At 34.3% G+C, this 133,696-nt stretch overlaps 8 protein-coding genes across 11 annotated transcripts in view; 2 read left to right on the forward strand and 6 right to left on the reverse strand.

Annotated features, from left to right (window-relative positions):
• Positions 1-39,861: 39,861 nt before the first annotated feature.
• LOC145571351 (uncharacterized) lies at positions 39,862-42,660 on the reverse strand. Its single transcript, XM_081630399.1, has 6 exons — positions 42,577-42,660; positions 42,265-42,477; positions 41,852-41,956; positions 41,595-41,763; positions 41,326-41,402; positions 39,862-40,044 (listed from the first exon to the last, which is right to left on the reverse strand). Exons 1-6 carry the CDS (start codon positions 42,658-42,660, stop codon positions 39,862-39,864), a joined length of 831 nt encoding a protein of 276 aa, XP_081486525.1.
• Positions 42,661-66,597: 23,937 nt separating this feature from the next.
• On the forward strand, positions 66,598-67,200 carry LOC145571352 (uncharacterized). Its single transcript, XM_081630401.1, has one exon. It carries the CDS (start codon positions 66,598-66,600, stop codon positions 67,198-67,200), a length of 603 nt encoding a protein of 200 aa, XP_081486527.1.
• Positions 67,201-69,290: 2,090 nt separating this feature from the next.
• Positions 69,291-71,671, forward strand: LOC145570619 (CASP-like protein 4B1). The gene is made up of 3 exons (XM_081629750.1): positions 69,291-69,734; positions 69,868-70,003; positions 71,217-71,671. Exons 1-3 carry the CDS (start codon positions 69,466-69,468, stop codon positions 71,406-71,408), a joined length of 597 nt encoding a protein of 198 aa, XP_081485876.1. The 5' UTR covers positions 69,291-69,465; the 3' UTR covers positions 71,409-71,671.
• A 256-nt stretch (positions 71,672-71,927) lies between these two features.
• LOC145570618 (putative WRKY transcription factor 26) lies at positions 71,928-74,936 on the reverse strand. The gene is made up of 5 exons (XM_081629749.1): positions 74,356-74,936; positions 74,039-74,164; positions 72,948-73,537; positions 72,690-72,851; positions 71,928-72,574 (listed from the first exon to the last, which is right to left on the reverse strand). The coding sequence occupies exons 1-5, from the start codon at positions 74,734-74,736 to the stop codon at positions 72,193-72,195; spliced, it is 1,641 nt and encodes a 546-aa protein (XP_081485875.1). The 5' UTR covers positions 74,737-74,936; the 3' UTR covers positions 71,928-72,192.
• A 4,343-nt stretch (positions 74,937-79,279) lies between these two features.
• Positions 79,280-81,480, reverse strand: LOC145571353 (uncharacterized). Its single transcript, XM_081630402.1, has 5 exons — positions 81,091-81,480; positions 80,949-81,030; positions 80,481-80,849; positions 80,375-80,430; positions 79,280-80,251 (listed from the first exon to the last, which is right to left on the reverse strand). Exons 1-5 carry the CDS (start codon positions 81,478-81,480, stop codon positions 79,280-79,282), a joined length of 1,869 nt encoding a protein of 622 aa, XP_081486528.1.
• Positions 81,481-90,808: 9,328 nt separating this feature from the next.
• LOC145570620 (F-box/LRR-repeat protein 3-like) lies at positions 90,809-95,857 on the reverse strand. Its single transcript, XM_081629751.1, has 8 exons — positions 95,031-95,857; positions 93,960-94,085; positions 93,756-93,860; positions 93,286-93,679; positions 93,075-93,204; positions 92,083-92,377; positions 91,689-91,940; positions 90,809-90,994 (listed from the first exon to the last, which is right to left on the reverse strand). Exons 1-8 carry the CDS (start codon positions 95,688-95,690, stop codon positions 90,932-90,934), a joined length of 2,025 nt encoding a protein of 674 aa, XP_081485877.1. The 5' UTR covers positions 95,691-95,857; the 3' UTR covers positions 90,809-90,931.
• A 9,614-nt stretch (positions 95,858-105,471) lies between these two features.
• Positions 105,472-108,198, reverse strand: LOC145571354 (PKS-NRPS hybrid synthetase cheA-like). The gene is made up of 2 exons (XM_081630403.1): positions 106,335-108,198; positions 105,472-106,073 (listed from the first exon to the last, which is right to left on the reverse strand). The coding sequence occupies exons 1-2, from the start codon at positions 108,196-108,198 to the stop codon at positions 105,472-105,474; spliced, it is 2,466 nt and encodes an 821-aa protein (XP_081486529.1).
• Positions 108,199-128,828: 20,630 nt separating this feature from the next.
• Positions 128,829-133,696, reverse strand: part of LOC145572616 (mitochondrial thiamine diphosphate carrier 2-like) — a 10,277-nt gene continuing 5,409 nt past the window's right edge. For all 4 annotated transcript variants that reach the window (XM_081631572.1, XM_081631575.1, XM_081631574.1 and 1 more), the window contains 3 exons: positions 131,063-131,215; positions 129,975-130,121; positions 128,829-129,119 (listed from right to left, as the gene is read on the reverse strand). In XM_081631572.1, coding sequence (XP_081487698.1) covers positions 128,895-129,119; positions 129,975-130,121; positions 131,063-131,215 — 525 coding nt within the window. In that variant the 3' untranslated portion in view covers positions 128,829-128,894. The remainder of the gene's footprint in view (positions 129,120-129,974; positions 130,122-131,062; positions 131,216-133,696) is intronic.

Below are 133,696 nucleotides of genomic sequence, written 5' to 3' on the forward strand. Positions count from 1 at the left end.
TTAGTTTTTAGGGTTTTTTAAGGAATGGCAAGCGGTTTTGGGTTGAACCGCTTACCATTATAATATTTGGGAGCGGTTCAAACCAAAACCGCTTGCCATTACATATCTGTGGGTTTTTTTTGGGTGGGTTTTTCAAAGCGGATTTTAAATACCGCTTGCCATTTGGGGCTTCTTATTTAGTTTTTTCTACTAGTGACACTTGATGGAGGTGGTTTTAGGTGGAAGTATATGGGGTTTGAGTGGTGAGTTTTAGTAGGTGGTCGACTTGGTGGTTATCGCGGTTGATGAGGGTTTTAGGCTTTGAGTGGTTTGCTTATTGTTAAATTTCGAAACAATATAAAATGGGCCTGACAACCCAAATAAGGAGGAGGAGAGTGCGGTCCACAAATAAGGCTTAGGAGTTTCCATACTAAAACCAATTGTCAATAGTAGGAGTAACTCCTCTACCTTATTAAGTAGAACCACCTCTCCTTTTTCTCCAATGTGGGACACTCACAAGTGGGCTACAATGGGTTTCAACACTCCCCCTCACTTGTGAGTGTCCTTAGAATTAGAGCACACTAGAAGGTACAATATAAATCCTCATTGGGAATGAACATCCAATAGAGGCCCCTTAACTAGTGGCTTGACAAATACCCAGTTATAAATGGCCCAACAAAGTTGGGCTCTGATACCATGTTAAATTTGAAACAATATGAAATGGGCTTGGGCAACCCGAATAAGGAGGAGGAGAGTTCGGTCCACAAACAAGGCTTAGGAGCTTCCATACTAAAATCAATTGGCAATAATAGGAGTAACTTATCTACCTTATAAAGTGGAACCACCTCTCCTCTTTCTCCAATGTGGGCTCACAAGTGAGCTACAATGGGTTTCAACACTTATGGTAGGTGGTGGTGGCCTTGGTGGCTATGGTGGTGGGTGGAGATTTTAGGGTTTAGGTGGTTAGTTTTAAGTAGGTGGTGGTGGGCTTGGTGGTAATGTCGTCGGCGTGGGGGAGGGGGGCTAGGTGTCGACCGCTGGTGTAATACTCCGTATTTTTATTATACTTTTATACATATAAATTAACTATTTTATTTATTAAAATGATTTATGTCATTTTAAAAAGAAATTATTTATTTAAATAAATTATATGTGTGTATAAATAAAGGCAACAAAAGTATTTTTAATTGGGTCAATCCTATTTAAAAGTTGACCAACTTATTGGGAATTTAGGGGCCCAATAAGTTGGCCTAAAGGGAGAATTTGTAAGGGAGTATAAATTGGTTTTGGCAAAGTTGTAAATATGAGTTTTATTTTTAAAAGGAGAATATAAATACTTTAAAACCTCAAGATTTTTCCACATAAGTTCATAATTGTCAGATTTTACAAAAATTCAAAGGCTATCTCTTTATTTTTTCTCTCATCTTTTCCCTTATTTTTCTTTTCCTTTTCTTCTTTTTTTCCCCTAAATCCCACACCACTCTCTCTCTCCTTCTTCCTCCTCTTGCGCGGCCAGCACGTCGGCGCCACCACCACCACCGGCGACAGCAGCAACGCTGGCAGCCAGCCGGCCGGCGCCCTATCCTCCTCCTTTTCTCTCTTCTTTTCGGTTTGTGTGTATAAAAAAACTTCTTTAATCCTAAAATTAATTCTATTGATTTATTATTTTAAAGGCATGATTTTTATTATGTTTTGGTATTAATTTTGGAATTTTGATGTTGCTAATTTATTAATATAAATTTCAGATTTTTATTTAATCAAAACTCCCAAATTATAGACCCTAGAAATTGGGGATTTTGTATAATTGGTTAGGGATTGAGGCTAGGTTGTCGTTATTGATTGATTCATGGTCTAATCATGTTTTTGATGAGTTTAAAGCCTTCAATTCAATGCTGGAATTTATTTACACACACTACTTTTTAGTTATTGAGTTAGGGTTTGATTACCCATAAAAGGGGAAAAAAACATTTTAATGATTTATATATGATTTCCTAGTCTAAAAGTGATGTTTTATACTAAATAAGTATGCTGGAATTTTATTTAAGTCATGAAAATCAAATCTTTTTAAAAGGATATAAAGTACCCACTTAAAGAAAAGGTTTTATGGCTTTTATGTCATTAAAAGGGGTTAATTAGTATGGTTTAAATAATATTATATTTGCTGGAAATTTGTGAGAACAGTTGATTAATTATAGTTGTGTATTTTTAATTGTAGGAAGTTTCGAGCTAGGTAATTTCTAGCAAGTGTGGTCGAGTTTAGGCGTTATTCAAGGTACGTATGTGCACAAGAATATTTGTGTATGCGTAGTATCATGCTAGGGTTTTGAATTGTGATTGAAGTGATGAATTAGTAGCATGTTTGGTTGATTATATGCTTGGAATTGATGTTGGTTGAACACGAATTATTATGCAAGCATGTAAATATGGTATTTGAAGCATGATACAAGTTGAATATATGTGAATCATGGAAGTATGTTTTATATTTGAGTATCAAGGAAGCATGAAATTAATAAGCAAGACTTATATATGTTTAAAAGAGCTATAGTTAGAATTATTGAACATGATTCATAAATTTTATTCTCACCCATTTATTATTGGTGTTGAGTCAAGGAAGTTAGTTTATTTAATTGCTCACTCAAGTAAGTTGAGATTGAGTCAAGGAGTTTATTAGTGCATTCTATGCACCAAGGTAGTAATCGTGCAAGTTTGTGCACAAAACTAGGCAAAGAACCTTAATTAAAATAAATAGTATGTGCTCACTAATTAATTCAAGAATTAAGTGGAAGAATGTGTTGATTATTATTATGTTTATTCTTGATTGATTGGTTGGAGTTTTCACATGTTAAATTGATAAATCACGTAAAGTGTAAGAGGATACGCACCAAAACTCTTGGAACGTATATACCTTGAGTATGAACATATAGGGGGAGTTATGTGACTTTATATTTGAGTATACCTTCTACAGGGGTACAAGACACTGTACTTTCTTTTATTATTATTTATATGCTAAAATTTCATCACCAAGGTGTGACATAGTAGGTGCCAATTGGGGTAGCTCCCTAGTTGGAAGCTCCATTTTAATGGGCTATATTTTTAAGGAAGGAAACCTGTTCGATGCGTAATCCAAAGCTATAAATTAATAATTAATATTGCTAGTTATGAGTCAAAGGTAATTAAGTTGACTGTGATTGTATGGCAAGCATATTTTATTACTTTTCTTATTGATAAGATATTCATGATAGTGTGGTGCATATGTACTCAGCTTTTGTTGATTCATATTTTTGTGTTTGTGTTTGGTTTTCCTTTGGTTGCCCTACTATGACCCATTTATATGGTGAGTAGAGGGTTGAAATAAAGGGGAAGTGGTAGATACTTGAAGTATGAACAACATGATGGAAATGAGTGCCGAGAGTTACTTGTTATGCTTTCCTAGTTTTATGTTTTGAATTATTTATTATGGATTAACCTTAATTTGTTTATTTCAAGTTGAATTTTTAAAAGGGCTATGTTTGGAATGGTTCTAACTTGTGATTTAATTATTTTTATTTTGTTTTGAGGTTGTGAACTCAAGTTTTATTTTAAAAGTTGGTTTTATTTTAGACTTCCGCTGTGTGACTTTGAAAAATAGTCCAGCCGTAATCACGGTGGCGGTAATATTTTGGATATTTCCTTAAAATAGTTTTAACTAGAGTAAAAAGAGTATTTTAAAATAAGAGAATTTCTGGGGTATTACAACTGGCAGGAGATGGGGTGACTGGAAAGAGGTGGTGGGGGTGGTTGTTTAGTTGAAGAGGAGAGTAAAATTTTTAATGAACGACTAAGGTTTTAGACTTTTAGTGTTACAATATAGCCGTCTTTTTAGGAAAAGCGATAGAATTCTTTACTCCGATAGTTTAGTAATGATGCCAAACATCAGGAAAGTAAATTTTTACCCCATAATAGACATGCCGTTGATTTTTATCCCAATAAATATTAATCCTAATCTATATCTATACTTAGTATTTAAAAACTCTAACCACAAAAATCCAAGGAAGCCACGTGTCATCATCCTACTACATTTCCCCATCATTTCTATTTCAACCCAAGAAAGCCACGTGTCTTCTTATAAAAGAGAACCACAAAAAGCCAACAGACTCACTTCATCTTTCACTCCAGCCTTTCCATATCTCTCTTTAATTTTAGTAATGATAGCTTCAACTTCTCCAATTCTCTCTTTAATTTTAGCATTAATCCGGCTCAACCTTCCTACTCCTTCATCTAGCTTCACTTCGAATTAAATTACCAATTAATATCTTTACTCAAGTTTTCGGTTACACTTTCCCCCAAAATAATTTATTGGTATTATGGTATATCTCCAAAATAATTTATGCAATTCTAACACTATATAACAAAGTTACTTCATTATCATTCACATGCAAATTCAGATTTAGTGAGAAACTCTCACCTTGTGATTTTTTATTTTTATTCAATTTTTATAGACGAATTAGTTATTATATGAAACCCCCAATTACTAAATTTGGGAAATTATTGTGTGTTTTGCAGAGAGATCGATGGGATGGTGCTTGCGAGTTGCGAGAGGTAAAAACTAAAAAGCTCTTATACTGATCTTATATTGTGAATCTGGCATCTCAAAGGGATGTATGTTAGGCTTGCTAATTTTGATTTACTAATTAATCTAAATAAATACTCTGTATCTAACTAAAATCACATGCTTCCCGTCAAAAAAAAAATCACATGCTTTAGTATAATTATATTAGTACTCCGAAATATTCCCATTAGAGGTAGTTGATAGATTATTTGCCAAACCACTTAGAATTTATCACTTTTTAGATAAGAATTCAACTATTAGCTATTATAAAATTATTCTTTTTTTTTTTTTTTTGACAAGTACTACTTATTATGAAAGTTATGCAAATACTACCTGTATATTACGGAGTACTTAAATTCATATTACTAAATTGGGATATTATTATTATTATTAATATATATATATATATATATATATATATATATATATAGGTTCGGTGTGACAGTGGCAGAAAACCAACCAAATGAAGACACAAATGTTTCTCAATAAGCAAAAGCCTCAGTTTGAAAGATGGAAGGCCCCAAGTACAAAAGTAAAAAGAAATAAAATTAAAAAAAAAAACTAAATCATGACTTCAACATGATGGATGCTAACTTTCTAATTATTTCATTTCATTATTTACCTTATTGCAAAAAAAAATTACTCTTTCTTACTTTATCAATTGTATGAGATTATTGTAAATAAGTCATACAAGTACTTTTTATTTACTATATCGCTATACCGGTCTACCTTACTAAAAAAAAATTCACTCTTTTTTACTATATCAATTGTATGCTGAGAGGGAACATTATCAAATACACGGTATATTATGCTCAATATTCAAATACATATAAAACTAAAATATAATATCCTTATAATAAGCCCGTACGTCGTACGGGCCCAATAGCTAGTTTAGTTTAGAGAATCTTGGCATACTCCATCATTCATTGGGTGAATTTGGAATGACCCAACTACCCAAGACCCAATTATAATTTTGTGGTAGTTCGTTGAAAAAGCAAATGTAATTTAAATGGCATTGATCATGCTCATGTTATTACATGCATGCTTTGGCTTCTCTTTTCCTTTTATACTCCATTAAATTTCTCAAGGATGTTGTTGTTGGAAGTTTTTATATGAAACATAAAGAAAGGATATGAGAGGTTTTCCCTTGTTTATAGGGTTTCGTTTTTTTTTAATAACGAAAGGTAAATAAGAAGTTAGGATAGTCTACTTTCAAGACCATACCTTTACTTATCAGAATAAATAAATAATAAAAAAAAAATTTACGTTCTATGAACGGATCGTTATCTTGGTGAGTTTGTATAAAATAACTTAAAGAAGCAACATAGTCTACTGCTCTATTACCCTCTCTTTAAATGTAGCGCGAATCAACATAGGCAGTGGCGGATCCAGGATTTCATGTCAGGGGTAGTACTGAATCAAAAAAAAAAAAAAAACAACAACCAGTCGAACAAACTAAGTTAGTTTTTTATCTAATGCGTTTTGACTTTTTTTAGTATTCGCATACATCACTTTAACTAATATGGTGTTTTACACGTACGGTTAAACATATAAATATGGATATTCAGCTTTTTTTTTATAATTGTCTCAACGTTTGATTTTCTACTATCAACGTTTAATTATTGACATTATTAGCTTAGTCAAAATTTTATGTTGGCATATGTGTCAATCGTACCGAGTAGGAGTAATTATTAACCATTAAATTTTAAATAATTATTGTTATGGAATTTAATTTCTTACAAATAATTTATATTCTATATATCAAAATACTACAATCAAATTTTATGTTGTATATAAGAAAAAAGATTATCACATATATAGGATTATATAGTACATTTAAATGTTGAATAAATTTTGTTTACTAATATAAAACTAAATAATTGCCATAGTTGAGCATTAGAAAACATGTTACTTCATAATTTAATGGGAAGATTTTCAATTAATAGAGGAAGTATTCCAAATTATAAAGTTTGTCAATGAAGGGAGTACTTCAAAATTTAAGCTAGTTAAAGTGTGTGATACTGTAAATGAATGAAACTAAAGAGCTAGAAAAGCCTACAGTAGGCATTCTTAAAGTTAAAGCCCAAAAAAATAGAATAGAGAAAAAACAAAATTTTTGTTTAGATGGGGAATCCAACCCTGACCCCTGAAACGATTCACTACCTCTTCACACTATACAGACCACCAGGGCAACGCTCACTATACTAATTTAGGAGCCGAACAATAATCTTTATACTGTAATTTATGGAGCTTATTTTAACGATTTTTTTTTTAATTTTTTAATTTTTTTATTTTTTTTTACCAGGGGTGATACCCCTTGTCCCTCTGTAGATCCGCCAGTGAACAAAAGTTAAATTTCGAATCAGTTCCTAGACGTTTTCCAATAGATGAATTTTCCACGGGCATTGATCCTTTTCCTATAAAATATTAATAATAAGCAAATTATTACCTTCAATAAATACTTTTGAAATATTATGGGTCTGTGCCAAAAGAAGACCATTACGAAGAGCCATAGCTTCTGCAGTAAGAGGAGTACTCCTACCAATATTAAAAGAACGACTACAAAGATTATTTCCCTTGTGTATAGATTAACGTCGTTTAGTTTTACTCGTTTAAGAAGTGGTAGCTTACGCAGTTAATTTGAGTGAGTTTCACTAATCATATCTATTACGAATTATAAATTAACATAAATACAAAAAAAATATATCCTACTATAGTATTTTGACTAGGAGGTACGTAGTATATATTAACATAAATAAATATTTATCCTAATTGTTTCTGTCTGGATATGATTCCCCAAGAACTCAGACCTGAGATCCTGATACTCCTATCGGCAAGCTGAGAACCTACACAATGAGAAGAAGTTAGCTAACCCCGGGGTGGTCCGGGGATAACCACTCCGATGACAAAGTCAGAAAGTGTTTAAGAGAAGAAGATAAGTATGGGAGAGAAAGTAGAGAGAGAGAGAGAGAGAAAGAGAGAGAGTAATTCCCCTTTTCATAAATGGGGTCTTACCTACAATTTATAATGATCCAACTTGACAGGTGGCTCTCACTCATGCAAAGCCTCCTGCGCCAAGTGTCAAGCTTCTGCTGCCACGTGCCGAGTTCCGACAGGCCGATATGTCTGCTTTCTGGTACTTATCGGCACCTTTTCATAATTACTCAGGCTTTGATCACGCGCCTTTATAAGATATCGGTCTGGTCCAGATATCATCCCATACAATTAGCCCCCCAAGTGAGGACGCATGATCACACATCATCGTTCTCAGTTAATGTAGCCGACAAACTCATCCTAGCTAAACAAACTTTGGATTTCACTTCTCATTCTTCGAATTTTACCATATTCTGGAGTTTTCATATGACAACATTTCTTGCACTCTGTCAAGCAGTGCGCATCAATGAAACTTTATTGCTACTCCTACTGTTGTTGCTGTCTGTTATACTCATTTTGCTTATATTCAAATAGTGCAACGGATGAAGTTCAAAGACCATGCCAATTTGGCTGCCACGCAGATGTCACAATAGATGAAGTTTGAAGACACCTCAGAGACTTGCATCCTTTGCTGAGAAGATTTGTTTCTTTATTCCTTTAAGCTCTATGTTGTTTTGCTGAGAAGATTTATTTTTACTATTATTATTATTTTTTGTAATCTTCAGGACGACTTTTGTATAGTGTTATAATCCCATAGTGTATTCATTTGCATTATCTTTCATGTTATCCCTCAAATTTATACTTTGTTATACTTCCTCAACACATGACTTTTATTTATTGACTCCTTTCCCCCCCCCCAAGTGACCTTGTCTGCCGATAGCAGACAAGGTCTACTTATTACAAGATATATGGGAGCGAAAAACTCCATTTTCCCCCAGAGCGAAAAACTCCGTTTTCCCCCCCAAGTGAACTTGTGTGCCGATAGCAGACAAGGTCTACCTATTATAAGATATGTGGGAGCGAAAAACTCCGTTTTCCCCCCCAAGTGAACTTGTGTGCCGACAGCAGACAAGGTCTACTTATTATTAAACTCACGTTATGGTAGCGTAACCGGTTTTTTTTTTTTTTTTTTTTTTTTTTTTTTTTTTTTTAGCGGGAAAATTATACATGTGTCACAAATCCTGCCGCTGCTTTTTGAAATCAATTCTCGATTAAGGACCGTCGGATCTCTAAACCGCCTTTCACTTCAACTGGCCATTCAGTTTCCCCTTTTTAGATCAAAATTACGCCATTTTTTTTTACTTCTCATTTTTTCTAAGTTTTCTCCCAGAACTAACTTTCTCGACCAAAGTTCCTACCGTCCTTTTCTTCCTTGTATTCGGTCTGCGCACTTCAGTACTTCAAGCGTGCTTTTCTTCTTCGTCGTTTCTTATCACTTAAAGACACCAAATCAACGATTTCCGTCGAAGGTATTGTCGCACCTGCTAGGCGTCGTTTAATTAGGCAATCCCTAGGCAAAGAAACCGGTAGTAACCAGGGTAATTCATCCTCCCTTTCTGATAACATAGATTACCCATTTGAGACGTTATCTTCTGAAGAAGAAAAACGCGCTTTTATGTTACATAGGACCATTGCTCATCGTGAATGTGCTTATTACCCCACTAACCCTGATATCCCTGCCGATACTGAAATTCTTGACGTTGAGCCTGTTAGTGTTCGTTATCACTTACGCAACTTTGCCGGGAGACGTTATTTTAATCAATACGACACTAACGTTGGCAATATAGGTATAAACACCATGCCAAGGGTAAAGAGTACCAGTTATCAGCCTCGAGCTGCTGCCCGTGAAGCCGCTGAGGCCGCCAAAGCCGTTAAGGCTGCTGAAGCCGCTAAGGCTGCCGAATCCAGTAAAAAGCCTGGTCAAGGTCAAGTCGTGAGTTCTTCTGAAGAAGAACAAGAAGTTGAGATCCCTGTAAATACTCAAGAGGGTCCGTCATCTCCCGTTCATGAATCAGCCGTTAATTCGGTTTTAGGAGATGAAGATACTCAAGAAGGTAGTGTCAACAATGAGAGCAGGGAAGACATTGTTGACATGACGGCAGAGGTTATCCAGGAAGAGAACCTGGACGAGGGCTATAACTCTGAAACAGACGGAGCTGAATTCCGACAACCTATTAGTCTTGCCAGAGATGGGAAAGTGGCTAAGGCAAAAATAAATGACGATTTTAGGAAAACGACAATTGAAAAAGATTACTGCCGTCGTGCTAAGAAATTTTTTAACTTACCTGACGGGTATGAGCTATCAATTCCCCCTTCTGGAGCCTCGGTATTAGATTGCCCGGCAGGCTCCGTGGCCGTTTATATGAAGCATTTGGACTTTGGCCTCCGTTTTCCTTTACATCCCTTTGTTGCAAAAATCCTGAAGGCCTGGAACGTCTGTTTAGTTCAGGTGACTCCTCCCACTATTCGGGCCGTTATTGCCACCATCTGGGTTATGATGTATCGAAACTATCCCCTAACCCTTAACGTTTTTAGACGACTGATTACTCTGAAGAGAGATGGTCAGTCAGATGGGTGGTGGTCTTTGTATACCCAACCCCACAAATATACCGTCCACCCTAAGCTAACAAGTTGCAAGGGTTGGCAAGTCAGGTTCTTTTTCATGTTGGTTCCTGAGGACTTTCCTTTGAGAAGAACCTTTTTCAGCCTCATCCTCGTTTTGAGTCAATTCCCGAGAGAGATCTCGGTAAACACGAAGAGAGAGCCGTCAATCATTTTGACGTCTCTGAATTTGATGAAGGTGACGACAAGGTCCGCATAGTTCCTAAGGTGTGGGTGCCGAATGTGAGTTACATTCTGGGCAACGCGCCGTTATCTCGTGCCGGTCTCTGTTGGACTGACCATTATGGTACTGTTTATTTTATCGACCTCTTCCTTTTGTTGTTGTTGTTGTTTTTTTTTTTTTTTTTTTTTTTTTTTTTTTTTAATAAAATTGTTTGCACCTGGCTGATTGAATTTTCATTTTTTTGCTCTCAGGTATTGATAAGTTGGACAACAGGCTACTCGGCTTATCTTCTGACGGGAAAAGGGTTCTTAGACGTTGCCCTAAAGCTTCAAGCCCCTACGATACCCTTGTTACTGTTTGCGGCCGCGCTCCAGCTATCAGTGCCAAAAGAAGAGCTGAGATCATGGCTGATGACAATGCAAAAAAGAGAAAGACGACATCTCTGGCCAATCGGCGAGGTGGAGCCGTTGTGACCTCCAGCCCCAGACAACCTGAAGGGCGTGGTGGGAAGAAGAAGGACCAGTCGGAGTCCGAGAAGACTCCGCCCAACACCAAAACTAAGAGCCCTGAGGTCATTGTGAAGAAGGTTATTTAGGGGATTGAGATCGAAGATCTCACTACTGCCGAGTCCCCTCGTCAGCTTCAGCCAACCGTCACAATTGCCCCCACTACGGTTGGCTCTGATTCAAGCATTCCGGCCCTGACTTACCGGTCCAATCAATGGATTGAACGAGTCTCTAGAAGGTTTCCAGACGAAGTTCTGAGGGGCTTCGCTGTCCCTGCTAGTCATTCCGGAGACCGTTGGCAACCCAACATGGATGTCGGCCGGAATGAATCTATGATCACCGATGACCCATTGCAAGGTGGGAATCTCGGTTATCGGCTTTTGAGCAATCTTACTCTGCCGATGGACAGACCTGCTGGTCCAATCGCCCCCCTTGCTGCTACTCACATGCACAACATGATGAAGGTACTCTAACTTTTCCTTTACATATTTTTATGTTTTGTATATAGCTTTTCTATAGACTTATTCTGTTTATATTATTCATATATATATATATTTTTATTTTTTTATTTTATTTTTTTTTAGGCAATCATGTCTGGTAAAGAACTCGTTGAGATGTACCGTTATTATCAGGAGAAGCATCATCAAGCCTCCTCCAGCCAAAGTGCCATGCAGGAAATCATCAATAACGCTGAAAGAGCCTTAGATAATTTGAAGAAAATAAAAGAAAAAGACGACAAGGAGATGTCGAAACTGAAGGTTAAGGCTGAGAAGGTTGCTGGTCTAGAATTGGAAGAGCAGAGTCTGAAGACTCAAATTGTTGAAAAAGATAAGGCCCTTGAGCGCCTTCCTTCAGTTGAAAAGGATCTCGGTGATGCCAGAGCTAAAATAAAAAACCTTGAGGAGAAGGTTAAACAAATGGAAGCTGATAAGCCTGGTATTCGTCAGAGAGCCGTGGGTCATTATTTAGCTTCGAACGAGTTCTGCTCCAAGCTCCAAGATCGTTTCGATGGAGGTTGGACTGTTGCTCAGAGATGTGTTGCCCATGCTGCCGGTTGGAAGAAGGAAGATTGGGCCAAAGTTGAAAAAGCTTTCAACGAGGAAGCTTACAAGATCCCTTCCGGCTTCGAGGCACAGCAATTCTTTGAAGAGGACTTGTATAATTTGGTGCCTAGTGCTGATGACGGCCCTAAAGATCCCAACATTTTGAACTCTCCAGTGCCTGAGAACGCACAAGCTTGAAGGGGCGGGCAGTCATCACCGACATCTTCTTGTGGGTCTTGTATTATTGGGCCTTATCAGCTGTAACTCTCTTTTTATTGCCTTTTGTATGCCTTAACATTTATTTTGACAATGCTGTTTTATCGGCATATACCCCTTTTTTGTGGTGATGCCTGTCGATTGTCAACTTTACTGTCATGTAAATTTAACTCATTTTCATTTTCGTTGTTTATCAACTGCTTGCAAATTTAAACACCTCTTATAGTAACTAAATTGTCTTTGCTTATCACTCGCTAACTTGCCTATTAAACAATGTTATCGTAACTACATTGCCTTGCAATTCATAATATGCAAAAGACAGTTCGTAAAAAACAGAGATATGCAAAAGACAATTTGCAAGAAACAAAGATTTTCCTGATGACTTGTCTGATATCCGACAACTTTCAACAACTTATAAAATTATGAAGATATCATACCATAACAACCTGTCATTTAAAAATTATCAATGCACGATATCTATATCATTCTTTACTCCCCCCAATGTACATAGTTCGTGTTAGAACTATGTATACTAGGCAGTAATCATTCGTTGCTGGTCCAGATTATAACATTGGTCACCTACTGCTTTGTTGTTTCAGCCAGTTAGGTACCCTCTCGGCGATTACTTTCTGAGCTACGCCTCATGTCGGCGTATACTCGAATTGATTTGGCCGGTATTATATTTTGAACCAGCAACCTCGTGAGTTAACGTATACAACTGATCAGGTTATATATCTATTAACTTCACGGAAGCGGTTTTGAGCTGTCCGTCCCATTTATCGGTGTTCTGTTAAATGGAGGATGCCTATTCCAATACGCGTTGTCTGAATACTTCTTCATTCATCACTGATACCCTTTTTCAATATCAGCTTCACATGAAAATTGTACATTATACATAGTATTTCTTCAGCACAGCGGAGTTCCATACATTCTTTAGGGGTGTCCCATCTAAAGTTTCCAGATAGAACGATCCCTGGATGACAAGATCTCTAATCCGATATGGTCCTTCCCAACTTGCCGTCAGCTTTCCATCTTCACTTCCCTTACCGGTTGCCGCAGTTCTTCGTAGTACCAAATCCCCCACACTTAACGGCCGACGAGACACTCTTCTGTTGTAGGCCCTTGACATTCTTTCCTTATATGCTGCTGACTTAACTGCTGCCTTCTCTCTAATTTCTGGCAGAAAGTCTAACTGTTGTCGTAGGAGTAAATCATTTTGGTCTTCACAGTAATGCTGAACTCTAAATGTCGGCAACCCAACCTCTGCCGGTATAACTGCCTCTGTACCAAATACCAAAGTGAAAGGTGATTCACCTGTGGCTTCTCTGATTGTCGTCCTGTTTGCCCATAATATCTCCGGTATCAAATCTGTCCTCAAACCCTTTGCATCTTCGATCTTCTTTTTAATTGCCGTTATAATTTGCTTATTTGCTGCTTCTGCCTGGCCGTTAGACTGTGGATGACATACTGCTGCATAAGCAAATTTTACCTTGTACATCATTAAGAGATCTTTGACTGGCTTACAATCAAATTGGGTTCCATGATAAAAAACCATCGCCATCGGCAGCCCAAATCTTGTGAAGATACTCTTCCATATAAACTTCTTCACTTCTGACGCCGTTATCTTTGCAACTGGTTCTGCTTCAATCCACTTTGTGAAATAATCTATTCCCACTATCAGAAACTTCCTTCCACCCGTGGCCGATGGGAACGGGCCAACTATGTCCATTCCCCATTGGGCAAAAGGGATTGGATTTAATATTGGAGTCAGATCATTAGGAGGCAAGTTGATAATTGGGGTAAACTTTTGACACTTCTCGCATTTTTTAACATAAGCTATTGCGTCTGTATTCATCGTCGGCCAGTAGTACCCTCTTCTCATTGCTTCTCTAGACAAGGCTCTTGCTCCGAGATGGTTACCACAGCTACCTTCATGCAATTCTTCCAATAATTTTACTGACTCAAAATCCGTTATACACCTTTGCAATGGCAGTGAAAACCCCCTTTTGTATAACTGACCTTGGTACATGACAAACCATACGCTATCTTTCCTTAATCTTTTCAGCTCCCCCTTATCCGTCGGCCCTGCACCATGGATAAGGTATGCCGGTATTTTATCATACCACTGGTTCCCAACACCAATACACAAAACCTCTGCCGACATCTCATCTATGCTTCTCTGCTTTAAGACTTCTACCATAACCGTCCTTTCTAAGTCATTAAAACTTGAACTTGCCAATCTTGCTAACGCATCTGCTTGAGCATTTTTCAGTCTCGGAACAAGTTTTATCTCAAAGTATTGTAACTGCGCTGCTAACTGTTTCATCTTCTCCAAATATTTCACCATTTCTGGCTCTCGAGTTTCATACTCTCCACTATATTGACTTGATACTAGTTGGGAGTCAGTTGTTAAAACCAGCCGTTTTGCTTCTGCTGCGATTGACAACTGCATTCCGGCTATTGTAGCTTCATACTCGGCTTCATTATTTGTTGCCTTGAACTTAAACTTCATGGCATATTCAAACATTTTCCCGTTTGGAGTCGTTATCACAATTCCAGCCCCTGCCCCCGTTGCCGTAGCTGAACCATCAACTGATACCTGCCATGTGCCCAATTCTTCCTCTTCGTCTGTGTATGTGGTTTCAACAATAAAATCCGACAATGCCTGAGCCTTAATTGACGTTCTCGGCCTGTAGCTTATTTCATACTCCGACAACTCAACTACCCATGCTAATAATCTACCAGATGTATCCATTTTATGCAACGATTTCTCCAAAGGGTGATTGGTTAACACCTCTATTGGATGTGCATCAAAGTAAGGCCTCAACTTTCTAGCCGCCACTAATACTGCTAACGCCATCTTCTCTATCACTGGATATCTGCGTTCTGCCGCATTCAATACATGACTGACAAAGTATATCGGCTTCTGCTGCTTCCTCCTTTCCACTATCAAAACGGCTGCTACCGTTTTTGGTGATGCTGAAATATACAACTGCAACACTTCTCCCTTCTCGGGCTTGACAATCGTGGGAAGAGATCTAAGATGATTCCTTACTACTTCCAGGGCATCACTCTGTTCCTTTCCCCACTCGAATGCCTTGTTCTTTCTTAGTACCATGAAAAACGGAAGCGCCTTGTCGGCTGACTTACTGATAAATCTGGTCAGTCCTGCCATCCTTCCAGTCAATCTCTATATATCACGGATGGTTTTTGGTTGTTTCATTTGGAGTACCGCATTCACCTTATCTGGATTTGCATCTATCCCCCGTTCACTGACCATAAAGCCCAAGAATTTCCCTGATCTGACCCCAAACACACACTTCTCCGGATTCAACTTCATCTGATATCTCCTTAACGTCTCAAATGTTTCCCTCAGATCCGCTATATGGTCCTCTTTTTCTTTTCTCTTCACTATCGTATCATCTACATATACCTCAACATTCCGGCCTTTCTACTTCTCAAATATCTTGTCCACCAACTTCTGATACGTTGCCCCTGCATTTTTCAACCCAAACGACATTGCCTTATAATAGTACACACCGACATCTGTTATAAAAGCCGTTTTATTCCTGTCAGCCTTATGCATGCTGACCTGATGATATCCCAAAAACGCATCCAGAAAACTGAGCATAGCATGACCAGAGGTTGAGTCCACCAGCCTATCTATCCGGGGTAATGGGTAACAATCCTTAGGGCAAGCCTTATTTAGATCTGTAAAATCCACACACATCCGCCACTTCCCTGTCGGCTTTCTCACCATTACTACGTTCGCCAACCATTCCGGATATGTGCAAGGCTCAATGAACCCTGCCGCTAAGAGCTTATTTACCTCAGCCTGAATTGCTTCTATTTTCTCAGTTGAGAAATTGCGCTTCTTTTGCCTTATCGGTCTGAATTTTCTATCAACATTCAACTTATGCTCCATCACCTCTGGATGTATCCCCGACATCTCACTTACCGAAAAGGCAAAGACATCTGCATTCTCACGCAACAGGCTTATCAGATTGCACCTTGTATCCACATCCATATCAGCCCCAACCTTCACTGTTCTACTTGGGTCACCTGGTTGCAATTCAACTTGGACATTTCTCCCCCTGGTAACGGCCTTGGTGTTTCCTCAGGCCTTGCATCAAAGTTTTTCATGGTTAAATCTTGAACTGTTGGCTCACCTTCCCTTATCGGATTGCACGGTATTGGAGCACTGCCAACTGGATTCTTCAAAGCTGTCACATAACAAGCTTTTGACATCACCTGACCTCCGTACACTTTCTCCACAGCTCCTAAATTTGACACATAAGCTATTGCCAGATGGTAAGTTGATACAACGACCTGCATATAATGTATTATCGGTCTGCCGATAATTGCATTGTAGGCTGACTTAACATCCACCACCAGAAACTCTGCCATCACATCTCTTGCTTGTGGCCCATCACCCAGCTTAACCGGTAACACAACGCTCCCTTCCGGCCTTACTGTTGACCCATTGAACCCGATCACGGGATATGATACCGGTTTCAGGTACTGCCTTCCTATATTCATCTCATTAAAAGCTTGCATAAACAACACATTCGCTGAACTACCTCCATCCACCAGCACTCTTTTGATGTCAGCCCCGTTTATCTTAGTTATTAGGACCAACGGGTCATCATGTGGGAACACTACACCCCTTGCATCTTCTTCTGTGAACACTACCTGAGGTATCGATGCTGGCCGAGGACGATTGTCCACATCCAAGGCACAAACTAGATGACGGTGCTCAGCCAAATGCTTCTTTGCTCCACTAATCGTCCCTCCATGAATCGGTCCCCCTGTTATCACATCTACCCTTCTAGTAGACAACGGTGGTATTCCTACATCCCCTTATCGGACTATTCCTCCTTGCGTCCTTTCAGGCTTTGCCTCTATCCGTTGCCTCTCAACAGTTTGTGCCGGTTGTTGATTCCTGCTTGTGTTCAACCGATATTGTGTCAAATGCCCTTTTCTAATCAACTCCTCAATGTTATCCTTCAATTGCATACACTCCTCTGTGTAATGTCCCACATCCCTATGGAACATACAATACTTCTTCACATCCCTTGGCCTTGCCTTCATGGGAATCGGCCTTGACCAATCCTCTCTATTCTGATTCACTGAGTAGATTGCTGCCCTTGGTGTATTCAGGGGAGTGTAAGTGCTATATCTCATTGGCAGCCTTGTTGGTCTCGAATCTTGCCGGCTTCCTCCTCCCCTTCCTAGGGCAGGAGCTCTCGGCCTACTTCCTCCAGACGATGTCCCTTCATACTGACTTTGCCCCTTTCCGGCAACGACATGTCTGCTACTTGTCTTCATCAATTCTTCACTCTTAATGTAGTCATGAGCTTTGCTAAACGCCGCTGCTAATGTTGGCAGGTTTTTCCTTGTAAGGTACCGTTTGAAATCAGAATCAACCAAGCCATTCATTAAAGCCATCACAGCTATTTCTTGTTGCAGTTTTGGGATTGTATTTGCCTCATTGTTGAATCGCCTAATGTAATCCCTCAAGGATTCATCCGGTTTCTGCTCCACGGCCATCAACTCTCCAGAGGTTCTCTGCCTCACGCTATTGCTGACATACTGACCCACAAACATCTCGGTCAATCTTTCAAAACTATCTACCGACCCAACTTCAAGGTTATTGAACCAATCGGCTGCAGCCCCAATCAGAGTAGTCGGAAAGACCTTACACCAGACTGCATCTGAGTTGGTATACAACATCATGTGCCCCTCATAGGACGTTATAAATCTTGCCGGATCCCCTCTTCCATCATACCTGCAAGTCGGCATTTTCACCTTTTCCATCGGCTGTTCCAAAATATGCTGGGCAAAAGGAGATGCCCTTAACTGCACCACTGTTCGCACTGCCTGCCCATCCACTTGCGAACTTCTCTGCTGTTGGGTTCTCGTACTTACGGTGTGACTTGAGGATTGCCGTGACATTGTGTGCGATCTTATCGGCGACTCATGTCGGGATCTACTAGGCGAGTTCATCAACTGATTATGTTGCTCTTCCCGGTTACGGTGCGGTGTTCCTCTATCGGCCTGAGCGGCCTCCCTTTCAGCCTGTGCCGCCTCAGCCTCCTTTCTCTTCCTACTCATTGCACTCATCACCCTTGCCGCTGTCTCCAATTCATCTGGCGTGAATGCCGCCATAGGATCCTCTGCCTCCCCTCCACCTGCAGGGGAGGTTATCGGCGTGTGAAACTGATTATCCTCTAAGGTGTGGGTTTCATCCACTATATCCACCTGAGGCTGTTCTATTGACTGATTTACTACCTTTCTTGTCACTGGCGTTTCATTGTTTCCGGCCATGATTGTTTTTGTTATGTATATATATATTTTTTTTTGTGAGGTTCTTAGGCGATAGAAGTAATCAAAGTCCCCTCCTTCTAGCGCCAAATTGTTTCTGTCTGGATATGATTCCCCAAGAACTCAGACTTGAGATCCTGATACTTCTATCGGCAAGCTGAGAACCTACACAATGAGAAGAAGTTAGCTAACCCCGGGGTGATTCGGGGATAACCACTCCGATGACAAAGTCAGAAAGTGTTTAAGAGAAGAAGATAAGTATGGGAGAGAAAGTAGAGAGAGAGAGAGAGAGAGAGAGAGAGAGAGATAGAGTAATTCCCCTTTTCATAAATGGGGTCTTACCTACTATTTATAATGATCCAACTTGACAGGTGGCTCTCACTCATGCAAAGCCTCCTGCGCCAAGTGTCGAGCTTCTACTGCCACGTGCCGAGTTCCGACAGGCCGATATGTCTGCTTTCTGGTACATATCGGCGCCTTTTCATAATTACTCAGGCTTTGATCACGCGCCTTTATAAGATATCGGTCTGGTCCAGATATCATCCCATACACTAATATAACTTTCCATATATATATCAACTATCTTAGAAAGCGGAAGAGATTTTCACAAAAGAGTAAGGTGGTGACACATGAGAGTTCTAATCATAATAAAATAAGAAATCCATGATACGGTAAAACTCTAGCTAGGCGTCATATTATAAATTCTCCAAATAAATCTCATTATATACAAAGCCTCCTAATTGAATAAATTGTAATTGAGAGGATTTATTTATTTATTTATTTATTTTTTATTTATTTATTTATTTTTTTTTTTTTTAAAAAAAATGGCAAATTACCATGACGAAGAAGAACGTTTCCTGACGAGATCGACGTGGACGAAAATATTGAGCATAGCTGCGTTGTTCATCTTACTAGTATTTTTTGTTACCCTACTTTTGGAAACCATCCTCAACAAAGATAATGATCCTCACTTGAAATTCGAGATCGATTCTTTAGAGTTCAAGTCCGAAAATAACACGTCAAACAAAAGCAGTTCGGACTTGAACGTAGCCCGGCCCTAACCTTATCCGTGGAGAACAAGGAGGCAACGCTGTTGGATTCGCTATCGGTGGTAGTAGCGGGCACTAAGAATGACAACGATTCGGATGACCTCGCCACGACCCAGATCGAACCATTTTATTATGGGGGTCATAACCAGAAGAAACCAATGCATATAGGTGCGGTTGTCTCAATCACAAACGACTCTTTTCGTGATTATTTCTCAAACAAGGAATTTTCTAGTACTGTTATTGTTCGAGGGAACTTGTGGTCTTTAAAAGGCGATAATCGAAGGTACAGTATCACAGTCTTTTGCGACAGAACTCGGGTAAGAATTGCAAATGCGTATACGGGGAGTATGGTTGCTGCTCCACTCCCGTGCAAATTCACTTCTACAATTGACTAAGTCAATACGACAAGTACATATATACAAGGCGGCAGTGTGCGTTACTCGTATTATACATAAGGAAATTATTTAAATTGTAAAGTGACTTTTTATGTTCTAAATATTACTTGTACGTGTTTATTCTTTACATTTATCCATTCATTTTGGTTAAAAACAAACTTGTAATTCTTCCAACTCACCACTTGCATCTAACAACAATTATTCCAAATATTCGAATAAATCTCTACCTTAGAGGCATCAAGTGCATGATTATTTTTGGCAAGAACTAGTTTCGATCATGTCTAAGGCGTGATACAAACCTAATCAATTTATTAGATGAAAATGAGTTCACTTTTCTTATCTTTTAAGAAGGACTCTTTTTTTTTTTTTTTTTTTTAAATTAGGAAATTTAGTTTGAAAAAACCATTTATAACAACTATTTTATTGGAAAAATCCTTATAAAACTTTTTTGGCAAGAAGAAACCAGATTGTAAAATATTGGTTATTTTGTCAGAAACTACCTAATACAACCTAAATTTTGTGAAAAACTACCTAATAAAAAAATGTTGTATAAAACTACCTAATAAAAGGTAAAATGTTGTAAGATACTACCTTGAGTCGAATTTCCACCATTAACCTAATTTTATGGCATTAACCCACCTCAAAACACCCCTAAAACCACCGTGAGGGTTGATTTTCAAGGTGGTAAGGATATTTTCGGGGTGGTTAGAGGATATTTTGAGTTGGTGAGGATAGTTTCGGGATTCAAGATGTTGGTTTTTGGGGTTAGAGGTGGTGGTTTTGGGGTTGGAGGGTGGTTCCGACATGGTAGAGGTAATTTCAAGTAAGTTGTGTTAGTTTTGGGGTGAAAGCGGTGGTTTTGGAGCTGTTTTGAGGTGGGTCAATGGTGGATTTCCGGCAAAAGTAGTATTTTACAACATTTTACATTATGTTAGGTAGTTTATTACAACATTTTACCTTTTATAAGGTAGTTTCTTACAACTTTTTTTTTATTAGGTAGTTTTTCTCAAAAAATCTAGGCTTTATTAGGTAGTTTTTGACAAAAAAATCCTAAAATATTTTTTGTTGAAGATAACCTGAGATCTCTAATCACTCAATTAACCACTAATTTGCCCTTAATTCTTCTAATTACTCATAACACACACTAACTATTTAATAATTAAGTTGATTTATAATTTTTTTTTTAAAAAAACCCACCATCACTACCACCAGTCAGTCACCCTCTCCTTCTCTCACTTCCATGGCAGCAATCCCCTCCCCCTCCCCAACCCCCACCTAGAACCCCCCACCCCCTCCCAATATTTGTTATAAAGTGTTTTTTCTGACAAAATTTCCTATAAAGTATGTTAACCCTAATATTCTTTTTATTTAGGACGTTTTGTGAAAAACTACTTTATAAAAAACTTTTTTTGCGAGAAACTATCTAATCAAAAAAATGTTGTGAGAAACTACCTTATAAAAGGGTAAATGTTGTAAGAGACTACCACTGGTCGAAAAGTCACCGTTGACTTTTATTTTCAAGCGTTGACCACATCACGTGTCAATCACGTGATTTTTAATTCACCCTTTCCCTCCTTTTTTCTTAATTGGCACGTGACATGGACAAACGCCAGAAAATAAAAGTCAACGATGACTTTTCGACCAAGAGTCTCTTACAACATTTGCCCTTTTATAAGGTAGTTTCTTACAACATTTTTTTATTAGGTATTTTCTCGCAAAAAAGTGCTTTATAAGGTAGTTTTTCACAAAATTGTCTAAAACTATGTAGCGGTCAAACTGTAACATTTATTAAAACACGAAGGGAGTATATGGGTTGAGGTTGGATTTTATAATAAAGGTTATATATTGAGTATTGTGTAGAATTTACCCTTGAGGCATATGTGTGTAATGTAGGTTCGAATTATATTGTTTAATTAAGTGTACTAGTTATATTAGTTATTTTATTATTTAACATATATTTGATATGTGGTGATTACATAACTTTTTGCTGACGTGTAAGTTGTTTTGTTTTGCTACATATGTTTACGATTATGGCTTTTTCTTATGGTGACACTGCAACAATCTATTTTGAAATTTGTCCTTAATGGTTAGCTCAAATTGTTTAACAAGGTTAATAAAACAGTCGTAGCTAAAGGAGCTCAAGTGTTCCGATTAATGTTTTTAACAAGTTTGTAATCTTGTATAAAAAGCTCACCTAGATTTATTGAGTGTATAATTGGGATTGTGTAAGCCTTAGCACTTAACAGGTTGTCAAGTGTGACGGTAATACCTTTGATTTAGGTTTATACCTTCGCAATTTTGTTATAAATATGGATTATTTTCGTTTAATTTTTATGTATTATTATTAGTTGGTAAGTCGGGTGTGTTACAAAGATAGTATTGTGTAGGTACCAATATTGATGTTTTTGGCACAACTCAGGTTTAACTTCAAGTTAATCTATTTTTATATAAAAATATAATTCTTTTTATTAAAAAAAAAAAAAAACCAGCGAGTGACCCCAGGCGTTGCCTCGGGTTGCTACTGTTATACACATATAATCGATAATATTTGTAAAAGGTTTTTTAAAACTGCAATTGTCATTGTCAAACCAAAATTGATTTATTCTTTTAATATATATATATATATATATATATATATATATATATATATATATATATATATATATATATATATATATATATATATATATATATATATATATATATATATATATATATATATATATATATATATATATATATATATATATATATATATATATATATATATATATTATTTTTTAATTGAACCTTCTGGTTTGCACTTATGTGAATTTTTTTCCATACAAATAACATAGTTGATATTTGGCTTAGATGGTTAAATAGTCATGTGTAATAAGAGCTTGAGTGTTCGAACCTCCTTATCTTTATATTTTTATATGGAGTAATGTTAGTTACTTGGATGATGCGGCATTGTTTGAGTGATGATGTGGCATCATGAGATGTTGAGAAGATGACGTGGCGCAACAAAATAGGAAATACGTGGTACATCAACATTTTTGGAAACGTCTTTTAATAGATTAGTATTAGTATTAGATTAATGTAAAACAAACTAAAGATTGCAATCCATATGCCACGTTGCAAGGAATCTAAGCTACTGTAATTATAATTAACTAACTGTTTTGAAACTCAACTAGAACTAATTTTAATAGCTTCATCTCTGATCAGTTTCTGTGTTTGTAACTTTTGCTAGCTAATGTAACAAATATGAAGTATTGTATACTTCTAGATTATTTAAAAAAAAAAAAAAAAAAAAAAAAAAAAAAAAAACATGACCTTTATATTGCATATTTGTTACGTTCAAAATTAATGTGATAATACCCCCCCTAACATTTTTTTTTAAGGATCGACTATGATCTCCAACTAATTAGCTCCTTGATTCTATCCATGATTACTGCTGTATATAATCTCCACATTATTCTCTTTTAATTTCCTCCCTAATCCTAGCCTTGTAATCTTTTGTTACCTTTCTTAGTTGCTAATCACTAGCATTGTAACAGTATATATATTGGTCACATTACTGCCAATAAAATATAGGAAAATTTGTCAAAAATAACACCACCTTTGGGCGGTCTTCCAATAATAGCACCACCTTTTGATTTTTCCAGAATAACACCACCTTTCACATGTATTTGCCAAAAATGAAACAAAACCGGTTGGTAACCTAGTCCCCCTGCCAGCCTCTCCTTGCCTAGCCCCCACCCCCTAGCCACCCTCGCCGCCGCCCCTCCCCCTCCCCACCCTCGCCGCCGATCGACCTCCCCAGCCTTCCCCCTCCCTTGAACGACACCCCTCCACCCATTCCCCCGCCCTTAAACAACCCACAACTAAACGACATGAAAACCAAACCCGACTCTAAACCACCTCCCGAAACCCTAGCCTACAGAAATTAGGGAGAGAAAGCCGAAATTGAAAAGGGAAGGAGGGAAGGGGCCTAAATCGGAAAAGAGAAGAGGGGAAAGGGCCGGAAAGGGGTAGGGAAGGGGAGAGGGTGGTTCAAAGGGGTCGAGAAGGGGAGGAGGGTACCGAAAAGGGGTAGGGAAGGGAAGGGGGTGACGGAAATGGGTCGGTAAAGGGGAGGGGGTGCTGGAAAGGGGGTCGAAAACTAGGACCGGGGGCAGGGAGAGGGTGGTTTAAGGTGGATGGTCTTGGTGGGGGTGGTGGATGCCGATGAAAGGGGGTGGGCAGAGGAGCTGAGAAAGTGGGAAGGGGGGTTTATTTTAATTTTTTTTTTATTGTTTTTTTTTTTTTTAAGTTTTTTCAAAATCAAAAATAAAAATAAATAAATTGACCAATCAAACTAGAACATGTGTCCCAGGGTTACCTGTAAAATAGGTTACCGATTTTTTGTTTCATTTTTGGCAAATACATGTGAAAGGTGGTGTTATTCTTGAATAATCAAAAGGTGGTGCTATTATTGGAAGACCGCCCAAAGGTGGTGTTATTTTTGGCAAATTTTCCTAAAATATAATCACTTCTTCTCTATTACTGTAGGGAATATTTCAAGCATCCCACTAAAATATAATCACTTCTTCTCTATTACTGTGGGGAATATTTCAAGCATCCCACACTTGAGCCCCACTGTGATCATACACTTAAGCATGGCGGTGTCCAAAGGAAAGGAATCTAGAGTAAAAGAGTCGCCAACAAGTTTTAGGAACTTGTAAACTATTCACAGGGTGAAGGTTACACCCCTTCACGATCCACGAGATCGCTAACTCCATAGTGGTCTGGAACCATGATTGGATATTCGGGGATGAAGGTACAAATCCAACCTAAAAGAGGTTGAACCTGCCCTAATAATAGGCCTCTACTTTACTCTTCTCATATTCATGTGCGCTTTCTAACTAACATACAATCAATATATTGACCCTAAACCTGTTTAATCTATGTTGGTTGAATATTAATGCACAAATAAATCTATTATTGGCGATCACTTGAATTATAATCATATTAGCCTAAACAAGATTATTAATTATCTTATTAAGCGTGATTACAAGTACAAATTCCCTTTAATCTTGCAAGAGAGGGCGTGATTAAGCAATAACAATAATATCAAGCAACATAATAACAACAATCATCATCATATTTAACCCTAGCATGATTAATAACAAATCCTAGCAACCTAATAATATTAGCATAATCCTAGGCATGATACTAACATTAGCAAGATCCTAGGCATAATACTAACAAGATTAATAACAAATCCTGGCATGTCACTAAACATTAAAATCAAATCTGTAACCCTTACATGATACTAACATGATAGAAGAAAATAGGAAGCAACCTAAGCATGATACTAGAAACATACATGATATTAGAATTAGTTATTACCCTAAACATGATACTAGGAATCATAAAGACATCCTAACATGGTACTAGGAATTAAAATAATCTAAGCATGCTTTCTAAAGAAGTATAGTAATAAAACAACTTACTTGGTTGCCTCGTATCTCTTTCTATCAAAAGAATACACACGTTAGTAACTTCAAGGAAAATATTAAATCAAACAATTAAATAATTGAAATAGGGATTTGGGACCAAACCCTCAGAAATTATCAACCTTTCACATCTAGGGCGAAGGCAACTTCGAGCTTGGCGAGGTGTATTTAGAACTTGTGAATGCGGTATTTTGTAAAAGGGATGGTTTAGAAAGAGATAGAAGAATAAGCTATTAGCTCGAGAGAATTAATGATGATTGCTAATGAATAAAAACGGGGAAATACAACCCTATTTATAGAGAAAATAGTCCAGGAACGATAGAAAAGAATTAGAATTCGAATCGGAATAAAATTGACTCTTGTCGCGAAACGACAGGGATCACGCATGGCGATAGGCTCTGTCGTCGTGCGACAAGGCTGTCGTTTGGCGCTGGCTAAAAGATAAAAACTCGCTTTTGTATGGAATCCTTTTCCTAATATAATTAAGTAATTAAACTCCGTGTTTATCAATTTTAAATCTGATTTTATCATAATAAAACACTTGTTTTAAAATCAAATTCATCATCCTCTAAAAAGATAATTATCAATCCTAACTCTATTAGAATTTTAAAGAACCTTCTAGATTATTCTAGAGGATTAGAATCAATCCTAATAACTTTAGGAATAATAATTAATGGGCCCTCCACTAGATCATTGGACCATAAAACCATTTCAGGCCCAATTTAGTATTTTGGCCATAACTTCCTTATTATTCATCGGAATTGGGCTTATAACATATCATTGGAAAGATCTTTTCGAGCCCAATCCAACTACACTATTATTGGACCCTTTTTCATGGACCAAGCTGAATTGGACTGGCTATTTTCATAAATAGAATAGATTTTCAAAAACAGAAGGAAAGATTTTATTAAAACAACCGTATCACAAGACTTTTCATACTTTTACTTCGTTCGATAATCAATGACGTGAAAGATATTCATCACTGGGTTTGGTTCTTAGGGAGACAAATTTGGGTGTTTACAATTACTAATAAAGAGTACAACATATTTCTTGCTATAACAAACCACTTCCACGTATTCAGATAAGTCGATATTATACCATTATTTTTGGGTTATTTGGAATGCTTATACCATATAATTTCAACATATGATTCGTGTTCTTGTATGTTTTATCCAAGTTGGACTCGATCTCTTCTATTCTGTTTATTTGGTTGTTATGTTGTGATTTCAGGATGAAATAGAGCATTTGGAGTGATGATGAATATGCTATGACATTTTGAGATGGATTGGTGAACTTTATAAGATGATTTGCAAGTCATAACAAGTTGTATGTTAGAGTGAAGATGATGACAATACTACATGGTCATGTACCTCTAACTACACGGTCATGTGATGTTTTCCATGTACCGCTGTTTGCTACATGGTCGTGTACCATGAGCTACACGGTCGTGTAATTCCATCTTCATATGAAGTTTGCCTACACGGTCATGCACCCCTTAGCTACATGACCGTGCACATACATGATAAAATCTGAGATCAAGTAGAGGGTAGCTACACACTCGTGTACCCAGCAGCAGATGGCCGTGTACGTATGTGCAAAAGATAATTTTATTTTTATTATTTAATGTTTATTTTTAGGAAAGTACAAATAGTGGTTTTAACCCTATTTTAAAGCATCTAATTTTCATAGCCTTTTTCTATTCTACGTTGTTTTTTGAGAGAACACATAGAACTCCATTGAAGCATTCATCTTAATTCAATTTCAATTATTTCTCTTTCATCTTTAATCTCTTTAATTTTCTATTATTATTATTATGTTTTCTTTAATTATTTCTCTTGTTTTTTCTATCATCATGTGTGAGTAGTCTCATAATCTAGGGTTAGGTTGAACCCTAATATGGATTGATGTGTTATTTGATTCCAAATTCCAAATTCAATTAATTTAAAATTCTTCTTTGTTAGGGTTGGTTTTATTATCAGTAATTAACTAGAAATAGTATTATTGAATGTGATTAGGTTTACAACGAAAGTTAATTCTTAATTGATTTTAGAACCCTAATTCAAAGTAAGAGCCTTTATGTATGAAAATAGCTAATTGTTCTGATAGGACTTATAGGATGTCATTCTTAATGTCTTTAATATGTATGATTCCATGAAAATAGTTATGGTTGCATGTTAGGGAAGCTATTAGTTGATCGAAAGTAACTCTTAGTGTTGTTATAGACAACATCCATTACGCGGAATATTTATTGGTTTAATTGAGCGATAAGAGATTGTTCTATTGCATTGATTCATATTAGTAGGGATACTTAGTCTTAGATGTCTTTAGTTCTTGATTTAATTCTGTAGTATTTTCATTGATTAATAGTTTATATTTGTTTTAGTATAGATTTCTCGATATTGCTTGGTTACTTGCTTAGTATTGATTTGAGTTAGTTTAATTAGTTAGTCCTTAATCTCTTGGGATTCGACCTTTACTTGCTCAACTACATAGCAGTACAAGAAAACAGTCAAATAACGACAAAATTTTTCCGTCGAAAACACCCTGTTTTTCGTCGTAATCGGTTGTCGCAATACCATTTGTCGGAATTTCCGTCGGAAACACTATTCCGACGGAAAACGATTCGTCGGAGTAGCTTTTCAGGCCCGGCAAAGTCCGTCGGAAATTTCCGACGGACTGTATTCCGCCGGAAATTTCCGACGGACTGTATTCCGCCGGAAATTCCGTCGGAAAATTCTGAAAAAAAAACAAAAAAAAAAGGGTCTACCCCGCCACCACTTGTATCCCCTTTCCTCATATGCCAACTTCTAAAATCACCTTAACACCACCGCGATTCACCCCACCCTCCACTAATACAACCATCGTAATTCACCCCACCCACCACCGCAATTCCCCACAACCCAAACCCCAACCCAGATCCACCCACCTAAACCCAGACCCACAAATCTAACCCAAACCCAGACCCACCTACCTAACCCAAACCCAAACCCAGATCTACCCAACTAAACCAAAACTGACCCAAATCTAACCAAAATATCACAAAAATTCCGAACAAAAAAACATTAAACACAAAACATCAAAAAAAATCCCCAAAACCCAAACTTCAACAGTCACCACCATAGATTTTCAAAAAAAATCTGAAAAAGGACAACTAATATAAAAATTAAGAAAAAAAAATAGATACATACCTGAATTTGACCACACAAAACCTCGAAATTGGGTTTACAAGGCCAAATTCGACCATGAAAACTCTAGATCTAGAGTTTTCATGGTCGAATTTGACCTTAAAACCTTCATTTTGCACCGTTGATGTTGATGTCCGTGTTGGTGTTGTTCACGACATCTGGTGGTTGTTAGTGCTGGCGGTGGTAGTGGATCGGATGGCGGCATGGTAAATAGAAAGAGGGGGGAAAGAAGATAAGGAAGATGAGAGAAGAGAAAGGCGAGAAGAAGGAGAAGAGGAAAGAGAAGGAAAAGAGGAGGAAAGAGAAAGAGGATTGAAGGAGAACAGAAGAAGGAGAGGAGGAAAGAGAAAGAGTATTGGAGGAGAACCAGAGAAGAGAGGAGAGAGAAGGAGAAGTGGAAAGAGAAAATAAGAGGTGGAAAAAGATAGGGTTAGGGTTTTGTGAATTTTTTTTTTAATTAAATTCCGACGGAAATTCCGTCGGAAATGGTACTTTCCGATGGAAAATCCGTTCGGAAAAGTAAATATTTTCCGACGGAATTATTTTCCGTCGGAAATTTTCGACGGAATTCTTAAATTCGTCGAAAATATCCGATGGAATAGAAATCCGTCGTTCGGATTGTTACAACCTCTAGCAGATGGCCGGAAATTTTGACTTTTCCGACGGAATAATGGGTCCATTGGAAGCAGTCCGTCGCTATTTCCCTGTTTTCTAGTAGTGTAGTAGAGTTAGTTTGGTTATTTTTATTAGGTACGCGACACGCCTATCAAATTTTGGCGCCGTTGCCGGCGACTAACGGTTTCATTCTAGTTATTCGTGATTCGTTTTTACTAAGCATATATTTTGTTGCTTCAGCTATTGTCCCTTGTGTATTTGATCTCCCGTTTCAGTTCTTTGTTGCATGTTGATTGGCTAAAGTCGTATCACCTAATCAAAAGTATTACCTAAGTCCTCTAACTAAAGTAGATAGGGAAGTAGGGTCGAATTCGCAGGGTAACAAATCTTTTTATTCCTAATTAATTAAAATAATCTAAACTATTAAGTAACCAATTTTTATTTTTTTTTGGGACTTAAACTAAGAAGAATAATTAGGGAGAAATGAATACTAAAAAGCCTATGGTCACAGGTTCACCAATAATTAATGCTCCGGGATGAAACACAACAATCAACAATTAATATTGCACATATATTACATGATTAACAGGCTCTCGCAATTTACTACATCTAAGTTCCTATTGAAAATAATATTTAATATCAAATTAACATATGCTTGATTCATCAATTCAATATTGCTATAATTTTACAATCAAATCACATCTGCTCGATTCATAATCTAATTGTAAAGAATTAAAACAATTCAACAAGAAATTATCATGCAATATCAATAATCAACAATTACAAATTATCCCTTCATATTAATTATGTAACACCCCCAAATCTCCCTTTACGGAAATACTAGTATAATACGTATAATTATACCATAGAGATAGACTTAGGCGTATTACCGCCGCGTGATTACGCAAAGCTACTCAATTTACTAACAAAACAATACTTTGCAGCGGAAACTTCAAAACTCTCCTTTATTAATAATAACTATGAATAGAAACCAATGTTATGAGTACTCAAAAATAGATACAAAGACCAAAATTCCTAATTTAGTGAAACCAAATCCTGGGACTCCAATGCATCAATTTATTCACTCCACCTGAAATAACACTGCTTACTATTACAGTAAACAAGGCGAACCAAAACAAATAAGAAGTACGGGTTAGCAAATATGCTAAGTACGGTAAGTGCAAGATAATTAAATTCAATTTATTTGCAAACATGCTTTTGAAATCAAATCCAATAATTATTCCAATAATTCCAAACTCATGATTCAAAACTAATTCTCAATATCCAAATCCCAATAATCAATAAAACCAATTCCAATTATTTTAAAACCAATTAAACCAATTCCTCTCCCAAGTGTGCACACCCCCCAAGCTAGTCTCCTTATGTTACAAGGCTATTCTTGAGAAAAGACCCGGTCATACAAAGTCCAAGACCTTATCAATATACCAAATCCGCATAGTGGGATTACTAACATGCTTATAAAGCATAAATAATAAATTTAATTCAATGATTAAATAAATCCTCTTTAAATCCAATAATTCCAACCTTTAATAATAATAATAATAATTCAAACTCCCTTTTTTTTTTTATAAAAATCCAATAAGCTTTCAAAACCAATCCTTTTTAAACATGAATAATAAATTAATTAATCAAAACATGTTATAAAAATCAATACTCCAATTTAATTATTAAAACCAATCTTTTAAACATACTTTTATTTCATAAACCATAATTCAAGTCAATTTAATTCAATCACCATAAAATCATTAAAAAATGATCATTCAAATCGATCACTTTCAAGGTATCTAGCCACCTAACGTACCTTGATCCTTGCTTAGCCAAAAACACTTCAAAAGAACTCTCAAGTAGCTTGATCAAAAACACCCTACAAATAAATATAACCTTAATTAATATAAGGTTAACAAATAATCACAACAATGAAATTAAAAACCCCCAACTATATGTATATGAACCTTTTAAATTAATTTTCATAAACATCATTAAAAATCTAATTAAAACTACTCATAATAATTTTTATAAATCCCCCATAATAATAATAATAATAATTGAATAAGAGAAGAGAAAGAGAAAAGATAAGAAACCAAGGAAAAGAGAAGAATTGGATTTTCGTTGGAAAGAATAGGCAGAACTTGCAGAGGCTATAACTCCTTCGATATACTCCGAATTGGGTGATTCTTGAGCCTAACCTCAAGGATTTTTTGAGAGGAACAATCTTCGGTGAAACAGCAATACCCCAAAAACTGACCAGAAGTGCCCGAAAATTGGCTTCAAAGATAAACGGGATGATTTGTGTAAAAAAAAGAGGAGAAGAAAAGAAGAGAATTGGTGTGAAGAATGTGAGAGGTATGGAGGGTATTTATAGGCTAGCTTATGCAAGAATTATGGTAAGAGAACTTGGGAAGAATTATGGTAAGTAGGGTTTAAGGGATTACTTGGAGAAGTGAGTAAAGATTTAAGGAAAGTTTTGATATTGAAGAGATTGTGTATAATTGAATATGGAAGGTATGATTGTCATGAAAAATATTAAGGAAATTGGAATTACTTGGGGAATAATTAAGAAAAATAGATGGCAAGAAAATATAATGATTGGATACTAAAAAGATGGAGAATTAGATTTAAGGAAAATAGGAGATTTTAAGGAGATAATTAAAAATACAATTTACCAAAAAATATTTTTCCCAAAATCTACATGGGATGGCCGAAATTTTTGAGCTTTCCTAAGCTCATATTTTCGGCCCTCCTATTTAGTACTTTAGGAAATTATTTTGCTAGTTTTAAGGAATTAAAATAATTGTGTAAATAATATTTATTATAATAAATAATTAAATAATAAAATACCAAATATTCACCAAATAATTTAACTAATAAAATCAGATTTTCTCTTAGGAAAATCCGAAATTTATTAGCCAAATAAATGGGATTTTCGGATTTATTAAAATAATAATAAAATATAGCTTTTGCCTTAATTAAAATATCCAAAATATATAAATAATCCGGTTTTTAAAATAGGATAAATGGATAATAAATCTTATCCAAAATAATAATTTGTTTTTAAAATACTTTTGGCGCCAAAATTCAAATATCGTTTTGGCTCCAAGATTTAAATAGTAAGTTAAATTACTAAATTACCCTTTTTAGAAAATAATAATTAATTAATTAATTAGGAAAATACGTATAAAAATATGGGGTATTACAGTCTACCCCCCTTAAAATAAGTTTCGACCCGAAACTTAGTCAAAAAAAACGAAAATCATTTTGAAATTATTGGTTCATGCACATCCTAACTTGACTCAAGACTCCAACTAAACTCAAATAAGACTCGAAATCACTCCAAAAAAAAGTGACTCGAAAAGTAGACGCGCGAAACTCTATCGCCCTCTACCCCCCTTAAATGGAGTTACGCCCCCGTAACTTGACCACTAACCTTAGGTAAACAACTCTGGGTATCGTTTCCTTATATCAGCCTCAGCTTCCTATGTAGCCTCCTCAATTTTCTGATTTGACCACAACACTTTCACAATGCTCACATCCTTGTTCCTTGTGCTCCTTACCTTAGAGTCAAGAATCTTTACTGGTCTTTCCTCACAAGTCAAATTTTCATCCATCTCAATGGTTTCTGGTTGCAACACATGTGTCACGTCCGGAATATACTTTCGAATTTGGCTCACATGGAACACATTGTGAACCCTTTCTAGCTCGTTAGGCAAATCCAACTTATAAGCCACTTTTCCCAGTTTCTGGATGATCTCATAAGGCCCTATGTACTTTGGGCTTAGTTTCCCCTTCTTTCCGAACCTCATCACCCCTTTCATGGGTGAAATTTTCAACAAAACCTTCTCACCAACTTCATATTCTTCCTCCCTCCTTTTTAAATCCGTATAGCTTTTCTGTTGATCCTGGGCTGCTTTAATCTTACCTGGATCAACTTGACCTGCTTCACCATATCTTCAATCATTTCTGGTCCAAGAACCATAGTCTCACTTATATCATTCTAACAAACTGGGCTTCTACACTTCCGACCATACAATGCTTCAAACGGTGCCATTCCAATGCTTGCATGGTAACTGTTGTTGTAAGAGAACTCTATCAACTCCAGGTGGTCTTCCCAAGACCCTTGATACTCCATCACACAAGCTCTCAACATGTCCTCTAATGTCTGAGTCGTTCTTTCCGTTTGACCATCTGTCGCTGGGTGAAACGCTGCACTCATTAACAACTTAGTTCCCATCGCCTTTTGCAAACTTTTCCAAAAGTTAGACAAAAATCTTGAATCTCTATCCGAAATGATATCCGTGGGTACCCCATGGTACTTCACCACAAACTTCACGTATTCTCTTCCCAACTGATCCATAGTCCAAGTACTTCTCATGGGTATGAACGCTGCTGATTTCGTCAACCTGTCCACTATTACCCAAATAGTGTCATTCCCTGCCTTGGTCTTTGGCTGCGATTGAATCCCATTTTCACTTGGGCACCTCCAAGGATTGGACCTTTCCTTGAGGCCTGCGATGCTCAATCTTCACCTTCTGACATGTCAAACACTTAGCCACAAATTCAGCCACTTCTCTCTTCATATTGGGCCACCAAAAAGTTTTCTTCATGTCCTTATACAACTTATCCCCTCCAGGATGCATTGAATAAGGAGAATTATGAGCTTCTTCCATCAATCTTTGTTTCAGACACCACGATTCTGCGGTGCACACCATCGTCCCTTAAAACGAATACTTCCCTCATCACCAATGGTGAAATCCAACACTTCTCCTTCATCAATCTTCTTCTTTATTGCTTTTAGCTTCTCATCTTCCAATTGACTTTCCCTTATCTCATCATAAATGGATGGTTGAATCAGCAAGGCATTCAACATCCTAGTCACTTCACCATTCTCCATCACCTCCAAGTTCAATTTCTGAAATTCCACACACAACTGATCTGGTACTACCATCACATTCACCGTATGTTCTGACTTCTTGCTCAAAGCATCTGCCACCACATTAGCCTTTCCCTCATGATACTGAATATCCAATGTATAATCACTCATATACTCCAACCATCGTCTCTGCCTCCCATTCAAGTGCGTCCGGGTGAAAATGTACTTCAAACTCTTATGGTCTGTGAAAATTCTACAAGTCACCCCATACAAGTAATGTCTCCAAATTTTCAAGGCAAATACTATTGCAGCTTACTCCAAATCGTGGGTTGGGTAATTCCCTTCGTGAACCTTCAACTGCCTCGAGGCATACGCAATCACTCTTCAATTTTGCATTAACACACATCCCAATCCCAACTTCGATGCATCACTTTACACGTCATACAGATCACTCCCATCCAGCAAGGCCAGCACAGGTGCTGTTGGGTTAACCTTTCTTTCAGGATCTTAAACGCCTCCTCACACTCTGGAGTCCATAAGAATTTATGCTCCTTTTTCATCAAACTTGTCATGGGCTTCGCGATCCTCGAAAAATCCTTCACAAACTTTTTGTAATAGCCTGCTAAACCCAGAAAACTCCTTACATCCGACACATTCTTTGGGGTTGGCCAATCACTCACAGCTCGAATCTTGCTTGGGTCCACTGAAATTCCATCCTTGGAAATCACATGGCCCAAAAATGCTACTTCCTCTAACCAAAACTCACACTTAGACAACTTGGCATACAACTGATGTTCCCTTAAACATAATAACACTTGTCTCAAATGCTCCTTGTGCTCTTCTTCATCCTTTGAATAGACCAAAATATCATCAATAAACACTACCACAAACTTGTCCAAGTATGGCCTGAAAATCCTATGCATCAAATCCATGAACTCTGCAAGTGCATTGGTCAAACCAAATGACATAACTGTGAACTCATAGTGACCATAACGGGTCCTGAAAGCACTCTTTGCAATATCTTGCTCCGCAATTCTCAACTAGTGATAACCCGATCTCAAATCTATCTTTGAAAATACTCCTGCTCCTTTCAACTGGTCAAACAAATCATCGATCCTTGGTAATGGATACTTATTCTTCACTGTCACCTTATTCAACTCTCGATAATCTATACACAACCTCATACTCCCATCTTTCTTCTTCATAAACAATACTGGAGCTCCCCAGGATGATGAACTAGGCCTAATATAACCTTTCTCCAATAAATCATCCAACTAGGTCTTTAACTCCCTCAACTCAGCTAGAGCCATCCTATATGGAGCCTTAGAGATAGGTCCAGTTCCAGGCACTAGGTCAATAGTGAACTCAACATCCCTTACTGGCGGCATACCCGGAATCTCGTCTGGAAACACATCCGGAAACTCTTCTACAACAGGACAACCCTTCTTAACCAGCTTCTGTAGTTGCATTGCAGACACAATTCTCAACCCTGAACTTTTCCCTTCCTTTTTGTATACCACTTTGGTCTTATTTGGGCTAGTTAAGGTGACCTTTTCAGCCGCACAATCGATCCTTGCCTCATACTTTCCCAACCAATCCATACCCAGAATTACATCGAAGTCATTCAAATCGAACTCGATCAAATCTGCCAGAAATTCTACCCTAGAAATGGAAATAGGCACTCTAAAAAACAATCTTGAACAACTCCTCACTTCCCCGGACAGGATAGACACATCTAGAGAAACTGACTCAAGACTCTCTAAACCGAGACTCCCAACTACTTTCTTAGAAATAAAAGAATGCGACGCCCCTAAATCAAACAAGACTCTCACAGAAGATGAACTTATAAAGAAAACACCAATTACCACATCATTAGCAGACTCGGCCTGACGGCTATTCATCACGAACACACGACCTTTTGGGGCACTTCCCGCACCGCTACTGGTTCCAGCCTTGGTTGTAGGTGCACTAGATTGAGGTGGTTTGCTAGGTGCGCTAGACTCTTTCACCTTCCCTGACTTAACATCAGCTTCCTTCTTGAAACACTCGTACTCACGGTGTCCCAACTTCTGACAGTAACGACAAGTTACCAGGTTTCCCTCACAGTCCTTCCCTGGGTGGTCTTTCTCACACCGCTTGCAGAAATACCTTCTCTTGGGTTTCTCACCCCTTTGGTTCCCACTCCCCTTATGGTTGGAAGACTGGCCTCCATTCCCCTTCCCAAAGTTTCCCTTGTTGTCCCTCCTATCACCAGAATTCCCTTGGTAATTCCCATTGGGCTTGTGCCTCTTTTCACCCCCGTGAAAAGAGTCCGGGTTCTTCCTTTTCTCTCCAACCTGCTCCATCTCTCTCCCCTTAATTCCGTACAGATGGGCTGCACGGCCATAAACTTCATCCAAAGTCTCAAAGGTCACTCCCCCTAGCTTCCCTTGGAGGGTCAAGGTTAAGCCTTGCTCAAATCTCTGAGCTTTGATGGTTTCAGTAAGGACTACTTCCGGGGCAAACCTCATCAACTCAATGAACTTGTTGTAATATTCACTAATTGACATGTTCCCCATCCTTAGGCTAGTAAACTCCATGCACTTCTACTTTCTAAGGTAGGAAGGGTAAAACTTTTCTCTCAAGGCTTCCTTAAACTCATCCCACCCAAAGTTTGGTTTCCTCAACAGCTCATCTTTTCTTTGGGCCCACCATAAATCAGCTTCCTCCCTCAAGTAGTACACCCCATTGTTCACCCTCATCTCACTTGGGCAATTGATAGCATCAAACAATTTGTCAAACTCCCTAATCTAGTTTTCAAGGCTAGCTGGGTCCTCCTTTCCCAAGTAAACAAGTGGTTTAGCTGTAGCTACCCTCTTAAAGACTTCACTATAGGAATCAAGCTCGGGATTTCAGTGTTCCTTTTTCACCACTTTCGTGATGTTCTCAGTAATACGGCCTAACTGCTTAAGGACCTTCCCAACTTTGGAACCAGTGCGCTTACTTTTCACTTGGTCTCTCATTCTTGCAGACATACTTCCTGGGTTTAATTATCACACTTTGAAAATTAAAACAAGTTTTATCATATAAGCATTTAATTCATTTAACAACATAGAGAAATTTCAAATAATTCAGTTTATTTCATTAATAATTAATGAAAATACAACTTTGTCATTTAGGACAATTATTGAGACATGAAACAAAACCATAGTTCAAAAATCATTCAATCAAATAACACTATGAGCATAACCATCTTCAATAGGATCATAATCCGGATCCTCACTTCTATTACTTGGTTCGGCCATGAAAGTTGGGTTATAACCACTATAGCTTGGAATAAGGCCTGATGAGCTTGACTCAGATTTACTTATATTTCTGTCCGGGCCAGGAGTGTAACTTGGGCTTTTTGTTGGGCTTACATCCCCACGAGGTTGGCTTGAAGAAGCTTTGGGGTTTTGGGCTATTTCTTTTGCAGTTTGAGAACGAGTTCTGGGCCTTTTTGCAACATGGAAATGGACTTTTGGGCTAGGTTGTTCTGAAGATTCATAGCTTGGAGTTTGGCTAAGAGAACGGTAATGCTTGCTCCTACCAAGAGGTGGTATGGACTCATCACTAGATTCCACATACTCATGTCGCTTCTTTGGGTATGAAAAAGGTACTTCGGCATTTAAGAAGTACATTTGGTCATTAGGTCCTAAGGTTCGATCTTTTGGGATCGTGGGAATTTTCACAACTTTCCTCCTAGGTTCATACTTGCGTTCCACATAGTGCAAGTCCCTCTTAAGGCTAGACATGGTTGCTAACCATTTCCCTTCATGATGATGCTTCTCATTCCACATTGTTCCATCTTCCTTGATCACATCCCCATATTTGTCAAAGAGAGGTTGGTATTTCTTAATCCTAGGTAAATGGGCCAAAGCCAGAAGGACCATCCAAGGTTGTTGGGTCAAGGCTTCCTCACCATACTTCTCACAAAGGGTCAAGGCCAAAGTACAAATTCCAGTCATGAATTCACTAACTGAGACTCCACTATCTTTCAAATAATGAATGTCAAAATATTGATGTCTCATTTGATCAATCTTTTCCATCTGTTTCACACACACACATGCAAAACAATTAATTAAATGCCAAATCACACAAACAATCCAATTCAAAATCCATTTGCAATAAGCAATTCATAACTCAATAAACCAAGTATAACTCAAAATCACCCAACCAAGGGTAATACTCTAAAATTTCGGAACCCCCTATACTCACTTCAAGGTGTTTTCACACCAACTTTAATGCACACATAATCGCATACTCAAGTTTCAAATAATTTCAATTCTTTTTATTTTCGAAAATAATAAATATGTACTTGAATCATGATTATAGGACGGTCGAGCCCGCGTCTCCCAGGAAAGTTACCTATGACGTTGAGGAGAGCCTTTCCTAGACAGAGAGTCGTACCCATTATAGGCCTCCGTAGAGAACTCGAGCATCCTTTTCTCATTCATCTTTCCACAAATAGGAAAATAGTTTTTAAGTAAAATAAGGCTTTTAACTCATACACAAATGCGAAACTCTATCTATCCTATATGCCCTCTTAAGTCTACCCACAATTTTAATTACTATTCCAATTTTAATCTTCTTAGGACCTTGAAAATTGATACCGCTTTGTAACACCCCAAATCTCCCTCTACAGAAATACTAGTATAATACGTATAATTATACCGTAGAGATAGACTTAGGCGTATTACCGCCGCGTGATTACTGATTGGAGCTGAACTGAACTGAACTGAACTGATTGGAGCTGAATTGAACTGAACTGAACTAAACTGAAATTAAATAAATGTGAACAGGCCCTTAGTGTGAGGATGTATCAAGCCAAGCTAAGGTATCGATTTGATTTGACAAACTTCATTTAGCTAATGATTGTAGCAACACTCTAACCTTCTCATTAATTATTTAGATGGTTTGTGTATTGTGTATGCACTACTACAAAAAGCGTGTTTTCTGGACGCTTTTTAGGCCTTTTATCGACGCTAAAAAGCGTCGAAAAATTATTTCTCGACGCTGTTAAAAAGCGTCGAAAATACGTGAGTCGAAAATTTTCAGGGACACAAAAAAGCGTCGAGAATATCGACGCTTTTTTGTGTCCTAACTAATATACGAAGCGTCGAAAATTATGTATTTCGCGCATTATCCCAAATGTGTGTAGTTTTTTAGTGACGCTTTTTGTTGACTTGCATTTATTCGTGTCAGCCTATGGTATGGCGGGAAACTCTTTGAAATTTGAAAATGTGCAAATATGTAGACATTAAAAAGCGTGTAGAATTTTTTTTAAGCTTTTTTTTTCTTTTTATTAAATTATTACAATCATACATACATTATAGTTGTTTAAATTTATCATAAATTAAATTAATAACATAAAAATTAAAATAAACAAATATTCTATATAACTAGATTTAAAAAAAATAATAAAACAATAATTAATCAACAATAATAAGAGTACGTAGTTAATTACCAAATTTATAAAAAGAAAACATCAACACAATTAATAAAATTAAAAATAAAAAAAAAAATAACGTCGCATATTATATATAGTAGCTTGTCCCTAAATAATTACATCACTAATATAAGACTAAAAACCAAAATACATAGATGATGGCCTTATAGACGATATAGTCGCTTGTTTTGATGCTCAAGTGTCCCGGCCTATTTTCTTGTTGCACCTACATTGCCTTTTCCAATCTTCAAAAAAAAAAAATACAAAGTATAAATTAGTACATTACACAATATAGGCTCAAGATTCATAATCGATTTGAGACAATAACACGGACATTATACTTTAATCTAGGCAATTAATTATGTACAATGCACATATATAAATCTTTAAAGTAGGCCTATAATTATTTAAGCTTTCTTGTTGTCCATTAGAAAGCTTAAGAGAGTTATTGTGAAATAGAAGAGTCTTAAGTTGTATACTATTGTTCTAGAAGTTGGAATGTAATCATTTGTGGGGATTGAGGACTTGTTATCTTTCTGTTGAATGTAATCCCTAGAAGCTAATACAGATCCGACAGCACAATCTTCCAACTAAACAATGTAGCAAAAAGGCTGAGTTATCATCTCCACCGTGATATATAACACACATCTTAGTTTAGAGCATGAAGTATAGAATCAAAAGAAATATATGCAAAAAGATGTCAAAAAATCAAGATCATAAGGGCCTATGACTAAGAATAATACCATCACCCCAGAAAGTTCACAAGGATAAAAATTGTGAGAAGATAGAACTAAACTCCTAAATTAAAATCGGTTGTCATGTAGTAAGCTAGGACATAGCCGTACCTTTTTCTATGCATCGGCCAACACTACAGCAGTGAAAGAATAAGGAGGCCAAACAACTGAACTCAAAGAAATAAATAAACTTCAAGGCATGTAGCAGACAAACATTTATCCCAAAAAAGGCTTCATGACCTTTAGGGAGAAATTTCAAATACCTCAGTTAATTCTCAAAAAAACTTGAAAAAAACATCAGAGAATGACCAAATAAAGCAAGATGCTTTAAAGAACACATTCAACATCTTCCATAGATTACACTACACACCATTTTGAGCTATAAACATGTTATCCTAGGCTGACAATTATTAAAAAGTAAAAGCAACCATATAGAATATCTATATACCAAAAGAGAAAGGGGCTAATCCACCTTCTTCTTTATACAGTAGCCAAGTCAGAAAAATGGACAAGTACTCTTGTTTGACACAATTACCCCGAGTCCCCGATTACGAGTATCGTAGGTTATAGGATGTGAGTCATGATTCTGCTGGTATTGCTGCTAAAATAAAAGAACTCAAATTGCTTTATAGATTGAACCATTTTTGAAGAACTTTCATCTTTAATTTAGCATTATTAAGGTCAAAAGGTTGTAACTTTATTCTATTTAAAAAGTTGCATCCAAAGCCCCAGCAGGGCAGACAAGCAGCTTAGGCAGGGGAGCAGGGCAGACAAGCAGCAGGGGAGCAGGGCAGACAAGCAGAGAACATTAGGCAAATTATTATTACACATACACACACACACACACATACACACACACAAGCTCTGACTTTCACACACACACACACACACACAAGCTTTGACTTTCACACACACACACACACAAGCTTTGACTTTCACACACACACACACAAGCTTTGACTTTCACACACACACACATACACACACACAAGCTCTGAATTTCACACACACACACACAAGCATTTTGAATTTCAGTTCTGATTCCAACTCTGATTTTCAATTCTAAACTTCAGATCTGAATTCAGTTCTGGATTTCAGTTCTGTTTTCAGTTATAAAGAGAAATGTGACTTTGTTACCTGATGCTTTGCCTTTCCTAAGAATTCAGATGCTTTGTTTAAAAGATCAGGAGATGCATTCCCTTGACGAACTGCACCTACAATATGAGAAAATTGTCCAACAAGCGCTTTAAGAAGAAGATTGTTGTGTCCGACCCGGTCTTTCAGCTTATCATTTTCTTGAGATAGTGTATCATTTTTTTTGTGCAAAGCATTCACTTCTTCTTTAACACTATCCATCACAATAGTCCTCTTTTAAAATTTTCCATACCCTTCCTTCCTTAACACACCGCGTACTCCGAAAATGTCCCCCTTTTTAACCCCTAGTCCGTGACCCACAGGACGATCGGGAATCTCATTGCCATACATAGTTTGCTGAAATGCTTCATCTTCGAGCTCTTGTTCAGACATCTTAGGGTGCATCATCCTCAGCTCTTCAACCTTAGCTTTAACATCATCCTATACCAAATTATACCACAAAATTTGGACAAAATTATACCACAAAATTTGAACAAAATCATACCATAAATCTGTCACAAAACCATACCACAAAATCTTCAGTGACTGTGTTAGGAAGAAAGCTTCCGTCTTTACCCGTATGGGTTTTAATCCACAGCTCTAACAAGCTCATTTTCTGTCCATGTTCATATTCCTATAAATAATAAAGCAACAGGAACTTTAATATGAAAAGTCAACAATATCAACCGCATATAAAAAGACATGCTCTAAATACAATCCTAGGTAATTATAAAATGACATATATATTCCATACATATTCAGCTTGTCGGTTTGCAAAACTTTTAGAGCCAGATGTATGAAACTGATTTTGGGAGGCTCGTGCTTTTTTACCGCATTCTGACATATCTTGCACTGACATTCAAAGAGTATGTATTTATTATATAATTATGAATTAGATATTAAATATTGCTTCATGCACAGTAAGCTAAGTATTGAACATACTTTCCCTTTATTCGAATCCCAATATTTCACCAACTTTACCCAATTACTACTAGTAATTTCATGTGGCACATTATTGCAAATCTGATCTAATGTCTTCTGTTCTGGCTTGTAATATTGTTGTTTTAGAGAGTATTTATATTGCCTCCAACATTTATTGGCATGCTTGAGAGCCTGGTTGTCATATTCCGCACCAAGAGGAATCACAAAGTGTTCCTTCAGTAAATATAATTAGTTATAAACATAAATAAGAGACCGGCTAATTATGTATGTTTTGGCAATAAAAAGGGATGGCTTAGGGACAAATATACTTACTCTTATATCTGTTATTATCTTCCCTTTGAAATGCTTGTCGATTGCATGCCAATCTTTTTCCCCAACTGGACAACGGCTTTCCATCTTTGCAATCATACTAATGAATTTAACCAAAATATGTCCACCTTTCCTAATTGGCTGGCATAGATCATTGAATTCAAAATAGTATTGGACGCCATTATTACTCCAAACGTCAATTGGCATAATTATACCACTTACTGATGTAGTATTACCATTGGCATCTGATTTAAATACGAAAAGTAAGGTAAAAGAAATAATCAGTTTAAAAAATTAAAGTACTAATTTAAATGGGAAATATTTACCTATGGTTAGAACCTCCTCATTGTCGTCAAAATCTATGTCTAGAGGTCAATCCGGAAGTGCTTTTGGTCGTAAAGACTTAGATTGTTTCGGGATCTTTTCTGATTCTTTTCCACTTTTTTGTCATTCTTGATTAGTCTGTAGAGCTGTTGCTGAAGTTTTAACAGCACCAGTCTCAAAGTTCTGAATTCCTCGTCTCACAGTTTGCTCGAGAGGTTTATGAGAAGTAGAAAGGGAGTTCAATGATGAGTCTAGTCTACTTGATTGTGGAATATTAGGTGGGATATTAGGTGAGACTTTTGCTGGATATTTTTTCTGATAACCTGATGTAGCAGCTTCTTTGACTGAACTCGATGTTGAACCAGGAGGGTTTTTCCAAATGGATCCTAAACTATTAGGTGGTTGTTGGTCAGATTTTGCAGTGGTAATGGGTGGAGAAAAAGGTCCCCATTTGTCATCCTTAAGTACCTCAATCTGTGGTGACTTAGTAGCTTGTTTTTTAGTGGGTTGTGAAATAACTTTAGTAGCAGATGAAGTATGTGCATTAGTTGTAATTGGTGACTGTGCTGACAGTGGATCATGTGACTTAGCTGTGGCAGCAAGTATTTCCCTTGCTCTCTTGCTTCGATAAGTCATCTTTTACCTGATAAAACCATAAGATAAGCTACATTAGTATGTCAACACTGATATAAAGACAAGACATAAACTGAAATACAAACTATACATCTAAACTGAAATACAAAATAAACTGATATAAAGATCTAAACTATATATCTAAACTATATAGTTCTGAACTATAATCACAATATCACAATTACAGTGGGTTCATTACAAACAGCAACAACACTTAGTTCAATTACAATTCCGAACTTTAGATCTGCAACTCACCTCAGAATTAATTTTGGGTTCATTACAAACAGCAACAACACTTATTGTGAAATAGAAAAGTCTTACAAGAAATAAATTTGACCAAAAAGACAAAATCTGATGATACACACACACACACACACAAGCTCTAAAAAATAATCACACACACACACAAGCATTTTGAATTTCACCTCTGATTTAAGTTCTGATGTTCAGAGCTGCAATTCAAAACTGAATTCCAGAACTGATTTTCAGTTCTGAAGGTCAGCTCTGAATTCAGTTCTTGAATTCAGCTCTGAATTCAGTTCGGAATTCAGTTCTGAAATTCAGTTTTGAATTTCAGTTTTGAATTTCAGTTCTGGATTTCAGTTCTGATTTCCACTCTGAATTCAGTTCTGGTATTAAGATCTGAATTAAATTCTGTATTTTAGCTCTGATTTCAGTTCTTATTCGACCAATAAGAAACCAAGATGATAATACTACTTAGTACCATAAAAACAGAAATTAAGTTAACAAAATGCAAACTTTGATGAATTAGAATAACTAAATGAAATACATCCAAATTTATGAACTCAAATCTATAATAAATTATAAAAGTTGTAAACAAATTATTCAGGTATATCAAACAAGTCCCTAGGCTTAGTTTTCACAACATGACACCACCCTTTTTGTATCTCATCCTCAATATAAAAAAAAAACTTGTTTTGCTTGAGATGAGAAAACAAATGGATCATCATGCAAAAATCGACCAGTGTGCATCAATTTTGTGAAATTGACATGAACACCTCCATTCGAATTTGTTTAGACACCCTTACGAAAATCGACCCAATCATAACGAAACAATATAACCTTAAAAGAACCATAATAATCTAATTTCAAAAATTTCTTAGAGTTTTCCATAGTATTCTTGACCCTCGGCTTCCACCATGACTCTTGAGTTTTGAGTTGTTCGAAATCGCTCACGATCCGCAATATCAAATTTGTAACCATTGATAATAACACTTTTCATCTTTTTCCCGCGATTACTCAAGCCACCAGCTAAGGCTTTTCTTAACTTTCCTTCTGCTGTGCTATCATCTAAATTATGAACCTATAATTCGAGTATAATAAAGTTAGACTAATATAGTTGTATAAAATGAAATTAAAAAAAAACACCTAAATGTAAAAGCACATAACCTGGCTTTGCAACCAATCTGCAAATTCATTAATTATCCACTGATTTTCAATGGAATCATTAACTTGAGATCCTCCAACATCCTTCTCTTGTCGTTTTTGTTTTATAAACTCACTATTGAGATTGAAAATGTTATGTTAATAACCAGTAAATATTCAACGCTATAAAGAAACACATAATGCTACTTACTCAAGCACCGGTGTCAGTTCATCAGAATGAAGTAAAACATAGCGATGTGCTTGCTTTAACCTCCTATCATCTAAACGGACATTTTCTTTCTTTCCAACGACACGACCACCAGAATTATACAGATAGTTGTCAATGTTTGATACACCATCTTCATTCCTTCTAGGTCTATTGAATATAGTCTCAACACTTTCTAAATATCTCGAACATAATGCAATTGTCTCCCACAAAAAGATAACCTTCCGCTATAGATCCTTCCGGCTGCGCTTTATTGCTTACATGAGATTTTAAAAAGGCCAAGTACCTTGAACTATAATAACGATTATGTATGTGAATGTGAAAGAATAAAGAAATTTTGGGAAAATTATTACTTAAAAAATAAGATAAAATAATAATAATAATAATAATAATAATAATAATAATAATAATAATAATAATAATAATAATAATAATAATAATAATAAGTTACAAAATCACCTTTTAATAGGATACATCCATCTGTAATGTACCGGTCCGCCAAGTCTGACCTCATCCACTAAATGAATTAGTAAATGAACCATGATTGTAAAAAATGTTGGTAAAAATTCTTTCTCTAACTTGCAAAGAGTCAACACGAGCTTTGATTGAATGGTATCTAATTCTCTTGTATCTATAGTTGTTGAACATATCTTTTTAAAAAACTCTGACAACTCCTCAAGCAAGTCAATACTCTTGTGGCATTCGACGCCCTTAAAGCAACCGGGAGGATATCTTGCATGAGAATATGATGGTCGTGACTTTTCATATTAATAAGTTTCCGCTGCTTTAGATTCACACATCTTTGGAAATTAGATCCATATCCATCAGGAACTTTCATATTTTTCAAGACTTTCAAAAATCGTTCTTTCTCCTCATTAGACATGGTGTATGCAGCCGGCGGGATGTAACCTTCAGGGTTTATCCATAGATGAGGCTTTATTTTCAAATTCTTTAGGGCTTCTCTGCCACTCTCATCATCTCTACTATTATCCATATCTAAAAGAGTTCCTAATAAAATATCGGACACATTCTTTTCGATGTGCATAACATCTAAATTATGTCTAAGAGGATTATGCTCCCAATACTCTAATTCAAAAAATATACTTTTCTTTTTCCACAGAACATCATCACCATCGGGATTGCAATCATCATCAAGTTCATTGGCAGCTTTTCTCACTCTTTTTTAGGAACTTTTTTTGACTTCCCATATACATACTTTACCCCTTCTTGTTGCTTCAAAACTTCGGTCCCGCTAGTACGAATCGGAGCAATACCATATTCTTCTTTCCCATCAAACAAATTAGCTTGTGAACGGTATGGGTGATCGATAAGCATCCATTTTCGATACCCAGGGTAGATAATTTTGCCACCAAATCTATCTGAATACGTAGAATGCGTGTAAGGACAAGCTTTGTAGCCTTTTGTACTCTAACTTGAGAGCATGGCAAACGCCGGAAAGTCATTAATAGTAAAGTGTAGGGCTGCTCGCATTTTAAAGTTGCTTCTACTATAAGAATCAAAAGCATCAACACCTTCCCACAACAATTTCAATTCATGGATCAGTGGTTGCAAGTATACATCAATATCCATACCGGGACCAAATTTACCAGGAATAATTATAGAAAGAATAAAGGATGATGATTTCATGCAAAGCCATGGTGGTAAATTATAAGGAATAAGGACCACCGGCCATGTGCTATAATTTGTATTCATAAGACGGTATGGATTAAAACCGTCACTCGCTAGGCCCAATCTAACACTGCGAGGATCAGCGGCAAACTCTGTATATCTTTCATCAAAAATTTTCCAAGCCTCGCCATCAGCAGGGTGTCGTAGAATCTTATCATCCTTACGATTAAAGTGTCATCTCATGTCCTCTGCAGTTTTAGCTGACATGTAAAGCCTCTTTAATCTAGGGATAAGGGGACAGTACCGCATTACTTTAGCTGCCTTGCCTTTCTTACATGCTTCTTTTCCTTTCTCAGTTACATCACCCTCCTTTCCTTTCACACTTTTCCACCTTAATGTATGGAATATATGACACTCACTTTTATCCGCGAATTTGCCCCAATATAACATGCAGTCATTTGGACATGCATGGATTTTCTCATATCCTAACCCTAAATCATTCATTATCTTCATGCCTTCATAATAGGATGATTGAAACTCCTTAATAATGGGAAATGCGTCAATTAGAAGTTCAAGTAATTTATTAAATGACACTGCAGACCAATGGAACATACACTTTAGGTGAAACAAATGCAATAGAAATGATAGTTTCGAAAAAGTAGTACACCCCTCGTACAGGCCTTTTTCAGAAGCTTCCATGAGATTTTTATACTTTACCTGTTCTTCATTTGAGAAAGTTGATTGATACTCATCATCTACCTCGTGATGAATGGTAAACCCCTCATCCATGTCATATGAATTGTCATCTTCAATACTTTGTTCATTAAATGATGGATCTTGAGGCTTGTCGGTTTGTTGTGTATTAACTCTAAAAGTTGCTCTTAGTAACCGGTCCATATTATCTCGACCTACTGTATTTACTTGATCATTACTTAGATCATAGGTCTTAGTCCCTTCATCTTTACAATGAAATATCCAATTTCTATAGTTTTTATAAAAACCATAAAATAAAATATGCCCTCCAATTTCTTCTACAGAATTCACTTTATTTAACTTGCATGCACTTATTACATAGGCATTTAGTTTCCCATGAATTTGGTAAAAGAGTCTCTTTAGCAAGTTTCAAGAATTTCATGCAACCTTTATAATAACGAGGATCACCTCTTGGTAAATCAATCCAACTAGTATCCATGTCTACAAAGAAGTATATAGTTAATTGCTTATTAAAAACAATGACATTATAAAAATAAATCATGTTACAAGGATCCTTAAACCAATATATAATAGGGACATCAATTTCACTAAACATCAAACTTATAATATCAAGAAGTTTATCCACTAATAAATAATGTAAGTAAGTAATTCAAGCCTACAAACTTGTTGAGGGGTGAAAGAAGAAAATTAGAAAGAAACATGCAACAACAACAAAAAAAAAGTTATACAAGTTCGATGAATTTCTCATTCAACAAACCACTGAAAATCTACAATATATGACTCCAAAGCAGTAGGCACATGTTTTTCAAGCAATTAGAAGATAGTGTACATGAAACATCCAATTAGGGAAATCTAATCAAGCCTACACAATTGAAATAAGTATATGACATACACTAATAAAGCCAACATCTTTAAAAATTTATTCTACTTTGAGCTAATGTCTAAGGTAGAGTGTACCTTCTCTTGCTGCAAAAGTACAGTAAGAGGATACAATCTGTGCGAATCCAGATGTTGAACAAGGCTGGAAAAATAGAAAAGGTAGTGTTAGTAAGCCTTTACATTTTAAAGGATGCAAAGAAGCAAGTGTAAATGCATTATAGTCCAAAGAAGCACTTAAATCACCCCCCTTTAACTAATTATACAGATACATCGAATAACATTCATCATTTAGAAAATAGATTATATTCATCCTCAACATCTACAAGAGAATTCACCAAAAGCCTCTGCTACAAGATAATTAAAATAAAACAAAAAAAATATTTTTCTGAATTGAATTAAACCAGAAGCACAAAATGAAATATAATAGAAACCCTAAAATCTCAATTACTCATGAAGCTAACCCATATCTAAACACAACCTGTGAGATTATTGAAAAATAGAACATTAAAAAAGGGAAAATTAAAAAGACAATTTATGCAGGGCCTAGTTGTCTGCCCAACAGGTAAGTGAAGTACTAGGGGAGGTGGCCAGTTGTCTCACACAGTAGGAATGACAAAGGATGTATAGATAAATAGAAAATGCAGAAACAATACGGCTAAGGCAGCAAACAAAGGGACAGCTAATTTAAGGAAATGCAAAAGAAGCATAACAAGATTACCTATGAGAAGCAATTTAGTCTGCAGGATGCAATAATCACTCTAAAGTGAACAGTTATACAGCCAATGCACACCAAAAAGCCCCAGAGTATGTTCATATACAAATGCACAATGGTTAGTAATAGTAGAAGAAACAATAAAGCCTTATTGCGCAATACAAGGAAACAATAATAAGATGCATAACAACAACGAAACAACATAGATATGAAAAACAAAAGGGCCTTGATTTGAGATTGGCAGGATGTTCTAGAGGTTGTGTATAATAACATACAATATAGTAGAACCCAGACAATAACAAAGACATTAATTTATCAACTAATAAAACGAAGTGTAAAAACCAATTATAAAGGAAACAAGTCGCAAATAAATTGTTAACCAGACCTAATAATCGAAAAACAGAAACAATGCAGTTGAAATTAAACAATTGAGTAAGATCCTGATGCAATAGGCCTCTATAAATTGACTAAAAAACACCCAAACTCACATAGCTAATATTCAGTACTTATGCAATCAGTCGAATCTCTTAAGGAAGCTAAAATCAACTTTTTATAAGCTTGAGTCAGGTGAGCATTAATCAAATAATAGGAAAGACCACTCTAATGCTAGGTTTGGACTGCAATACACAATATAAGCAATAGACGAAAGTAGAAGTGTTTGGATTGACATTTCTGTGACAGCAAAATATAATTACCTCACTACTAGTTCCTTTACCTATCACTATAGACTCGCAGTTTCTTAAGTTTGTTTTTTTTTTTTTTTTTTTTTTTTTGATAGGGAAAATCAAGAATATGTTCATAAAGGTCTTCATATAGAATTGTAGATCAGTGACTTTCTTGGTACAGAATTCAAAGAGAAATTACAAAAAACCACCCCCATACGAACCCCCCTTTAAGCCAGCACACCTTCAACTTTTCCAAACAATTCAAGACAATCTTCAAAACAAGAAAGTGATATCAAAACATAGTCGAAAATTCCCAAACTAAAACCCTAGAAAACGCCATCAAATTCATCACAAAAACCCATAAAAAACTTTTTAAAAAAAAATACAACAACAAGGAAACCTTAAATTTGAAAACAGAATTCACGAAAAAAGAACAAAAAAAGAAATTAAATTATCTAATTAAGGGAAAAAAATTACCTTGCAATAAGAGATCGATTCTTGTTCTACTCCAATTGTAAATCGAAGACATGCAAAGAATAATTCCCAAATTTAACAAAATTTAACGAATTGTGAACAATTAGGGTGCCAAAAATTGTGAAGCATATTGTGAATCAATTACCTGAAATTTCTGAAAGTGAAAAGCAAAATCCCCTAAATTCGTTGAAGATTAGCAAGAAAACCCAGAATTTAACCCAAAAAAACGATGTATGTTGTAGCTTTGATTATGAGTAGAGTGCAGTAGAGAGCAAACAAGTTTATCAATAATTCAATAGTGGGCGGTTTAATTGGGAGTATTTCTTTATAATACAACGCGCTTTTTTTTCATTAAATTTTAAAATTGTGGGCAGTAGGGTGTGAGGGAGTCACGTGTATGATACGTGATTTTCTCGACGCTTTTCTGTGTCGAAACAAACCTTAGACACGTAAAAGCATCGAGAAAAAGCAGAACTTAAAATTTTACGCTAACGCCACATCCAAAGCGTCGAAGCAAAAGCTTCTAAAATATGCGGGTTTTGTAGTAGTAATGACGTTGAGGGAATTACATACCCACCTGTGGACATATTAAATATATATACAAAGTATTCTAACCTAGGTTAAACTAGGAAGATATATATGTATTTCTTTTTGACTTTTAACACTGCACCTTAAAAAAATATGAAATTGGTTTGATATACGAAGTAGATGATTGTATTAACTGGTACATTAGATGATTTGACTAGTTGATTGTGTTGAAGTGGTTATAATATTCAAAAAGCTAGTTGTTCAGTAAGCTAATTTTAAAAAACTCTTGTAATGGGCTTTTTCTAAAAGAGTTTTTTAACCCTAAAAAACTCTTTTAATAAGCTATAAAGACCCAAATTAGCTATTCAAAATGGTCAAACCTCTAATAGTGCTCGATAATTAAAAGCTTTTCGAAAAGCTCTTTACCAACAAATCCTTAGTCAAGTCTAACATGTGAAGTCGTTTGTAGAATGTGGGATCATTGGGCATATTCTTGGCTACATTTTTGTGCAGCTAGAATAGTTGCAACAATGCTAAATGCAGTGTGTAGTGCATGAAACGCAGCTCACCCTTTTCTTCTTTCTTTTGTAGCTAACATCCTTCTGACGTTTCTTTCTTTCCTTTTTCTTAACTTCTACTTTCCTTTTTTCAAATTCTCTCTCTTGACTTTTCTTTTCCAGTAAAATTTTTTGATCAAAATTATATTTTCTCACTCTTTTAGTTTTTCTTTCTCCTCTGTTTTTCTATTTTCCTCTTTCGTTACGCTTTTTCGATTGATTTTTTGAGTTTTTTCGATCAATTTAATGTATGTAAATTTATGATCAATATTAATTTGACTGAGGATGTGGTGATGAATTCAATTGATTAGGTTTATGAACATGAAATTAATATGAATATAATTTCGTTTCATTTTTTATTTTATTTTTTTTAATTTGATGTATATAAATTTATGATAAATCAAAAAATTCTAAAAATTGTTTTTTACCACAAAAAAAAAAAAAATCGTTTTTTACCACGAAAACTTCTAAAACTTTATTTTACCACCAAAAAAAATTCGAAAAATTGTTTTTCACCACCTAACGTCAAGAAAACCGTTAAGTCTAATGGTTTAAAAATAATTTCTTTGAATTTCGTGCCCAAAACATGTTCTTCATAGGTTTAGGGGGGCTTTTTGGCCCTTCGAGTCCAATTTGAGGTTAGAGTTGACAAAAAATGATCGAAAATGACTCGTTTTGCCTGTTTCACGCAAATCGAGGTATTTTTAACACGCAAAACGAGGAATTTTTGATCTTTTTTTGTCAATTCTAATCTCAAATTGGACCCATAGGACCAAAATGCCCCCAAAACCCCTAAAGACCATGTGTTTGACACGAAAATGGAAGAATTTTAAAAATTCCGTTAGGTTTTTGACGACAGGTGGTAAAAAAAAATTTTAATTTTTTATTTGGTGTTAAAATAAGTTTTAGAAGTTTTGGCGGTAATAACAATTTTTTTGATTTTTTTTTTTATTTTTTGTGGTAAAAGTAAAAAAAAATCCTAATATTCATTTTCATTGATTATGTAGTGATTTTGTGATGAATTTCGTCTATATTTTGCGCTAATTAATTGTGATGAATGTTATGAATTGATGATTGATAATTTGCTATGAATGTGATTTTTTTAAATGATTTTGTGATTATTTTGATTAATTGTAATTGTAAACAAACTGCAATTTTTGTAACATTTTTTAGATATGAACATTGACTCTTAAATAATGAACATTACATTATATTTTTACTTTAATGAATAATTTTAGGGGTATTCTGAACATTTTGTACACTAGTTATGAGCATATTATGTTCAAATTAAGAACACTCTTTGTTATTTATTTATTTTAAATAGTACAGATGCAATTGTATTTAATGAAGCCAGAGACTCTAAATTAATGAGGAAAACAGTAACTTTGCATGCTGCTAGAAGGATTTGAAGAAAGACTATGTTCCAAATACTTCGATCTTCATCTGGACTCAAGATAGAAGGATTTGAAGGATCCTTCAATTACTTTTAAATATAATCCCCCAATGTTTTGACCAACTCAATAAAATCATCCATAAATTTCTCCTATAGAATGAGCATACAGTACAAATATTATGAACATAAGGTATTTAATTATGAAGACAAGAAAATTGAGAAATATAAAACAAAATGATAATGAAACATATGCATTATAAGTAATATAAATATGAATGTATGCATTACAAATGTGAATATATGCATTTAAAAAATGAACATCTGCATTCAAAATATGAACATATGCATTGGTTCCTTGAATGTAAACACATGCATAAAAATATATGAACATATACATTTAAGAAAGTGAACATAAGCATTCAAAATATGATGAACACATTCATTGGTTCCTTGAAAGTGAACATATGCTTTTCAGAAAGTGAACATATGCATAAAAAATATGAACATAAGCAAATAATGAACATGCACTAGTATTGGCTAAACGGTTTTTTTTTATTATTATTATTAAATATATTTTAAAGAAATATGGCGGTTGGGAAGTGACGGAATTCTGTAAAATTTCAAAATATTCTATGAACATAAGATATCTAAATTATACAGAGGAGAGAGGATGAACTTTAATTGATTATTGTTAGAAAGAGAAAATCAAGGGAGAAGAAATTACATTTAGAAATTAAACTTTGAAATGATTAAACGGTTTTATTATAAAAAAATTATATTTTTAAAAAAAATCTGGCGGTTGGGAAGTGACGGTTTTTATGTAAATTTTGTATTGAAGGTTGAGTTCGTCTCTTATATTCATGGAGGTTTTAATTTTTTTGAGACAGATAATTAGAGGAAGGGTAAAGAATGTAAAGAGTGTGGGAAATAATTAAATTTTTGGGAGAATTTGGAAATTAATTTATGAAATGACGTTTTTTAAAAAAAAACTAGTGTATGGCCCAGGTGATGCTCCGAGTTGTTACTTTGAACACTTGTAATTGAATAGATATATTCGGTCTTTATTATTTATTTATTCATTATTTGTTTATTTTTAATAGTTTTTCATTAAATCTTTGAATAAATTATTTATGGAACAACTATTGACTATTTATATAAACATGTTCTTTGTATAAATTTTATAATGTAATGAAAATAAAAACATAATTATTATCAAAATAACAAAGTCAATTTTTTTGTAAGAATTGCAGCTCTAAAAGGTTCAGATCTCCAATCCATATATATATATATATATATATATATATATATATATATATATATATATATATATATATATATATATATATATATATATATATATATATATATAATTGGAGCTCTAAAAGGTTCGGATCTCCAATCCATATATATATATATATATATATATATATATATATATATATATATATATATATATATATATATATATATATATATATATATATATATATAAAAGCATGATTATTTCATGCTTATAATATAAAAGCATGAAAATGTAGCTATCTTAGTTGCAACAACAGGCGGCCCAATTTGCGCGGCCCAAACCAACCTCCATCATCCAATTAAAAGCCCGTCCAGACAATATACTTGCTAAAGCCCGCCCAGACAACATACCTCCCACAAAAAGCATGATTATTTCATGTAGATGAGATGGTAAGTCATTTAATGCGTATTTTTGTGGTTGTGAGTTCGAATCTCATAATAGGCATTTTTCAAATATGAATATGATGACATGGCGAGGGTGCCACGTGGCACATAAACATTTTTAGGAACGTTTTTTAATATAGAAGTATAGATATAGATATGACTGCTATTTGTTTTTTTTTTTCTGAAATATAGTGGGTTTGTGGGAGGTATGTTGTCTGGGCGGGCTTTAGGAGGTATATTGTCTGGACGGGCTTTTAATTGGATGATGGAGGTTGGTTTGGGTCGTGCAAATTGGGCCGCCTCTTGTTGCAACTAAGATAGCTACATTAGACGCAACTTTTTGGTTGAGGTCGTGCCCAGCAAATGAACTTGCTAGAAAAAAAAATGAACATTTATTTCTGAACATTACATTATATAAAAATGAACGTTTATAATATAGGAGTAAAATAAAGAGACTATGAAACTGAAAAAAAAATTGTACATATAATATTATATAACTGAACATTTTAGTTGTTATAGTAAATGTTCATTTTATCAAAGAAATTTTATCAAGGAAATCAAAAATCAAGTAGAAAAAGAGAGAAAAAACGACTTAATAGGACAAAATATGAGGATCGAAGACGTAGATAGGGACAACATTGGAGTAGTTGGAAGCGGCGAAAACAATGTCGGGATGTCGTCGTCTCGTCAATTTGAAGGCCATGCTTGAACCAGACAACAGCAGTGCCGCCATTGTTGTTGGTTTGAGCTGTAAATTTGACTTGGTCTTCATTTTCAAGGAGAGAGAAAAGGTGTGATTGAAAGGGGGTATGGGAAGGAAAGTGGAGGGTAGAGAAAATAGAGTTGAGTCAGAAACACCATTTTTGGGGAAGAGAGAGAAACTAAAGTATTGATGAAGATTTTACCCATTCCACTAAAATCACATTTTTGTTTTTTTAGGACAAATGAGAGATTATTGCGGAGGAGAAAAATAAAAGGCCCATATTCCTTAAATAAATCAACAATATGTTTTTTAATAATGAACAAAATGCTTATGTTAATTAAACATCCTTTATTATAAAAACAAACATTTTATACACCTGAACAAATAAAAAAATTGTATTAATTTAAAAATAAAATAAACATTTATTTTTATAAGAATGAATATTATATGGCATGAAAATGAACATTTATTTTATAAAAATGAACATCATACTGCATGAAAATGAACATATGATTATTGAGGAATACAAAATTATTGTAAAATATGTTCAGTTAGAAAATGTTCATTTTCACTATAGTATACAACTGTCTCCACAAACCAGCTCAAGTCCTTCCGGCGCATCCTCACTCATGCGCACCCCGAGAAAACTTCCCATGAGGTCACCTATTCTAAGACTACTCTCATCATGAGCTCCCTAAAATAAAGATGCATTACAATAGAAAACATTACTATTTGGGAGAGTTTACTTGCTTTGTTGTTTAGCAACCACAGAAAATTACCGACAAAACTAATAATCATTAAAGGCATTAACGCAACCGAAATAGCAAACCTTAAGTACGATATCCGAAATCCTTCATCACAGAGAATTTCAGAGTTAATTTTTTCTTGAAAATCATCCGGAATTTCTCCTATTTGAAATTTTAAATGCGACAAACAATTTTGGCTTTTCGCTCTCCCATTTTAGATGAAAAGTGAGAATATAAAGATTAATTTTTTTTAAAAGAAACAATTTTCTAAATTTATTTTAGCAAACGCTATAGTATCGAGAATTTCTGAAGAAAATCTAACAATGTGTTTGTAATCACCTTTTGAATAATAAACAGAAAGATTAATTGCTTCTAAAACTTGAGGATTATTAAAAATACCATATTCTTTAGAAAAATTTACATATATAAACAACAAAACAACCTACCAAAATCAACACTCTTTTGAACGTTGAGTATAAGTAATCATACCAAGATCTTTTTTTAATTCATTTAAAGATTCGAAAATAAATTAAAAACTTTTACCGTTTCCAAATCTTCAAAAAAATATATATATGCACGGCTCCCAACACGTAATCTCTCAAAAATACTTGGTTAAATTCCTTAATACCCGCTCCGCAAACAAATTCTTGCACTAGCTTCCACGATTTCTCTAACGACGAATCTTGACGAAAAAATTTCTCAGTCCAAATTTGTTGAGTTTGGTTTGTAGATAGATGATCGGGTATTTTTGTAGAGTTTAATAAAGATGAATAAGAAAAAAGATGATAGAGAACGCTTTAGATATTGGTTTCACCGTAGTTATGAACTAGATAAGATGAAGTATAATGGAATAGAGGTTGTGCCTCGTTTTATTTTATCATAGAATGACAATCCCTAGGGTTTAGATCAATGTACACACTATTAGACTAACAATTGATACGAATCTATGCTTAGTTTGTAAAATGATTGAGTTTAATATACAACACCGCAAGATAAATGACATTTGGAAAGACTAATCTTGGAAATGAGATTAATTAATACGTGGAAATGGTTTAGTAAAAGCATTAGCAAATTGATTGTAACAAAAAATATGTTGTACTCTTATTACTTCAAGTTTGTTGAAACCCGATGTAGCACACTTGTAAGTATTTCATATTGGAGATAAATGAGAGATAGTATAAATTTATAAAGTAGAGTATATGTGTCAACGATGTGCAATATAATCTAATATATATATATATATAAAGGGGAGTTTTTCCCCGAATTTTTAGAGAGCCATGTAGGACTTAATTTTTTCAGAGCGTCACGTAGGATTATAAATTTAAGTTGTAGCCAATTAAATAAGACATTATTAATTTCTTTTGCAATTAAATTATTCAAATGCCACGTAAGCAAAATTAACGAATGAGATTTTAAAGTTTAAATTAATTAAATACAAATATTATCTTTTGAGATTAGGAATTTTATCTAATATTTTAAAACTAATATAATAACAATTTTAATTTAATCACATAAATATGCAAAAAAAAATACTAACAAACCATGCATCGCACGGGCTTCATCTAGTATATATATGTAGTTTAACGTAATTTGTTAATTTATGATTAATTTTAATATAATTTTTTTTATGTTGTTTGAATTTTTTTGAATGATGTGTAACCTATTTTAGATGTAAAGTGGGTATATAAAGATAAATTTTTTTTGGAAACAATTACTTTAAATTTTTTTTTATAACAAACACTATTGTATGGAAATTTTGGAAGAATATTTAACAATTTTTTTATAATCATCATTTTGAAGAATTAATCACAAGATTAATTGTTTCTAAAATTTGAGAGTTATTAAAAATGTTATATTCTTTTGAAAAATTTACATATATTATCATAAAAATATGCACCAAAATATACATTTTTTTAAACGTAAAGTATGAGTTATCAAACAAAGTTTTAAATTAATTTAGGTATTAAAAAATAAAAAAATTTACCGTTACCAAATCTTAAATAAAAAATAGACTGTATAATGCTACCGACACATAATCTCTCGAAAACATTTTGTTAAATTATTTAAGACTAACTCTGGAAATGAATTTCAAGATTTCTCCAAAGACGAATCTTCGCAAAATTAATCCGCGGTCCAAACTTGTTGAGTTTAGTTGTTTGTTGAAATGGAATCGAACATTTTTTTTAGAGTATTGGACTAAAAAGAAAGAAGAAAGCAACAAGCGAGGAAAAAAAAGATGATCGAAAAAACTTAAATTTGTTACAAAATATATTCAATGTGGATGTTCATTATCATTTGTAACTCCCTAGTATTATGCCACCCATTGTAACCTCCATATGTAATTACCTATATTGTAACCCCCACTTAAATGGAATTTTAATTTCCATGAAGGTTACATACTTACATTATGTATATATATACATATATATATATATATATATATATATATATATATATATATATATATATATATATATATATATATATATAGCATGGGCAAATCAAAGGAGATACAACACAATTACCATCTAGTCATCTACATCTCTTTCTCTAATATTCTCCCTTTCCCCTTATAACAGGTTATCAGCACCACGCTCTACCCAATTGCATTAGAAGGTCTTGATGTTTGATTAAGTGATACTACATACCTTTGAATCATAATACTACATTATCGTCAGTCCACACTATGTAAGTATCTTATAATGTTAATATTCTGAGTTGAATAGTTATGTTTGACTTGTGTGCACTAATAATTTATAAGTTATTCATCTTATATTCTTGATATTTTAATACTGCTTTTGGATTTTAGTATTAAACATTCACAATTTTATTCGTTTGCTAGCTTTTTGAAACATTAGTAGTTATGTTAATTAAGGAATTGTATGTGGGCTCCTTTTTACATGTCGACTTAACATTAACCCTTGTTACTTGCGTTTAGCCGAAATACTAATTTTGTGCTATATATATTTATGTGTGTTGCCTGTTTTATGATCAATTATTCATTGTAATTTGTCTATATTTTAAGGTTTTTTTACATTTGATTCATGAATATATTATTCTCATACATACTTTTGCCTAGATATATACTCTATCCAATATTGATTTCTGAAATTATAAGTTTTGCCATAATTGTGATAATCTGATATTTTGTACAACTTTTATATGTTTTTATTATTTCATGTTTTTTTTTTATTATCCTTATTTTATTTGTATACACTTTTATTATCAACCATTATGTTTTGATATGTATATGTTTGATATTTTATGAGATCTAATTTTGATATTAATTATATAGTGAAAATGTCAAACCTTGCCATACTTGAATTTGTGGCCCTTGATATCACTGGAAAGAACTATTTATCATGAGTGTTAGATACTGAAATACACCTAGATGCTAAAGGACTTGGTGAAACAATCTAAGAGGCTAATAAGGCAACACCTCAAGATAAGGCTAAAGCCATGATTTTCCTTCGCCTTCACCTCCATGAAGGGCTAAAAAATGAATATTTAACTATGAAAGACCTACAAATCCTTTAGAGTAATCTAAAGGAAAGGTATGACCACCAAAAAACAGTGATACTCCCTAGAGCTCGTTATGAATGGTTGAATTTGAGATTGCAAGATTTTAAATCTGTTAGTGAATATAACTCGGCTATGTTTAAAATAACTTCTCAATTGAAATTATGTGGAGAAAATATTACTGATGCAGAAATGCTTGAAAAGACATACTCCACTTTCCATGCTAATAATATTGTCCTGCAGACACAATATAGAGAAAAAGGTTTTCAAAAATATTCTGAATTAATATCTTGTCTTCTTGTGGCTAAGCAAAATAACGAGTTTTTAATGAAAAATCATGAATCACGTCCTACTGGCTCTAGTCCATTCCTTGAAGCGAATGTGACAACCTATAACGGAAAAGAAACTAAAAACAAAGACCATTCTAAGCAGTAGTGGTCGAGGTAGGGGTCGCGGTCGTGGCCAATGGTGCGGCCGGGGTCGCGGACGTGGATATGGTAGAGGTCGTGGAGGTCATTTCACAAACTCACATTCTCACTAGAAGTGGGAACGTAGGGATGATAAAGAGAAAAATGAGACCAATATATGTTACCGGTTGTGGAGGAAAAGGCCATTGGTCTCGGGTTTGTAGAACTACAGAGCATCTTGTTGAACTTTACCAAGAATCATTGAAGAAAGGAAAGAAAGTTGAGGCAAACCTTGTTCTTGAAGATGGTGAAGGTGATTTTGATTTTGGCAATGCAAATCAATTCGATGTTGCTGATTTCCATACTTCCCCGAAAGGGAATAATTTTGATTTTGGCAGTACAACTCATTTAGAAGTTGCTGATTTCTTCACTGTCCCAGAAGGGAATAATTAAAATTATATTGTTTTGTGTCAGTTTTAAGTATTAGACTTATGTTTTCTTATTCTAGTGATTTACTTAAGTTATTTTTTATGGTTGTAATAAGGACTTTTGCTTTATGAATTTATGAACTTTTTGGGTGTTTTTATTGATTTATTATTTTATCATCATTATTTGTTTTTTTTACACTTAATATTTTGACATATATTTTATTTCATGAAGAACATGGATATTACTCAAGTTCAATTTGCTATGAATGGTGAAGAATTATGTCTTGCTGACAGTGCAACTACTCATACAATACTTAAAAATAAAAAATATTCTCTCATTTGATGATGAAAAGGATTAATGTGAGTACCATATTGGGTATTACAAATATCATTGAGAGCCAACATAAAATTGCCTTGGGGAACCGAAATTAAAATAATTGATGCTTTATACTCCCCATTGTCTCAAAGAAATTTATTAAGTTTTAAGGATATTCGCAACAATGGTTATCATATTGAGACAATCAATGAAGAAAATAACAAATTCCTTCAAATCACAAATATAACTCAAGGCACAAAACATGTTTTGGAGAAACTCCCTACATTCTCCAGTGGTTTGTACTACACAAAAATTAATACTATTGAAACTCATGCTATATTAAACCAGAAGTTTACTAATAATTTTGTTGTTTGGCATGACCGGTTAGGCCATCCCAGTTCAATAATGATGCGAAGAATAATTACAAATTCACGTGGACATTCTTTGAAGAGCCAGCAGATTCTTCATAATAATTTTTCATGTGCTGCTTGCTCAGAAGGCAAGTCGATAATTCGCCCATCACCAGCTAAAATTAATTTTGAATCAGTTAGTTTTCTGGAATGCATACAAGGAGATGTTTGTGGGCCCATACACCCTCCATGTGGACCATTTAGATATTTTATGGTTTTAATTGATGCATCAACTAGATGGTCACATGTGTCCTTGTTATCAACTCATAACCTGGCGTTTGCGAGATTACTTGCCCAATTGATTAAGTTACAGGAACATTTTCCATATACTTCTATTAAGACTATTCAGCTTGATAATGTTGGTGAATTTACATCTCAAGCTTTCAATGATTATTGCATGTCCATTGGGATAAATGTTGAACATCCTGTAGCACATGTTTATACACAAAATGGTTTGGCAAAGTCATTAATTAAATGTCTTCAGTTAATTGCTAGACCATTGCTTATGAAATCCAATCTCCCAATTTCTGCTTGGGGACATGCTATATTACATGCAACAGCCCTAATTCGCATCAGGCTAACAAGTTATCACAAGTTCTCCCCATTACAATTGGTTTATGGTCAGGAACCAAATATTTTCCATCTAAGAATTTTTTGATGTGCGGTTTATGTTCCAATAGCTCCACCACAACGCTCTAAGATAGGTCCTCAAAGGAGGTTGGGAATATATGTTGGGTTTGAATCCCCGTCAATAATTAAATATCTTGAGTCTACAACAAGGGATTTATTTATGGCTCGTTTTGCGGATTGTCATTTTAACGAGTCACTTTTCCCAACATTAGAGGGAGAAAAAAGAGAGATGGAAAAAGAAATTAAATGGAATGAATTATCATTATCTTATCTTGATCCTCGAACTAAACAATGTGAACTGGAAGTTCAAAAGATAATTCATTTACAAAGTTTAGCAAATCAATTGCCAGACTCGTTTGTTGACCCAAAAAGAGTGACCAAGTCACATATTCCAGCTGTAAATGCTCCATTTAAAATAAATGTCCCGGAAGGACAAAATAAATTTGCTAATGAGTCTGAACCACGTTAGAAACGTGGAAGACCAATAGGTTCCAAAGATAAGAATCCTCGGAAAAGAAAAGGAGCATTGACTGATGATGGTCAAATTCAAGAAACTATTTCCGAAGGATCTCCAGAAGATAATTTAGACATGATACAAGAAGAAATTCAGATACCTGATAATGAAGAAATTTCAACAAATTATATCATGTCTTAAATTACATGGAACCGAAATCAAATCGACGTCGATGATGTTTTTGCATGCAATGTAGCATTAGATGTTATGGATAATAATGAGGATCATGAACCAAAATCCATTGAAGAATGTAGACAAAGAAATGATTGGCCAAAATGGAAAGAAGCAATTGAAGCAGAATTAAAATCTCTTGAAAAAAGAGAAGTATTCGGACCTATAGTCCATACACCTGAAGGTGTAAAGCCAGTGGGATATAAATGGGTCTTTGTGTGAAAGAGAAATGAAAAGGGTGAAGTTGTAAGATATAAGGCACAATTTGTTGCACAAGGATTCTCACAAAGACCTGGTATTGATTATGAGGAGACATACTCTCCTGTGATGGATGCAACTACTTTTAGATTTTTTATTAGTCTAGCAATAAGAGAAGGACTTGACTTACGTTTAATGGATGTAGTCACAGCTTATTTATATGGCCCATTGGATAATGACATTTACATGAAGCTCCCAGAAGGATTCAAGTTGCTAGAAGCAGCAAAATCTAGTTCTCGAGAACATTTCTGTATTAAATTAAACAAATCCCTTTATGGATTAAAACAATCTGGGCGTATGTGGTATAACCGACTAAGTGAGTATTTGTTAAAAGAAGGTTATAAGAATGATCCTATTAGCCCATGTATTTTTATAAAGAAATTTAGATCAGGATTTGTTATAATTGTAGTGTATGTTAATGATTTGAATATCATTGGAACTCCTGAAGAGATTTCAGTGACTGTCAATTATTTAAAGAAAGAGTTCGAAATGAAAGATCTTGGAAAGACAAAATTTTGCTTGGGGTTACAAATAAAGCACCTAGAGAATGGAATCCTTGTGCATCAATCAACATACATAGGAAAAGTTATTAAAAGATTTTCTATGGATACAGCACATCCATTGAGCAATCCTATGGTTGTAAGATCACTTGATGTAGAGAAAGATCCGTTTCGACCTCGGGAAAATGATGAAGAAATTCTTGGTCCTGAAGTACCATATCTTAGTGCAATTGGAGCGCTAATGTACCTTGCAAGTCATACACGACCCGACATATCTTTTTCGGTTGATTTATTAGCAAGGTTTAGTTCATGTCCAACCCGAAGGCATTGGAATGGAATTAAACATTTACTTCGTTATCTTCAAGGTACGAAGGATATGGGTTTATTTTCCCAAAGTTGTCCAAAGAACATTTGATTGGTTTTGCAGATGTAGTTTATTTATTTGATGCTCATAATGGTCAATCACAAATTGGATATGTGTTCACTTATGGTGGTACTGCCATTTCTTGGCGTTCCATGAAACAAACCATTACAGCTACTTCTTCTTACCATTCTGAGATTTTAGCAATTCACGAGGCTAGTCGTGAATGTGTATGGTTAAGGTCGGTAATTTAACATATAAAAGAAGTTTGTGGTTTATCATCTGGGCAAGAGGCACCGACAACTCTATATGAGGATAATGCAGCTTGTATTGCTCAACTTAAGGAAGGATGCATCAAAGGTGACAGAACAAAGCACATCTCACCCAAATTTTTCTTCACTCATGATCTTCAGAAGAATGGAGATATAAATGTATTGCAGATTCGTTCAAGTGAGAATTTAGCAGACTTATTCACTAAGGCTCTTCCGACCGCAACATTTAAAAAGTTAGTTTATCGTATTGGATTGCGTCGTCTCAAAGATCTTCAGTGATATAATAATGAGGGGGAGTAATTGCGCGCTGCACTCTTTTCCCTTATCCATGGTTTTTTTCCCATAGGGTTTTTCATTGAAAGGTTTTTAATGATGCAGCATATATGCGCATTAAATCTATTTTAGATAATGCCCATCCAAGGGGGAGTGTTACAAAATATATTCAATGTGGATGTTCATTATCATTTGTAACTCCCTAGTATTATGCCACCTATTGTAACCTCCATTTGTAATTACCTCTATTGTAACCCCCACTTAAATGGAATCTTAATTTCCATGAAGGCTACATACTTACATTATATATATATATATATATATATATATATATATATATATATATATATATATATATATATATATATATATATATAGCATGGGAAAATTAAAGGAGATACAACACAATTACCATCTTGTCATCTACATCTCTCTCTCTCTAATATTCTCCCTTTCCCCTTATTTTATAACAGAATTTGGTTTTTCTGTAGTCAACAACTAGATGAGGCCGTGAGGAGGAAGTATAATTGAATAAAGGCGATGTTTGAGTTTCTCATTTTATTTCAAAATAGAATGTCAATCCCTAGAGGGAGTACATTGTATACAATATAGTACAAAAAGCTAAAAAAAGCAAAAAAATAATGGTGGTGTAAAGCTAGTAAAATTTATGTGTAATTTGATGTTTATCATATTTTAATGGAAATTTTGTTAAGAAATACCCTAAAGATGGGCAATTTTGTGAACAACTATCCGTTTTTTTTTAATTGTGAGTAATTACCCCTAAAATGTCTGAATTTTGTCTAGCACTACCCATTAACAGATTTTGTCGCGTCTAATCAAGCCATTTGTAGGATCCACACATACGTTTTCCCACCTAATTCACTTTCTTCCATGTTTAATACATGACAAAATAAAGAGTAGTAATATTTTGTTTAATTTGAATGGTCGTATAAATCCCAAATAAAATAGACAAATTATTACACGACTATTTATGCCGTCTCTTAAATCTATTTTTAATTTTTAACGTTCTCATGTATGGTATGTAAATTTAACTAGCTTAGTCATGGTCACGGTGTGTAAATTTTACTTTGATTTGATAACCTTTTATATTAGGTCAATTGATCGACTAGACTTAGAATGAACATCATTTGGATATAATTTGGGAAATATGATAATTATATATATATTGTGAAAAGATATCTTAGAATATATTGTGATATATCTTAGGAATATTTGTCCTTGCACTCCAAGTATACATACTTGTAGACACCCAAATGTGTCTTCCCAAAACCAAACCCAGTGATGAATACCTTTCACGTCACTTGATTATCGAACGAGGCAAAATGTGAAAAGTCTAGTGATGCGGTTGTTTATATTAAAACATTTCTTTTTATATTTCTCTATTTATGAAAATAGCCATTCTAGTTAAGTTTGTTCCATGATAAGGGTCTAATAATAGTTTAGTTGGATCGGGCTCGAAAAGAGCTTTCCAACGATGTATTATAAGCCCAATTCCGATGAATAATGAGGAAGTTATGGCCTAAATACTAAATTGGGCCCGAAATGAATTTTATACGCGGTCCAATGATCTAGAGGAGGGCCTATTAATTATTATTCCTAAAGTTATTAGGATTGATTTTAATCTTCTAAAATATCTAGAAGGTTCTTTTAAATTCTAATAGTATTAGGATTGATAATTATATTTTAAAGAGTTTTGTTTGGAATAAAATAAGTGTTTTATGATAAACCCGATTTTAATTTGATAAACACGAAATTTGCTAATTAATCATATTAAGAAAAGGATTCTGTACAAAGCGCGTTTTATCTTTTAATTAGCGCCAGACGACAGAGTCTGTCGCCTGGCGCAAATGTCCGTCGCCTGGCAACAGATGCCAGTTTTATTCCGTATAGAGCTTGAAGTATTTTCTATCGTTTTCGGACTATTTTCTATAAATAGGGGTCGTATCTCCCCGTTTTCATTCATCAACAATCAACAATCATCTATTCTCTTCTCTCTCTAAAAGCTAGAAGTTTTCTCTCTCTATTCTTTTTCAAAACTTTTCCCTTTTACAAAATTCCACATTCTTAAGTTCTAGACACACCTACCCAAGTTCGAAGTTGCCTTCGCCCTAGACGTGAAAGGTTGATAATTTCTGAGGGTTTGGTCTCAAATCTTTATTTCAATTATTTGATTTAATTGATTTATTATTTTCCTTGAAGTTACTAACACGTGTATTTTGTTATTAGAAAGAGATACAAGGCATCCAAGTAAGTAATTTAATTGCTATGGAGTTAGCGATCTCATGGATCGTGAAGGGGTGTAACCTTCACCCTGTGAACGGTTTACAAGTTCCTAAAACTTGTTGGCGACTCTTTTGCTCTAGCTTCTTTCCCTTTAGACGCCACCATGCTTAAGTGTATGATCATAGTGGGGTTCAAGTTTGGGATGCTTGAAATATTCCCTACAATACTTAAAAAATATTGTATGTGGCCATTGTGATTAATGGGAATTATAGTGAATTATTGTTCAAACTAATTTAATATGGTATCAAAAGCCTGATTACGTTCCAATTTTTCTTTTTACTTCGATTGTACGTGATATTCATTACTCACGTATAATCTGTGTGATTGTAAGAGTTCACTTCATTCAATTTTTAAAATTTGTGAGTTTGTGCGAGTGATTTTTTATTTTTAGAGACATCAACTATATATGACTGGTGGGGATAGAGGCAAGCCGAAGGTGGACTTGACATTCCACCTTGGGTCGAGTGATGCTCCCCGGAATGTTATTACACTTATTCAACTTCGTGATGACAATTATGATGAATGGGCGAGAAATGTACAAACCTCATTGAAGGCTAAGATGAAATATGGCTTTATTGTTGACTCTGACAATAAGCCGGCTGGCCCTAAGAAATTGGAGGATTTGGTGGCGGTTCACTCAATGTTGGTGTCTTGGTTGTCGAACACTTTGAACTCGAGAATTCGCTCCACGATTGGAGACTATGATGATGTGAAATTGCTGTGGGACAACCTTCGAAATTGCTTTTGTGTTGTAAGCGGGACTCAGGTTTGTCAATTGAAGACTGCCTTGGCTGAGTGTAAGCAAGGCAAATTTGAACCAATTTCAATGCATTTTGGCAGCTTGTCAAGGATTTGGGATGAGCTTACTACATATGTTTCGGTCTTGCTTGAATGCAAGTGTGGAAAGTTCTTGTGCAATATTGTGCAACAGGTTGAGAAGTTGAGGGAGGACGACTATGTTCATCACTTTCTTATTGGCATGCATGGAATCTTCATATGCTGCTCTTAGGGCACAACTTATGTTTGCCCAAGGTCCTTTGCCGACTGTTGACAAAGCCTATCAACAGGCCATACAAGCAAAGCGCTTGCGTGGATCTACTCCCACCGAGGATCGTAACAATGCAGTGGCCTTTAAGTTACAGGGCATTAAACCTCGGGCTGGTAACAATGAAAAATTTTGTAATCACTGTAACAGGGAAGTACATGATGAATCTAGATACTTTGGTATTCATGAATTCCCCAAGTGGTGGGGGGATCGGCCTCGAGGGGGTCGCGAACCAGGCTGTGGTGGTGCGTCGGCTAGTCGGGGTGCAGGTCGCATAGGTGGAAGAGATAGAAGGGAGTTGCTCCTCCTGCTCGCGATCGAGATAACAAGACAGGAGGGCGGCTTTCTTCTCAGGCCTCGCAAGAGGCCGCTACTACTTCATCAGACTAGGCAGCTCTTACAGAGGTCACATATGCTCAAATACAACAACTTCTTGATCATTTTCTATTAAGCTCATGCTTCACGGTAAGCATGAGTTGGGTTGGATTTTGATACTAGTGCCTCAAATCATGTGACTTGTGATTTTTTTCTTTTGACGAATGTGAGCCATTATCCGATGGGATTGCCGGATGAAAATTATACCAATGCTTCCAAAATTGGTCCGATGATTTTGCAAGGGGGCTTGACTATTAATAATATTCTTTATGTGCCTCAATTAAATTGCAATTTGATTTCGGCGACTTAATTAAGTGATGAATTAAATTGCAATTTGATTTCGGCGACACGATTAAGTGATGAATCAAATTATGTTATGCAATTTACTAACAAACTTTGTGTTATATTGGATCTAGTGACGAGGAAGGTGATTGCAGTGGGTGAACGAGTAGATGGACTTTAAAGAAATATAAATAAATAAATAAACCTAAAACTAACCTAGCCACCCCACCACCACCACGACACACTTTTTCCACTCCAATCGTGCATCCACAGCCCCTGCTCCACCTCCGGCACACCCCTTCCCCAGCCTGCGACCATCAGAACCCACCCCCCCACCTTTTCCCCCAAGCATAAACCGTCCGCCACTCATTTCCCCATCGAAAATAACCACCCTTCTCTAAAAACGACCACTAAAATTCGCCACTAACGATCAATATCTACCGGTTTTGGGGCTGAGTGGTCGATTTCGATCCTAAATCGACCGATTTCGGCCATTAGTGGCTGATTTCGTCTCCGTTTTACGGAGAGGATAGCCGTCTTGGGTGGGGGAATTGATTGGTGAGCGGTTTGGCGGTAGGGGAATGGGTCAATTCCGGTGGTTAGGGCTAGGGAGGAGGTGCGCCGGAGGTAGCGGTTGCGCATTTTGGGTGAGGAAGGGGTGGTTGAGTTAGTTTTAGGGTTTTTTGTTTATTTTTTTTCTAACTTTCATGGCAGCGTAGACTCCACCCAACAAGTTCCTGGACGAAAGATGGTAAAATTCAATTTCTTAAAATTTTTGTGCGGTGTTGTTATGATAATTTTTTTTATAAGAATTAAAATTATTTTTATAGTGTTAAAAACCATTTTCGTGTTATTTAGTGTTGTTAAATTTTAAAATTTCCTTAATAATATCTACTTTTATAAAATGTACTTATTATAAAATCAATTTAACCCATTGCAAATTAAAAAAGCTATCTTTGAAGGGATTAAGGTTAGTATAAGAAGGGCAAATGAGTGTGTATCCCACATATCAGCCCTAAAATACACGCAAAATTGAATATAAGATAGGTGTTCCATTAATGTTTCGTTACTATAATTTTAATGAATTAGACCCCTCATCCTCATCACCATCAACCACAATCACTTCATCATTATGTAACCAACCTCCAATTATGAATTACGCAACACATTTCGATCATCTCCTTTCTTTCATTCAACTTAATTATTATACCCTAAAAAGGGCAAATAAACTCTCATTTATCACCCTTTTTCTATACTTGTATTTTTCTTTTTTGGGTTTTTTAAGTGCCATCCTGTTACAAGTTAGTTACACAAAATTAAATAAAATAAAACAAAAAGCTCCTCCTTTTTCCAAGCTGGCATATTATCACCAAAAAAAAAAAAAAAAAAAAAAATCACTCACTTCATATAAACACAACAAATCCACTCTGTTTTTTCTTCTTCAATTCTCTCTCACCTCTTTTTGCATTTCCTTTCCTTCCACTTCACCCAAAAAAAAAATACCAAGAATCTCAAATTTCTCAAATTTCAATAAACTTACCTCAATTTCAATTCAATCAAATTGATCAAAACATGTCAAATTCAGTGGGTTTAGAATTAGAAAGAAAGGCTTCGCCGGGAAATGACATGGAGAGGGGATCACCCGTGGCGGCGACGGCATCGGGCGAAACAGAGCACGGTATTGGATCAATCCTCCGGCGATGGAAAAGAGAGGATTTAATTAGAAAAGGGTCATTAACTTTAAGAGCTTTGTCTTTGGTTTTTTCTTTACTTTCCTTTATTATTATGGCTAGTAACAATCATGGGGGTGGACAAGACTTTGGCAATTACGAAGAATTCAGGTATTAGTTTCGGAATTTAGGATAAAATCACGCGTGGATTGGTGTATCGTTGATGTCTTTTATTTGTTGAATTGGATAATTGGAGTATTAAATTGGGATTTATTTTATTTGTTTTTGGTGATTGAAAATGTAGGTATTTGTTGGCAATTGCAATATTATCGACACTATACACAGGATTACAATGCTTTAGACATGTAAATGAATTATCTAGAGGGAAGCAATTTGTTGATCCCAAAACTGCAGCTATGATTGATTTTGTTGGAGATCAGGTGGGTTCTTTTTTTTTTTTTTTTTTTTTTTTTTTTTGGAATTATTATTTATTTATTCATGTATTTTTGACATTTTTCTAGAAACTTTCTGAATCTTCCATTTTTCATTGTACTTTTAAAGTGTTCTGTTTCTTGGATGAGTGTAGAAAGGATATTTCTAGAAAATACTTTATCTCATTGTTTTCTGTTTATTCTTTGTTGTCTTTATTCCATAGTATATTGAGTAACACTAGGTGGTCAAGGGTATATTTGTCTAATAAAACGGGTGACAAATGGAATACGAGGGGGGTGTCAATTACTCATATAGTCGTATTCACTAGCTTTAGGTACACTATGGTGTATAATAGAATTACACTTAAGTAACTTAAGAGTGCTTCCCTTATATTTGATGTCATGGGTTACATTGATTTAAGCACCATGTCACCATTTTTTTGATGAAATCGAGCACCATGATTAAGCAAATTTAATAATGTTCATTTTGTTCAAAGTTGCAATTGTTTAAAATGTATGTGGCACTATGACAGCAATAGTTCATATAACTCCAATCATTTATTCTTTCAATTTGCAATTTTCCCTATTTTTGATTAGATTAATCAACTTATTTGCTGATATGGAAGAGGAGATAGGTTTGCTTTCATACTTCTATAATGCTATGTTGAACTAAACTTATATAATAGTCGCGAATATATATATATATATATATATATATATATATATATATATATGAAAGCATGTGTGATGCAAGCATCGATTATATTGGTAGCTTTAAAAGTGGTAGACCGAGTCTTCTTTTGTTTGATTTCTTAATTTTGCAAACATGTTGAACTTTTGTTATGGGTTAAGGCCCTTTGGTGGATTAGAGTTGAAATTTTCTAAGCAGTCCATGCCTGTCTGTGTTAGTGTGACATGATAATCATCTGTTGCTTAATAGGTACAATATACTATTAAATCTTTTACTTGGTATTCTAACTTTCAGAGCATGTAATGCTTTAAGTAGTGGTTGTGATTAGTGACCCAATTTGACCTGCCAGTCGTCGTTCATGCACTTTTATTGGTCAAGTCTACTTAGATTAGTTAATTAGGCTTTTTGTTGAAGTATTGCTTAATAATTTAATCTAGAAAAAGTCCATATAGATTTTTATCAACAGGGAAATGTGTGGCCTCTTGATTCTGTGGTACTAAACTGAAATCTGAAGCAAATGTTTATTTGCAGATATTGGCATACTTGTTACTGTCATCAGCTTCTTCGGCCATACCTATGACAAACAGAATGCGGGAAGGAGGTGATAACATTTTCACAGACTCATGCGCAGCAGCCATAAGCATGTCTCTCCTTGCTTTCATTTCATTGGCATGTTCATCCGTCATTGCTGGCTATAAGCTCTCTACTCAGTCATTTATATGAAAATTTCCTCTTATAAATATATTTATAATCTAAACATTCTTGAACTTGATTCTTTCACACAGTATAGTCTTTATATATTGTTTATATACCTGATTAGAGTTGGCCTTAGGCTATCTGATTGGAACCCTGCAAACTTATTATATGTAATTCTTCGTTTTCTTTTTTTTCTTTTTCTTCTTCTTTTTCTTAAATGTATATTTTTATGAATATTTGAGTATAGAAATTCACACCTACTCTTTTCTGTGCTAACGGCTGTTATTGTGTTTAAAGTCGATATAGAAAACAACATTTCGCTTTGTTGTTCTGGATACTGTTTGCCTCAATTCTCATTGTTTTGTTAGATTGGAAGTAACCAAATATTATGTTTCTTTAGTTTCCAAGGATCAGAAGACCAAGGTTATTTTTAATATAATGATGAGACATATGACATTATCGCTCTATTTCCCCCCTTAGCTTTTTTTCCTCTCTTGACTGAAATTCATCCTGTTCTGAAAATTAGAGTAAAGACTTTTCCTGCTGTTGATTCAGAAGTGTAAATGCTGAAGCTTTGATATTCAACTTGGTGGAAATATTACATGTCTAAATATTTTGATGGCCTGGGAAGCTTTAAAGCTTAGGGGCCTTTCAACAAATAAACAAATTACCTAACTATGATTATTCTGTGGAAGCTAAGACTTATATAGAGTCTGAAAGGCTTGTAGTATAATTTTTTTACAACAAAGAAATACATGATTCTAATCCTAATTGTTAAACCCTATATATCATTTGGAAGTTCATTCCTCTTTCAACGAAGAAAAGATTCCAAAAACATGTTATCGATTGGCTCTTCCTTGGCTTCTGAATTATTTCCAAACCCTGAGAACCCAAAGCTGCCAGTGTTTTGCAGCATCTGCAAAGAGAAAGGTGTCTGGTGAGCTTCTGGTCTTGAGGCACTTGATATGTTGTTGTTAAGAGGCCTTAGGCCGATTATCTGGTTAGGTTGGCTGGCTATGGCTGATGGCCTGACAGGCATTGGGGCATTGTTATAGCTGGCACTACCACGAGCTGCTGGAACATCGTGGTTGTGCTTTCCCTCGTAAGTTGTGATTACAGCCCTTGTGTCATGGGATGCCCTCTCTATGTGCTTTCTTACAGGGCAACCTGTGCTGGTGCATTTGTAATAGCTCCTGTAAAATTAGTCAGATTCAAACATTAGAACTGTCTATATACGCATAATCAGATCGAACTTTGCTAAGAGGAAAACTTGTTCATGAATTGATCAACTCAAAACTATGTGCTCACCTAGGATTGGGGTTGCCTTTCACTACTTTCTGCCCGTATTTTCTCCATCTATAACCATCGTCGAGAATATCAATCTCACTGGTTGTTTGAACAATTACTCTTGGCTCTTTAACTGTTCTGTTACCATACCCTGACATCACCTCCCCTTCATTCTCTCCTTTCCTGTAATAAAAAGTATCAGAAAGTGATCAGAACAAATTACACACTTTAATACTACAGACAGACGAAAACAGGAACTAGAAATGAAAAGTCTCATACCATCTTTTGGATTCAGGTTCATGATCATCATCTCTAGCTGATTTACTCATTGCAGAGGTCTGATCAAACTCATCGTCTTCATCCACAGACACCGAGGATGTCTCAGGTGTAAATGACGAATAATTATCAGTCTGTGCCTGAATAATTGCTGCATTAGAACCCTCAGAACCGTCAAACCCACTGTTATTGTTATTCTGCACAGATGATCTTCTACCAGGCTGAGGCTTAGGATGGTTGTGACTCCCCTTGTAAACAATTTCAGTCACATAACCTTCAGGAGATCGTTCGACTTTCTTCTTTGTAGGACAAGTCGGGTGTGAACATTTGTAATAACTCCGAGGATTTTCGCTTCCCTTCACTTGCTTCTGTCCATATTTCCTCCAACAATATCCATCCTCAGCTCTTTTCTGAGCTCTATTCATCTGAACTGGTGTAGCATTGTAACCCCTCTGAATATTAGTACCATCTGATTGTGTTGTGTTCATAATTTGATTTTTATTAATATTAGTATTAAACTCGGGTTTCGAGTTAATCTGATCTTTGTTAATCATCTCATTTTGCTTCTTGGGTTCATCCAAATTCCACCCTTCCTGCACATGTTTAATGTCAGACAAAAATGTCAGAACTTCATTAAATTTTAGATATTATTAGGTGAGAACATAAATAGAAAATAATAATTAAAGTAATTATCTTTCTATAATTTCATTTTATTTATATATATAAATAAATAGGCTTCTAGAAGTAGTGGCGGCTATATATCAAAATTAAATTAAATATATATAAATTTCTTGTCATTTTATGCATTGACTTAGCTTTGCAATCCTATGCAAAGTCTTTTTGGTGGGCATTAAATTACATAATGTACGGTTCTCAATTAATTAAATATCAATTCAACCAACTCATGCAGTGGATTTTTTCTAGGATTGAAATAATTGCGCATACTTATATTATTTATTATTAATAACAATATTAATTTGTATATTTATTAATATTTTTTATGGTTTTGGATGAGATTTACTCATGAACACAACTAATTAATCATCAAACAATAAGGGAAAAAAAAAAGAAAAAAGAAAAAAAAAAGGACTTACAATTGAATTGTTTGAAGCATGGAAAGTGAAATTATTGTTACTTCTTCCTTCATCTTTATTAGCACCAAGTTGAGTCCAATTGAAACTCTCACCACCAAAGGCTCCTACAGTTGGAGATGGGAAACTCTGCACATATAAAATAACACACCTAAGTTAATAACCATAATATAAATAATCCCGATTGCCTTAGGCAGGATCGGGGAGTTGTATGAGGTTCAGATGTACGCAACCTTATAGATAACAGTGCGAGTGCAGGATAATATTTATCATTGAATATAAAGTCAAAGAAAAGAGAAGAGATGAGATGAGATACTTACATTAATCAGAGGCGAATCTAAGAAGATGGATGGGCTGAAAGCATTAGGAGTGTTCAAAAACGAGGAAGACGAAGCAAGAGGAGTAGGGTCGGCGACAGTAAGAGAAGAAGGAGCCATAGACTTGAACTTAGGAACTTCAATCAACTGATCAAATCCTGACCAATTACTACTACTACTATTACTATTATGATCATTATTAGTGATATTAGTATTCTTCTCCTTGGAAATAATGTTGTAATCACTCTCCAACACATGATCATCATTCGTCGTGTTGGCGAAGAAATCGGTGAAGGAGGAGGAGGAGTTCATGAGGTTAGTAAAGGAGAAGCTACTATTGTTGAAGGACAAAGAGGGTTCTAAGCTTGCTACCGAGGAAGACATTTGTAGAAAGCGCGATGAAATGAAGCTTTGAGTGTAATGGAAATGAAAGTTTGAAGAGGAGGATATATGGAGTAAATAAAGAGGGGATTGTTTGGAAAATTTTGTGAAGTGGGATTGTGGTGAAGATGGCTTGAAAATGAAGGTCTTTGAGGAGGTCTTTCTAAGAAGGTGAGGGAAGGAAAAGTTTGACCGTGGAAAAGGGTATTTTGGGAATTTTGAGGAGGAAAAAAAAATTATTATAATGAGAAGGGAAAAGAAAATATTTTTAGGGGAGAGTCAAAGCTTGTGTTCTTGACTTGACTTGGCCAACATTTTCTAAAAAGTGGGTCCCATTTGTGGGGGTATAAGTTTGGAAATCAAAGAAGAGAAGAGGAGAATGCCATTAGAGCGCCGGCACTTTGGAATGATATCTAGATTATGCCATGTGGCATGCAATGGCACGTCACTTGTAAAAGGGTGTTTCTTCATTTTTAGTGCAAAAAAATATTGTAAGAGCAATAGAAATGACAAGCAATAAAGATTGTTGCTTTGCTTTGTTTTGGCATGTCGAATCATAGATGAAGATTATCTAGTCAGCAAATTTTAATTAATTAAGATTATTTGTACTAAGCGAATAGGTAGATTGTTATATTAGTGCGTCGAAAATTATATGCGAGTACAGCAATATAATAATAGCTAACGGTCGTATTATATGTCAAGATAGGTTGGATGGAGATGGAGATGGAGACAAATGAACTTATCTAGGGGATAACTGAGCAAGATCAATTAGACCAGTCATTTCATAAGGTGATTCATTGGGCATCATTTTTACATTTCTTTCCAAAGTGTTTGGCCCATGATCTAGCCATTAGGTTCGATCCACAGAACTATTTTCAAGTTCAAAATAATTAAAGGTACGCTAAGGGGTCATTTGGTTCAATAAATTTGAATGGAATGAATTGGAAACTCATACTATGGTGATATGGATTGAGAACCCCGTACTTCGTCAAATTTGTAGGTGTGAATGTGTGATATTGGAATGGATTTATATCTAGTTAGGGTTTGTATCCAGGGTGGAATGGATTAAGAATATTAGGGGTGGAGGTGGGTATGAAATAATAGGGGATGGAATGGAGATAGATACCATAACTATGAAGATCCATAGCAAAAAATACTCAACCAAAACATCGGAATGGATTCTACTCCATACCAAAAGACCTAACCAAACACCCTTAAGTTAAACTTAGATAAATTATAAACTATATTTTTTTATTTTTTTAAGGTAAGATGCCTATTGAACTGACACACCTCTCACAGGTTTAGCTCTAGCTCCGCAGGTCGACACTTGAGAGTAGAGGGAGGAGGTAAGGGAATTCCCCTACTCCCAAGCATTTTGTAGTTGATGGGGCTCGAACTTATGACCTCAAAGTTACAAGGTGAGTTCCCCACCAACTCCACCAAGCTTCGCTTGGTAAGAAAAAAATTTATATGCCTTTCACATACTTCATATGTTGTATATGTACATACAAAGTATATATGATTCTATATTGGTATATTCGTGTAAATTTACACAAATTGTCTTCTCATGTTATGTGATTAATTAAAATTAAATTAATTATTTATAATAAGATTTTTAAAGTTTTAATTGAGATCAATTGACCCTATAAATGAGACATTGCTCCACCCTTGCCGATCCAAATTGGGACAATTAAATGTATGGCTTTTAATCAAGCCGTTTTTTAGTCTCAATTTAGCTTGTTTAACTATATCACGTGGTTTTAGGATAAGGTTTAATATTATTTTTTAGTTATCAAATAATATTATAATTTAAGGCATACTACACATGTCATGGAAGATAGTATGATATATTTAAATGAAAATAGTATATAATACTTCCTCTATTTTTTTTTTTTTTAATTAATCTAACATTTTTGACTTGTATTCTAGCAAATATATAAATTTGACCTTTTTTTTTTTTTTTTTTTGGAAGCAGATCTTTTAGTATTTTTATTTATCTATTACTTAAGATTATATATTTTTTTAATAAAAAAGTTCATATAGTAGAAATATACTTTTGAGATATCTACAACGTTTTTATGTAGAAAATGGTTATCAAAGTCGTTGTTGTATATTATATTGCATAAGTCCATAATGCAATAATAATTGAAGAAGGAAGGATGAGAAAATGGGGTTTTTGTATTTTGAATTGTTATTGAGTATTTTATTATTGTAATTGTTATTAGAGAGTCAAATTTTGACTATATATTCTCACCAATAATATATAAGAAAATATTATGATGCAATTTCTCAATAGAATTTGTTTGCATTAGTAATAGAAAGACGATATCAAAAACAATAACAAAAGAGAGAAATATTATCTCAATTTCTTATTATGTACAACAAAGGGATATAATTTATGAGAAATTCAATATTTCTTTCTTGCAAACAATAAGAAACAAAGGTAGTAAATTGGATTACTATGATTGTCAATTTTAGAAATGAACAAACTAGATTGCAATGGAGAGACTGAGAGAGTATGGAAATTAACTAATCTATGGTGTTGAATATAAGACAAACACTTGTGCCATGTAGGTTTTGAATATTAGTCTGAAAATTCATTTGGATACATCAATTTAGGGCATGTTTACATTTACTTAATTTCAGTTCAGTTCATTTCAGCTCCAATCAGTTCAGTTCAGTTCAGCTCCAATCAGTTCAGTTCACTTCAGTTCAGCTCCAATCAGTTCAGTTTAGTTCAGCTCCTAATTCCCTCTCTCATAAAATATTCATTTCATCTCAGTTCAGTTTAGTTCAGCTCCAATCAGTTCAGTTCAGTTCAGTTCATTTCAGCTCTAATCAGTTCAATCAGTTCAGTTCAGTTCAGCTCAATTCAGTAAATGTAAACAGACCCTTAATTGTATTATTGATTGAAATGTCCATGTATTTTATAATGAAAATTTGTACCATTAACATACTTAATTACATGTTGATGAGACTATAAAAATATACTTTAGTTGTAGAAAACATAAGTTATTCCTTATTTGTCAATAAATAAAAGTCTAATCTTTATCAAAATTCTAATCCTTAAAAAAATAAAAAATAAAAAATCATTTCTCATTTAAGTAAGGTTTTTCACAGACTAAATAAGGCCCTGTTCACTTCACCTTAAAAAATTAATATTAAGTAAAAATAATTTCAATTTAGTAAAAATAAGTTCGGTTCAGTAAAAATAATTTCAGTTCAGTAAAAATAAGTTCAGATTAGTAAAATTCAGTAACTATAAAGATGAATATAATAGAAAATCAGTAAAAATAATTTCAATTCAGTAAAAATTAATTTCAGTTATATCAATAAAAATTATTTAAGTTGAACAAAAATAATTTCAATTCAGTAAAAATAATTTCACTTCAACAAAAATAAGATGAAGTGAACGGGGCTTTTTTATTCTCTGTCTACAAAATCCCTTTTATCCTTAATACTATAAACTAACTATTCTTAATCCTTCTTAATATACATGTATGTGGGTGGGAAGGTGAATCGGTGTGTTCATAACACCTTAACCAAATTCTCTTCTCTCGAGAAGAGACAAAGATTACTCATTGTGTTTTTCTTTTTTTTTGACAAGGATTACCCTTTTTTTTTTTACAAAGAGGACTACAGAACAAAAGAAACTAACAAACAAAGGAATCAAAAACAAAAACTGTCTAAAAGGACCAACAAAGGTAGTCACGATTCCGAGCCCGAACCGCAAGCCAATGCGCAGGAGCGACCCAACGTCGAGGAACCTTGCACAGACGACAGGCCGAAAAGCGGGGAAGCATCTCCTGAATTTCCCTAAACAGATACAAGCAAGAAATATCAATGGAGCAAGGATGGTTGAATGCCAAAGCTAAAGTTGCGCAGTCCGTATAGATGAGGAGACTACGGTACCCTCGATGATTGGCATCCCGAAGAGCACCTAAACAAGCCTGCATCTCTGCCTGAAATGCAGAGGTGGCACGGCCAGCCTTCGCGCCTCCACCAAGAACCAATGCGGACGAGACCCCCCATAATACCCACACAGCACCAGCGCTATTATCGTGGGAGAGCCAAGCACCATCAAAAATAAGGCAATGATTCAGACAGGCTACACTATCACCCCGAAGATAAACCTGTGAGCGATTAGGCTTAGGAAAAACGGGACGCCGCGAGGCAGAAACTAGAGATTGGCAATAATCTTGAGCCTGAGAGGCCCGTGTCGTCCAATCCTGAGCAAGATGATGAATTAAAGAAGGAGACCACACCGCTTGCCGAAAAACACATTGGTTTCGGACTACCCAAATAGCCCAAAGAAAGGAGATAAACGATACTGGGCCAATAAAGTCCTTAGAATGTCTTTAATAGGAAACCACATTAATCATCCAGTCCTTACAGGCAGTGTGGCCCCCTGGAATTCTAGTCAGAGATAACAGGTGAGAAGGCCAAATAGACTCAATGACCTGGCAGTCGCGAAAAAGATGAGAAGTTGTCTCGGAAGACTCATGACAAAAGATACAAGTTGGATCCACTGGAATGCCTCTGGAATTCAAATGAGCCTTAAGCGGCAGAGCATCATGAAGCAACTTCCACAGAAACAGCTTAAAGCGTGGAAGAAGGGAAAGTCCCCATATTTCTTCCACCACTGCTCCGAAGCTGGTGTACTAACAATCGAAACCACTGACTGCTGAACCAGCAAGGAATACATGGATTTGGTTGAGAATCGACCATCCCGTGAAAACTTCCAGTAAACAAAATCGTCCATAGGTCTGTGCGGCCTTTCCAACGCAAGAATACGCTGAGCCGAAGAACTATCAAAGAGCCTATGAATCTTGGAAATGTCCCACGCGCCTAAGCGCGGAATAATAATGGAAGAAACATGAGACAGAATTTTCGACTCAGGAACCGAAGATTTAAACCTAATCCCCTCAGGAACCCAATCATCCTCCAGGATACAAATCCGGGAACCCGAACCTACCTTCCAAGCCAAACCCTTATTTAAAACCTCCCGCCCTTCTAATAAATCCCTACAACCCCAGGACATCCGAGAAGGCCGGAATGCAGCAGATCCCAGGAAGTGGTATTTGGCGTGAAGGACCTTCGAAAGAAGGAGCTGAGGATGATGAATAGTCCTCCAACATTGCTTAGCCAGAAGGGCCTTATTAGTGTGAGCAAAGCTACGAAGGCCAAGACCTCCGAGGCCTTTCGGAAGATGTAAAAGAGTTGCAGAATGAAACGCCATGCCCTTAGCCGAGGAAGAAGATCGCCACCAGAAACCAGCAAGCAACCCGTCAATACAGCTACAAATAGAAGACGGGATCTTAAAAACCGACAAAACATGGTTGAATGAAGCCACTAACACGGAATTGATAAGGACCAACTTAGCAGCAGCGGACAGGCCCAGAGAGGCGAACTGGGAAAGACGGGAAGAAACCTTGTCAACCAAAAACCCAAACTTCGACACCTTGCTGCGACCCAAGTCCACCGGAAGACCCAAATAGGTACCTAGGGACGAATGTGGCTGCATACGCATACAACAAGCTAAATAATTCTTATAATCAGGAGGAGTATTGGGACTAAACTTAATAAAGGACTTCTGGAGGTTAATCATCTGACCCGACACCGAAAAAAACTATTGCACCACCTGAAACAGATTATCACAAGCCTTCAGTGACACCTGGAAAAATAACAAAGAGTCATCTGCAAAAACAAATGAAAAATGGAAGGAGCCCCTCTAGAGATGCGAATACCCTGAAACAGAGCCAAGTTCTCACCCTGTCGTAACATAGCTGAGAAAACTTCCATACAAAGGACGAACAGATATGATGACAATGGATCCCCCTGTCGCAAACCACATTGAGGATGAAAAGCCGGGGATGGGCTTCCATTCACCAATACTTGATATGAAACAGTAGAGATGCACTGGTGAATTATATGAACCCAGTACTCAGGAAACCCAAAAGCCTGGAGTGCACGTAAAAGAAAAGACCAGTTTACTCTGTCATAGGCCTTGTTCATGTCAAGCTTAAGGGCTGCAAAGAAGCGCTTCCTAGCCTTAGAAGCATTCATGAACGAAAGAACCTCGTGGGCTAGTAATCCATTATCTGTCATCAATCTGCCTGGAACAAAGGCATTTTGATAGTCCGAGATCAAACAAGGCAAAACCTAACGAAGTCGACCCGTAAGACATTTGGCTATGCACTTATAAAGAACGTTACACAGGCCAATAGGTCTGAACTGAGAGACTAGCTCCGGACTATCCACCTTAGGAAGGAGAACCAGAAAGGTGCGATTCCAATCCTTCAACATGTAACCATGTGCAAAAAAATACTAGACTGCATTAATCACAAATGGGCCAACCTCTTGCCAATGAGTCTTGAAGAAAGCCAAAGGAAATCCTTCAGGACCGGGAGTTTTGTTGTCGTCAATTGAAAACATGGCGGTCCGAATTTTTTCCGCTAAAAAAGGAACCATAAGTAACTGTTGCTGGCTGACAAACAGAGATCGTAAATTAAGCTGATCCCACCAAGAAACATCCGGCATTGCTACAGAGAGATTGGGAATATAAAGATCCTTGTAAATCGAGAGCACGAGAGATCGAATTTCATCAGAATTCGAAATCCACATGCCTGTTAAGTCCTTTAAACAGTGGATAATGTTTCGTCGTCTCCTAGCCTGAATGAGAGAGAACAGTAGCTTCGAATGTCCTTCCCCCGTAGCGTCCCATCGAATTTTAGCTCGAATACCCATTGTTGGTAACAAGGTATGTTTGTTTGCAAAATTAGGTCATAACAGTAGGTTCAGGTCCATTGCTGGTCTGCGTAAACCAGTCCAATCCAGTCTAGGTCACCCCGTGCGTACATAAATACCCAGGATCGGAAACCGAACCTGAATTGGACCGAATCGGCAGATTCAAGCCCATTACTGGTCCACGTGTAAACCAGTCCAAACCGGTCTAGGTCCAATCCGATTCAGGTCCAGTCTGGACCGGTGTTCACCCCTCATTCCAACCTCGTTTATATATTAAAGTGTTTTCCCTAAGGGCCTTATTTGGTAAAGAGCTTTTAACTTACTTTGCCAAATTAGATGTTTGACTAATTAAAAAAAGCTAATTAAAAAAAGCCAATTTGAGTGTCTGGTAAATATCTTATTAAAAGAGCTTTTTGGGCTGGAAAAGCTCTTTTAGAAATAGCTCATTACAAGAGCTTTTTAAAATTAGTTTATTGAACATTGAGCTTTTTGGCTCTTAAATAAACTAAAACAACTAACCTTAAACAACTATTAACCAAACACTTTTACACAACCAGCTAATTATAACCAGCTAGTCAAAGCAGCTAATATAACCAACTAGTCAAATTAGCTAATACAATCAGTTATATCAATCAGTTACCAGCTAATTACCAAACAGGGCCCTTGTTTGGTTTGATGTAAAATGTTTTCATTGAGAAAAAATTTCAAAGAAAACCAAATGTTCAAACTCCATTTCTTTTGATGGAAAACATTTTTCATTGAAAATTATTTTCAAAGAAAACAATTCTCAATGGGAATATGATTGTGAAAATTATTTTCCTTTGTGTGGGAAATTTATGGAGGAAAAGTAAAAAAGCATGTAAAAGGAAGGGGGAGAATAGAGGAGAGATGATAGAGAAGTGTGTAATAAAGAGAAAATGTAGTATTGTAGGGAATATTTCAAGCATCCCACACTTAAGCCCCACTGTGATCATACACTTAAGTATGGTGGCGTTCAAAGGTAAGGAAGCTAGAGTAAAAGAGTCGCCAATAAGTTTTAGGAACTTGTAAGCCGTTCACAGGGTGAAGGTTACACCCCTTAACGATCCAGGAGATCGTTAACTCCAATAGGTCTGGAACCATGACTGGAAGTTAGGGGATGAAGGTACAAATCCATCCTAAAAGAGATTGAACTTGCCCAAAAAATAGGCCTCTACTTTATTCTTCTCATATTCATGTGCGTTTTCTGACTAACATACAATCAATAGATTAACCCTAAACTTGTTTATCTATATTGGTTGGATATTAATGCACAAATAAATCTATTATTGGCGATCCCTTGAATTATAATCATATTAACCTAAACAAAATTATTAATTATCTTATTAAGCGTGATTACAAGTACAAATTCCCTTTAATCCTGCAAGAGAGGGCGTGATCAAGCAATAAAAATATATAATATCAATCAACATAATAACAATCATCATAAAAATAATATTCTCAATCTCAATAAAGCTTAATAATATTAGCAAAATTCTAGGCATGATACTAACAAGATTAATAACAAACCCTAGCATGTCACTAAACATTAAAGATCAGTTAGCCCTAACATGACACTAACATGATATAAAGAAAGAAATAGGAAGCATCATAATAATATACATGATATTAGAAATATTAGTTATTACCCTAAATATGATATTAGGAATCATAAAGACATCCTAACATGATACTAGGAATCAAAGCATGCTTTTCTATATCAAAATAACAATTAAATTACTTACTTGGATGCCTCGTATCTCTTTCTAATAACAAAATACACGTGTTAGTAACTTCAAGGAAAATATTAAAATAGTAAATCTAATCAAAGAATTGTAATAAGGTTTTGGACCAAACCCTCAGAAATTATCAACCTTTCACGTCTAAGGCGAAGGCAACCTCGAACTTGGCTAGGTGTGTCTAGAGCTAATGTATGTGGAATTTTGAGAAAAGGTTTAGAAAAAGAATAGAGAGAGAAGGAAAGCTTCTAGTTTTTAGAGAGAGGGGGAGATGATTGTTGTGAATTGTAGATGTAGATAATTGATGAATGAAAACAGGGAAATTCGTCCCCTATTTATAGAAAAAAAATACCACGGGATCAAAGAAAATCATATTCGGAATAAAATACCTCCTGTCACCAACGACAGGAGTCAGCGCCAGACGACAAGCTCGTCGCCAGGCGACGACTCTATCGTCTCGCACTGGTTCAAAAGTACAACACGCTTTTACACGCGGAATCACCTTTTAAACAGGTTACAGGTAATTCTACGTCCAAGCAGATTTAAAATCAGATTTAATATATTTTATTCAAAATAAAACATCTCTTTTTTAAAAATATAATTATCAATCCTAATCTTATTAGAATTAAAGAGAACCTTCTAGATATTCCTAGAAGAACAAAATCAATCCTAATTACTTTAGGAATAATAATTAATAGGCCCTCCTCTAGATCATTGGGCCGCATTTAAAATCATTGGGCCTAATTTAATTTAATCCATAACTTCCTCATAATTCATCGGAATTGGGCTTATAATATATCATAGGAAAACTCTTTTCAAGCCCAATCCAACTACACTATTATTGGACCCTTATCATGGACCAAACCAAATTGGACTGGCTATTTTTATATAAATAGAGTAAGAAAAGAAATAATTTTGAAAACAGAAAGAGAGATATTTTAATAAAAACATCCTCATCACTAGACTTTTCACACTTTCACTTCGTTCGATAATCAAATGACGCGAAAGGCGTTCATCACTGGGTTTGGTTTTGGGGAGACACATTTGGGTGTCTACAAGTATATATATTCTTTATAGATTGAAAATAGTTTTTCAAGTAACTTTTTAAGAATGGGAAAGTTGTTTCACTAAAAGAAAATTTTCTTTTTATAGCGATTAATTAATTTGTAGTGATTGTACATTTGTTTCAATCTGCACATTTGTTTGTAAAATAATAGAATTGAGAAATCGTATCATTTTACAATCACCATGGTAAACTTGTATAAAATCGATATGAAAAATATAATAATATATATTCACCTTTATTCTGTACATTTATAAACTTATGAAAAATCATATCGTTTACAATCGCAACTAAAACTCAAAATCGATACGAAAAGCCTTTTGCACACTAGATATACAAATTTTATTTGACAAAGAAAACATAAAATATGTCATATCTTATTTGTAAAACATATAAGGGTCCTTCGGTTCATATATCTAAAGGAAATGGAATGATTAAAACAAAGGGAAAGGAGAATAATAGAATAATGTAACTCCCTATGATGTGCAATGTTGTTTGTTTTAAATAACAAAGGAAATGAGTGCCACCATAGAACCACCACACACCACCTCTTCAATTCTCGCTCTTTCTCTTTTTTGGAACACCTTGGCTACTACCTACCCCACAGCCTCCCCACGATCCCCCTCCCCCACCCTAATCGCACCTCCTCGTCCCTGAAAACCACTAGGATACCCCTCCCTTTTCCCCTTAACCTTTCCCCCTTCCCTTAAAAAACATAAAAACCTCCTTCTCGACTGCCTAAAACCCTTAACCGCCCCTCCTCCCACCTCAAAACCCTAGCCCACCCTCGAAATTAGGGGGTGCGGCTAAAGGTTTCATGCGGTCATGGAGGGAGTTTGGGAGTTTTAGGGTTTTTCGAGGCTGCGGGAAGTTTTTTAGGGGAAGGGATAGCTTATTAAGAGGCAAGGGAGGGCGGATGGAAAAAGCTAGGTGGTGGGGAATTATGTTGAAAGACTTTGGGGGAATGGGGATAGTAAAGGGGATGGAAAAAATATGTCTAACAAACAACAACGAACAAAGAGAATAAAGGCATTTGATTCCCTTTGCTTTTGATGAATACCCTCAACTAAACGGCCCTTTAATATTAGAGTTGAAGTTGCATGTATGTTTTTTTTTCTTTTTGTAAAAAATGATTCAACATTTATAAGCGATTATAATCGCTACAATAATTATCACGGTTGAACGTAGTTTTTCGTAATGATTATTGAGGACAACTCTAGTAATGTCGAAAAACACTACTAAATGCAATGGTAACTGTGGATATTGTATCGAATAAGGCCAATTGACCAAATTGGGTAAAAAAAAAAGACCTTTGGGGACAGATTGGTAAAAAATTTGCTCTGGCGACAAATTGGTAAAAAAAACCTAACATCAAGTGACAATTTGGTAAAAAAAAAATAATCTCAGGTGACAATTAAGCCAAAAAAATACAAATTTTCGAACAAACTACTTGCAATTGCTATCATTTTCGTGTTTTTTTTATTAAAAAAAATATTTTTCCACCTATATTTTCAATTCTTTATAAGGAAATAAAATTTTGAAGAAAAAAAAAGGTTTAAATACTAATTTTCACTTAATTTTCCTACCCATTAATAACACTTTTTTAAAATAAAAGAGAGGTTGGAAATAAAATTATGTAATTCAAAATTTAGCAAAATAAAAAGAAGATGACATAATAATTTAAATTTTAAAAAACCGAAAAAAACAATTTAATTACCATTTTTGAAGAGTTTGCCCCCCCCCCCTCAAAAAAAAAAAAAAAAAAAAAAACAGTTTTTTTGGTCTAAATGTCATTTGAGATAATTTTTTTACCAAACTGTCGCTTGATGTTAGGTTTTTTTTACCAATTTGTCGTCGGAGCAATTTTTTTACCAATCTTTCATCAAGGGCCTTTTTTTTTACCAATTTAGTCAATTGGCCTATCGAATAACCATTCATTGGGAAAGTTTTTTTAGCAAATACAATCAATACCAAAGGTTAGAATAATAACCGCTATGAAAACTTATTTTCTTGTAGTGTTTTCTATCCTCTCACAGAACCTAACAAACAAAGAAAAATGGAGAGATGGAGAAAATTATTTTATAAAAAAATATTTTCCAACAAAACAAACAAAATTATAGAGGTCTGTCAACCATGCTCTACCATTATCTTTGCCCTCCTTACAATTGCATCCTAAGCACAATTGTCAAAGAAAAACAAAGGCAAAGTTTGTAATTTCAAGAAACATGTTACATTTCCCGTCAAAAAAAATAAAAATTATTTGGACAACCAAAATCCCATAAAGGAGAGGAATTTGATGAACTTATCCCAATGATATTTTTCTCCACTTATTTGAAGAAATATAAATGAACAAAATTGACAAAAATAAGTGTCCAAACACGTATGAATATCTAACAAGTGTACTCGAAAACAACTAAAAATTTGTTTACTTAATGAATTTGAGTTTTGCTTTTCTTTTATGGTGCTGAGAGAGCAACAGGCGGTAAATATTACAAATAGTATCTATTCTCATTTATTACATATATTACCTCAAAACTTAGTTGATAACATACACCAATTGATGGATTACAAATGACACAATGCCTCCTACGATCCTGCATTGATCATTTAGGGCCTGTTCTCATTGACTGAAATGAGTTGAATTGAACTAAACTGAATTTATTAGAGTTGAACTAAACTAAACTGAACTGAAAATAATATGATGAGAACAGGATCTTAGCGTTTTAGTCCCTTACTCCCCTTCGAAATGGACAACACACGTGAGGTTCTATCTACTTCAAACTTCTTTTCATCAATGACATACACTTTTTGTTGCAACTCTAATGCATAATCATCAAATTTACTTGTCTAATTTCATTTTCTAAAAAATAAAATAAAATAACAACCAAACAAAAAATTAAAATTCACATTAGATCTATGGTAGGTCCACCTCATCTTGATCATATTTCATTACAATCTTAAAGTAATTTTACCCACCCAAGTAGAACCATTAGAGCACAAATTAATTTGTTGAATCCGGCTTAGATTAGCAAGAAATCATCGTTGTCCTAGTACTCGTTTGTCGGTGTGTAGATGGTAGGCTAGCCAATTTGGTGGACAAAAGTAGGCTAAAGTGAAGAATTTATAAGTGTGTGACTTTAAAACGGCATAATTTTACAATTAATACTGTAATAGTGTGATATAGTAGACTTTAAAAGCCATACAAACTTCTACGTACCCCCCTCAAACATATCAATAACCATAATGATTAATACTTTTTTTTTTTTTTCTTTTTGCCGTATATCAACAAATATTACTAATTTGATAATAATAAAAATGTTACAATTTAAAATTGTACTAAAATGCTTTTATTATTTTTATTCACTTTATAACATTATACAAAGAGGTTATGTATGTACTCACGCTCTAAATATAAGTTTTGAATAGAGATAAATAAATCATTTACTCTATGATAAAAATCCGTAAATTTTTTGGAAAAAATCAATCACGTCTTATTGAAAATGTAATATAAAACAGCTTTGATCACATAAAACGTGATTACATAAAACATAGTTTTCATCTTATAAGCAAACAAAGATTTAAATTACTAACCAAATATCAGTTTAAATGAACAAAAAAATAAAGATTACAATCAAATTTCTAGTTAAAAATGTATTGTCAAACATCAAAATATGGCCTATGCTTAATTCTTTCAAATGAAGGAACAACAACTCAATAAACGTTACTGTCTGATTTTCTTAATTTACGAAAATGAAGATAATGATGCAACAAGTAATTGGTACATATACGTCACTGGAAAAACCTTGAAGAATCAAATCATCAATAACATATCAAATGATGTCATAAATTTAGGAAACAAGAAAATTATTTACTTGTATTTCAAACCATACTCCTCTAATCCCTTTCACATCATATATAGTATTCATATCCAAGACTTACTCTTCTTGTTGTTCAAGTTAATGCTTATGAGTTATGACACTTGTGGTGTAGTAATAATGAATGAAATAATATATTTACATACCCAAATTCAATGAACTCGAAAAGCATAATAGTACCTTTACTAAGAATATCATCTATGAGTAATATATACAAGCTCGCATTAGATGAGAGTTTTTCTTTGACTATATATTTCTTCTGTTTTAAAATATTTGCTCTACTTACCTTTTGCGGCCGTTTTTAAATACTTGCTTCATTTTCTTATTTGAAAAGCTTTTATAATATTTAATTCATTTCTCTCAACTAGTGAGACCCAATTTTATTACTTTTAACTTCTCTCTCTTTCAATTTACCTTTCACTAACCCCACTATCTCTATATATTACTTTCTCCAATTTCTCCTAAAACTCAACACATGAAGAAATGGAGCAAGTATTTTAAAACGGAGGGAGTATATCATAAATACATAGTACATCATTTGTTGTATACAAGCTGGTAATGCATTAGATGAGGGTTTTTTTTTTTCTTTTTTTGAGAATCAAGGTTAGCCTAGTTGGTTGGAGACTCTTCTTCCACATCTGTGAGTGGAGTTCAATTCTCATCCCAAACAAGTAAAATTTCTAATTTTCCCCCTGCCTGCAAGAAAATTCTCCTTACGTACTAAAAAAAATAGATGAGATTTTTCCTTTGACTATATACCCGTAAATAAATCATATGCTATATACAAGCTCGCATTCGATGAGAGTTTTTCTTTGACTATATATATCATAATTCATAAATACATCATTTGCTATACACAACTACACAAGCTCACATTAGATGAGAGTTTGGCTATATATAATTATATACAAGTACCCAAAAGGGCAAAATTAATTAGTCTTCTTCTCTTATTTTATTCACTCTTTTGTACTTCCAAGTTCCGACTAACATAAGGTTCAATAATCTCTTCTTGAACTATTGGTTCTATTGGCACTCTTTCTCCACAGATTTTTGAATTCTCTTCATTTTGCATAATTCTTTAAATTAATGGTACATCCGTCTTTTTCAACTAGTAAAGTAGTAATGGGATAGGAACTTAAATTGCTCTTTATATCATGATTTATTGTTTTTATTGGGCTTATAGTCATTTTCTAATGGGCTTAACACAAACCAACATCATAACATCAATTGATATTTGATACTCCTTTCGTTTTAAAATGTTCTTTTTTTACTTTTTTGTGAGACAATCATTGACAAAGCAAGAAGTTCATTTAGAAACGAAAATAGTACGAAATAGTGTAGCCTACTAGTTTGATTATCCATATACATACAATTATTTTCAACTCAGATATTTATCCAAAAAAAAGTAGCAGCAACAAGTTGAATTCTCACCACGCTAACTTGTCATATTCACTTCTATATAATCAATTACCTTAATAAAAGGATGATATAATTGACATCAATCAATTAGTTGTAACTATTTTCAGAGATTGGGGTCGAGTTAACTACAAAAGGTCCACTTTGTGGCCAATAGGGCCAAAATACAGTAACTTCCTCCTTTGTTCATTTTTACACTTTACAATAACGGTTGTCTAATAATTTTCCTAAACAATCATTGCATATTTGATTTATAGTATGTCAAACATAAAGCACTTTACCTATTTTTAAAAGGTTTGAAACTTTGACGAACAAATCAAAGAAGATATATTCATATATCTAAGAAATTGATTTATGCTTCTTTTAGGTTGATTAGTACACTAAAACGTTAAGACTTTAATACCTTTTACCTATCTAGTTAGTAATCACGGCCACTTAAAGGAGGAGGAAGGATAAGCGAATCTACACCCTTAAAGTTCTCATAATAGGTATATTTGTATTATATGAAGCTTGTGAGGTATATATTATTAACCGGTTTATCAATAAGTCAAGTACTTATTGATAAATCCTCGAAACATTTAGCTTAAAACAAATCAGTGGGTGAAAATCATTCAAGGAATTTTAAAACGTCTGATACTTTGACTGATCTTTTAAGGTTGAAACAGGAAAAGGTCAAAAGAGAGATTTTTTCACTTCTAGAAACTTGAAGGTCGTGAACAATGTTCTATTGAGGTTATTATAATGCAAATCAACCTTATTTGTACCATATATTTGTATCTAGCAACGTTGAGGAAAAGTATACAGAAAGTTCATTCATATTTTAAGAAAGTTCTTCAGCTGTCCAAGTGTGCACGTTTCCAAATAAAGTCAGCTGTGGACTATAAAAAAGTGCTCCATATGTGTAGAAAAATGTTAAATGTAATCCGTATACGAAGGTTAACTTGCTCGAATTCAAACCGAGAACAATTCGCAATAAAGAAACATCGTTCTTAAACACCTTAATAAGGAAAGGATAACAATACATGAAACTGAGACCAAAGGGAGTACAAGTAATACTTTGTAGAAGTTTCAAACCTTTCGCAAATTTATATTTTCCAGTATTTTTCCTTTGAACATATGCACATTTTATTCAGATTTTAAAGATTACAAAGAGGGTAACAGACTAACAGCCATACAATATTGTAGAGTTACAAACTACTCAGTATATATCATATAGGTTTTTCCTTGAAAAAAAAAAAAAAAAAAAAAAACAAATTACGACATTAAAATTCATATACATACAATGATACAAAAAGACGTACCAAATTAAAAAATGAAATTTTCTTCTAAACAGAAGGGTTTCAGGACTCATTGTTCAGTTCTGCTACTTGCAGTTTCCAAGACTTGGAATCTTCTAACTCATCCTGTCAACATTATCAGCAAAAAATCAGCAACTTCATGGTACAAATTCAATAAATTCACTTCAAAAGTTCAAATCATTATAATTGAATCTTACATCTTTGTGAAAAATAACTAGCAACTTTAAATTTGTAGATAAATCATCGCCGCCAAAATATTTCCCATCTCTCACTCTTTATTCAATTAACTCATGCTTCACCATATTCATATCAAATCGATAGAGAAATAACTACCAATTTGTCAATTCACAAATAAATTGAAATGAAAACAAGAAGATGTCACTGTATCTCACTTTTTTAAGTCTTTATCAATTTAAGAACTAAGGTAAGTTCCTAGGGCATCCTATCATTGGACTAAGAGATTGCAGCACTCCCTTCACAAACAAGATGGGCCGAGGCCCAAAGAACTCACTATGCTGTTTCCAAATTCCCGAAACCTACTTATTATTTATCTAATCATCTAGCGTAAACTGAAATGATGCAACATTTAAAAATATAGAATGGTTCTCACCTAAAAGTACGGAATATCAACAATTTGCATTTCAATAAGGAAAAGATAGAATACAATTCAATAATACTTCATATCAAACACGTAAACATGTTATTAGCCACTACATTAATTATTTATTCTGACAGTGATTAGAATATTCAATATTTGTACGGAGATTTTTAAGCTTGTAAAGAGTATAACTAACTTTACCTGAAACATTTTCTCTCTCCATTGGAATACACAACCACGGGCTTCTAGATGTTCAAAAAGTGGCTGTGGAAGCAAGGATTTGAACGACGAATGAAGCTTGACTTTTGTCAACCCTCCACAAGCCAGTAGGGCTGCAGCTAAACCTCTTGGGCTCAAGCCTTTCAAGTGCAAAATGACCATGCTCTGTAAACAACTTATGCTTGCTAGGGACAACAATCCAACATCTGTAATCGATGTACAAGACATATTTATCTGTGGATCAGAGACAAGATAAAGTCATCAAACATTGTTCATCCCAAAATTTTGTAGCAAGATGTGGCATTTTAAATTGAGAGGAGGAAAGAGTTGAAGTCTTAAAATATTTACAAGAAAGGAAGGAAGCAGAAGAAGATACCTCTTTAAGATTCTGAGAAAAGTGAGCGAGAGGTAGGACTCCAAAATCGTTAATTTTATAGCACTTCTTTATGTCTAACTTGGTGAGGTGCTTACAACCAACGGCAATAGCTGCTATACCGAGAGATGTAATGAGAGGACATCCACGGCATTCTAAGGTGCTTACTTTTGCACATTTTGACATAGAAATCAAAGCAGCATCTGTGATGCCACTGCAGTAGGATATGTTGATCATTTCTAGACTGGGACAACCACGAGCAATTGCTGTGATGCCTGAATCGGTGATCTCCATGGACCTGATCCAGCAAACAGCATTAGACATATGTAGGGAAATGTGTAACTAATAATAATAATAAATAAACAAATAGTTAAATAAAATAAAATAAAATAAAATAAAAAAAACACCCACACATCTTTGCATTCCTACCTACAATAATCACATGGTTTACAAACACATCAAGTTCAAAATTGTAGGGACAATGATTCAATGAAAATCACGTATTGTTTTCCAGGACCTTCTCTTTCAGATTCTCAGTATAAATAATTTTTTTTTTTTTATCCTATTAGCAATTTTCGACAGTACATTCCATGCTTGATGAAAATCCCCATTTTAGCCTTTCATACATGGAAAGTAAAAATTAATTTCAGGGATCTGTTCTCTGTAGTTAGATGTCATTGTTCTCTACTAGTTTCACCCTAGATTACACGATTCATGGCTTTTTAACAAAGGAGTACAATAAAAATTGATGGACAAACTTGTTGCAGAAGCGAAGATTAGTTAAATGAGATAAATTCATATGTTTTCGGCTGGGTGGAGTATAATTTGTAGTGCAGTGCCTCAAGCATTAAATCTCTGGCTATATACTTCTCACTCATGGGAGCCTTTTGAAACAGCTTTTAGGTGTAAAACAACTGCTCTTAAAATCGTGGACTGAACAGACAACTAAACTTAAGCTACTTGGCAGTGAAATATAAAAATATTAATCCACAAACCTGTACAAGTCAAGTTCCACAAGCTTTGAACAGCGATTTCCAATATAACTCAGCCCCTCATTGGTTATGTTCAAACAGATTCCAAGTTTAAGAATCGACAGATTTGAGCACTTGGATATGGACTTTAGACCTGCATAGAAACGACGGCTGTAAGCTCGCTCCTACAATACAAGAAAACATCCAAAAACTCAAATTGATGCAAACATCAAACCTTCGTCATCTATCTCATTATCAGTAAGGTCAAGTTCCTCAAGTAAATTGCATTTCCGACCAATTAGAACAAAGGCTTCCCTAGGAACCAAAGTACAAGATTCCATCCTCAGAGAAGTGAGAGACATGCAGGAATAGGCAACATGGGCAATAGATACACAAGTTAACTTCCGACAACATGTAATGTCTAACTTCCGGAGCTCCTTTTGCTTCTTAACTAAGGAGGACAAGCCTTCATCAGTCACACCAGAGCATTTACTCAAGCTCAGCTCCCGTAGTGAAGCACAATAATTCCCAATGGCCTGAAGACCAGAACATGTAACTAGGCAACCATCAAGTTTGATTGATTGCAATTTAGACAGCCTCTGTAAACTACGAGCAAGATCAAGAGTGACCTGAAAATACAAGACAAGGTAAGAAACAGGGCAGATAATCTACATATTATTGATTTTAAATGAAGAGAAATCTTACAGGAGAGCCATATGCTAACGTTAATTGTCGCAGACAGCCAGTCCCACTAGTCAATGAAGATAACCCTGTGTCGCTCACATTCTGGCAACTTGATATGTCAAGATTCTACAAACACAAGAACACCAATTAGGACAATTATTTCTTCCTTCAATGAAAAAAAAAATATACTAGGGCAGTCATTTAATTTCATATGAGTAACAATACCTTCAGTGACTTAGATCCTTGCTTCAATAAAGTAAGGCTATCATCGTCAATCCCAAAGCAACCTTCTAGAATCAGCTCTTCAAGATACTGTAGCTTCAATATAGCTGGTAAGCATTTACTAGTGATCTGAATCAAGAAAATACAGCAAAATCAGACTTTTCCTTTTCATTAAGCAGCCTAGTAGCCTAACATGTTTGAATGATATTCGTTAAAGTAAAAAACAGAAGTAAGAAATATGCTTTCAAGCTACTTTCTAGAATGAATCAAGATTTGCTAATTAAACATGCGATAAATTAGTTACCATTAGTGCTCAATATCAATGACCACCTTTAGCTAATAACTATCACAAAACTTCTAATAGTATCAGAAAAGGGGCTTTCATATCATCTCATCAGTCATTACCAAATGAAATACCAACCTAAACAGATTCGAGTGCGGAAAACACAAACCAAAGGTGTCAATATCATCGGAATACTCCAGAAAAAGCATATGCCACAAAACTGATTATACCCTTCAAGCAAAAAATATAAATCAGATTCCAGCACAATATCAAATAAACAAACAGCTTGTAATACTTCTTACCAGAATCATACATACACCAAGAGAAACATTGGCAACGCAAAATAGACCCAAATACTCCCTTCGTCCCGTCCCTATATGATTGCCCCATTTGACTTTCCACGGTCAACAACACACATCTTTAACCATCAATATCTTCAGTAACAATATAAGATGATATACAGAATATATGTAATCAACAAACAGTCAAACACACAGCATTTGGGACTTGAAAAGTGGCAAACTTGCAATCAATGTCAAAAATAATTCCAAACGTTTCTTTTTTCACTAGTTACAGAAAATTATACTTCAAATTCAATGATAAACATGCATTATAAACCCATAATGAAACTACCACCATTTCAAAGCTCAAAACAGCCAAAAAAAAAAAAAAAACATATTCAAATTTGCAGTTACTAAAACTGGAAATTAAAATTCTTAAAAATATGAAAGCATCATACAATTTGTAACCTAGATGGCTAGATTAATAGAATTTAGGAACAGAAATTATACCGGCAAATATGAAAGATCCAAATTGCGGAGCTCTTTACACTTAACAGCAACAAGTTCAACACCTAAATCACCAATTCCCAAACACCATTTCAAGCCAATTGTCTTCAATTTAGGGCATCCAACAGCAATACAACCAATCCCAATATCAGTAATCAATTTACACCGCCCTAACCAAAGCTTCTCCAAATTCTTCGCTTCACCAATCGCCGCCGCCGCCGAATCCCGCAATTCCGTCGCATTTGACAAATCCAACGCCGTCAAACTCCGGCAATTCGCCACCAAAACCGCCAAACCATTCCCAGAGAAGAACTTCGACCTCGACAAATCGATAAAACGCAGCGTATTACCGCATGCCATAGCAATTACAGAGAGAGAATAATCGGTGATTCTAGGACAAAGACTCAAATCTAGGGTTGAAATTTGCGGGTAACGAGTAAGAATTGAAGGCAAATGTTCAGAACGAAGAGGTTTTAGGGTTCTACGATGCTTCGATTCAATTGAATAAAACGATTTACATACTAAAGAGAATGATTTCTTGTCTTGCGGATTGTTGTCGTTGAGATAATCGAGAATAATAAATACGAGTTCTTCGCTAAGTAGATCGAACAAGTTGGTAATTGAAGATGAAGCTTCCGCCATTGTTAATCTCTGTTTCTTCATTTTGGAGCTTTAATGGCGGAAATTGAAGGGTTTAATTAAATTGAAATATATTAAGAGTGATAAAATTAATGATTAGGTAGCTGAAATGAGAGTTAACGGTTAATAGAGAGAGAAATGAGAGGAGAGAGAAAGCCGGGATAATAAGGAAGGTGGTTGATGAGAATATGAGAAGAGCAGAGTGTGATCGGAAAGCAAACTTATAATCACCGTCAAATTTACATTGTTGTCCTTTTTCGCTTTCCTTTTCAGAAGTTAGGTCACTCTTTTGTCTTTTTTAGTTGAGGACAATATTGCCCTTCAAATTTTTTTCGCTGTTTACAATATAATACAGAGTATCACTCTACAAAATCGGGCTTTGTTCTTTTGAGTTGAGTTGTTAAATTTGCTAAAATCTGTTTTGCTTTGCTCTACAATGAGTTGAAAGTTCAATTCTGTTTTATTGTGCTGAAATCTGCTATACTCTACTCAGCTGACCCCTATTGTTTGTACTAAAACACTCACAAAAATGGGGTTCACGACATAAACAAAAGAGGACTAAAGGAGTAAAATACATTTGTATAAGAACTGATGAGCAACTCAACTTATGACTTTGAAGTTACGAGTTTGAACCTCATTAACTACAATTAATTGGGAGTAGGGGTTTTCTCTAACCCTTCCTCCAATCCTCCCCCCCCCCCCCCCCCCCCTCTCTCTACTCTCAAACGTTAATCTGTAGCATTGAGCTGACTTAACCTATAAGAGATGTTGATTCTGTAGGTTAGGTCCTTAATCTTATCTTAAAAATATTTTAAATTTAAAATATATTTTGATATATTGAAAAAAATACTAAAATGTTAAATTTCAATTGTCATTTCTCATGAATTCAAATGTAACAAACATTAACTAAGGAAGGATGTGCTACTTCTTAATCATAAATCAAATTTCAAAACTAATTATCACTAATTAACTATATAAACTTGTCATTGACACTCATCAAATCATCACATTTATATTTCAACTAATAAATTATATATATTGCATTTTCTAGTATAGTGACAAGGGTTTGGAAAGAAGTGCGATAAAATGAATATTAAACAAAAATTTAGTTATCCACTAGGATCGAAGAAATTTATTAGAACCCCTTGTGATTTTGAAACTTTCATCATATTTCCTTACACCTTAGTCGTACATGTGGTATATATACACGACTATTTGTGATACACGTGATAAGTTAGTTTATCAAAATGAGTCACCATTTAAATCATCAATTTTCACTACTAATTATCACTAATTAACTTTATAAACTTGTCATTGATACTCATCAAATCATCACATTTATTTACATTTCAACTAATAAATTAAATACATTGCATTTCCTAGTATAGTGACAAGGGTTTGAAAAGAAAGTGCGATAAAATGAATATTAACAAAAATTGAGTTATCCACTAGGACTGAAGAAATTTATTAGAACCCCTTGTAATTTTGAAACTTTCATCATATATCCTTTAATTCACCTTAGTTGTACATGTGGTATATATACTCGACTATTCGTGATACACGTGATAAGTTAGTTTATCAAAATGAGTCACCATTAAAAGTCGTAATCATTATTTTAATTTTTTAATTTGCACAAATCTACAAGATTATATTTTGGTGAATTTGTATAATAGTTTGGCCAAATCTTCATTCACAGTACAACTTGTTTTTCCACCTAATTTCAAACTCAATCCAATGTATTTTTGAGAAAATTTTATAAAATCACACAGATAGAAGATCAAGATTTAAGAAAAAAACAAGAAATACCTTTGAGGAGTTGTTGGCTTCAAGTCATAAATTGACCTCAAATGAGCTTTTAATGTGTAGATAAAAGCTCAATGTTGGTTATTGTATATTTATATTACCTTTACCTTTTAGAAAATTATAATTAGTTGGAGGAGGTTCAAATAAGTCAACATTACGCATTTAAATAAGATTAGGTTTAGTTTAGTTTATTTGAGTTTTTTTTTTTTTTTTTTTTTTTTGTGTTTGGAGAACCATGGAGGGATTAAACGAGGAAGAGGGAGACCAAAGATGACTTGGTTGGAAGGAGTGAGGAAGGATATGAAGTGCATGGATTTACGTGAGGATGAAGTTTTGGATCGTAAGGGATGGAGGAGAAAGATTTATGTTGATGACTACACGGAATAATCAAATTTGGTTCATGTTAGCCGACCCCACTTTTGGGATTAAGGCTTTGATTGATTGATTGATTGATTGTGTTTGGAGAACCACATGAGTGGGTAATAATACAAATCGATCTTAGGATCTCCTGATATTGAAAGAAAAGCTCACCACCGAAAGCTAAATTTGACTTTATTTGTGTACTAATTAGTTATTAATAGAAAATTAAATATATTTGGTACTAATTAAATGCAAATTTTATAAAATACGAGTAATCTAGTTTAATCATAAAATAAGCAAATATCTACTTAAATTAGATAAGTTGAAATGGACATAATAACTTATGTTTAGTTTGATGTAACAATGTTGTAATAATGGATAACAAATATATATATATATATATATATATATATATATATATATATATATATATATATATATATATATATATATATATATATATAAGAAAGAAATACTTGGATTTTACATTTTTACACTATTGGTACATCACATCAATGTAATCTTTTGCTCTCATTATTGATGATATTAGTAATCTTTCTAATGCTTTTGATGTTTTCTTCTTTTCTCACGTTAAGTGTGCGGGTAATATTTTAATTCGTCATGTTGCAAGATGGGATTTTAGAGATTGTAACGAATTTATTTGCTTAGGTCCTTTCTCTCAAAGTCTCTTTATTTCTCAAAAACTCTTTAATTTTGACGGAAATTGACCTCTATTAATTTTATTATCTGTAGGTGGTTTAAAAAAAAATGTAACAATTAATTAATTAGATGGATGGAATAGAAAATAGAAATAAATAAACAAATACTCGTATTTCGAGTCGCAACGTCACTTTAGTGGGCGGCTTTTGGCCTTAAGCATAGGTTACCAAAAAAACGTACCAAACGACGAAACGTAGAGAGAGGGGTAAAATGGGAAAATCAAAATAACAGCGATAGTGCCGTACGAGTAAGGACGAGAAAGGACGGTAAGTAAATAAAGAAAAAAGAAAAGGGCAAAATAGTAATTTAAAAAGAAATAACAGATGTAAAAAAAGTACTGGAGCGGTTGTTATTGGGGGGAGAGTTTATTCGGGGTAGGAAAGGACATAATGAAGTGCAGCTTGGTTGTACGTAATTACCTAAATTAAGCCAACTCCCACTTTCTTTTCTTCTTTACCAGTATTATTATTACCCAACTTTTTGTATTTTGTCTTCTTCTTTTTTTTTTTTTTTTTTCCCTACGAATAGTAATTTCATTTTGATAGCTTATGTATGTCCTTCCAAATTACGGACCATAGTAGTACTACATCTCATATCACCTTTTTTTATTTTACATAACTCACTCATTGTGGGTAAAGGCGTTAGCTTAGTCGGGTTGAGTCGTGTGAGATCTAATTATTGTTTGTATTATTTGTCTTTTATAATTCTCTTTGTAATTATTTTTATGTCTGTATAGTTATATAATGTGGATCTCTCAACACTCTTACAAAGCTCGCAAGTTATAATAATATTGGATTTTCGGATTTTAATAAGAACTAAAGAAATTACACGAAAATTAAAAGGATAGTACTTTAATTCTCGCAGAAATAGAGGATCTTTTCCTAGTCGCAACTAGAAGATGATCACAAGTCGCAACAAGTGATGTTTTTGATTAACAATCAAACGAGCAACGCTCAAAAAGGATTAATTGCACTTCGTGCAGCACCAACCCCTTCAAATTTCACAAATCCAACAACTGAAAGTCTAGTCCACATAAGCTTATAGTTTAGTAATTAAAAAGAGGAGAAAAAAAATCATTCAACTAAATCAAAACCAAGAATTTCGAACCTAAATTATTTTTTATGTTAAAAGATTTTCAAACCTTTAATTGAAGCAAATATCAGATTAATTGAAGTTTAAACCAAATAACAGATTAATTAGCCAAAAAACTTTCTGCTAAGAACCACCTTCAATTTGTATCAACCTCTCTACAAAAGCATACAACAATTTCCCAATTTTGTTAATTGGGGGTTTCAAGTAACAATAACTCATCCATGTTTATATATTATTCCAATTTTACTGAAAATTAATTTAAAATCTAAAATCTAAAATATTGATGTGGATCTCTCAAGACTCGCAAGGTATAATAACATTGGATCTTCGGATTTTAATAAGAACTAAAGAAATTACACGAAAATTAAATGGATAGTAGTCTAATTCTCACAAGAATAGAGGGTCTCTTCCTAGTCACAACTAGAAGATGATCACGAGGCGCAACAAGTGATGTTTTTGATTAACAATCAAACGAGCAACGCTCAAAAAGCATTAATTCCCAAAACAAACTCTCTCATTCATAAACTATTATTATATAAACCCATATTTATAGGGTGACAAATCGTACAAACATAAGATAGAAAACTAATAATTATATCCTAAAATAAGATAAAATATTAAGAATCCTAATCCTAATATATCTACTAATCATATTTTAACCAACTACTAAATCTATCCTAACATAAATAAATTAAATAAATAAATATCCTAATGGCTAAAACTCTTAAAGCCTAAAAATAGGAAAAATCCTTTCAAGTGAAAGGTAAAAACCCATAGGCAAAAATCCTAATAACTAATAATAACTAAAAGATAGTGTAGGCTTTCTTAAAATTCCATGAATTCTAAAGAATACCCATATTAGTCTATTGCTCCCGCATCATACTCCCCTTCTTCGAAAAAAATTCGCCTCGAATTTTGTCAAATCTTGAAACATGATAACGAAACCAACACACCAAGATCGTGTAAGTGCCAAAAGGACTCACAAAACCTGGCTCTGATACCATTATGATGTAGATCTCTCAAGACTCTCACAAGGCTCGCAAGCTATAATAACATTGGATTTTCGGATTTTAATAAGAACTAAAGAAATTACACGAAAATTAAAAGGATAGTACAATAATTCTCGCAGAAATAGAGAGTCTATTCCTAGTCGCAACTAGAACATGATCACGAGTCGCAACAAGTGATTTTTTTATTAACAATCAAACGAGCAACGCTTGAAAAGGATTAATTCCCAAAATAAAACTCTCTCATTCTTAAACTATTATTGATATACACCCATATTTATAGGGTGACAAATCGTACAAAGATAAGATAGGAAACTAATAATTATATCCTAAAATAAGATAAAATATTAAGAATCTTAATCCTAATATATCTACTAATCATATATTAACTAACTACTAAATCTATCCTAACATAAATAAATAAATAAATATCCTTTCTTAAAACTCTTAAAGCCTAAAAATAGAAAAAATCCTTTCAAGTGAAAGGTAAAAACCCATAGGCAAAAATCCTAATAATTAATAATAACTAAAAGGTAGTGTAGACTTTCTTAAAATTCCATGAATTTTCAAGAATACCCATATTGGTCTATTGCTCCCGCGTCACTATAATTTGATCGATCTTGAATTGACCTTGAGTAATACTATAATTTAAAACTTTGACCAACTAATCTAATTACATTATCATTAATTAAAAAAAAAAAACCTAAGCTAATTACACTCTTTCTAGTTTTTAAAGTTGTGTAGGATTAATTGTCATTAGAAGCAATTTGGGGTAAAGCTTCCATCACCCCTCAACCTTCAAGAGGCTTAACCTGCTGTTCTTATATGATAAATTGCCTTAGAGCATCTCCAATGGTTTATTTAAAGGACTTGCTTGTAAATTTAAAAAGTATAAAAACAGAAAGTTGATCATTGGAACAACATTCGCAACCTTGCTTGGATGAGCAACACTGCTCAGTTAAGCAACACTGCTTGAAAGTTTAAAGCAAAAATAATTTTTATTTTATTTTTTAAAATATAATGCAAATCAATATCCATCAATTGAAATACTACGGTGTGAAATAGCTTGGCATGCAAAACGCTAAATAGATAAAATTATACAGTACTTTTTTTTTTTACAAATAGAAATGTATAGTACTTGATATCATGATATGTATGATGTATTTAAGTTTTTTAAGGGTCTATCTTTATCATAATCTTTTTAAACAATTTTTTTAAAACAAACATTTTAATTTTTCTTATTCATTTTTTTTTTTTTTGGGGTAGTATTATTTGTAGACTAAAATATTAAACATATATATAAAAAAAAATTAAAAAATATTTGATGAGGCAAGCTACAAAGTAATGTAACCGACCAATGTGGAACTTTGTAGCTTAAATCTTAGTAGTTTTAAAATCTGACGTGGCAAAACAAGCTACAGTATATTGTAGCTTGCTGTTGGAGATGCTCTTATCCTTAAAAATGACTGTAAATTCAATTTAATTATTTCAAACTAACCACTAATGTAGACATTGATGAATTACCTTTTTTTTTTCCTTATTTTATTATTGGGATTGTTTAGAACAAATTATAAAATTTGCAACTATGATGCAAATTCTCTATCTATTACTCCCTCCATTTCATAAGGGAGTTGTTAAATAACGCCCACAAATTAGGAATGAATTTACGTTCTTACCCATACTCAAAATCCTAAACTGTTTTTCTCTTTCACTCTCTAACGTCACCTCTTTCTCTCTCCTCACTTAACACCTCTCAAGAAAACTTAAAATCACCACCACCACCAACCAACACCACCACCGCACATTGCAACCACCACCACTTCAATATCACCACCACCACCGCCCATAACTGTCGAGAATGCCACGGTCGAGGAACGCAGCACGCGCGAGGGAGGAGGACGCAGCCCAGGCGGAGCGGGTATATTTTTTTTCGCCGGAAAAGTACTAAAACCGCCCTGTCTGTGCGATTCAACCGTGGTACAACCGCCCAAGTTAGACGATTTGACCATGGTCAAAACGCCCAGGATATACGGTTTGACCATGGTTCAATCGTATAGTTTGGGCGGTTTGACCACGGTCAAACCGTATTTTCTGGGCGGTTTGTCTACGGTAAAACCGTATTGCCTGGGCGGTTTGACCGTGGTTAAACCGTCTTACTTGGGCGGTTTACGTAATTAAAAAAAATAATTTAATTATATATTTATTTTGCATATTAATAAAATTATATATTTGTTTATTTTAAGTGCATATTAATTAGAAATATGTTTAGGAAATAAAATTATGTAATTGTTTATTTTAAGTGAATGTTAATTAGAAATATGTTTAAGAAATTAAGTAATATAATTGTTTATTTTAAGTGAATATTAATTAGATTTATGTGTAGGAAATAAAATTACGTAATTGTTTATTATTAGTGAATATTAATTAGATTTATGTTTAGGAAAATAAAATAATGTAATTGTTTATTGGTAGTGAATATTAATTAGATTTATGTTTAGGAAAATAAAATAATGTAATTGTTTATTTTAAGTGATTATAAATTAGATTTATGTTTAGGAAAATAAAATAATAATGTAATTTTTTTATTATTAGTGAATATTAATTAGATTTATAGAATTGAGTATTAATTATTTGTATTACATTTTTTTATTAAATAATAGCCACAAACCGTTAGAAGGCTAAATATCGAGTTCACACGTGTCGAAGGATCGGGTCCTCGACATACTCGATCTCGTGGTGTTGATGCTTCTGTTAGGAGGGAGAGGGCAGCTTCTCGCACGGTGGATGATGTCCTGGGTTGGCCTTCGGATGCTCAGCACGAGCTAGATCAGGTCATGGATGATTATGATTCTGATCATCATGACACGGAGGATGCCACGACTTCCGAGAGTGGGCGAGGAGGATTCGAGCACGGGGAGTCGTCGTCTGGGATTTTCGTGAGGAAAGGTAGAGGAGGGAGGTTTGTGGGTTCTACGACTACGACTTCGAGCACCGGCCGTACTCGTAGGTTCATGGTTCTCAAGACTCAGATACGTCTTGGCTTGTTCACGAGGCGATGCCAGGTGGTCCAGCTGATGGCAGTCTTATCCCTAGCTATGCAGCTCACGTTGCTTCTCGTGTTTGGGTCGGGGATGATCGTGATCCGTTGAGGTGCCACAGTAGGATTCAGTGGTGTAGGTCGTTGCAGGAATAGGAGACAGAGCTGAGTGCGGATTTACGTGCACGCCTTAGTGTCACTGGACTACAGCACTTGCCGTCTATCATGCATTTCCACATTGATTGGCCTCTGATCTCTGCGTTCGTTGAACGGTGGCAGCCGGATACGAACACTTTTCATCTCCCCTTTGGTGAGATGACGATCATGCTACACGACGTCGCTTATATTCTGGGGATCCCCGTTGAGGGTGACTTGGTTGACATGGTTAGCGACAGTGCATCTCTCCAGATTAACTTTCAGGAGTTGTTGGGGCTGAGTAGGGATGAACTTTTGGTGAAGCCGAAAGCTATTTGGGAGAACGGTGCTGTAGCGGTGACTAGCATCTATGAACGGTGCAAGTTGTTGGATCGGGTCCCAAACGTTGAGTTCATGGGTTTCTTTGTCACACTACTTGGTAGCACCCTGTTCGTTGACAAGAGTGGTCACCGCCTTCTTCCCTCCTGCATTTTAGAGGTGAAGAAGTCTTATGACGATCTTCACCGATATTCTTGGGGTCAGCTACACTTGCTTTCCTGTATCGGCAGCTGGGTATCGCCTCCCGTATTGAGTGTAAGGCTATCGGAGGTTGTCTCACGCTTCTGCAGGCGTGGATATAAGAGTACTTCCCATGTTTTCGGCCTTGTCAGGGAGCTTTAGTGGTACAGCCAGGTGAGGCACGGGCCTCAATGTGGGATCCACGCTCAGAGTCGAGGGATCACCAGCGACTTATATCTTTCCGTACCCGAATTGATCAGATGACTGATGCTGAGGTAGTATGTGAACTTAGCTTGCGTATATTATATTATTATTTAACGTCTTCACAACTAATGTAACATTCTTCTTATGATTGCGTGTGCAGGTTAACTGGTGGCCCTATAAACTTACCCCTACACAGGACGTCACGAGAACCACGTACATGGGATGTATATAGTTTCGGGACATCGTCGAGCCGTATAACCCAGACAGGGTTTTACGGCAACTTGGTCATGTGCAGGGGATACCGCGGCCCGGTTTTAGGCCTGACAGCGCGTACAGACCTTCTAATGTCCGATCGTATAGCGTTACTTTTCGAGGTCAGGGGTTATGGGATAAGTTTGGTCCTGGGAGCTGCTGTTTCGGCCTGTCGTTCCATCCACCTCTATTGGATGGACAGCCCACATGCACACCTGACTACTTGGCCTGGTTTTACACGTACTCCCATCCTCGGCTTATCAGTGATACCGCGGTACTTGCCCCCCTACCAATTCCAAGGAGGACGAACACTGATTACGTAAGTATTTGTTACTTGTTTTCCATAGATTACTGTGCAACTTAATATTGGTACTGATTATTTTTTGTATTTTTTATACTGGATGGGTCGCTCCATGCATGTTATACGACGATTCATTGCTGATAGCGGCGGTGAGATTACCCAGACAGTGGTTGAGGCCCAGGAGCTTATTGCGGTGTGGGACGCAATGATAAGGATGTAGTTGATTTCATTTTCTTATTTAGAAACTAACTTCATTGTTTTAGGTTATGTTGTAAAATTTTTTAAATTTATTATTTGAATTTAAATTTGCATAATACATTGCTTAATTCTACAACTATGCAAAGTTCTACAACTAAACATTGCAAAGTTCTATCACTAATTTGTAGCTAAAGTATGCCATGTTGCTATCCGACCTACATAACGTTGATCCCAGTCTTGCACACTAAAATCGCGCACGTCGTACCAAAAACCTGTTACAGGAGGGACTGGAAAATTAGGTGACATGTCCAATCGAACATAGTGATAGTTTGCCACTGTGAGGAGTGCAAACTCCCTATATGGGCCCGTGGCAGTGGACGGGGCACTCCATGGTAGCACAGTGATACCTATTCCATCTACGCCGCCACCGAAAAGCATAATGGCAGTGTTGAATAGGTTAGCGATTGGAAACAAGTCCTGAAACACTACCTTCCAATGTTCACTTGTGCATCTCCCACCAGTCCATCTGATACGACGAACCTCGTTCTCCAGTTGATCAGCATAAATTTGAGAGTAAAGTTTAGGATGCGCGGCAACCTCGTTTGCAACCATAGTCCTAGCCAACATCCACTGCTCCTGGTCACCCAAAAAGAAATCTGCAACACATCGAAATCCGCAATTTTCGTCACCTATCAGGTCAAGCCAACCTTCCAAAAACGGCAACATGAATTTCGGAAAATGATCGACGTATAAAAAATCATCGATGTTCATCTGACTACCTGTAATAATCAACAGGAAAGTATTTTAGCATTATAAAAACCCGATAACATCCGCACTAATTAAATCCCAAAAGAATTAATTAAATGTAAAACATATTAACAACAACAACAACAATAATAATAATAATAGCAAGTAACAACAACAACAATAATAATAATAATAATAATAATAATAATAATAATAATAATAATAATAATAATAATAGCAAGTAACAACAACAACAACAACAACAACAATAATAATAATAATAAAGCATATACCAGAAGGCGTTTCCATGTTTACTGATGATTGTGATCGACCACGTCCGGAGCTAGATGTAGAAGTAGCACGACCCCTACTTCGGCCGCGACCTCGCCCACGACCATGACTACGACTGCCCGGAATATGCTCGAAGCCACTTGGATCACGCCTGGTAGATGAGCACCACTGTTGGCCTTGTGGTCGACCCCTGGTTGTCTCATTTATCTCGGGCTCTTCATAATCTACATCTTCAGGGTAAAGCTCCGCAAACAACACTCGGTTCACACTTCGCACAAAACTGGCATCACGAAGTAGTACCTCATCAACCAGGGATCTAAACTGTGTCGTGTCCTGTTCCAACTCATCCTCAAAGATAGGAATGTCAACACCGTCTCCAATGACTAGGGTTTTCCAAAAAGGATGGACCTGATCCAAATACAACCCCGTACCACCCTGAATCGAGGTGTGTATAGTACAAGCGCATGGGAGTTCGTGTGTCATCAACATCGCACAACCACAACGCTCGTACACATCATCAGATAACTCTCTCATCCTGTTCACCTCCTGCTTAAGAATTTTGAGAGCATGGAAGGAAACATAGCCACTGAGATTGTGCAAGGGCATTCCCCTGTACTCCACTCCAATTCGTCGTCTGGAGTCCTCCAAATGATGACGAATTTGAATAAGCAAACCCTCAGTGGCGCGGTGTACACGGTTGAAGATAGAATCCATTGACCCTTTGGAGCTTCCGAGCCACTGTTTAAGCACAGAATGTTGACTCTCCACTCTACACGTGTTCATGTTGCCAAAGTGCAGCACCTTATTTGTCCAAGCCGGAATAAACTTGTTCTTGTGCACAAGCCAAGTTTTTTTCACATAATCCACAATGGTATGCCTTGACCTTCCCCAAGTATCCTTCATATGTTGCAACTCAAATTCATATTCATCCTCAGTTGTCGCATTCATGATTTTTGACCACCTCCCATTCCTAAATTTCTCGGCAGTCACCATGTCTTTCTTACACAAATGGTATACCTTGGCCAACACATATTTGTTGATGTGCCACCTACATATCAAGTGAGCTGTGTTTGGGAATATCTCTTTCACCGCCTTCGTAAGTCCCAACTCTCGATCAGTTAGTATCACCTTAGGAGTCACTTCAAAACCTATATACAACTTCAATTTCTCCAAGACCCACTTGTAACTCTCATAGGACTCTGTCTTCATTAAAGCATACGCGATCAAAAAGTTTTGATTTGTCGGTGTGATCCCAACAATCTCGAAAAACGGCATGTTGTATCTGTTTGTCTTGTAAGTGGAATCCATCCCTATGACATGTGGATATGTTCGTAACATATTCGCCATCTCTGGATGTGCCATAAAGGCGTGGGTGACAACACGTGTGTCGGGGTCAGCAGCTACCCAACTAACGTATTTGCGCTCATTGGCCAAGTGAAGGAACTGGTTGACGACATCTCTCCCTTCACTAGCATCAACCCTAATACGACTTCTGAAATTGTAGATGTGTCTCATGTTAGGGTTCTCAGTGGGAAACACATCTTTCACTGCCGCCATTATGTGACTAGGTTTAGCACATGCTGAACTCATTTGACTAACCAATTGCTTCGCAGTCGGACTTAGACCACTCACTTGCCGATGACCCTCTCGATATACCATCATTGGGTGGTTATGCAAGCCATGCAAACCTGATGAAGGAATGATTTTCCACCCTTGATCGTCCACCGGTACATGTGACCTTGATACGAAATGGACACTTAACACCCTTTCTTTTCGTGTTTTTCCGTATAGCATTCTCCATATCTCTATCTTCGGCTGTGTTTCTATGGCCACGATTGCACTTAAGATACTTGACCGGTCGACCATCTCGTTGTTTCTTATCCGAAGACTTTGTAAGGAAAAAGTCATAACGTATGGAAATGTTTTGTGCCCATTCAAATGCTTCTTCAAAAGTCGGGAAGATCATTGACGTTATAAAATATGAACTGTAGTCGATGCCATCGCCACCATAATCCGGTAGTGATGCCTATTAAACATCCCAACAAAATATTTTTAAAATAATAATCAAAATAATAATAATCATAATCATAACAACAATAATAATCATAATCATAGTTATTGTAATAATAACAACAAGAACAATAATAATAATAATAATAATAATAATAATAACAATGAAATAATAATAATAATAATAATAATAATAATAATAATAACAATTAAATAATAATAATAAAAACAATATTAATAAAAAAAAACAAACCGGGCAAACTGGGCGGTTAAACCGTGGTAAAACCGGGCAATCCGGGCGGTCCAACCACGGTCAAACCGTGTAGTCCAGGCGGTTTGACCATGAACCACGGTCAAACCGTGTAGTCCAGGCGGTTTGACCATGGTCAAACCGCCTGGACTACACGGTTTGACCGTGGTTGGACCGCCCGGATTGCCCGGTTTTACCACGGTTTAACCGCCCAGTTTGCCCCGTTTGACCACGGTGGACCGTTTTTTTTGGGCGGTTTGAGTTCTGGCGAAAATAAATTACCTCGCGAAGTGGATCCGGCGGAGTACACGGCCTGCCGCTATCACTTTCCGTCATGTTGGCGCTGGTGGCGACGGTGCAATGGTGGTGACGGGCGGTGGTGGTTGTGTTAGGAGAGAGAGGAAGAAAAGGGTAATGTTGGAAGTTTACATAAAAAATGTGGGCGATTTCGATAAAAATGTGGGCGTTGTTTAGTTCCATACAGAATCAATCACATAAAATAAGAAAAGAAGAATATTTGGAATCTAACATTAATGTACAAAATAATTCATAATTAGTTTGCCTTATATAAGTTTTTTGAATTTTTTTTGGGAAAGCATAAATCATAATGCATAATTTTAGATAGAGTTTTCCTAACTTAGAGTCATGTCATCAATTCACAACCAATTAATTCTAAAAAAGTTAAGTTAAAAATGGAACAAATTCAATATGGGTAGATCTTTTTAAAACGCCCAAAATAGTATATGGGACTAAGGCCCTGCTCACTTCACCTTAAAAAAATAATATTCAGTTCAGTAAAAATAAGTTCAGTTCAATAAAAATAATTTCAGTTCAGTAATATTTAGTTATCTTAAAGAAAAATTATAATAGAAAATCAGTAAAAATAATTTCAATTCAGTAAAAATAATTTCAGTTCAGTAAAAATAAGTTCAATTCAGTAATATTCAATTATCTTTTTATTTAACCATAAATTAAACTTTCAAGAGCGGAGGAAGTAATAATGTACTAAATCTAGTAACAAGTAGGGTGATTTAGTAAACCTCAAAGATAATGTGGCAAACTTCTTCTGTGGAAAGAATATAATCTCTTGACACATTTAAATTTTAGACACTTGTTGCTCTACTACTATAAGTACATAAGTACATTTATCTCCTTATATTAAGACAAAAAAGAAAAAAAATGTTCCACCGACCCAAATAAAGTCTCTTGGATTCTGAAATGGCACATGCTTTATCAACTACACACTGTAAGACTGTAACCATTTTGTATCTTTTCTTCTGAAAAATGGAAAATAGATAAATTCCTATGCCTCACCAAATTTAATCAATTGAAAATAGTATTACCTTCGTTTCGTACGAAGTATTATTTATAATAATTAGACAATTTCTCCTCATATTTTATGGTAAATAGTTACAAATAATATAAAATAGAGATAGTATATTACTCCCTTCGTTTTTAAATACTTGCTTCATTTTTATTTTTTTGCACTGTTTATTTGTCCTAATTTGACTAATATTTGTGATTTATGTATATAAAAAAAATAGTCTTATAGGTAATTGTTGGAATCGTATCCATGAATAGATTATTAATTTTTAATTATTAAAATTTATACTTATTGATAATTAAAGATATAATTAATCAAAGATTAGCATCGATATAAGTGCCCAAAAGAAATGAAGCAATTATTTAAAAACGGAGTGTCACTTTTTAGAAAATACTCGGAATCGGTTCACAATAATATTATTGTACACCTAAACTAAAGTCCACGCATAGACAGTGTATGTTGACTATAATAATTCTAATTTTAATACAGTATAATAAATCTTTATTAAAACTTAATTGTGTATATTTGGTTCACAATAATAGTGAATCTTTATTATAACTTAAATATAGGACTCTAATATAAGTGGTGGACAATAAATTAATATATGCAGATCTATTCAAAAGTTTTATTCCACTTTCAGTCCTCCACCAGCATAAAAAATTCTACCTCTTTGTATGTAAAATTATAATTCTCATTAAATTATAGTTATAAATTGAATAGACTAATTTGTAGGAAGAAAATTAAGGGGACAATTTATATATGGCTATGTTCTATTCACTTCAATTTAACTTACTCAGATTTAAGAAATTCAAATAAAATAAAATAAGGGCTAAAAAGTTTAGATAAAATAAAAAGGGTTGAATACTTGAAAAGTTCATTAATAAGCTCTAATAACACCATATAAATCATAATTAAGGGTGTGTGTTTTATTTATCTAATTTTTACTTATTTAAACTTAGGGCCTGTTCTGATTTACTAAACTGAACTGAGCTGAATTGAACTGAATTGAATTGATTGGAACTGAATTGAATAAAACTGAAACGAATTGTTTATGAGAGAAGGAAATTAGGAGCTAAATTGAACTGAACTGAACTTAAATTAAGCTGAAGAGAACATACTCTTAATTGAACTCATTAGAACTTTCTCTCTCCGTCTCCATAATAATTGACATGTTGGAATTGTTTTATTTAATTTCATAAATATTTATTCATGTAAAAATAAGGTCAAATTAGTACATCGGCATGTGTGCAAAGTTTGACTGTGTATGTAGTTAGTCCTTATTCACTTCATCCGACCTTAAAAAAAATAATATTTAGTAAAAATAATTTCAGTTTAGTAAAAATAACTTCAGTTCAGCAAAAATAAGTTCAGTTCAGTAAAAATAAGTTCAGTTCAGTAAAAATAAGTTTTGTTCAGTGAAAATAATTTCAGTTTATTAAAAATCAGTAACTTTAAAAAGAAATATAACAAAAAATCAGTAAAAATAATTTAAGTTCAGCAAAAATAATTTCAGTTCAGTAAAATTAATTTCAGTTCAATAAAAATAAATTAAGTTCAGCAAAAATAATTTCAGTTCAGTAAAAATAATTTCAGCTCAGCAAAAATAAGATGAAGTGATCGGGGCCTTATTCCGGGTCAGAGGGAATATTAATATCTATTTTAGTTATATTTTGAACTTAGATAACCCGTAATGAACTTATTTTTTTTAGAATTGAACTTAAACTTATCTCATGAACTTTAATTTAAATTTATTAAACTTGAAATAAGTGAAATAAGGTGAACAAAATAGGGCCTTGTTTTGTGTTTATAATGGTTTATTTACCAAAACTTTAACCATGTATATATAAAAATTATACTATTTAGAAATTTTACATTAGACAAAATCTAACAATCCTATTTACTACTTACCTCCGTTTTTTTTAGTTGATACATATTGCTTTTTAGTAAGTTTATTTTTAGTTGACACGTTTCTTGCTTTTTGGGTAACTTTTATACCTTGTTTTTTTTTATTGTACCCCACTTGCTTTATCATTCTCTCTTAGTATCTCTTCTCTCCTTAATATGTGTGCCAAAATTGAACACGTCAACTAAATGAAAACGGATAAAGTATTTTCAATTTCTTTTAAATGTAATAAGATTAAAAATATTTTTATCTAGACCACATAAATAGTAAATGAATAAAACCTTTTGAAATGATGGAACTATAGAAGTATATAAAATCAGTTAACATTAAAATATTTAAGTAAGGCCCTGTTCTTTTGAGATTCCAGGCAGAGCAGAGCAGGAGTTAGCAGAGCAGAGCAGATTTCAGCAAAGCAGGACAGATTGAAGCAGAGCAGAGCTGAGCCGAGTAGAGCTAATTTCATTATTATTATTATTATTATTATTATTATTATTATTATTATTATTATTATTATTATTATTATTATTATTATTATTATTATTATTATTATTATTACTATTATTACTACTACTACTACTACTACTACTACTGCTACTGCTACTGCTACCGCTGTATTATCATCATCATCATTACTACTACTACTACTACTACTACTACTACTACTTTTATTAATATTATCGCATTATTATTATAATCATTAAATATAAATTATTATTATTATTATTATAATAATTATTATTAAATATTATTTAATTATTATTATTATTATTATTATTAAAAATTAATAATTAGTATTATCTTTAAATATTAGTTATTATTTTTAAATATTAATTTTTATTATAAAAAATCAATTATTATTATAATTATTATTAGTAATAAGTATTATTACTATTATTATTATTAAATATTAATTATTATTATTATTATTATTAATATTATAATTATTAATTATTAATTATTGTTATTATTATTATTATAATTCAATATTAATTATTATTATAATTATTAAATATTTATTATTTATTATTATTATTATTAAATATTAATTTTTAATATTATTATTATTATTATTAAATATTAATTATTTATTATTATTATTATTAAATATTAATTTTTAATAATATTATTATTAAATATTAATTATTTAATATTTATAATAATTATTATTAAATATTAATTTTTAATATTATTATTGTTAAATATTAATTATTTATTATTATTAATTATTATTATGAGAATTCAATTTTAAGTATTATTTTTAAGCAGAGTAGGACAGGGCAGAGCAGAGCAGAGCAGATTTTAACAGAGCAGAGCAGAACAGCTCTAAAGAACGGGGCCTAAATTATGTAAGACCGGCCACAATCGAGATTATTCTTCTACCAATATCTTTTAATCGATATATGCCGTACAATAGTAGTCAAATTAAAATGAATAGGAATAGTATCATCACTCATGTAGTCATGTTAATTAAGGAATAAAATATATTTGATGTTCTTATCAAATAGTTGAAATTTTGCCCAATAAAAAAGAATATTATGGGGGGTGGGGTTGATAATTATTCTTTCAATTCTCTCAAAACTCAAAAGATAGTGCCGTACTTATAAACGACCTTTCTTAGGTACAAACCTCACTCAAATAGAAAATTATAATACTATTTTCAGTTGTTATTGAGGGGAGGTTGGTCGTAAATTTAGTGAGAAAGTGACAATTAAAAGAGACTCAAACTACTCATACTAGAAAACTTTATTACTAAATTTTTATTTAAATAAAGAAAGTGAAAATATATGGGCAAATAAAGTAGTGGGTGGTGTGGTGGAAGATAGTCAAAATTTGGTGGTACATCAAAGAGTACAATGTCTTTTGGTGGGGAAGGTTGTAACTAGTCCAAACTCTAATCACTAGTTCACTACTAACAATACCTTATGCTTCAATAAAGTATTATGATGATACCTTATGCTTCAATAAAGTATTATGATGATACTCGTGAGTATCATCATAATTCTTTGAATTTTATAGAACTTTTCAAGATTTACTAAATCATCATCACTGTTGTTGTTTATTTTGTACGATGGTTGAAGACTCACGAGTACATACTACGGAGTACTACTTTGTTTCATTATTACTCCGTGTCAATACTCAATAAAAGTGATAGTTAGAGAGAGTAAGGAATAACTCTAGTGGTTAAAACTTTTCTCTCGATTCTAGGTGGTCATTGGATCAATTCTCATCACCCGCTCTTGGGTATGTCTTCCAAACTGGACAAGGTCAATATGATTAGAAAAAATTTAAGGAAATTAGTTGAGCAATTAAGGGAGAGCAAATAATTATTACTAGATAAGCCCCGTGCGATGCAAGGCATAAAAAAATTCTTCGAAATAAATTTATTTTATATATGTCTCTCATATGAGATAAATTATAGAAACATAATTATTAATTGCAATGATATTTAGATTTAATTAATTTTGATGAACAATAAAAATTTAAGCAAATTATGTAATACGGAGTACTCTTTAATGGGAGTAATTATATTTTGAAGCCAAATAGTCACTTATAAACTCATAATATAAAATATGGAGTAATTGTATCCAAAAAAAGAAATATTATAATAATTTAAGGTTAAAAAAAAAATGTTAGCAATTGATTTAGGCGGGAAAAATTTTAACAACAGCTTAATATGTGTACAATTTTAAAAAGTGATGATGTCAGCTGTTGTTATTTTAGTATATGTATAGAAGATTTGGTGAAGTAGGGAGAAGAAATCATGAATCAACGGTGCACCAACTAATATAATCCCAATAACATGTGATCATATAGGAAAGAGAAGATTAAGGAATCTGGAGATCTATCGTTATGTCAACTTTGACAGATATATAGGCAAATACAATCAATATCTTCTAATGAATATCTTTCAGCAAGATACTCTCATTTCTCCCAATATATAGTGCTCCCATTCCTACAATTTTTCTACTCTATTTAGGTCGTTCACTTCACCCTATTTTTGCTGAACTAAAATTATTTTTACTGAAAAAAATTATATTTGCTGAACTTAAATTACTTTTACTGAACTTAAATTAATTTTACTGAACTGAAATTATTTTTGCTGAATTGAAATGACTTTTACTGATTTTCTATTATAATTCTTCTTTAAGAAAACTGAATTTTACTAAACTGAACTTATTTTTACTGAACTAAAATTATTTTTATTGAACTGAAATTAATTTTACTGAACTGAACTTATTTTTGCTGAACTGAAATTATTTTTACTTAATATTATATTTTTAAGGTGAAGTGAACAGAGCTTTAATCACCCAATTAATTACCCTATCACTTAAGCCCCGTTCACTTTACCTTATTTTTGCCGAACAGAAATTATGAACTTAAATTATTTTTACTGAACTAAAATTAATTTTACTGAACTGAAATTACTTTTGCTGAACTAATTTTTACTAAACCAAAATTATTTTTACTAAACTGGAATTATTTTTTTTACTGAATCTTATTTTTGTTAAGGTGAAGTGAACAGGGCCTTAGGGGTACATACTACATGCTAAGAAAACAAATTTAACTATTTGATCAATACTGTTTGTGAGAAGATCATGAAGCAATCTTTAATAGACAGAGCGAGTAAGGGCTTGTTCACTTCAGCTTAATTTCAATTCAGTTCAGCTCCTAATTTTCTTTTCTCATAAATATTCATTTCAACTCTATTCAGTTCAGCTCCAATCAGTTTAGTTCAGTTCAGCTCAGTTCAGTAAATGTGAATATGCCCTAAGGCTTTGTTCACTTCATCTTATTTATGTTGAATTGAATTTATTTTTACTGAATTGAAATTATTTTTGTTGAATAGAAATTATTTTTACTGAATTGAAATTATTTTACTGAATGAAATTATTTTTGCTGAACTAAAATTATTTTTACTGAACTGAAATTAGTTTTACTGAATTGAATTTATTTTTGCTGAATTGAAATTCTTTTTGCTAAATTTCTATTATTATTTTTCTTTAAAATTACTGATTTTTATTGAAATGAAACAATTTTTACTAAACTGAACTTATTTTTATTGAATATTTTTTTAGGTGAAGTGAATAGGGCCTAACTATAAGCAAGGGGTTAAAAAACCAACTTGCAACAGAAAAATGTACAACATTAAATTAAAACCAAACTAGTGTGGTCTCCGACAAATCCTCTAGTGCACCCAATATGACACAGTACATGCGTTAAATGGTTAAAGTGTGTTATTATTTTCACTTGACTACATTAGTACTCGTGCGATGCATGATTTAATTAGAATAAAAAAAAAATCAATAAGAGAGTGTAAAATAATTAATCACAAAATGAGGGTTTTTGAAAAGAGAAAAATCATTAATATGTTTTTGATTAATTGATATTCACACTTTTATTTATTTTTAAGAATTATTTTTTCCAATTTTGAATTTCGAAGGACAAAAATAGGAAAAAAAAATGATGATATCATAAGCAAATTGGAGGGAAATTTTTTAGTGATAAAATGACATGTGTACACAGGTGATGTAAGCGGTTTTTTCTTTAATTAGTTATAGATTTTTACTTATTAAATCTAAAATTATAGAATTTATTTTAGTTGTAAATAGAAAATGTTAAAAATGATTTACTCGTATTAACTATCTATTAAGATCTAATTCTAGGATAATCACAATTTGTGGGCTTTAGCGGGTATATGAACCCTAAAGATAAAAAAGGGGAAGAGAAAGAAGAAGAGACGGCTAGGGTTTTTATTACTATTACTAACTTATTTGTAATTTACAAAAAAGTCTTCCATTCCCCAACAAAAAAAAAAGTTATTTCAAATCTATATATATATATATATATATTAAAACTCAATGGGAAGCCATGAGCCTGCCATGTGTCATCGTGACTAGGTAGATGATGTGGCGCCATGTCATAGTTGAACTCCAACGGTTTGGTCTTTGGATTCCCTTAAGTCTTATAACCCTCAATTTAAGAGGATGTTTAAGGTGATTAATAACCACCATTATTCTCTCGATAAGTAACTCTCATAACCTTCCATTTAAGAGGATGTTTAATGTGATTATTCACCTCCCCTTTATTTTTTCATGTTTCTCTAAAGAAGCCTTTATTTTGATTTTTATACTTGAAAAATACATCAAGCACAATAGTCTAAACACATTCTCTATTGGGCATAGGTTACTTGACTCAAATCATCCACCCAAAAGTGTCTTTGTGGGGAAGTGATGTGTTAACCTTAAGGAATGTGCCGGTAAATACAATTAAGCACATTGGTTGCGCCGAAAATTCATTTTCAAGTTAGTGATTTTCATCACGACACACCGATATTATTCCATTGTTTGTGAGATTATGATCTACTTGATCTTACTTAAATATTTTTATATTATTTGTACTAGACTACTCCTTTATTTACAACAAATGTAACTAATTTAATATTTTAATTTTATCACATAATTTTTATTATAAAACCTCATTTATAATATACATATATTGACCCGGGGCATAGCCCGGGCCAAAAACTAGTTCAAATTAAAAACCACTAGATGAAGCCTATGCGATGCACGGTTTGTTAGTCTTTTTTTTAAAAAATATTTTTCATATTTATGTGATTAAAATTGTTATTATATTAGTTTTAAAATATTAGATCAAAAGATAATATTTTGTATTTAATTAATTTAAACTTTAAAATCTCATTCGTCAATTTTGCTTACGTGGTATTTGAATTATTTAATTGTAAAAGAAATTAATAATCTCTTATTTCACTGGATACAACTTAAATTTATAATCCTATATGGCGCGCTAAGAAAATTAAATCTTACGTGGCTCTCTAAAAACTCGGGGAACAACTCCCATTTATGTATATATATTAGATTCCCCAAAAGCTTCAAAACCCTAATTCCCAAAAAAAAAAAAATAAAAAAAAAATAACGATCCCCCAAAATCTTTAAAACCATAACCTTCAATTTTTTTCTCCTACCTTCAATAATACTCAAAGAATGGCGCATCATTGTAGCAGTACTAGAAATAGTATTGTAATTCATGACCTCAAAGAAGATGATGATTGTATTTTTGTGAAGGAGGTGACAAATTCTATGTCTAAGTCCAAGGGAAAGCAGAAGATAATAGAACCTAAACAAGAGAGCAAGTATTTTGAATCCACAAATTTCCGCAAAAACATTTCAATTGTGAAGGTTGATGGCGACGAATACGACGATGACGTTACTATCATTAACGTTACACCTAGACCTTCCTCTAGCCCATCGTCATCGTCGTTGTCGCCGTGCTCGTCTACAAAGAAAAGGAAATTGCATTTTAGCTGCCCTACGATTGTTGAAGTAGGCGAATCATCGAAGTCTAAGGAAAAGAATGATGAAATTTGCGCTAAAAATTATGAGATAAAGGAAGTAACGTTTGTTTGTGACATATGTGCGGACTCAAAACCTCAACAAGAGTCGTTTTGGATTAAGGGATGTTCTCATTACTATTGTGTTGATTGTATGAGAAATTATGTTGATTCCAAGCTCGAAGGCGGTATTTCTCAAATCAATTGCCCCGTCCCTAAATGCTCTGGATATTTAGATCCGGAGCATTGTAGGGAGATTTTAACAATTGAGACTTTTTTTAAGTGGGGTAAACTTTTGTGTGAGTCGACAATAGTTGTCTCGCAAAAGTATTATTGCCCATTTAAGGATTGTTCCGCATTGTTGATTGATGATGGGAGTGAGAAGGTGACTAGATCGGAATGCCCTAGTTGCTATCGATTGTTTTGTGCTCAATGTAGGGTTGGATGGCATGAAGGGATCGAGTGTGCTAAGTTGCAAACTTTGAATAAGGATGAACGAGAGACGGAGGGTAGGATGTTGATGAATCTAGCTAAGGATAAAAATTGGAAAAGGTGTCCCGCGTGTAAAATATATGTGGAGAAGATAATGGGTTGCAATATTATGCGTTGCAGGTAATTGATTTGCACCTTAATGAGTTTATTGAGAATACTAATATTTTAGGGTTATTGATTCGCACCTTAATAAGTTTATTGATTCGCACTTTAATGAGTTTATTGAGAATACTAATATTTGTAAATAAACCAACAACTTTATTCAATTGTAGAGCCTATAATAATGAAAAAGTTGTTGATTTATTCACAAAAAATTTCCTTTTCATAAATTGTGATAGTATGCATTGAAAATCATGGATAATATATACTTCATACATATAAGACGATATATGTCCTTTATAATACTAAAATTCATATATACAACGAATGTGCTTTATAAAGTATGTATGTATAGAGCTCAATCATGTTCCAAATTTAGGTCATCTCCAATCGCATATAGTGATCGTTCTTTACAAGTGTGCAATACATCGATTTTACTATTTGTTGTGGAACTGTTTCATTAACAAGCAGAGATTCTTTCTTAACAAATGATCCAATAGCAACCAAATTTTTTATATCCTCAAATTCATAAGAATGACTTATGTATTCATCTGGTGTACAATAATATTCATCTGGTGTACAATAATTTACTATATATCGAGGGTCACTTTTTATCAAATTTAGGGTTATTTTTACAATTTTTTGGATAACTTTTATCAATAAAACATACTTGTAACTTTTGTTTATGTCAGGATAACTTTTGCTCATTTTAGGGGTAACTTTATAACGGATGTTCAATATTTATTATACATCCGATTTATTTAAAAGTTTGTTGTTTTGTTTATGATTTTGTTGACAATTGGGCACAAAGTTAAAAGGGCAAATGATCTCTTAACGTATTCTTTTGTTGTCTATTTGTGAATTTTGATTATAGGTGTGGAACTTCTTTTCGTTACTGTAGTTGTGGACAACTGTGGTGTATTTGCTATAACAAACCTGCGGCCGGCCTCGGTAGACAACTACCAAATGCTACACTACGTCGTAGTGTCTATGGACAGCAACTATATAATGCACCACATCCCTCGGCCGGGCTCCGTAGACTACTACCAAATGCTACACTACGTAGTGTCTCTGGACAGCAACTATATAATGCACCACGTTCCTCGGCCGGGCTCCGTAGACTACTACCAAATGCTACACTACATGGCTTTGGACAGCAACTAAATAATGCACCACGTCGTCGCTGGTCACTATCCTCGGCTCCATGGAAAACATTGTAATCTATTAAAACTTACTCCGTCAAGTATTATTGAGAAGAATAAGGCTCATCAAAGGATTGTATTGTGTTTGAATCCGATTCATTAGCGACTTCTAGTGGGAAGCTAGGGATGGAAGAAAATTGACTCTTTAATACTTAATTACGTAATATTTTATTTCATTTTTGGTAGCATTTCTTTTTTTATTTTTTTTTTGGGTAGCATTTCATATATTGGCAACCAATGTGTTCTAAACGAATTAAAAGGATAATTTGTAGAGTATTCTTATGAGTTAATACTCCAAACAAAAGTCATCCTTGGATTTTATTTTGAGAAAAATTGTCTCCATTTTTAGTATGAAAAAGTTTTGGTCATGTATCATTTCTCTTTCAATTTAAAAGTTATCACACTTTCACTAGTGAGTACTTCATGCATTGTCTCTTTTTCTTTTTTTAATCATACAATTTATCACCTAAAATTAGGCACAATAATGAATCAAAAGAATAAAATGAATCGAATTGTCATTATATTATATATATATATATATATATATATATATATATATATATATATATATATATATATATATTTAAAGTAAAACTATTTATACCTTATAATATTTTCTTTCTAATTTGACAATCATATTCCATATATACCTAAATGAAATATTTCTGCATATCTTATATATCCTTTATAATTTGTAATATTATTGTAAAAAATATTTAACAATCGTGTATTGCACGGGATTTTAACCCATATATATATAAAGCTAAACTTTTAGCCAGGTCACGAGGCATCGACATTTGGCGTTTCAACTTTTCGCCAAGTGTCGTGCCACGTTGGATAAATATAAATAAGCTTCATATGATAAAAAAAAAATTAGTTTAAAATTCTATTTTGATAGAATTTCAAGATAAAGTTGTTAGTTTAAAGTTTTATTTCGATAAAATACCAATATTTCAAATGTACAAATTAAATTATAATTTTATTCTAAAAAAAAAAATTTAGATTATAATTCTAAAAAATTATCATATAAATTTTTTTTATATCATAATATTTTTTGGAGCGAACGAATTAGTTCAAAACGTAAAACATCCATTTGTAATATATATACTAATCAGTTAAAATAATATACTTCACAGTCTAGTATAATTTTATTACTATGTAGACCTGTCAATTAGGGTCGGGTTATGAGTCATCTCAGATCGAGTCATTTCAGATTATGAGTCAAGAAATATTCAACCTTTATTTAATTTATTTTTTGCTAATATTTTTTTAATTTTATTTTTATGTCATTACATGCCTACTAAATAGAAAATCATCATAAAAGCACATCAATTGCTAACTAATTTTGTGTCAATGATATATTTTAAAATTTGACACAGAGATAAAAATTTATCTTGAGAATTAATAGACAATCCGGGCATTGCACGGGGCACAAAGCTAGTATATATATTAAAGCTAAACTTTTAGCCAGGTCACGAGGCGACAACACTTGGCGTTCCAACTTTTCGCCAAGTGTCGCGCCACGTTGGATAGATTTAAATAGACTTCATAAAATTAAAAAAGTTAGTTTAGAATTCTATTTGGATAGGAAATTATGTTAGTTTAGAGTTTTATTTTTGATAAATACCAATATTTCAAATGTACAAAATGAATTATAATTTTATTCAAAAAAATTATTAGATTGTAATCCTAAAAAATTATCATATAATTTATTTATTATATCATAATATTTTTTGGAGCGAAGGAAATAGTTTAAAGCGTAAAACATCCATTTATAATATATACCAATCGGTTAAAATAATATACTTCACAATCTAATAGAATTTTATTACTACGTAAACCTGTCAATTAGGGTCGGATCATGAGTCATCTCGAATTGGGTCACTTCAGGTTACGAGTCAAGAAATGTTCAACCCTTACCCAAAATTTTGGGTTCGGGTCAACCCAACGGGTTTTGAACATTTATGTAAATGTTCAAAATAAAATAAATGTTCAAAACCCGTTGGATTGACCCGAACCCAAAACTTTGGGCAAGGGTTGAACATTTCTTGACTCGTAACCTGAAGTGACCCAATTCGAGATGACTCATGACCCGACCATAATTGACAGGTCTACATAATAATAAAATTCTATTAGATTGTAAAGTATATTATTTAACCGGTTGGTATATATTATAAATGTATGTTTTATGCTTTGAATAACTTCTTTCGCTCCAAAAAATATTATGATATTAAAAATAAATTTATATGATAAATTTTTAGAATTATAATCTAATAATTTTTTTGAATAAAATTATAATTGATTTGTACATCTGAAATATTGGTATTTTATCGAAAATAAAACTCTAAACTAACAATTTTATCCTAAAATTCTATCCAAATAGAATTCTAAACTAACTTTTTTATCTTATAAAGTCTATTTAAATATATCCAACGTGGTGCGACACTTGGCGAAAAGTTGAAATGCCAAGTGTTGCTACCTCGTGGTCTGGCTAAAAGTTTAGCTTTATATATATATATAGTAAACTTTTGCTATGATGTATAGAGTATAGACTCCTATTACGGAGTAGTAAATAATTGTGAATTTGTGATCCACAAAAAATGTTGTAAAATCGGGACAAGTTTTCTATCTAAAGAGTGACATTATTGACATACTTTGTATTACATTATACCTTATCACGAACTTTTAAAAAAATCGGGTGTATAATAATTATTGTACATTCATTATAAAGATAGCCTAAAGTGATCAAAAGTTACCCCTGAAATGAATAAAAGTTACCCCCAATATGCATAAAAGTAACCCAAAACAAATAAAAATTATCTACGCTTTATTAATAAAGAATCACATTTTAAATGACTAAAAATCAATTATTAGTGATTGAATGTAATTAAATTACCTTTATAAAACTTTTCTTGTTGTCTATTTATATAAAAATTGTATTATGTTTAAAGTAACATATAAAAAGACAAAAAGTTACCCTAAAATTAGCTAAAAGTTACCCTCATACTTCTCGATGTACACTAATATTAGTGTAACCGGGTGTATAAAAAAGTTTTTCTTATTTTATTAAATAACTTCTATAAGTTTTATTGTTGGCATAAAATAGGCCATACTTGATAATTGCCATCATAATGAATTTATATACTGGGTCCTTAAATTTTGAAATGAGAAGGTCAAGTCTTTGTTCATAGAAATTTATCTTGAAAATATTACTATGAACATTAACACAAGTCTCTACTTATAAAAGTATAATGTAAAATTGTAAATCAATCCCCATTACTAACAATAAGAACAACTTAACACTCGTTTATATCTTACAACAAGTTGTTATTGTAATTTCACCTCAATTAGGACTTTAATTTATTTTATATCAGAGATAATGTATATGACCTAGGAGAGACTCATGACCTAAATTCTCCATTGATGCATGATTTAGGTAGGATACTTTACCTATAATTCAATCTCTATTATTTTCATTTGAGATAAGATCGAATTGGAGATGTACGTGTATTATTAGTCCAGCACACTATGACATCAACGTATCTAGGAGAGAGAAGAAACGCTATTAATTTATAAAATCCTCAGTTGTTACTTGTCTGGGTATTCATATTAATAAAGTATTAAAATTATTAATTAGTAATTAAAGTATACTTTGAATAAAACCTATAATCTTTTTATTGAAATAATTGAGATTTATATCTTCAAAAGTACTTTCATATATAATATAGTGCATCTGTATAATATAAGGAATAATCTCATCATATATTGCATCCGTTCCTTTTTGTTGAGTACGCTTTCTACTTTTTATTTGTGTTATAGCATATGTGACTACGCGAGGTTTATGAAAATTTAGATAGAATAAAAAATCAATCATATATGAGCACTAATGGTATCCCTTAAGTTTAGGACACATAAAATGTACACTTAAGTCGGTAGACCTATACACATACTAATATACAAAGTATTTATTTATACAATAGCTACTGTTTATATATAAAAAATTCTCCGTATTGTATTGTCATCGATATCCTCCCATAATCCCACCTCTCTTTCCTAAGACACAGGAATAATTTTTCTTTAAATAAGACCATTTATTAATTAATTGGAGGGATGATACATTCATACTCTTAATTACCATCTGTAGTTAATGGCTGGATACAAAACATTAAGGCATGAAGGTTGCATTTTTTTTTTTTTTCTCTTTGAAGGATAATGAAGGTGGTAAATAGATACTTTTCCTGTTTATTTATATTACGGAGTAGTTGACATGTTTTAATTTTGGACACTATTCATATAAATTACTTTAACTTTCTTTTGTGACTTATTTAAATATACTCATACTCATGTGTGATCATAGTAAATTCTTCTCAATGTATAAAATTTTAATAATTTTTCATATTGATAATGGGAGATACTACTGTATGAAGAAATCATGTCTTGACAAACGTGTCTAAAGAAATGTGCCGATTATACAACACTTGACAATATTACCATCAACTATATATATGAAACAAATTAATTTTTGGCAGATTTAATCATCGCTCATCACTCACTAACAGTATTATGACCTTGAGGTTATGATTTTGTTGTTCCCTACGGTTTTTAGAGATAAACGATATTTGTAGAGGTTCCGATAGATGTAATAGGATCATTCTTCTTACCAAAATCAATTTAAATTCATATGTAGGTTTTGATGTAGTAGTCTCATTCTTCTTACCAAAATCAATTTAAATTCATATGTAGGTTTTGATGTAGTAGTCTCATTCTTCTTACCAAAATCAAATTAAATTCACAAATAGGTTTATCATTCTGTTTTAATGACCAAAAGTGTGATGTCATGATTGCTAGTCCAAGAGCCTTGAAAGCCACCCTATACATAAACAATATAAATTTCTATTTTTTTTTCCCACAAGAGAGGAAAAATTCAAAATTTTCTAATAGAAAAAATCTGTACCAAAAGACAAGTACCCAAGTACAAACTTCATGTACGGATGCAACTACTCGAGTCATTAATTCAAGATAGTATAAGTTTAATCAGAATTCTATGTTCCAAATCATGCTTAAGTTTGAATTTTTGAATTAGTCTTTAAAGAATTGCGCACTTGTTCATGCAATTACCCGATTAAATATTAGTTCATCATGAAGGTGAGCATGTTAGTAAACTAGTGCAAGTGGGATTCTTTACAAGATTTAATTTTTTCAATTCATCTATGAAATCATATGCTAATACCTGAATTTAATTATGTGTAGTATAGGATAGGAAATTTAAAACTTCATCTAAAGTCGCACTATAAAGTCGCACTATATTGATTGAATGGTGAAATATGCATGTATAATAATCCCTGTTAAACTTCTTTTGTTTACTGTCCTAAGTGTCCTTGACTTATATGATAGAGATATTGGTTGGTTAAACGAGATTTCAATCCTATTTTGACCCCTTATTTTCATGTCTTATTAACAAAAATATGCAAACGAATGTTATAAATGTAAACACTAGCTAGCTTAGCTTAGTATTACTCTGAAGTTAGAATAACTCCTTCATTCAATCTCATACGAAGTATAACTTATTTGATTGACTATTTTTGTAAAATCTCTCTGAAGTTGACTTAGCAGCATGTGTCATTGTGCGCAAGTCAAGCATGAAGAGTCGATTCCTTCAAAGTTCAAACCGAGTCATTATTTCCGCAAGTCAACTTCCCCCAATTGTACTTTTATAGTTTTATAAGTACGGTTTTAAGTACGGCACGACTAGTAAGGCATTATTCATACCTCATAATTGGAATAATAATGCATAATAATATTGATATTATTGAATATTTGAAATTTTTTCTTCTATCACCTATGGTGAAGAATTGATGATTAGAGACATGATTAAAATTGTAGATAAATACAGATTAAGAGCCTGTTTACATTTATTAAACTGAGTTGAACTGAACTGATTGGAGCTGAACTTTACTGAACTGAACATAGCTGAAATGAATATTTTATGAGAGATGGAAATTAGGAGCTGAACTGAACTAATCTGATTGGAGTTGAACTGAACTGAAATTAAGTAAATGTGAACAGGCCCTAAGTACACAATTTTTATCTTAAAAACATCTACTTTGTCACTTTATATTGATCGTTGAGTAAATTTTTTAAGTACAATTTTGTAACACTTTTACATAGTTGTACTGATACTTGATAGTATGAAATAAGAATTGAACCGATAATGTGACAACTAAATTCATCAACATAAAAAAAAAAAAAAAAAAAAAAAAAAAAAAAAAAAAAAAAAACTCAATAATTTAGGCTTAAACTAGAAGACTATTATGCTTAAATCAAGCTGGCCACTGGGGTTAAGAGGTGTATTAAACTAGAAGCTTAAACTAGAAGACTATTATGCTTAATATTAAACTAAGCTTGATTTAAGCATAACAGTCTAACACGAATATCTATGTATTATGTTTAATATCTAACATGATTTAAGCATAACATCATGTATCTCCCAATTTAATATCTAACACGAATATAAATCATGTTAGATATTAAACTATGTAAAAGTGTTATGCTTAGATATTATGCTTAATATTAAACTAAGCTTGATTTAAGCATAATAGAAATCAGAAATGTGTACAATAAAGTCCTCAAAACACAAACAAGACATTTCAACCATTAACCACTAATTTGTCAAAAAAAAAAAATAATAAAAAAAAATAAATAAATAAATAAAAAAAAAAAATACCATTAACCACTAGTCCACTACCACATCGGCAACATCACCATATATTGAAAAATGATTTCGGCACACCGTAAGACACAACGTTCTATTCTCTATTCACGATTGCCATAATATATTTCCCTATGTATTTTAAAATCGCAAGACTATTAAGTCAAGATTTAGATACAAAATCCAGAATTAAAATTAGTGGGCACATTAGATAAAGTATCAACAAATAAACTATAATTCTGTTGCAGCCATGAAAAACAATAGATGTTTACATGTATTCATCAATCAAGATTAACATTATACATCACCAATAGTAATAGCCGCGCCAATTGTACAAAAATCAATCAGTCAAAAGAGGCTCCAAGCTAAGCTTGTTAAAATCTGTCCCCTCTTTATATGTTCTCTTTTACACGTACTACCCACCATATATGACAGGATTACATTCTTCTGCAGCAGTGAGAACCCTTGCAGTCCCACAACATAGTATCACATGGCTTCCACACATACAGGCATTGTCATCTATGCAAATGCCGCCTTACATGTAGAAGCCATATAACACTACCTTCGAGCATTGCATGATTTCACTTTGCATAGGATTAAAATCCCAAATTGTGGGGTGCCTATGACAAAAGAATTGGTAAATGCTGTGAAAAATAGACCCTTACATCTTTTTCAGGGCCTTTGATGAGTGTCATTTGTGACACCATTTTATGGTCATGTTCCCTAGATTTTAGGTTAGTTCCTCTAGCATTTTTGTGCTTTTATCTAAGTTTTTGGTATTTTGTGATTTATTTCCTCATTGTGTGTTTTGATAGGTTATTGAGCCATTTTGGATGATAAAAAGATGAACAGAATAAAAGAGCCAATGTCAAATGCGAATGAACATATGCTGAGTTCCTTCGGAGGAACTAGAAGACTGACGCTGACGCAAAGGAACTTACTGGCAGTCCGAGAAATGTCCAGATTCATTGCAGCGTGATATTTGGTTACTTGGAGGATAATTCTTGAATATTTACAGCTGGAAGGAAGATATATTTGATAACAAGAAGATCTTATCATTTAGGAAAAGATTTGGCAAAAGATAGAATTTCACAGATTCTATCTAACTACTTTCCTTATCTTGGATTTATCTTTCATATTTTTAGGGATTTCTCTTGGGGAATAATTCTATCATAATTCTATAAAAACCCCAGAGTTAGTCGTCCAGTAACCATCCATTATTCATTCATATCTCCCTTGTGTTCACGTAGAAGAAACCACCTAGAGGAACTCGACATGTTTTTCTCCAAAAACCCTTCTTCATTGTTCTGTAACATGAGTGAGTAGTTCTTTATGCTCGGTAGTAGTTAGAGGAGGCCATGTAATCAGTAATTGAGACAATTTATTTTGGTTTTAATGATAATTAATTAATGTTTTGGAATATTCTTGAATTACTGTTTTGTTCACATGAATGATGATTTCTTATAAGTAGGTGCGCAACTATTTGTTCGAGTCTGATTTCTATTGCTAATTAATACTACTAAGTCCGTAATTGCTTGGGAATGTTAATAAAGTAGCAGACAATTATAGAGGAGGACGTTCCACTCTATTAATTGAAAAGTAATTCTTGATCGAGGCCAAATCACGTAAGTTCCGGAGTGTTGTGGTTGTCTTGGCTTGATGTTTTCCTAGTTTCTACTGCTGTCAACACGTTAAATTCCTTGCTCGTAGTATAGGGGTTATTTGTTGGTTAGGGTTAGTGAAAGTCGTATCGAATCTAACCATTAATAAGGGGAAACAGAGGAACTTGTTCCATAACTCAAGTTGTTCCTAAAGGGTTAATTAATGTGTCGATGATTTTACAAAGTTCCATGGCTGGAATCTGATTATCTACTGAGTGTTTTCTCCATTGATTGTTTGTTCTTTAATTATAACTCCTTTTATTATTATATCTTTAGTTATTTTAGATTAGATTTCTCATATCAACACCCCTCCAAATCGTGTTACTCTTGTGGAACTTGGATCTGGTGACTTGTTACTTTAGACGTACTTTCCTCGTGGGATCGACTCTTACTTGCCCTAGCTATTTGTTAAGGTGATAAGGTTTAATTTTGTGTGCACTTCGACAACACACCAGCCTTCCTTGTATACATGAAAAAAATAAAAACAAAATTATAGGTTGAAAGGTAAGAAGAAAAAAAAATCAAAAGACCTCAATGGATTAAAGTAAAGTGAATAAAATTGATTAGTTGTCTGTTAATATGGACTCCAACCACTCAGATGAATATTCGTAGGCCACAAAAGTAACAGCACCAGCAGGTGCTGCTTTCACAATGGAGGGTACAATGCCTTTGTATAGACCACCCCAGCCTTCGGCTTGCAAGATTCGCATGAGGGCATCATACATGCTCTTGTAGGCACCTTGCTCAACTCTAGCTCCATATCGTACATCTCGTTGCAATCCTTCAACCTACACATTAACAGTCCACAAAAGATCATAATCAAAGTAGTTTCATTATGTTGAAATATCTATAATATGACTATATGAGTATTATTTCCATCTGAATACTGGATGAGAAAAAGGCTGTGTTTGTGGCTGAATTTAGGAATAGGATGTGACCACCATGACGCACCCCAGTAATAACATTTGTGGAAGTCCCACTATTAGAGAAGCCGAGGTGCCTTTACTGCCACATTCAATCAAATTACTTAAACCAATCCCTAAACATTTATGAAGTATTTTAGACATTGAAGAGCAACCACTTCAATAACAGCACAGTCAGAAGGCAGAGTAATTCAAAACTACAGGACAATGAAGAAAACAAAAAAGGCTTATATTTTAACAATACAGCAGCAGGCCCTATAATAGGTAACCTGAGCTAATTCTAGTGAGCTATATATAAATGGGTGCCTTTAAGTTAAGGGCCTTATGGCCCATTTTCCCCATAGTATTATTCCTAACGAAGAGGCAACTATAAAAGAAAAGAAAATATCTATTTAAAAAGATCACTCAGCTGAGAAATGACTGCGTCATCTCAGTTCTCATGTTCTAAACAATGAGAACACTAACTTTGCAAAATAATAATGAAAACTCAACAGGTAGATATAGAATATAGATCTGTGAATTGGATATCAAAGGTCAGCATCGAACTGCTCCCATAAAAAAAGTTACAGTTCAAAGAAAACAAAACGAACTGAGTAGAAGTCATCCTTATTCACAGAAAACAAAAAAATGATCGCCGTATAAGAAGTTGGGAGTGTAATAATTCTGCCCTTCACAAATTCATATTACAACAATTTAATGTTATAAAGCCAAATGTTTTACCTGGAATCTCTTTTTGATGACATCCAATGGGTGGCAGACAGCCTTAGCACATGTACCAGCTGCTAATCCACAAAGGAAAAGCTGGAAGCTTGAAAGGGTATCGTCGCTGCTGGCGTGTCCTCCAGAATATCTTACTTGGTTCCAGGCCTACACGAGATTAGTCCATGAAACATAAAAATGAGAGATGATACTCTTGACAACAAAAATTATATCCATTCAAATAGCCATGGTAAGATTTCTTTTCCTAGCTTGTATATAACTTCAACAAAAAATCATAGGTTGCACTCAAAATCTGAAGTCAAGCAATACCCTATTTTATGGGCAAAGGGGAGTAATATGATGTTTCTAGAAAGACATTTTTGACCTAACAGTTCTCCTGTAACTAATAGAGTAGACAGCAATACATCAAAAATTTAAGAAACTTACAAAAGAGACGACTTTTCTTCAAAGATCTTAGGAACCTATTTAGTCAGTTCAGTTTCGTAAAATTGGCAAGGAACATACTTTTCATTATGGGAAATTGGGAGCAAAAATTACTGATGAAGATGATGGTAAATCTCAACATTGGCTACTCCCTCCGTCTCCAAAACTTTGACCCTTTTGGGTTGATTTTGCGGTTATTAAGAAAATTAAATAAAAAGAATTAAAAACATGTTGGAAAGATAAATTTACATGGGGTTTGTAAAAGAGTAAAGAGAGAAAGTATTAAAAATACATGAAAAAACAAAATTTTATATGGGGAAGCTAATTTTTGCACAAATATTGTTGTAAATTGGTGGGTATTCTAATGCAAATGGGTCGATCATTTTGGGACTAAAATTAGGCCAAAAGGGTCGAAGTTTTGGGGACAGAGGGAGTAAAATAATTGAAAAATATTATATTCAAACTGGAATCACACAAGTGATAATCACATTAAGTGAAATCTAGAATTGACTCAGTATTTTAAACATATCTAAGCTCTGTGGCAGTTAGAAATGATGACTACATTATCCAATAATACATCATACAGTTCATCCAAAGCATCAAGCAGGTTATATATGACAATTTGAAGAGTTGAAAAAACAAGCAAATAGCAAAAAAACTCATACCGTAGTCCAACGCTTGAAAGTGTCATAAGTGCCAAATTGAAGGCCTGCATAAGGAACTATTTCAACTAGTGTAGGTGACAAACCAGCATACAGTCCTCGCAAACCACGTCTGTTAAGAAGACCTACAAATGCAGCCCTCATGTTGGGGTATACCTACCAAATAAAGATCACTAATTTTTTAATGTATCGAAAAGTGATCAACAAACTAGAAAACATAAATCTATGAAATAAATATAAATATGTTTCTTTCATGGTTCTACTTTCTGTTTAACTTGTCCTCTATGACATCCCCAATATCTAAGGCAAATTGGTCAACAAATTCACACTAACCTCCAACTCAATAGTGAGAGAAACCAATATTCATTAATACATTAAGGGGTCGTTTGGTTGGGGGTACTCATCAAAGGAAAAGGGAATCAACCACCTTGATTCCCTTTATTGCTGTTTGTGAGCTGATTTTTCCCATTCCCTTTACCCCCTCCATTCCCCCAAATCCTTCCAAGTTCATTTCCCACCCCCCCCTAGGTATTTCCATTCCCATTCCCTAGCCACCGTCACACCACCACCTTCCTACCTACCAACACCACCGGAAAACCAGCCCACCTTCATACCAGACCACCACCACCCCTCCCTTGACCATCGCCTCCTCTCCCCCGACCCTCGCCGCAAAACTCTCCCCTCCCCCGCAAAAACATCCCACAACTCGCGACGGATTTACAGGGATAGGGAGGGGTTTCTAGGGTTTACGGGGTTGTGGGATGTTTTTCAGGGAAGGGGAGAGTTTTGCGGGAGGAGGGGAGGGGCGGCGAGGACCTGGGGAGGCGCGGCGGTGGTGGGGGAGGTGCGGCGCATGGTGAGATGGCTCGATGGTGGTTGGAAAAGGTAGGAAGTGAAGAGATAGGTTGTTGTGTGGTGGTAGGATCGGTGGCTTCATTCCCAGGAAATTTGAGGAATTTTCATTTCATTCTCTTTCCCTTTGTTCATTCCATTCTGTTTACCCATGCCAACCAAACGACCCCTAAGTCATTAACACTATTCAGTCTATATTTGATATCAAGAAAGATAATTGTGAATGAAATGGCCAACCAACAGGATATTCCTAGCGACAAATAATAATGATAATCCTAGTTGACGGAACACTCAATATTAAGAAGATTCAGGAATGACCAATAACAATTCTAATAGGTCTTAAGTATGATTACACATTAGATGTGTAGAGAAATGATGGACTATAAGAATATTTGTTCGAAAATGGACAGGAATAGTAACCAGAGGAACAAGGTTAAACAGAGAAATTATGACCAACAATTAAAAGATGCAGTAATACCCACCACTAATGCTAGGGAAATCAATGACTAGATAATAGAGGATAAAATCAAAGCAATAGATGAAAATAGACGGCATGATTACACCATCGCATGACATGAAAGTACGTTTTAACCCTTCATTTTGCCTCATGCCCTGATTTACACTTCAATTCCAATCACCTTAAATACATGGAAATTAAATGGAAAAAAATGTAAATGATAGAGGTAAAGAAAATAATAATTGTGATATATGCTCACAAATGGGCAGGCTTGAGATCATATTAACAAGAAAAAGAAAACAAGTCTATAGTGTTTGTGCAATAATATGTATAGGTATGTGAAAAGCACAAACGAAAACATTGATAAGTGAATGTAGAGTCCCTGCACTCATATCCAATTTTAGAAAAGAATTCCAAATCCAAAAAATTGAGTCTTGGCATAATTGACATGATGTGTTTCTATATGGTAAAAGCATATACATGGAATATGAAACGTAAAAAGGGAAGGATAAGATTAAAAATTGGATGTGGACTGGGCCTACATCAGGCTTGGTTAGGCCTGGGCCACAGCTGAGCCTACTCGCTATGTGCTATGCTGAGATATTCGAAAGGGTCACCCAGATAGGGCTATGGTGTGCTTCTCCCAAAAAAAAGTGGGCTAGGCCAGCAAGCACAGTTGTGTGCCGTGCTTTGCATCGGGCCATCTTGGCCTAGTGCCATCTTTAGACCGTATGAGGAAAAAAAATTGTGATATATGCTCACAAATGGACTTACGTCTTTATTTTTGCAAGAAAAAGCAAATCTCAAGTGTGTAATTGTATGTATGTGTTATAAGAAAAGCACAGATGAAAATGAATGTGAAGTCCCTACACCAAAAATTATAGGAAAGTCTTCCACTTCCTAATTTTTAAGTCTTGACATATTTGACATTAGGATGTGTTCCTACGCTACCACACCAGCCACTTGTAGCAACGTTTAAGTGACAGATACATAGTATAAAACAACTAACACATTGTACTATTGCAGCCTCGACATTAGGATGTGTTCCTACACTACCACACCAGCCACTTGTAGCAACGTTTAAGTGACAGATACATAGTATAAAACAACTAACACATTGTACTATTGCAGCCTCTCAAGTTGCAACATTACCAACATATTTTGCAATAATATAGCAACTGTACCTCAACAACCTTCAGTTTGAGGAAATCCTGGTCCACATCTTGTGATTCACATTCTATGATCTAAATAAAGGCAATAATTCCTAATATTTATTATGACCTTAATGTCTCAGGATCTTTCAATTGAACAAACTCAAAATAATCAGA

The sequence above is a fragment of the Chenopodium album genome, chromosome 12, assembly GCF_948465745.1.
Source record: "Chenopodium album chromosome 12, dcCheAlbu1.1, whole genome shotgun sequence".
Lineage (NCBI taxonomy): Eukaryota > Viridiplantae > Streptophyta > Magnoliopsida > Caryophyllales > Amaranthaceae > Chenopodium > Chenopodium album.

What these genes read in the sequence shown, in the direction of transcription:
- LOC145571352 (XM_081630401.1), top strand. Translation starts at nt 66,598, where the DNA reads ATGACTGGTGGGGATAGAGGCAAGCCGAAGGTGGACTTGACATTCCAC.
- LOC145571354 (XM_081630403.1), bottom strand. Translation starts at nt 108,198, where the DNA reads ATGGTCGACCGGTCAAGTATCTTAAGTGCAATCGTGGCCATAGAAACA. An exon ending in AAACATGGAAACGCCTTCTG is followed by an intron (nt 106,074 to 106,334) that starts GTATATGCTTTA and finishes TGATTATTACAG; the next exon opens with GTAGTCAGATGAACATCGAT.
- LOC145571351 (XM_081630399.1), bottom strand. Translation starts at nt 42,660, where the DNA reads ATGGAAAGCCGTTGTCCAGTTGGGGAAAAAGATTGGCATGCAATCGAC. An exon ending in CAGTCACTGAAGATTTTGTG is followed by an intron (nt 41,764 to 41,851) that starts GTATGGTTTTGT and finishes AATTTGGTATAG; the next exon opens with GATGATGTTAAAGCTAAGGT. An exon ending in GGACATTTTCGGAGTACGCG is followed by an intron (nt 41,403 to 41,594) that starts GTGTGTTAAGGA and finishes CTCATATTGTAG; the next exon opens with GTGCAGTTCGTCAAGGGAAT.
- LOC145571353 (XM_081630402.1), bottom strand. Translation starts at nt 81,480, where the DNA reads ATGGGTATTCGAGCTAAAATTCGATGGGACGCTACGGGGGAAGGACAT. An exon ending in GAACTTGGCTCTGTTTCAGG is followed by an intron (nt 80,431 to 80,480) that starts GTATTCGCATCT and finishes TTGTTTTTGCAG; the next exon opens with ATGACTCTTTGTTATTTTTC. An exon ending in CTTGTGATAATCTGTTTCAG is followed by an intron (nt 80,252 to 80,374) that starts GTGGTGCAATAG and finishes ATGCGTATGCAG; the next exon opens with CCACATTCGTCCCTAGGTAC.
- LOC145570618 (XM_081629749.1), bottom strand. Translation starts at nt 74,736, where the DNA reads ATGTCTTCCTCGGTAGCAAGCTTAGAACCCTCTTTGTCCTTCAACAAT. An exon ending in GAACCTGAATCCAAAAGATG is followed by an intron (nt 72,852 to 72,947) that starts GTATGAGACTTT and finishes TTTTTATTACAG; the next exon opens with GAAAGGAGAGAATGAAGGGG. An exon ending in AAAGGCAACCCCAATCCTAG is followed by an intron (nt 72,575 to 72,689) that starts GTGAGCACATAG and finishes CTAATTTTACAG; the next exon opens with GAGCTATTACAAATGCACCA.
- LOC145570619 (XM_081629750.1), top strand. Translation starts at nt 69,466, where the DNA reads ATGTCAAATTCAGTGGGTTTAGAATTAGAAAGAAAGGCTTCGCCGGGA. An exon ending in GGCAATTACGAAGAATTCAG is followed by an intron (nt 69,735 to 69,867) that starts GTATTAGTTTCG and finishes TTGAAAATGTAG; the next exon opens with GTATTTGTTGGCAATTGCAA. An exon ending in TTGATTTTGTTGGAGATCAG is followed by an intron (nt 70,004 to 71,216) that starts GTGGGTTCTTTT and finishes GTTTATTTGCAG; the next exon opens with ATATTGGCATACTTGTTACT.
- LOC145570620 (XM_081629751.1), bottom strand. Translation starts at nt 95,690, where the DNA reads ATGAAGAAACAGAGATTAACAATGGCGGAAGCTTCATCTTCAATTACC. An exon ending in TGGATCTTTCATATTTGCCG is followed by an intron (nt 94,086 to 95,030) that starts GTATAATTTCTG and finishes TTCTTGATTCAG; the next exon opens with ATCACTAGTAAATGCTTACC. An exon ending in GGAGAGAGAAAATGTTTCAG is followed by an intron (nt 90,995 to 91,688) that starts GTAAAGTTAGTT and finishes TAATGTTGACAG; the next exon opens with GATGAGTTAGAAGATTCCAA.